Source organism: Phyllobates terribilis, unplaced genomic scaffold (assembly GCF_046119375.1).
Source record: "Phyllobates terribilis strain yellow unplaced genomic scaffold, ASM4611937v1 Scaffold_5__5_contigs__length_657084704, whole genome shotgun sequence".
In the NCBI taxonomy this organism is placed as follows: Eukaryota; Metazoa; Chordata; class Amphibia; order Anura; family Dendrobatidae; genus Phyllobates; species Phyllobates terribilis.
The window spans coordinates 65,444,586-65,588,764 of NW_027362765.1; the positions used below are offsets into that span (position 1 = coordinate 65,444,586).

Consider the following 144,179-nt stretch of genomic DNA (forward strand, 5'->3'; position numbering starts at 1 on the left):
GGTTAAATCCCAGCACTACAGGTGTTGATTAGAAGTGCACCTACAGTGTTCAGCATGGTGCTGCTGGTGAAGCAGAGCAGAGGCAAGTGTGTAAGCTTGTTAGTGACCAGCCAAGATGTGAAGAGCTGGGAATTAGAGAGATTCACAGGCCTTCTGCCCAGCAGTCACCGATTACTGACCGAGCAGATGAACTAGAGTTCTGCAAATCAATTCTCACTTCTCTATTTTCAACACATGAATGTACAACATAATAACAAGGAATAAAAATTCAACAATGAAAAGGATGCAAGATGCTATATCAATAGCTAAACATAAAATAATACATCTGATAACATATAAGAGAAATGGTCAAAATCAATAAGTACAATATATGGTCAAGCGCAGACCACTCCGGAAGGATTGATGTGGTTTAGGAATATTTTCTGGATGACACAGATTAGAAATTGTTAAGTGTAACGGCTCAAATGTAAAATGCCAAAATATGTTTTACTTCTCCTCCCTCCTCTCTTTACTCCCAACCCCACAGCAAAGAGAGGAACTGACAATCCATGCATTGGCTACATTTCTTGTTGGTTATATTTCTGTTATATATTCACTAAAAGTACAATTGGAGAATAACTCAAAGTTTATTGCTTTCACAGTTTGAAATATTTTGTGTGTAAAACATTGTAATAACCACAGAGATAGAAAAAAAATGTGGTCCTCACATGAAGTCCTTAGAGAAAATCACTGCAATTTTAGCCAACTTTGATCTCCCTTCATGTTCTCCCCTAGACAACTTTCAAGAAGTTAATTTCCACTACCTTGGAAAAATATATATTTTTAATAACAAAGAAAATTTTCTAAAATATGCTATATCCAATGCTAAAGAAAGCAATTTGCAGGATTACATTTCAGCAATTCAATCAGCTTCTCATCCTTAAATATTGCTTGGCCTCTCCAACTGGGCTATAGCAAATACTATGAATTCTGAAACACACCTGGGAGGATGTTAGCCAGAGCACATGGCCAAAACAGCTCAAAACCATTATTCCTTGTATAAAAAATTAAAAACATTCTTTAGTAAATACTACCCCAGAGATTACTAGTTCCTTTCAATACAACTATTCCAAATTATATATCTTACCTACCACACCCTCTGGTTCAGAATCCCCCATTGCCATGTCCTCTCCTTTCCATCAGTTGTGGCAATAAAAGATCTAGAAGACCCTTTCACGCCACAAGAACTGCTAAAAATAATAGAACAACCTGGAAACAAAAGTCCAGAGCAAGATGGTCTCACATCTAAATTTTATAAATCCTTTTCCAAATAACTAACCCCCAATAATAAAAGCCTTTAACTCTAAGATTCCACCCCATTCTCATGTTACTCCACAGCTCCACATATTACAGTTGTTCCTAAACTGGGAAAGGATCCCTTTTCTTGAAAAAGCTACTGTCCAATTTCCCTTTTAAATGTTGACTTGAACATGTGTGGTCAATTACTTGCAAATAGATTGAACCCCTATCTTTCAGGCTTTTTTCACCCTGACGAAAGTTGGCTTTGTCCCGGGCAGAGAGGCACGTGACGACACCCTCAAAATGCTTGACATTATTAAATATGCACACTTATATAAAACTCTTCTTATGATTCTGTCTTTAAATGCCAAAAACACTTTTGACAGAATTTCCTGTCCTTCCCGCACACAAACTCTGCACCATATTAGTCTAGAGCCAAAATTTCTATCTAAAATACTTGCTCTATATCACTCACCGACGGCCAAACTAAAAAGTAATGGTCCAATATCAGACCCTTTTTCTATAAAGGCACCTGACAAAGCTGTCCTTTATCCCCCCCACTCTATATACGAATCATGGAAAATCTTTTGGCAGCCATACGCACCAACCCTGATATACATGAAATCAAGATTGCAGGCAGAGAATAGAAATGTTCATCATTTGCTAATAATATCCTTATCTGTATTACCAATCCAGAGATATCTGTTCCCTTCCTGATGTCTGAATTGATGCGTTTCATGAAATGGTCACACTTTAAGATTAACATTGAGAAGTCAGAAGCATTGAATGTCTCTCAAACCCAACAATTAGGGAACACTCTAAAGTGCAACCTTCTCTTTTAAATTGCCCCCAAGTAACAATATCAACTATCTGTGCATTGATGTTCCCGTATATCTCGAAGCTATTCTCCCTCAACTTTAATTGTTCATCTCCAGGTTGGAGTTGGATCTTAATTCCCGGAACCAGAGAGAATTCTCCTGGCTTGGCAGAGTCAATGTTCTTAAGATGACAGTCCTACCAAGGCTGCTATACCTTCTGAGACCCATCCCAGTGAATATACCTTTGTCTTTTCGGGTTAAAATTCAATGTTTTGTTTTTTTTTGCCATCAAGCCGTCCAAAAATCCAGTATAACATTATATCCTGCCAAAAAAGAGGTGGTGGTGTTGGTTAACCTGATTGCCATCCATATTATCTAGCATCAACCCATGCAATGATCCTCAATTTGTTGCATTGCATTAAATCAAAACTTTGAGTCCGCATTGCATACGATATTTCCTCGGTATTGGCATCCTCTATTCCATGGACTTGGCCCCTTATGGCTAGTATTAATATTTCTGTATCATACAGCATCAAGCAGACACTGTAGACTATATATACACCAAGTGCAAGGAGTGTTTTGGTTGATCAGAGGGGACCATTGATGGCTATAACTGATCACTCTAGGTTTCCACCTGACGCTTCAGTAAATTCCTTCCTAACCAACTCCAAAAAGATGTTCTTACGTATACATCAAATAGCAATGAATGGTACACTCTTACCCTTTTCTACTATCCTAGGTGACTGTCCTCATAGGATGTCATAATTTTGAATACACCCAGCTTCAACACTTTTACTCTTCACTGGACAGCTGTCCAGAATCAGTCAGCCCATTACCCTCTTTTGAAATGTTGTGTGTCATTCCCCTATCCCATTCATATGTCATCTTGGTTATCTACAAATTGTTGACAGACCCAGATCTGGAATACCTTCCTCCATTTTGCAAGGCTTGGGAGACTGGGCTCTTAAGAAAACTTTACGAAGGAGCAGGGGAATTTGGTTATGGCTACTAAATTACAAGAAACAAGCTCTAAAATTATTTCAAGGCGGTACCACTGCTTTGCATAAATGTTTCCCTGAGGTATCTAGTCTATTTTGGCATTGCAGGGTGCATGGGAGGATGATGTCACATATATGGTGGTCTTGCCTGACTCTGGGAGTGTTCTGGGACTGGGTCATCAGAGATAATAAGGAGATAACAGAAATATCACTACCTAGGACACCAGAGGCTACACTGTTATACATGTTTTCTATGCCCAAACATAGAATCAGAGAATCACTATTAAACCATCTCAGTAGACACCCCTTCTTTAGAAGAATGGTTTGTAGCGATGGCTAGAACACATGCTATGGAAAAGCTAATAGCCCAAATACAAGAATAAACTATTACAACCAATGCTAAATGGTTTCACTGGGAAACTTTCCTCTCTTCTCCACTTTACCAAACTATCCAAAGGTGCCTTAAAGTTTGTCCCTTCCTTGCACTCCCATAGACCAAGAAATTGTCGGATACTTTGACGATTAGCGCGATCCTTACTCTCTGATTGTAACACAATCTACTCTATAAAGTGATGAATACCCATGATTTTTTCTTTTTCTTCTCCTTACTTCCCATCCCTTAAGAGTCTTACTTTTCCATATACTATACCAGTTTGATGATATTTATACCACGATTATCCCTCTTTATTAATGTTTTGATGCTTTACGTAATGAAGTCTACATACCACTTTTTTCTGTTCTTCCTCTTTCAGACTTTTATTTTCTGTTTGTTATATTATGCTGTTACAAAATCAATAAAACGTTGAATTTGAAAAAAAAAAGGAAATGACTACTTTCCCGTGTGAGTTTTTTGATGTGTTACAAGATTTGTTTTCTGATTAAAACATTTCCCACATTTTGAACATGAAAATGGTTTCTCTCCTGTGTGTATTAGCTGATGTCTAACAAGACTTGTTTTCACTGGAAAACATTTCCCACATTCTATACATGAATATGGCATCTGCCCTATGTGAATTCTCTGATGAACATTTAAAGCTGATTTTCTATTAAAACATTTCCCACATTCGGAGCATGAAAATGGGCTGTTGCCTGTGTGACTTACCTGATGTATGACAAGACTTGATTTATATGTAAAACATTCCCCACATTCTGAACATGAAAATGGCTTCTCCCCTGTGTGAATTCTCTGATGTTTAACAAGACTTGATTTCTCTGTAAAACATTTCCCACATTCTGAGCAAGAATATGGCTTATCCCCTAGGTGAACTTTCTTATGTTTAGAAAGATCAAATTTCGTATACCAGCATTTCCCACACTCTGAACATGAAAAAGGCTTCTCCCCTGTGTGCATTCTCTGATGATGAATATCAAGATTTGCTTTCCGGTTAAAATATTTTCCACATTCTAAACAATAAAATTGCTTATACCCTGTGTGAACTTTCTGATGTTTAGCAAGATCAGATTTTGTACAATAGCATTCCCCACACTCTGAACATAAAAAAGGCTTCTCTCCTGTATGAATTCTTTGATGTGTTAGAAGTTTGGATTTCTCACTATAGCGTTTCCCACATTCTGAACAAGAAAATGGTTTCTCCCCTGTGTGACTTCTCTGATGCGTAACTAAATTTGATTTCTGTGTAAAACATTTTCCACATTCTGAACAAGAAAATGGCTGATCCCCAGTGTGACTTCTCTGATGCTTAACAAGTATGGATTTCTCACTATAACTTTTTCCACATTCTGAACATGGAAACGGCTTCTCTCCTGTGTGACTTCTCTGATGAGTAACAAGATATGATCTTTGTGTAAAACATTTTCCACATTCTGAACATGAAAATGGCTTCTCTCCTGTGTGAATTCTCTGATGCGCAACAAAATTTGATTTGTGTGTAAAACATTTCCCACATTTGGAACATGAAAATGGCTCCCCTTTGTGTATTCTCTGATGTTTGACAAGACATGATTTGCTTGTAAAACATTTTCCACATTCTGAGCATGAGAATGGCTTCTCCCCTGTGTGATTCTTCTGATGTGCAACAAGATTGGTTTTCCAACTAAAACATTTCCCACATTCTGAACATGAAAATGGCTTCTCTCCTGTGTGCATTATCTGATGTTTAACAAGACATGATTTGCTTGTAAAACATTTTTCACATTCTGAGCAGGAGAATGGCTTCTCCCCTGTGTGATTTTTCAGATGTGCAACAAGATTTGTTTTCCGATTAAAACATTTCCCACATTCTGAACATGAAAATGGCTTTTCTCCTGTGTGAATTATCTGATGTGTTATAAGACATGATTTGTCTGTAAAACATTTTCCACATAATGAACAGGAAAATGGCTTCTCCCCTGTGTGACTTCTCTGATGTGCTACAAGTCTTGATTTAGTAATGTAACATTTCCCACATTCTAAACATGAAAATGGTTTCTCCCCTATGTCAGCTCTTTCATATTCCACAGCCCTTCTGTGACTTTTGTTTTGCATATTTGTCCTTGATGAAGCAGAAAAAAGGACCTGTTGAAAAGGATCAGATGACAGATTTTTTCTGAGAAGGTCTTGAAGTGTATCTGGTATAATGACATGTTCTTCATAAGTATCTGCTGTGATACCAAGATATGATGAAAAATCTGAGAATATCAAACGTCCCTCTGAGCTCCTGCTACAGTCATCTGCCAAGAATAAAAATGATATTTTTCAGCAATATTGCATTGGAATATTACTAATTATATTATTATATACTTTATAGCATTTCCATAAAAACTTTAATACAATTCAATTATTGACAGACTAAGATAATAGACCACAAAGAGGGACTGAGGTTAGTGTTAGGTCACCTGGTTATGGCCTTACAAATGTTCACTACTCTATAACAGCCATCTTCTCGGTTCATGTTTCCCTGTGTTTGTCATGAATCTGTAAGCCATAATCATCAACATTAACAGAAATAAAGACTTGAAATAGATCACTCTGTTTGTAATGACTATATAATATATGAGTTTCACTTTTTGTATTGAAGAACTGAAACAAATTAACTTTTTGATGATATTCTAATTTTACGAGAAGCACCTGTATGCCTGACAGTGAGATAGAAATAGAGGAGAAGGAGTATGAAAAACAGTATTTGTGGATGATGACACCGACCACTTACTACTTGGGGATGCAGCCTGTCCAATTAAAATACAAGTGCAAGGAGGATGTGTAGGAGAATAGATTGAGTCTCTCTCATATAGCTGGCTATGGTCCTTTTCCCTAAAGAGTAGGTGGTGTTGCTTCATGTGTTTATGATAAGCTGTAGTTCCTAGTCTTTTTTTGCTTGTATATCCACTGATTTTACCCCTCCTGCAATGCCTTCATCTTTGAAAACAACTGCCCACCAGTACAACCATGACCAAAGCTTTCAGATTCTCTTTAACATCCTCCAGCAACATCAGTTGTGGCACCGCCTATTTTTTATTCTCTTTTACACCACCCTGTTCATTGCAATTTCCACCATTTCTTTTTCCATACATTTTTACAACACTGTATTTGACAAAGGGTCATCTTTTCAACCTAACTTATGCCCCCTTCTCAAAAATGACATGAGAAGACATGCTGGGTAGGTAGGTCCATGTCCAAAAAGCAGGCAGCTGCCCAGTGCTGCTGTATTGTTACCACATTTAGGGGTATCAAAATTAGCCAGTATACAGGTATACAAAAACAGACATGCACAGATAAATGTCTGGATTTTTTAAAATTAACTTTCTATTTTTTTTTTTTAACAAAATTGTCTTCTCAAGAGAAAAAGACAAATAATGCTAGATACACACATACATTATATATATTTATATTTTATAAATATATGCAAAGTTTGACTAGTAAAACAGGTGTCAATAATAATAAAAAATACATTTATATATGACACACACACACACCACTTAGTGAGGTAGATAGTTACCCCCCATCCCTCTTTCACAAAAAAAGAATATACAAAAAAATGGAAAAAAATCAGTACAGTCACTCACTTGTGACAAGCACATTTTCTTTGACTGACACAAAGTTCAGGTTTTATGGTCTTTCACGAATATTGTGTTGGCTTGCTGCTTTCTAATGCATGAAGAACTCAAATGAAGCAAGTAAAGATGCCAGCCTATCGACACTATATTCAAGATCAATCTCACGGTTTCTGGCTCTGCTGCTGGCACCGCACCTATCTTTTGTCTGTCTCCAACTATCATCCTAATTTCTCTAACAGTCTCTCCTGATTTGTTACGCTACACCATGTAATGTGATAGCTTCAATACATCAGGGGAAAGCCCGCGTGGCCACACTTGATTGTATCTGCCACAGAATGTTCCCGTGATATCATCTGCAAAGTGAAAAATTGTGATTCGCACAAATCAAAATTGTTTGAATTTGCCTGGACAAAAGAGCTATCTAAAATTCTACATGAATTTGATTTGCGTCATTATTGGATCAAGATATAGCATGCAAAAGAAGGCAGTTCCTGTACCCATCCACAATGCAAATCTAAAGTTGCACATGGAGCAAAGTAAGTCCACACTTTACAAACATGACTATTTTTGACATGGCCATCTGCATCCAACCTTATCAAACTCCATGCTTACAGCAGCGGGACGTCCCAATGTCTTTTCATGACAATTCAAACAGTGACCTCAAGTAGAGACAGGAGTCAACGTAAAAATGCTGAATGATCTTCCCCCGAGCTATTGCATCTGCCTACATTTGCCTCATTGCACTGAATGGATACGTCAGAGACACATGCGTATATCATTCCTGTTTATAAAGCCATAAACTCAGACAGAGTGGAGGAAGGTTATTGGTAAGGGGCAGTGGACTGTTATATGTAGGGGTTGTGGTGGATGGGCAGTTAAGACTTTCCTTGTTTGGTCAACCTTATTTTGAAATGTGTGGCCAAGTCTTCTGTAGAGATGAGGGTCTTAGGCGGCAGTTGAAAGTGTTAAATAACTATTTGGAGTTGTGGGATGAAAAGGATACAAGCATTGGGAAATAGACCTGTTTAGCAGAGGTGAGGGCCAACTTAAATATGTAAGTTGCCATTTTGAATGTGGTAAAATCTTCGTGCGAAGGTGTTTTATACTAGCACAGCTCTGCAACCCTGGACACTTACCAAAGCTTTTTAATGAGGTTGTTGTGCCAGGGTTGATCCGTCGCACTCTGCTGTACATGAGAGGGGCTACAGAGTCAATAGCGGATGCCAGTGTGGTGTTGTAGAAAACGGTGGCACTGTTGTAGAGTGAAGATATGGATGACAATGGTAGAATAGAGTCAGAGAGCATGTGAATGTCTAGGTGTGCAAGGTTTCTGCAGGGGTGTGCTAGTTTCTGAACATTGGGAGTAGGTGAGGAGGACAAGGTTGAGAAAATGAGTAGATGGTGGCCAGATAGGGGAGAGGTGAGGTTGTGAGGCTGGATAGGGAGCAGAGGTGGGTGAAGAGAAGGTCTAATGTATGTCCAGCTGAGTGGGTTAGCAAAAGAAAAACCAAAGTTCGCCTCAGTTCACTGGTGCATGCAATGATCCACAACGGGTGCGGATCACAGACAAATCCTGTCTCTGTTTTCTGTTAAGTAGACATGAAGAGAAAAAGGCAAAAGTCCAGATACCGCAAAACAAATTTTTTTTGAGAAAAACAAGTGAAAAAATATTAAAAACAATTCATTTGAATTCTCTAAAACCAAGAAAAAACATAGTATTAGGCCTACATGTTTTGAGCGCTACCACGCTCTTAATCATGCTATAGTTTGGAGGCTGCAGGCTGATGGTTGTTAGTGAGAAAGTGGAAGTCTAAGCAGCACTGTGGCTCAGTGGTTAGCACTGCAGCCTTGCAGCACTGGGGTCCTGGGTTCAAATCCCCCCAAGGACAACATCTGCAAGGAGTTTGTATGTTCTCCCCGTGTTTGCGTGGGTTTCCTGCCACACTCCAAAGACATACTGATAGGGAATCTAGATTGTGAGCCTCAATTGTGACAGCAATGATAATGTATGTAAAGCGCTGCGGAATATGTTGGCGCTATATCAAAATGAAGATTATTATTATTATTAAGTCCGCCACAATGATGGTGGAAATGTGAAGAAGTGGTCAATAAAGGCCAGGCCCGGGTGTCGGTATACGACGGTCACTTGGAGGTCCGAGGAACAGTATATAAGGCCAGAATGCACTTCAAAAGAAGGGAGGACCAGGGAGATGTGGTAGATTACCTCTGGAAGCAGCCAAGTGAGTTAGACACAGGAACATAAAGCACTGCAGGTTCAACAATATAAACATGGCCTTGCTGGCATAATGACAAAGGGTAGAGCGGGATTGGGTTGAATGTGCAGTTGTTAGAAAGAAGACACACTCTTCCACCATGTCTATTGCCAGGGTGAAGAGAGTGGGTGAAGTGAAGGCCACCGTAACACAGCGCAGCGGGTGAGGCTGTATTGGAGGGTGTTTCAGTGAGGCCACGGATGGATAAGTTAAGAGTAGTGATGAGCGCAAGTGCTCGTTACTCCAGTTTGCCTAGGGTGCTTGGTTATGCACAGAGAATTGCGGGTGCTAGCTATCCCCGCATGTTTCACGTCTGCTAGACAACCACAAAAAAAGGGGATAGTCCGTGTATGTCAGGCAATCCCCACATGTTTTGTGGCTAACAGCTGCAAAAAATGCGGGAGCGGGGAGGTGAACATGTCACTAGAGCACCCGTGATACTCCGTGCATAACCGAGCACCCTTGGCAAACTTGAGTAACGACCATTTGCGCTCATCACTAGTTACGAGAGCTAAAGAAGTTGTGAATAAAGTGGAGCATTTTGCACATGGATCGGGCATTCTAAAGATCTCAGATGACGATGCAAAAGGAATGTTGGGGTCATTCAGGGTTTGGATATGTGTCCAATTTTAGAAAACAAAGTTGTGCAATAATGTTCTTAATTTATAGTTATCCAAACTGACATGAATAAAAAAATTCAATCATTTTAGTCACACCAATTATAGATCCCCATAAAAATTGTTACGATTACACAAAGTATGTCATGTTTCTTGTAATTGTTTTCCATCTTTAATGTATCTTCTAATGTACTGGCATATAGAGATATCTGTATAGACCAGTATATTATAACATGTAATGAAGAATGCTATTGAGGTTTTAAGGCTGAGAAAATTCTCCTGTACATAACAGTGAAGCCTGTGGCTGGTAATGATTCTGCCTTATATATCAGAGGTCACCGACACTAACATGCTTCAAAATATGTTTAGAGACCTCCATTGTGCACAGTGACCTGTGATGGACAGGACTGTGAGTAAAGAGTCATCTCCTCTGCAGCAGCTCAGAAACAAGCTATGTATGCAGTGGAGAAACATTTGTTAAAAAATACGGGGGAAAAAAAAAAAAAAAAAAGAAGGAGTGAAACACTGAAGAGTTGTAAACTTTTTCAGAACTTTTTGGCATTTTCACGACAGTCTCAGACAGGTCCACCAAAGTGGGTGGAGCATGGATGGGGCTTTCTGGTGCCCATCAAACTCATGAAAGGTTATTCAACGCTAGTGGCATAACTTACAGGTATCAGAAATGTTGTCCCAGTCCGTCCTTGACTTGGATACCATTTCTGGGGAGGCACACAGAGGCGATCACCACTGAGAAAAAATAGTGTGTGCACGTAGAATGCATTCAGCATTACTTACCTCACCGACCTCCTTCATTAAAGACTGATGTGCACGGTGACAATCTGGAGCAGATTGTCCAAGACTTTTTATATTTTACTATAGGCCTTAAAACTAAACAGACAGGTATTTGCTAACAGAGGCAGTTACCTGCCTGCTGTACTCAGCGCTGGGTCAGAGTGGTCACCGACCGCTCCTGCCGGTGATTCAGCTGCTCCACGTCAGCAGAGCAGCTCTTCTTCTTCCTGCTGCTCTGTCTATAAGACATAACTTCCGATATCATGGTGATTGACAGCAGGCTTCTCACAGTTAAACCATCAAACACAATGACATCGGCAGTCACGCCCCATCAACAGAGCAGAGTAGAGGAGAAGCCGAATCACCAGTAAGAGAAGTCTGTGACAGCTGTGTGTCAGTAGAGATCGGCAGCAGGCACAAAAGGTAGGAAGAAAGCAACAAGCTGCATGATTTTTTACATTTTTTTATTTTTTTTTCATTGTGCTAAAAACTAACGAATAATGAATCAGCCCCTACATGCACATCAAAAGTTTCATGTGAACACAACCGAAAAAACCCCAGTGACTGATTAGAACCTGCATTTAGTGGTCACTACTCACCCGTGCGGTTATCTGTAGGAATCTCCTCTTTACACCGCTCATCACCCCTCACATATGTCTCTGTAGTATTAACATGGTTCAGATCTTCACCCTGAAAGAAATATTGCAAAAGTCAGAGACAGATTAGAAAGCCGTAAAAAATTATATAGAAAAACAGAAAAGATCATCTAATGTCTATGATATACTTTATCCTGTCATCTCTACCAAGTATAAAACATACACTGAATGGCCACATTGTGAGAAGATCCAGACAACATCTAATGTCTATGATCAGCTTTATCCTGTCATCTCCACCAAGTATAAAACATACACTGAATGGCCACATTGTGAGAATATCCAGACAACATCTAATGTCTATGATCAGCTTTATCCTGTCATCTCCACCAGATATAAAACATACACTGAATGGCCACATTGTGAGAAGATCCAGACAACATCTAATGTCTATGATCAGCTTTATCCTGTCATCTCCACCAGATATAAAACATACACTGAATGGCCACATTGTGAGAAGATCCAGACAACATCTATTGTCTATGATCAGCTTTATCCTGTCATCTCCACCAAGTATAAAACATACACTGAATGGCCACATTGTGAGAAGATCCAGACAACATCTAATGTCTATGATCAGCTTTATCCTGTCATCTCCACCAGATATAAAACATACACTGAATGGCCACATTGTGAGAAGATCCAGACAACATCTATTGTCTATGATCAGCTTTATCCTGTCATCTCCACCAAGTATAAAACATACACTGAATGGCCACATTGTGAGAAGATCCAGACAACATCTAATGTCTATGATCAGCTTTATCCTGTCATCTCCACCAAGTATAAAACATACACTGAATGGCCACATTGTGAGAAGATCCAGACAATATCTAATGTCTATGATCAGCTTTATCCTGTCATCTCCACCAAGTATAAAACATACACTGAATGGCCACATTGTGAGAAGAGCCAGACAACATCTAATGTCTATGATCAGCTTTATTCTGTCATCTCCACCAGATATAAAACATACACTGAATGGCCACATTGTGAGAAGATCCAGACAACATCTAATGTGTATGATCAGCTTTATCCTGTCATCTCCACCAAGTATAAAACATACACTGAATGGCCACATTGTGAGAAGATCCAGACAACATCTAATGTCTATGATCAGCTTTATCCTGTCATCTCCACCAAGTATAAAACATACACTGAATGGCCACATTGTGAGAATATCCAGACAACATCTAATGTCTATGATCAGCTTTATCCTGTCATCTCCACCAGATATAAAACATACACTGAATGGCCACATTGTGAGAAGATCCAGACAACATCTAATGTCTATGATCAGCTTTATCCTGTCATCTCCACCAGATATAAAACATACACTGAATGGCCACATTGTGAGAAGATCCAGACAACATCTATTGTCTATGATCAGCTTTATCCTGTCATCTCCACCAAGTATAAAACATACACTGAATGGCCACATTGTGAGAAGATCCAGACAACATCTAATGTCTATGATCAGCTTTATCCTGTCATCTCCACCAGATATAAAACATACACTGAATGGCCACATTACTAGAGACACCCATCTAGTAGCACGTAGGATATTCATTGCTCTTCAGAACCTCAGCAATTAATCGCGTCATAGATTGTACAAGGTGTTGAGATTGTTCCCCAGGAATACTGGCCCATGCCAACAGTATAGGTTCTTGCAGTTGGGCAGGGGAGAGTTACAGAGGGTCGGCCCTGCAGCTGGGCAGGGGAGAGTTACAGAGGGTCAGCCCAGCAGCTAAACAGGGGAGAGTTACAGAGGGTCAGCCCTGCAGCTGGGCAGGGGAGAATTACAGAGGGTCAGCCCTGCAGCTGGGCAGGGGAGAGTTACAGAGGGTCAGCCCTGCAGCTGGGCAGGGGAGAGTTACAGAGGGTCAGCCCTGCAGCTGGGCAGGGGAGAGTTACAGAGGGTCAGCCCTGCAGCTGGGCAGGAGAGAGTTACAGAGGGTCAGCCCTGCAGCTGGGCAGGAGAGAGTTACAGAGGGTGAGCCCTGCAGCTGGGCAGGGGAGAGTTACAGAGGGTCGGCCCTGCAGCTGGGCAGGGGAGAGTTACAGAGGGTGAGCCCTGCAGCTGGGCAGGGGAGAGTTACAGAGGGTCAGCCCTGCAGCTAGGCAGGGGAGAGTTACAGAGGGTCAGCCCTGCAGCTGGGCAAGGGAGAGTTACAGAGGGTCAGCCCTGCAGCTGGGCAGGGGAGAGTTAGAGGGTCAGCACTGCAGCTGGGCAGGAGAGAGTTACAGAGGGTCAGCCCTGCAGCTAGGCAGGGGGAGAGTTACAGAGGGTCAGCCCTGCAGCTAGGCAGGGCAGAGTTACAGAGGGTCAGCCCTGCAGCTGGGCAAGGGAGAGTTACAGAGTGTCAGACCCGCAGTTGGGCAGGGGAGAGTTACAAGGGGTTAGCCATGCAGCTGGGCAGGGGAGAGTTACAGAGGGTCAGCCCTGCAGCTGGGCAGGGGAGAGTTACAGAGGGTCAGCCCTGCAGCTGGACAGGGGAGAGTTGCAGAGGATCAGCCCTGCAGCTGGGCAGGGGAGAGTTGCAGAGGGTCAGCCCTGCAGCTGGGCAGTGGAGAGTTACAGATGGTCAGCCCTGCAGCTGGACAGGAGAGAGTTACAGTGGGTCAGCCCTGCAGCTGGGCAGGGGAGAGTTACAGAGGGTCAGCCCTGCAGCTGGGCAGGGGAGAGTTACAGAGGGTCAGCCCCGCAGCTGGGCAGGGGAGTTAGAGGGTCAGCCCTGCAGCTGGGAGGAGTCTTAGGAGAGATTAGTAGGTGGTTCACTGTATATACAAAAAAACTGTAGTTGTAGTTCCCGTTTTTTTATGTGGGGCTCTGTAGAGTTAGGTTGTGGCAGAAATTACTTTTAGGTGTTAGCTAGAGGCGTAATTATCGCAGAGGTCGCAACTAGGCCACTGCAGTTAAAGGGGCCCATTGACGCCAGCGCAAACTTCAACTGGATGTGCGTCCCTGAAGTGCATTGCGGCGCAGCACCACAATGCATGCTGTTGGCCAATCAGAGGCCAGCAGCTGACGTCGACTTGCATGTGGCTGGGGGCGCAGGGTAGTGATGTCATGCGTTCCTGTCGCTTGCACGCTGAGGTGAGATGTCGGTTACAGAACAGGACGCCACATGGCGGGGGAGCGGAGGGAAGGTGAGTGTATAATAATTTTTTTTTTCATGCATTAAAGGACAGCGGCAGAATGAGGGCTATATATACACTGGGATGGAAAACATATATACCAGGATGGGTGATATATATACCAGGATGGAGAACATACAAGTGCTTCATCAAAAAGTTAATTTATTTCAGTTCTTCAATACAAAAAGTGAAACTCATATGTTATATAGAGTCATTACACACAGAGTGATCTATTTCAAGAGTTTATTTCTGTTAATGTTGATAATTATGGCTTACAGCCAATGAAAACACAAAAGTCATTGTACATAACAGGATGGGGAATATACTCTGCTCAAAAAAATAAAGGGAACACTTAAACAACTGAATATAACTCCGAGTAAATCAAACTTCTGTGAAATCAAACTGTCCACTTAGGAAGCAACACTGATTGACAATCAATTTCACATGCTGTTGTGCAAGTGGAATAGACAATAGATGGAAATTATCGGCAATTATCAAGACACCCTCAATAAAGGAGAGGTTCTGCAGGTGGGGACCACAGACCACATCTCAGTACCAATGCTTTCTGGCTGATATTTTGGTCACTTTTGAATGTTGGTTGTGCTTTCACACTCGTGGTAGCATGAGACGGACTCTACAACCCACAGAAGTTGCTCAGGTAGTGCAGCTCATCCAGGATGGCACATCAATGCGAGCTGTGGCAAGAAGGTTTGCGGTGTCTGTCAGCGTAGTGTCCAGAGCCTGGAGACGCTACCAGGAGAGAGGCCAGTACACCAGGAGACGTAGAGGGGGCCGTAGGAGGGCAACAACCCAGCAGCAGCACAGGGCTACCTCTGCCTTTGTGCAAGGAGGAACAGGAGGAGAACTGCCAGAGGCCTGCAAAATGACCTCCAGCAGGCCACAAATGTGCATGGGTCTGCACAAACGGTTAGAAACCAACTTCAGGAGGGTCGTATGAGGGCCCAACGTCCACAGATGGTGGTTGTGCTCACAGCCCAACACCGTGCAGGACGCTTGGCATTTGCCACAGAACACCAGGATTGGCAAAGTCCACACTGCGCCCTGTGCTCTTCACAAATGAAAGCAGGTTCACACTGAGCACATGTGACAGACGTGATAGAGTCTGGAGATGCCGTGGAGAGCAATCTGCTGCCTGCAACATCCTTCAGCATGACCGGTTTGGCAGTGGGTCAGTAATGGTGTGGGGTGGCATTTATTTGGAGGACCGCACAGCCCTCCATGTCCTCGCCAGAGGTAGCCTGACTGCCATTAGGTACCGGGATGAGATCCTCAGGCCCCTTGTGAGACCATATGCTGGTGCGTTTGGCCCTGGGTTCCTCCTAATGCAGGACAATGCCAGACCTCATGTGGCTGGAGTGTGTCCGCAGTTCCTGCAAGATGAAGGCATTGAAGCTATGGACTGGCCCGCCCGTTCCCCAGACCTGAATCCGATTGAGCACATCTGGGACATCATGTCTCGCTCCATCCACCAACGTCACATTGCACCACAGACTGTCCAGGAGTTGGCAGATGCTTTAGTCCAGGTCTGGGAGGAGATCCCACAGGAGACCATCCGCAACCTCATCAGAAGCATGCTCATGCATTGTAGGGAGGTCATACAGGCACGTGGAGGCCACACACAATACTGAGCCTCATTTTGACTTGTTTTAAGGACATTAGATCAAAGTTGGATCAGCCTGTAGTATGTTTTTCTACTTTAATTTTGGGGGTGACTCCAAATCCAGGAATCCATTGGTTAAAAAAATAGAATTAGTCCTTACTGGTAATTCGGTTTTGAGAAGCCTTCCACGACAGCATTGGAGGATGTTGTCCACGCCCTATTGGGGGACAGGAACATAGAGAGACAAAAAGCCCCTCCCCACCGTCAATCCCCAGTGTTTACCAAGATCACCTGGATAAATGGTTACCTGACAGTTATATGGAATCCATAGGGAGGGAAATTCGTGCTGTCGTGGAAGGCTTCTAGAAACCGAATTACCGGTAAGGACTAATTCTATTTTCTCAATACGCCTTCCACGACAGCATTGGAGAAATACCAACGATATTTTATTAGGGAGGGACAATAGCTTGTAGGACTTTCCTACCAAAGGCTAAGTCCCTAGAGGATGATAAGTCTAATCTATAATGTTTAGAAAACGTATAAAGGGAAGACCATGTAGCTGCCCTGCAAATCTGCTCAGTAGAAGCGCCCGCTCTTTCGACCCATGAAGTTGATGTGGATCAGGTAGAATGAGCTTTTAAGGCAATCGGTGGATTCATTTGTTAATTGCTATAAGCTTCCCCAATTGCCTTTTTGATCCAGTTTGCGATAGTGGACTTAGCCGCCTTCCTTCATCTGTTCTGCCCTGAGTGTTGTATAAATAGGTTTCCATCCAATCTCCAAGACTCAGTTTGTTGAAGATAATAAAGAACAACTCTGCGGACATCTAGGAGGTGGAACTCTGCTTCCTTTGGATTGGAAGGATTCTGACAGAAGGAGGGAAGGATGATTTCCTGGGAACGATGGAAGTCCGTAGCTACCTTTGGGAGAAAGGAAGGGTTCAGGCGAAGCGTAATCCTATCTTCGGTCACGTTCATGTAAGGTTCTCTGATAGAAAGGGCCTGACGCTCTCCTACTCTCCGTGCTGAAGTAATGGCTACTAAGAAGGCAGTCTTATGAGAGAGAGTCTGTATTGAGCTAGAGGATAGAGGCTCAAAGGGAGAGAGGGTTAAACCCTTGAGTACCACATTTAGATCCCAGGATGGGACCTGAGACTGAATTTTTGGGTGAAGCCTGAGCGCTGAAGTTATGAATCTCTTGATCCACCTATGAGAGGCTAAATCTTGGTCGAATATGGAACTTAGGGCTGAAATCTGCACCTTAAGAGTGCTAGGTTTGAGACCCAATTCCAATCCACTCTGTAGAAAATCAAGGATCCGAGCAATGTTGGGGTGTGAGGTGTCAGGAATATCCGGAGCGTACCATGATAGGAATTTTTTCCATATTTTGCCATATATCGCGTTGGTTACTGGTTTCCTACTCTGCTGAAGAGTTTTTATAACTTCATCCGAGAGACTTTTGGATCTTAAGAGCTTCAGTAACCAGGCTGCCAGGTTTAGCCACTGAGGATTGGGATGGAACAGGGGCCCTTGAGAGAGAAGATTGTTGACCTGTGGTAGTATTACTGGACCCTCTAGGCAAAGTTCTGTGATAGCCCCGAACCAAGGCATTTTGGGCCACAGGGGGGCCACCAGAATTGTTGCCACTCTCTCTATCCTGACTTTCTGGATGGTTCTTGCTATCAGCGGTATCGGAGGGAACGCATAGACCAGCCTGAAATGCCAGGGATGGGCTAATGCATCCAAATTCATGGCCTTGTCTCGTCTGTCCAAGGAAAAGAAGAGGGGAAGTTTTGTGTTTGACTGACTGACCAAGAGATCTATCTCGGGGAGACCCCATTTGGCTACCAGCGACTGGAAGATCTGAGGGTTCAGGCTCCATTCTCCTGGCTGGATATCTTCCCTGCTTAGAAAGTCTGCTTGGACATTGTTTGAGCCTTTCAGGTGGATTGCTGAAAGTGATAGGAGATGACGTTCTGCCCAAAAAAATATTCGGCCTGCAATCTGTTTTAGGCTGTGTACCTTCGTACCTCCTTGATGACGAAGGAAGGCAACTGTAGTCACGTTGTCCGAGAGAATCTTGATGTGAGAACCCTGGATAAAGTCGACTGCCGCTCTGAACGTTTTTTCTACCGCCATTAGCTCCGTGAAATTGGAAGATCTGGCACTGATCTCGGGACTCCATCTGCCTTGAAAGGGAATCTGGGCCACCATAGCTCCCCAGCCTCGTAGACTGGCGTCGGTAGTTACTGTAATCAGAGGGTCCGGGGTCCAAGAAACCCCCCTCTGAAGATTTCGGGAGCTTAGCCACCAAAAAAGAGAAGTTTTTATCCGACCGGGGGTACTGCACCGTTTGTTTAGTGAGTCCCTTTGTCTGTTCCAGGATCTTAGGATATGATCCTGGAGAGGCCTTGAGTGGGCCTGGGCCCACAACACCGACTGGATACAGGCTGTCATAGACCCCAATACAGACATTGTCGCTCTCAACGTTGGATTCTCTTGGCGTCTGAAATTTGAGATTTTGGATCTGAGAGCTGTCTGAAGCTCCAATGGTAGAAAGGACATCTGTTTGTTGGAGTCCAGAGATACACCTAGGAATTTCCTCCTTGATGAAGGGAGGAGTTCCGATTTTTTTAGGTTTGGAATCCAACCTAGAGACCGTAGGGTTTTTAAGGTTATAGAGACGTGAAGATTGAGAGCTGCGACTGAGGGAGCGACAATCAACATGTCGTCCAAGTATGGAATTATACACGCGCCCTGTTTCTGGATGAGTGCGATGACTTCTGCCATGATCTTCGTAAACACCCGGGGTGCTGAAGAGATGCCGAAGGGCAGTACGTTGTATTGGTAGTGGACTGTTATATTGTCCCTGAGGACTGCAAACCGCAGGAACTTTCTGTGGGACTGATGAATCGTCACATGGTAGTACGCATCCCTTAAATCTATAGTTGCCATGACGAAGTCTTTCCCTATTAGGGGGATAGTTGATTTTATAGACTCCATCTTGAAACGTCGATATTTGATGTGATGGTTTAGTGACTTCAGGTTGATTATGATGCGTGGGGTCCCTGATGGCTTCCGTATTAGGAATAATTTTGAGTAGTGACCCGTCCCCTCCTGACCAGAGAGGGAAGGGACGTGACCCTCAGGATCTGAGGGGGGCGACTCTCGAATTCCAATAGAAGACCCTCCTCGATGGTATTGAGGATCCACTGGCAGGAAGATATTGCCTGCCACTGGGGAAAGAAATTCGAAAGCCGCCCCCCTACACGGACCAAGTCATTGTCTGTCTTGTTGCTGGTGTTTTTGCTGGGGTACAAGGATGTTGCGACCCTTGCCGCCTTTAGGATAGCTCCAGCGCCAAGATTTTCCCTTTCCTCTATACTGTGAGGGGTGACTTTGGGAAGGCCGAAAGGAACGTTTCTTAGCCTGTTTCTGTTCAGGAAGTGTTTTCTTCCTGTCCGAGGCCTTTTCCAGGATTTCATCCAGGGCTGGGCCAAATACATATTTTCCTTGGAATGGAATAGAACAGAGTTTGACTTTAGAGGTGACGTCCCCATTCCATGTTTTGAGCCATAGTGCGCGGCGAGCAGTATTGGACAGGACAGCTGCCCTAGCCGCGATACGGACTGACTCAGCCAAGGCGTCCGCTAAGAAATCTGTGGCTTTTTGAAGGAGAGGGATGGGGTCAAGTAGGTCTGCCCTGGACGTGCCCTGAGACAGGTGTTCCTCCAGTTGGGTCAGCCATTTGAAGAGGGATCTGGCCACACAAGTCGAGGAAATATTAACTTTGAGCGAGGCAGAGGAGGTTTCCCATGATTTTTTAAGGACGCTTTCCATTTTGCGCTCCAAAGGATCCTTTAATTGGGACGAGTCCTCAAAGGGAAGTGAGGTTTTTCTCACTACCCTAGCCACCTGGATGTCTACTTTGGGGACTTCCCATTCAAAACCATCACCCTCTAACGGAAACCTATGTTTTAATTCCGAAGGGGTGGAGAGGCGATTTTCCGGGGACTCCCATTCCTGTCGGATGAGATCCCTAATTACCTCATGGACTGGTTTTAAGACCCCTAAACATCTCATCCTGAACAGAACAGGGGAACCTCCACTTCTTCCAGCCCCATAGTGCCTCTAACAGCGTCCAGTAGTTCCTCTAAGTTGTCCGAGGAAAAATAATATCTACCGGTTTGGATTGCTTTGGCAGGCCCCACGGACGCCAATTCCTCAAAATCATCAGAGGCTGAGCTACTAGCGTCCATAGAGACCACATCAGAGTCTAACTCTTGGATCTTCCTCTTCTTAGGGGGAGAGGGCCTGGAGGAGGAATAGACAAGCAGGGCAGCAAAGGAGGCCTGGACCTCCTGTCTAACCACCTGGACCTCCTGTTAATGAGTGATCTAAGCTCATCGATCAGTGAGGGGTTTTCTTCTCTAATTATTTTATCCGTACAGGGCTGACAACTTCTTCTTATAGGATGAGGACAGCTTTTTTGTACAGATGCCACATCTACGGGGCTGGTCTTTATCCTTCTTAGAAGCGGGGGCCTTGTCCTCCTAAGAAAGGGGAGAGAAGGGGACCCGTGTGAAATAGAAGGAGGGGAGATCTAGTGTCATCTCAAAGGAGGCCGAGATAACCCCATAGTGACCACCCAGGTACTACTCACTGTAGCCGAGGGCATGCTGGGCTCTGCAGATGCAGGGGTACAGGACCTATCACCTTCCATAGTGGGAATATGGTGGGAATAGCCTTACCTTTGGTGTCTTCAGGCGGGTTTTAAATAAAACCGTGCCTCCCAGCAAGGGACCTCTGTCCCCTCCCCTTTCCGGTCACTTTCAAGGGCCATCCAGGTTTGGTATGGGCCTTTGGTCCTTCATTCAGCGTCCCTCGTGGAACGGCCCGACCAGAGTGATGGCCACAGTGACGTCACCCGGCGCGCGCGCGCGCGCGCCCAACCGCCCGCCGGTTCAGGAGCCTGGGATCCACATACAGCGTGGAACGCTCCGGCCGGAGAGGCAGGGGCGCAGCGACGCCACTTCCAGTGTGCGTGCGGCGACGTCACATCCGGAGCGCAGGGATGCCCGTGGGCGCGGCAAAAGCGCTCCAGGAAAGGGGAGATGCCAAAGGGCGAGAGCGGCCTCCAGCATGAATGATCCCCTGGCTTGCTTTACCCTCAGTGGGGTGCAGGAAGCCAGGGTGCTCCCCCAAGGGGGAGCAGCAAGGAGGGAGGAGGGAGCACCCCGACCGACCACTGCCCGGCACACAGGTAGGAAAAACAGCGCTGCCCTGCCGGCCCGACAGCACTGCAGGATCTCTCATGCCCCAAGGGGGACAGGAAAACACTGGGGATTGACGGTAGGGAGGGGCTTTATCTCTCTATGTTCCTGTCCCCCAATGTGGACAACATCCTCCAATGCTGTCGTGGAAGGCGTATTGAGAAATTTGATTTCCATTGATGATTTTTGTGTGATTTTGTTGTCAGGATATTCAACTTTGTACAGAACAAAGTATTCAATGAGAATATTTCATTCATTCAGATCTAGGATGTGTTATTTGAGTGCTCCCTTTATTTTTTTGAGGAGTGTATATACCAGGATGGAGAACATACATATATAAAGTATAGTCCCCATCCTGGTATGTAGAAGGATGGGGCCCAGGATAAGGAGGATAAGGGACATATACCACCAGTATAGGGCATATATATATATATATATATATATATATATATATATATATATATATATATATATATATATATATATATATATATATATATATATATATATATATATATATATATATATATATATATAACATATACATACCAGGATCGGGCCCAGGATTAGGAACAAACATACTACCAGGAGGGGGCCCAGAAGAGGTACATATATACCAGGAAGGAGCCCAAGATGGGGGACATTGCTACATAATGGGGGAGTGGGGAGCAACTTGAAAACTACTGGATGTAATTGCTGGAAACTGTATAAGTTATGTGTCTCTGTTCGAAACAGAACATTACATTCATAAGTCATGTATTTGCTATTTTGTCTACATACATACATTTTATGTGATATCGCAAAACAAAGTTACAAGTATTTTTTAAGTGTAAAGGAAATGAAACATGGTTTTCTAATAATTGCAGCTAAAGGTGGTCCTTTAAAGTATTGACTCAGGGGGCCTGAATACAAATGCACGTCACAATTTTCAGATTTATAGTTTTAAAATAATTAGAATACCATGTATCGTTTTCTTTATACTTCACAAATACTTGCTAATTAATATTGGTATACCACATAAGTTCCAATAAAAATACATTTAAGTTTATGGGTGTAATGTGAAAAAAATGTGGAAAAGTTCACAGGGTATGAATACATTTTCAAGGTACTGTAAATAGTAGCATACCAGGGAAGTGAAGGGTTAAATCCCAGCTCTGCACAGTCTTGATTAGATACACCAGTAGGGCTTTGCTAAGCACCAGGAAGTAGTTTCAAAGAGTGTCAGTCTCCTAAGGGAATGTCAGTCTGCTGGATGAAACAGAATCGAATGTGCTGTTGGTGAGTGTCCAGCCAAAATGTGAGCTGTAGCAGAAAGACATGTCGGGGTCGCTCTACAAAATGGAGACTGCGCTAATTCTATTTGTGAGAGCAGCAGAGAACTGCTGCATCTCAGGCTGAAGGGGATGCCGCAACTGGTGGGATTGTGCCTCTTCTGTGTATTAAGTCTACTCCGGGAGAAAGGACTGTAATTTGTTTGAGTGAGCTTGCACAGAGATATATGTGATCATGATTAAATGCACACGCAGTGTGAGGAGAACTGCAAGTATCAGTGGGTGCTAGGTACAATAGCAGTTTTGTTTGACCGAGTTGGGACTAGCTCAGCTGTGTATGAGTAGCCGGGGTCTGTTCTGTTTAGTTAGCACCTGGACAAGGCTAGGGATTATGGTTTATGATTTTGCTGTTTTGGTGCTGTGAAACCCGTGGAAAGCAATAAAACAAACTTGATCGGTCACTAGGTAAATCCTAATGTCCTAGCATTCATCAACAGGTATCAGAGGACTCAGAATGTGCAAAAAAATATTCTCCACACCATTACTCTACCTCCACCAGTCTGACCTGCTCACCACTGACAGAAAAGGTACATGGATTCCTGCTGCTTGTACCAAATTCTGACCCTCCATCAACAATCTGGACTAATCCGTGTAGACAATGTTTGCCTTTGCTCAGTGATATCATTTTTGCTCTTTCTCCTTTCTGTAGGACAGCAATGACACCGGAACTGGTCACTGCTGATATCGCCCATCTGTTCTAAGGAATGATGGCTGCATTCACACACATTAGTTGAACACTAGCGCAGTATTCAGCTGCAGTCTGTATAACTGCACCACATGTTCTCACAACTATTGGGCTATGTGCCCACGATGCAGAAATGCTGAATATTTTTTCCGCTTCTCCCTGGCAGGAAAAACGCATGCGGATTTTACATGCGTTTTTCCCGCCAGGTAGAAGCGTTTATCAAGCGTTTTTGCATGCATTTCTGCATGCGGGTTATCAAGCGCTTTTCCAAGCGATTTTAGCATCACTTGGAAAGTGCTTGACAACTTGGTCACACTATATAAATCCATGCAACCGGCATAGATTTATAGTAGTGTGACCAAGTTAGTTAAAAAAAATAAATAAATAAAGATTATACTTACCTTCCGATGTCCTCCCGGTGTTTGATCCACTGCGTCCGGTCTCTTGCACTGCTCGCGGTGGTGTGAAGGACAGGTCACATGACTCAATGACATCATGGCAGGTCCTTCACAACACCGCGACCCATACAGCTGACAAGACGGAGGGGAGAAAACACCGGGAGGACATCGGAAGGCAAGTATAATCTTTATTTTTTACCTGGGTACCATCCGCACATTAAACCGTGTGATATCCGCTTGTGCAGATGCAGTGATGCGGATGTCACCCGGTCCAAAGCAAGTCAATGGCGGCAATTACACTGCGTGTCCGCAAAATTAATGGACATGCTGCGGATTTTTGAGCGCAGCATGGGCATTGACATTGCGGCTTGTCATTTGGGACCATGGGGGACAGATTACTAAGCGTTTCCCAAGCGTTTACGCTGCGTAAATTCCGCAGCATAAACGCTTGGAAAATGCTTCGTGGGCACGCAGCCTTGTTCACATTTTCCTTGATACGTTATTTAAAACTCAGGGATGCAATATCACTGGATATTTTTCATTGATGACACCATTCTCAGTATACTCTTGTCACCGTTACATGAAAAACCCAATGAGGTTGGCAATTTTTAAATACTGGTCCTGGCTAATCTAGCACCAATGACAGTGTTGAAAGTCATTTAGATTGAGCAATCTCCCCATTCTGAAAACAGATCACTCCGATTTATGCTGCACTCCGCAGCCATGTGTATAATGAGTTTCAGATGAGGGTGTGAACGTGTCTAATAAATTGTCCATTCAGTATAAGGGAAGAGTCAGAGAGCTATATAACTAGGACGGGGATCGCTGTTATGATCTGCAACATGTACTAAGGAAAGATAGGGGAAAGCTGTCCCTACAGTAAGACTAAGCTGAATCCCTACGATGTAGCGGGCTGCCTGTTCCTAGTGAACAGACCCGCCTTAGTCCTCGGCTAGTCTGAACGAAGACCTATAGAATTAAGGGGAGGGGTCCCTAAAAGAACTAAGGACTGGGACAAAAAGGGACACCTCCTAAACATAAGTTGTTGCAGAACACAAAAAGACAAACTGACAAAAAGTACTAGAGGTCCCATTGGACCAAGCGAACTTGACAGAGAAAGGCACAGAAGCACCAGGCTAGAGAGACAGTAGAACACTGAAGTCCAGCACAGCCAGGAGGGCGGAGCTGGAATATAAAGGCAGATGGTCACGTGACTGCAAAACACAAGATAGAAAAAACAAACAGGAGGGTTCTAACAGTACCCCCTCTTTTATGAGGATCCTCCGGATCCTCCAGGCCCAGGCCTATCCGGAAACCTCCTGTGGAAAGCTTTAACAAGCCTAGGAGCAGAAACATCATCCGTCCTTACCCAGGAGTTGTCTTCGGGACAGAAACCCTTCCAGGAGACAAGATACTATAATCTCCCTCTATGCCATCTAGAATTCAAGATACAAGAAATTTCAAATTCGCCGTCTTCCACCACAGGAGGAACTGTGACAGTGGCGTCCCTATCAGATACATCAGCCTTTTTCAACAAGGAAACATGAAACACAGGATTAATCTTCCAGGAAGTAGGGACATCCAACCAAACAGCAGACGGGTTAACAACCTGAAGCACTTTAAATGGACCTACAAACTTAGGACCCAGTTTTTTAGAGGGAATCCTCAACTGCAGGTTCTTCGAGGAGAACCAAACCATGTCACCCACAGTAAACAAAACCTCTTTACGTTTCCTGTCAAAATACTTCTTGGACTTCTTGTTAGCCTCTTGAAGGTTGCAACGTACATTAGTCCAAACTGTCTCCAAATCACCGGAAAAATTCTCCTCCTCCGGCACCGCCGACCCCAATTTGGAGAACGAACCAAAAGACGGATGTCTCCCAGTACAACAAAAAAAAGGAGAACACCCAGCAGAGGAGGATGCATGATTGTTAAGAGCAAATTCTGCGAGAGGCAGAAACTCAGACAACACTTCTTGAATGTACGCCACAAAACAATGCAAAAACTGTTCAACATCCTGGTTCTTTCTTTCAGTCTGTCCATTCGACTCAGGATGATAACCAGACGAGAATGACAAATCGACTCCCAACCTGTCACAAAAAGCAAGCCTAAAGCGAGCCACAAACTGAGGTCCTCTATCAGAAACAATATCCGTGGGAACGCCATGGAGCTTGACAATCTCTTTAACAAACGCCTTAGTGAGTGGTGTCTTGGCGCAGGGCAACTTAATGAATGGAACCAAATGACACATCTTACTAAAACGGTCCACGACCTCCCAGATGACAGTAAAACTCTCGGACACAGGAAGATCAGTAATAAAATCCATAGTGAGATGCGTCCAAGGCGCACTAGGAACCTCCAGAGGGCAAAGCAACCCCGCAGCAGGAGTATGTGAAGCCTTTGACCTAGCACACACAGTACACTGACGCACCCACTTGATGACTTCCTTCTGCCATCCAGGCCACCAAAAACAGCGACTGATAAGTCTCTTAGTCTCCGAAACTCCTGGATGACCTGCCAACAGAGACTCATGACACTCCACAAACAAATCTCTCCTAAAGGCTCTAGGCACGAACAACCTCCCATGGGGAGTGTTAAATGGAGCATCATCTTGAGCATTCAGAATCCCATTCTCCAAAACGGAGTCCAAAGCCGCCACCACAACTCCTTTCTGTAAAATGCTCTCCTCCTTCTCGGCACCGACCGTAGGAGAGAAGCTGTGAGATAAAGCATCGGCTTTAACATTCTTAGTACCAGGGATATAGGTAACAGAAAAATGAAACCGAGAAAAAAAAAAGTGCCCATCTAGCTTGATGGGCATTCAAGCGCTTGGCAGCATCCAGATAGATCAAATTCTTATGATCTGTGAAAACCTCAATAGGAAATCTAGCGCCTTCCAAAAACTGACGCCAATGTTCAAACGCAAATTTAATAGCCAGCAACTCCCGATTTCCAACATCATAATTCAGATCAGTTTCCGAAAAATTTTTCGAAAAGAAGGAACAAGGATGTACTCCACCCTTGTTCTCCTGAGACAAAACTTCTCCGACCCCCACCGATGAAGCATCGACCTCGACCAAAAAAGGCTTGGTCTCATCAGGCTGCATAAAGATAGGGGCAGAACTGAACCTCTCTTTGAGATACTCAAACGCTTCAATGGCCTCAGTAGTCCACTGGGCCGTATTCGCACCTTTCCTGGTGAGATCGGTTAGAGGTTTAACAATTACAGAAAAATTCTTAATGAATTTCGTGTAATAATTGGCAAAACCCAAAAATCTCTGTATAGATTTCAAACCAATAGGCCTAGGCCATTCCTGCACAGCCTGAACCTTCATAGGGTCCATCTCAAAGTCCTCGCTGGAGACAATGTAGCCCAAAAAACTAATTTTCTGCACAGCGAACTCACATTTCTCCAGCTTAGCAAAGAGCGAATTATCACTCAATAACTGCAAAACTTCACGTACACTCTGCCAATGGGACTCTAGATCTGGTGAATAAATCAAAATGTCATCCAAATACACAGCCACATTCTTACCAATCAAAGGTCTCAGAATGTCATTAATAAGGTTCTGAAAAAATGCAGGTGCATTGGTAAGACCAAAAGGCATCACCAGATTCTCAAAATGACCTACCGGAGTGTTAATAGCAGTTTTCCATTCATCACCCTCCTTCACACGCAACAAATTGTATGCCTCCCGGAGATCAATTTTGGAGAACCACTTGGCTCCCACTAACTGGTTAAACAAGTCAGGAATTAACGGCAATGGGTAGGAATTGAGTACGGTAATCTTATTAATTTCACGAAAATCCAGACATGGACGTAAACCGCAGTCCTTTTTTTTAACAAAGAAGAATCCAACTGCCACAGGCGACTTCGAAGGTCTAATGTGACCAGCAGCCAGGCTAGTCGGTATGTACTCCTCCAAGGCCTTTCTTTCAGGGATAGATTAAACAAGCGACTTTTGGGAAGAGTAGCACCCGGAACAAACTCAATGGCGCAATCATAATCCCTATCAGGAGGTAAAACTAGCGACTCCTCCTCCGAAAAAAACCTCCAAAACTCTTGAATAGGTACAGGTAATTCCCCTTTTTCCACAGCCGCAATGCGACCATTACAACATTTATCATAGCACTTCGGACTCCAAGACTTAATCACATTAGTAGACCAGTCCAATAAAGGATTGTGCAGTCTTAACGAAGGCAATCCTAGAACAACTGGAGAGGGCAAATTATCCAAAACAACCAAGTCCAAAATTTCTTGGTGAACTCCATTGATAGTGAGGGGAAATGCAGCAGTCTTGTGAGTAATACATTTCAAAGGAGTGTTATAAATTACAACCACAGAAATAGGTGATGACAAAGGTTTGGATTTCAATTTAAGGTTTTCCAAAAACCCTTTATCAATCACATTAAGTGTTGAACCACAATCCACAAATACCTGAAATTCAATCAAATCTCCCTGCAGAGTAGTGCTCCCAGAAAGAAATACTCCTGCAGAGCGTAAACAAGCTATACGGGCGTAACTGACCTTTTTTTTTTCTTTACTTAAACGACGCTCACAATACTTAATCAAATGGTCAGCTTTACCACAATAAAGACACAATCCCTCGGCGAATCTCCAATCTCCTTCTTGAGAGCGGAGTGACATCGTCTCAACCTCCATCGGTTCCCCGCCATCAGAACAGATTTTCTGGGGACTAGGACCTGACATTACAGGAGTCTTTACCTCATTGAGCCTGCACCTCAGCCTCCTGTCTATACGAACAGCTAATTGGATGGCATCCTGCAGAGTCTCAGGTGCAGGGAATGCAATTAGCAAATCCTTAACCCTTTCACTCAGACCAGCAAGAAATAAACATCTCAGGGCCGAATCATTCCACTTAACTTCTGAAACCCATCTCCTGATGTGTGTGCAATAATTTTCAACATCATCTGACCCCTGATTCAAACGTCTAAGTTCTGATTCAGCAGATGAGATTCGATCAGGATCGTCATATAATAGCCCCATAGCAGAAAAAAATTCTTCAACAGACCTTAAACACGGATCATTAGGCTGGAGAGAAAAGGCCCAACCCTGTGGTTCATTGCGCAAAAGTGACCTAAAACCAATGCGCTGTGATTCATTCCCAGAGGATCTTGGTCTCAAACGAAAATATAACAAACAAGTATTTTTAAAGGAAAAAAAATCTTGCTGTTTACCATAAAAAACATCAGGCAGTCCTACCTTGGGTTCGACAAAATGTGCTCCAGGACAGCTACTCACGTGTTGCTGAAGCTCGGCCACCTCCAGAGACAATCCCTGCAGGCGTTGAGCCAAATCCTGGACGGAAACCATACTGATCCCCAAATTTCTTTCCTTTTAGTTTTTTTGGGCTGGACTTACTGTTATGATCTGCAACATGTACTAAGGGAAGATAGGGGAAAGCTGTCCCTACAGTAAGACTAAGCTGAATCCCTACGATGTAGCGGGCTGCCTGTTCCTAGTGAACAGACCCGCCTTAGTCCTCGGCTAGTCTGAACGAAGACCTATAGAATTAAGGGGAGGGGTCCCTAAAAGAACTAAGGACTGGGACAAAAAGGGACACCTCCTAAACATAAGTTGTTACAGAACACAAAAAGACAAACTGACAAAAAGTACTAGAGGTCCCAGAGGACCAAGCGAACTTGACAGAGAAAGGCACAGAAGCACCAGGCTAGAGAGACAGTAGAACACTGAAGTCCAGCACAGCCAGAAGGGCGGAGCTGGAATATAAAGGCAGATGGTCACGTGACCGCAAAACACAAGATAGAAAAAACAAACAGGAGGGTTCTAACAATCGCATCGCACTGCTCTGACTGCAGGTGGCTCTCCCTACTCGAGGGTGACAGCTGCACAGAAATACATGCTGCCATGCTCGGGTCAGGAGATCTGCTGACCAGTCCGAGCATTGCGATGCGATCTCTGTCCGATTTTATATAGCCGACTCTTCTCTTATACTGGGGGATAAAACAAAACTGAGCACAAGACCTTCACAGCCTTCTACACATCATAGAGTAGACTTCATTACACTTTCTTTCCATTTACCTGATGATCCTGAGGAACATCGGGATCTTCTTGTTTACAGTCCTGTGGAAGAAGAGGACGGGGACATCTCTCTGGTGTTGTCCTCTTAGTGGATGGAACTGGAGGAAACACATACAGGGACTGAATTCATTCTTTACATACAGATAATTATAGGCCGTGTGTATTTATTCCTGTCTATTACCTGGTGATGTGAGGGGCTGAGGAACCTCCATCATGACGTCCATGTACAGATCTTTGTGTCCTTCTAAATACTCCCACTCCTCCATGGAGAAATAGACGGTGACATCCTGACACCTTATAGGAACCTGACACATACAATGATACCGTCATCCCCCCCGATCCCTTCATAGCGTTACTGTATAATGTCCCAGCAGTGTCACCTTTCCAGTCAGCAGCTCAATCATCTTGTAGGTGAGTTCTAGGATCTTCTGGTCATTGATGTCCTCATGTATCAGGGGGTGAGGTGGAGGAGCCGTGATTGGGCTCAGGGGTCTTCCCCATCCCTCAGACACAGGGTCCTGACAGAGCTCACTAGTGGTCTTCTTCACTACTGTGTAATCCTGGTTATGGAGAGACACATTAATAAATCTCACTACAGACATTTCCAGAGTCCTCACCTCTCCAGTTCTGTCCATCTGTTATTCCCATAGATAAGAATGATGTAATGTGACGTCATCAGAATCTCTCACCTCTCCAGTAAGCCGGAAGAGGATCTCTAGGGTGAGGTGTAATATCCTCTCTGCCATCTTGTCCCTGTCCCTATCCATCCTTGATGGGTCAATCAGGAAAATTCTCTTATATAGAAGATCTCCACTGAGAGGATTCGATATTGTAGGGACCTGAATGGGGAGAAGATGACGATGTAACATCATAAAGATCCCATGTAAGAAATCTCCGATTTATCACAGAATATCGCCAATCCAGCACCAAAACCACAAAACAAATCTAAAAGGAAAATCTAAAATATCTGAATCTTTATTAAATATTTCATAAAAATTAGACAAAGTTATAAAGTGCAGGGAACATCCACAGAGATCAGGACGGCAGAACCGGGGACGTCAGTAACAGATAATGATAGAACATTACTATAAGCTATAGAAAATTGTAATCCCAGTAAGTGTGATTGTCCCAGAAAGGCGCTGCATGAATCGAGAAAACCGAAAAGGGGATATGTGTCAGTGCAGAAATACTGATTCCAATTACTAAAAATTGGAAACTTTATTAGATACAATTCATAAAAACAACGGGTATGGATGTTCCCAGTAATACAGACAAAAGTTAAAATTGGTGAGTGAGGAACTGTGGGCACCCCAGTAGCATAAGGCATAGTTCACACATTGTAAATTTAAGAATAGGAAAATGAAAAAAAAAAAGTATATGAATCAGTATTTATTAACATATAGATATATATCCAAACAAAAAGTAACTTGTGCAAATATGAAAAGGTATGGCGGTTCACTTAAGTTGACATCCCAATAAAGGAGAGCACTAATTAGAGCAGCCAAGAGGCGCATGGTCACTCTGGAGAAGCTGCAGAGATCTACAACTCAGGTGGGAGAATCTGTCAACAGGACAAATAGTCATATACTCCACGAATCTGGCCTTTATGGAAGAGTGACAAGAAGAAAGACATTTTTGAATGCAAGCCATAAGAAGTCCCACTTGCAGTTTGCAAAACATCATGAAGGGGACACAGCGAGGAAGTGCAAGATAGTGCTGTGGTCAGATGTGAGCAAAGGAGAACTTTTTGGGCTAAATGCAAAACGCTATGTGTGGTGGAATACTAACACTGCACACCACCCTGAAAAACACCTACCTCACCGTCAAACATGGTGGTGGCAGCATCATGCTGTATGGACGGTTTTCGTCAGAAGTTGGATTAAGCTAAATACAGGACAATCCTGGAGGAAAACCTGTTACAGGCTGCAGAAGACTTGAAACTGAGACTAGTTTCACCTTCCAGCAGGACTAGGACCCTAAAATACTGCCAGAGCTACAATGGAATGTTTTAGATTAAAGCATATTCATGTGTGTGAATGGCCCAGTCACAGTACAGACCTAAATCCCATTGAGAATCTATGACGGTTTTGAAAATAGCTGTTTACAGACACCTCCATCCAATCTCACTGAGCGAGTGTGCAGAGAAGATAGTATCACTGTGCTTGATTGGCCAGCAAACTCGCCTGACATTAACCCCATAGGGAATCTATGGGGTATTGTCAAGAGGAAGATGAGAGACACCAGACCCAACAATGCAGATGAGCTGAAAGCTGCTATCAAAGCAACCTGGGCTTCCATAACACCTCAGCAGTGCCACAGGCTGATCGCCTCCATGCCACGCCGCATTGATGCAGTAATTGATGCAAAGGAGCCCCGACCAAGTATTGAGTGCATTTACTGAACATACATTTCAGTAGACCAACATTACAGATTTTAAAAACATTTTTCAAGCTGTTGTTATAAAGTATTCTAATTTAATGAGATAATGACGTTTGTGTTTTCATTGGCTGTAAGCCATAATCATCAACATTAACAGAAATAAACACTTGAAATAGATCACTATGTTTGTAATGACTCTATACAATATATGAGATTCATTTTTTGTATTGAAGAACTCAAATTAACTTTTTGATGATATTCTAATTTGTGTGAAGCACCTGTATATGTTATAGAGCATCCGTAAAATTCAGGTTTATTTTCATAACATGGACTGCAATCTTCCTTGTCTATATGTTGCATCTTGGGGTGTCTGGGTCTTCTGATAGTCAGTCTTTTGATACACATACTGTCACTTCCAATCAGAAAGACAAATGTGAACAGGTGCAAGCTAAGAGAGCCACTCTATATTCAACTAACAAATTAAAGCTGCACTCTGTAACACTATAGTATGTAAACATTGAATATATGAAACTGGAACTGCATTACTGCTTTAGAAAACAAGTTAAAAGATGAAGGTACTTAGCGCATAAACTGGCCAATTCATGTGAGCCCAACAGCCAACGACAAGGCTTTGTTGGGTCCCTGACCTAAAATGATGGGACCAAGTTCTATTTAAAACCGCTATAGGCTGATGGGTGGAGTGCTCAGTCAGAAGGCATGTATAAATATGTCATATTTATACATGCCTTCTGACCGAGCACTCCACCCATCAGTTTTAAATAGAACTTCGTCCTACCTGCCGATAAAATTGTAGGGCTTTTAGCCTGGAAGAGGCATCATGTTAGGTCGGGGACCCAACAAAGGGGGTACGCCTTTGGCTGTTGGGTTCATATGAATTGGCCAGTTTATGTGCCAAGTACCTTCATTTTTTTAACTTATTTTCTATAGCAGTAATGCAGTTCCAATTTCGAATATTCAATGTTTAGATACTACAGCGTTTCAGAGTGCAGCTTTAATTTGTTTCTGATAGTATGCAGTGATGGAGGGAAACATCTACAGAAGATAACAACACACACCCGTAGGAACGGGTTTCACTGGTGAATGAGTCGCAATAAGACACCTCAGCCCGTGTGACCCTTACATTGGAAGCAATCCATGATTACATGACAGGAGTAGTGAAGACAATGACCCATCCATTGTTATTTTACCATAGAGTAAACTGCTGCCATGAAGGGAAGAAGTTGATCGGTCACAATACTTAGGTAAGTCCTAGTGTCAAAACATCCATCACAGGTATCAAAGGACTCAGAATGTGCCAAAAAATATCCCCCACACCATTACTCCACCTCCATCAGTCTGAACTGTTAACCCCTGACAGAAAGCGTACATGGATTCATGCTGCTTGTGCCAAATTCTAACCCTCCATCATCAATCAAGATTCATCTGAACAATGTTTTCCATTGCTCGGTGATATCATTTTTACTCTCTTTTGCCAAATAAAGCTTTTTCCGTTCTGTTCCTATATATCAGCAATGACACTGGAACTGGTCTCCTGCTGCTATCGCCCATCTGTTCTAAGGAATGATGGCTGCATTCACACACATTAGTTGAACACTAGCGCAGTATTCAGCTGCAGTCTGTATAACTGCACCACATGTTCTCACAACTATTGTTCACATTTTCCTTCATACGCGGTTTACATCCACGGAATCCAAAATCACTGGATATATTTCATTGATGGCACGATTCCCAGTATACTCATCATTATTACACAAAAAACCCAATGAGGTTGGCAATTTTTAACCACTGGTCCTGGCTAATCTAGCACCAATGAAATTGTTCAAAGTCATTTAGATTGCTCAATGTTCCCATCCTGAAAATGTATCACTCTGGCTTATGCTGCACTCCACAGTCATGTGTCTAATAAGATTCAGATGGGAGTGTGAAAGGGTCACGAATAAATTGGCCGTTCAGTAAAAATGGAGAGTCCGTATAACTCGGACGGGAATCGCATTGTAATGCTCGGACTGGCCGGTGATGCTCCTGACCCGAGCATGATAGTTGCATAGAAATTCATGCTGTCATTCTCAGGTCGGAAGAGCTGCCGACCAGTCCGAGCATTGCAATGCAATCCATGTCCTAGTTATACAGCTCTCTGACTCTCCACTTATACAGGTGGATAAAGCAAGACTCAACACAAAACCTTCACAACCGTCTACACGTCATAGGGAAGATTTCATCACACCTTCTCTCCATCTACCTGATGATCCTGAGGAACATCGGGATCTTCTTGTTTACAGTCCTGTGGAAGAGGAGGACGGGGACATCTCTCTGGTGTTGTCCTCATACTGGATAGAACTGGAGGAAACACATACAGGGACTGAATTCATTCCTCACATACAGATAATTATAGGCCGTGTGTATTTATTCCTGTCTATTACCTGGTGATGTGAGGGGCTGGGGAACCTCCATCATGACGTCCTTATACAGATCTTTGTGTCCTTCTAAATACTCCCACTCCTCCATGGAGAAATAGACGGTGACATCCTGACACCTTATAGGAACCTGACACATACAATGATACCGTCATCCCCCAATCCCTTCATAGCGTTACTGTATAATGTCCCAGTATTCCCAGCAGTGTCACCTCTCCAGTCAGCAGCTCAATCATCTTGTAGGTGAGTTCTAGGATCTTCTGGTCATTGAGGTCCTCATGTATCAGGGGGTGAGGTGGAGGCCCTGTGATTGGGCTCAGGGGTCTTCCCCATCCCTCAGACACAGGGTCCTGACAGCGCTCACTAGAGGTTTTATTCACTACTGTGTAATCCTGGTTATGGAGAGACACATTAATAAATCTCACTACAGACATCTCCAGAGTCCTCACCTCTCCAGTTCTGTCCATCTGTTATTCCCATAGATAAGAATGATGTAATGTGACGTCATCAGAATCTCTCACCTCTCCAGTAAGCCAGAAGAGGATCTCTAGGGTGAGGTGTAATATCCTCTCTGCCATCTTGTCCCTGTCCCTATCCATCCTTGATGGGTCAATCAGGAGAATTCTCTTATATAGAAGATCTCCACTGAGAGGATCCGATATTGTAGGGACCTGAATGGGGAGAAGATGACGATGTAACATCATAAAGATCCCATGTAAGAAATCTCCGGAGCTGTTACCGGCTTCACATGATCACTACATCCAGTCATGGCCCCGTCCTGCCCCCGGTATAACACACAACCACATTATAGTCACATACAGAGATTTATCACAGAATATCTCCAATCCAGCACCAAAAACACAGAACAAATCTAAAAGAAAAATCTAAAATATCTGAATCTTTATTAAATATTTCATAAAAACAAGACCGAGTTATAAAGTGCAGGGAACATCCACAAATATCAGGACGGCAGAATCGGGGACGTCAGTAACAGATAATGATAGAACATTACTATAAACTACAGAAAATTGTAATCCTAGTAAATGTGATTGTCCCAGAAAGGCGCTGCATAAATCGAAAAAAAAAACAAAAAGGGGATTAGTGTCTGTGCAGAAATAATGATTCCAATTACTAAAAACTGGAAATTTTATTAGATAAAATTCACAAAAACAAAGGGTATGGATATTCCCAGTAATGCAGACAAAAGTTAAAATTGGTGGGTGAGGTGGGGTGTGGCCATAAGCCAGGAGAGTTAGATGTGCAGGAGAGACCTCCAAACCCAACAGCATAAATTTTTCTAATTCAGCCGGTTTACCGTACCATCCACAGGCGAAAACATCTTACTTCACTCTGCTGCAACGGGAGAAACCCTCTGAGCCCGCTATTGTGTCGCTGCATTGACGCCATCACTTGAGGCCTAAACCAGCAGCCTATCCTGTGAGCCGTCATCCCTCACCGACTCGGAAGTAGCCTACAGCCCTCATCAGTGACAGGACTCTGTGTGACGGTGTGCCTTTCATTAACAAACGTGCCAGGTGAGTCCCCCAACGACGCATGCAGGAGGGTTAGGACCCAGTATGGGTATGGCAATACCACCCTCCCCTGCTCCAATTTTCTGTAGCCGCACCTAAGAGTTTCCCTCTTCCCCACGGTCTCCCAAGGATTTTTCACAGAGGGACCAGAGGTGCCAGCAGGGAGCCCATACACACTCCTACTACTACCTTTGTTTCCCCACTGGAGGTAGCCATCATCTTGCGGTCATCTTGGCATGGCAAGTCCGAAGACCGTTGTGGCGGTCCCATAAGAAAACACCCACGTTTCATTTATTCTATTTTTAAGGCTACAGCTCATAAGTAGGGATGAGAGAACCCGAACTGTAAAGTTCGGGGCTCGTACCGGACACCTAGTATTCGGTACCAAACTTCTTACTGTACTGTCTATGTTACTGTTCAGCAGCCTAATAAAGCTTGTTGAATGGCTGCGCTGCAGCCAACAACAAGCTTCATGGCTTTGGTCACTTCCAGCTACATCGCAGCGATGCCAAGTAATGGCATGGCTGTCATTGGCCGGCGCACCACGTGTCCCGGCATGACGGTGTAAAATAAGTAAATAATTTAAAAAAAATGACGTGCGGTCCCCCTTATTTGCAGACAGCTGTGAGATTGTCTTTTTATGCTGGGAAGATGCCACTATCCATGTAACCTTACTGACGTCACCTCAGTTCACAGCAGCAGAGTCTCGCGGAGTACAGCGTTAGACCCGGCAGCAACTGCTGCTCCATGCTATGGAGCTAAGTTCCTTGAGAGGAACTCCATACAATGGATGAAGAAGACTGGGATGGTTGAGGAACCTCCATTTGGATTGCGGAGGACCAAATTTGTTTTTAATAAATGGATGAAAGAGGGAAATTGTCGGGGAGTGTTTTTTTTTTTTTTTTTTCAAATAAAGGACTTTTGTGTGTGTGTTTATTACTTTTGACTACAGAGTTAGTAATGGGGGTGTCTTGACAACCCCAAAACCATTACCCTGATTGCCACTGCACCAGGGCAATAGGGAAGAGCCAAAGCTAAGAGCCAGAATAGGCACATCTAATGGATGCACCATTTCTGAGGCGGCTGAGAGCTGACCTTATTAGGCTGGGAAGGGGCCTTCTATTGCCTTTCCTAGCCTATTAATATGTCTCCAGCTGTCTGCTTTGCCTTAGCTGGTTATTAGAAATAGGGGGTCCTCATTGACTTATATGGGGTAGGGTCCAGGATAAAGTTCGAGTACCCGCTGAACATTTGACTCAATTTCAGCTGAACCCGAACTTCCAAGGGTCCGCATCCAGTTTATTACTGCACAATTCATATAACCAGACACTGAATTCATAATTCTTTACTGACATCTGGTTGCGGTTTACAGAAGTGCATAAGGCTTTTCATTATAATTGTATCAGACACACTTTTTACCCCCTACTGGTTGCTTTGAGCTGCAACAAGGGCTTCTTCCAACATCAGACCATTAAAGAGATTATTCACTACTTTTACATTGATGACCTACATATGTGCCCATCCTTTTCATCTAATCGTAAGGAAGGAGTGAGCTACGTTTTATCTTAAACATCACATGGCTATGGATGTTCTCTTCAAGTTCACTGGTGTGGAGCCTGTTCGGATCCCCATCTGGCTTTCTGTGGAAGGATATCCATCCCCGCCACAACGCACACGCTCAAGACGATGGGACTGTCTGTCACAGGACCTGAGAAGGTTCTGACTTTCCAGCATTAACCAATCCCTTGGTTGAGTTCCACACCCCCTCACCTCTCCCCCCCTTCCCCATTTAATTACTCATGCATAGACTCTTCCAGAACAGATGATTCACCTGAACTGGTCAAGTCGCCGTATCATTTTTCTTGGGCATTACTGCCTAGTAAACTGCCTAGCTGGGATGCTGGTAATGTCATGCCACTACATTACATTATTAAGACTCATACTGATATGGTCCCTGTCGGTAGCTAAAAAGGATGGGAAACATGGTTGAGGGGGGAGGAGAATGCTATATGCCTGGATTGTGGCGTTGTCTCTATGGTTTCGGGCAACCACCTATTTGCCTTATGCCAGACTTTAGTTAAGTCTTAGTATTCATGTATAGAACCTGAGTATATAACTGTTGTGCTATCAGACTATTAAGTGGACATACCTTCCCACGCCCCGCGGGAGGTTTTCCTGTGTGGGGCCGAGAATGTGGTTATTGTTACTGTTCTCCTTTACAGGTGTCTGGTGCTGTATGGCACTACATCCCAAGATAGTTTCTTGTAAAAGAAACTCACTTCTATCAAAACAAACCATGTCAGATTTCTAACTACAGATTTCCTACGGCTTATCATAGCCCCTTGCCAGATTCCAAATCCAGAGACTCTTATATACTTATATCACGCTCGGCCCCTTGAGTGTTCTCAGAGTCTTGCACTGATGGAGAGGGACGTTTTCTAATGGTCAAGGATCTCATTGCATCCAAGGTCACTTTCACCTTCTTGCACCTACCCAACTCGGGTCGGGATAAAGCGCTTTATACTTATCTAGACCAACTAGTGGATTTTGCAGAAAGTATATTGATCCTGTGAGGAAGGGGGTGGGGAGACTTTAACATAGACCTCTATCCTGGAATGGCCAATTCAAAAGGAATATCTTCCCTTTCACACCTTGCTTGCAGGACCATCAGCCCGTTATTACATGGCGACTAATTCACCCGGCAGAGAGGGATTTCTCCTTTTCTAACTGTCATGATGTTTATACGAGGACTGATAATTTTTTTACTAATACGTCAGAATGCCACTTTGCTCAAAAGGGCGAATATTGACAAGATTTTCTTCTCTGATCACGCGCTCATTAGTGTCTCCATTGCTCTACCTTCCTTTAGAATCAAACAATGTCATTGGCGCTTGAACTCGTCCCTTGTCGATGAACCTATTGTGAAAGTTGACATCCAGAAATCTCTTGACACATACTTTACTGTTAACTTCATTGAGGAAACAGACCCTTGTATTGTGTGGGAGGCACATAAGTGCGTGATCAGGGGGGTTCTTATTCAGCATGGAGCCCGAATAAAATGTGAAGTTGCTTGCCGGCTTGGGGAACTTGGTGACCTAGAAAAACCACAGAAGCGTTCTTCGTCCGACGGCATAATTAAATCCTGATAGTCAAACGCGACTCACTACGTTCCTTACTCTTACACAAAGTGAAGGCGGATCTCTCAAAGTGTCTTCACCATTATTATTGTAGAATTAATCCGACTGGTAAACGATGTAACGAGAAAAAAATCAAAACGCCAGAATTATGTTTTATTTGGCCACTGCAACATCGCAATAAAATGCAATAACGGGAGATCGAATTTCGCATCTACCCTAAAAATAGTATTAAATAAAGTCAGCTCGGCCCGCAAAAAGCCCTCACCCAGCCCCAGATCCCGAAAAAGGGTGCTATTTTTTATTTATTACAAATTTTGGAATTCCTTTTCACCACTTGAATAAAATAAGAACCTATACATGTTTGGTATCAAAAAAACTCATAGTGACCTGGAGAATCATAATAGCAGGTCAGTTTTAGCATTTAGTGAACACTGTTTAAAAAACTTGGAATTTCCCATTTTCTCAGTTCACTATATGGTAAAATCAATGGTTCAAAAGTACAACTTGTCCCGCAAAAAACAAGCCCTAACACGGCCATATTGACGGAAAAATAAGAAAGTTATGGCTCTAGGAAGAAGGGGAGTAAAAAACGGAAACACAACGATGGAAAATCCCAAGGTTGATAAAGGGTTAAAGGAGCAATTGGTAGGGTATTTTTACTCTAACGCACAAATCCTCTATCTGTTCCCGCTTCCATGAAGCCAGATATAAATTACTATCTAGATGGTATAGGGATTACATTGGGTCTTCCCAGAAGCAAGCCCCATGTGTTAGAGATGTGGGAAAGAGGAAGGTGACCAGATACACATTTTTTTGGTCACCTTTTTAAGAGAAAGTACAAGTGATACGTGAAATCACAGACCGTGTTTCTGACCTGGACCTGACCCTCTTCCTTCTCCATCACTGTGCCATACCATTGAAAATATACAGAAACTCAATTGCGGCTTCCAGGGCGTGTATCCCTCTACTATGGAAAAAATATATCACCCGACAATCTCCCTCTAGTTTGCCAAGATGAATGATGTGATGCTTATGGAGGAACTCACCTCGAAGATCAGTAATTCCTATGAACGCTGCTACAGAACTTGGTTTCAACTGTCGGGAATTTAGATCCTCTGCTGATTCCCAGGCTCTAATTGGAGATAAGTGATCTGCACAAACATTCCCCCTTCCCCCTCTCCTTCCAGCCCCCTTCCGCATTCCCTCTTTCTTTTCTCTTTGTAACTCTTCTGCTTTTCCATCGCTTCTCGCTTTCTTTCTTCTTCTCCTGACCTTACCGATATGCTGCTGTTAGATCACGCTGACTATCAGACTATGTTTAGGGAATTAATATTCTGCCTTCAATATATGTTCTGTGTTAAGGTTCTAGACTGTGTGCAGGATCTTTGGGATTGATACCACTGTACTATGACTGTTATTCTCTCATGGCGACTGTCTTTCTTTTGGCACAGTTAGTGCCTTGTGATTGGACCACATGTTTCTTTTAGAAATCAATAAATAAAAGATAAATTTAAAAAAAAATTGGTGGCTGAGAAACTGTGGGAGTCCCAGTAGTATAAGACATAGTTTACACATTGTATATAAATATAACAATAGAAAAATAAATTAATCAATCAGTATTGACATATATCCAAACAAAAAGTAACTTGTGCAAATATGACAATGGATGTATATCCACAAAGGAGTCACAAACAATAATATAAATAATTGGTAACAATAAGGTCAGCCACCAAACACAAATGCTTTGTCAGCAGTGGGGAGGAGAGAGGGGAGGATAAGGGTGGTGGAGAGCGGAGGATAAGGGTGGTGGAGAGCGGAGGATAAGGGTGGTGGAGAGCGGAGGATAAGGGTGGTGGAGAGCGGAGGATAAGGGTGGTGGAGAGCGGAGGATAAGGGTGGTGGAGAGCGGAGGATAAGGGTGGTGGAGAGCGGAGGATAAGGGTGGTGGAGAGCGGAGGATAAGGGTGGTGGAGAGCGGAGGATAAGGGTGGTGGAGAGCGGAGGATAAGGGAGGTGGAGAGCGGAGGATAAGGGAGGTGGAGAGCGGAGGATAAGGGAGGTGGAGAGCGGAGGATAAGGGAGGTGGAGAGCGGAGGATAAGGGAGGTGGAGAGCGGAGGATAAGGGAGGTGGAGAGCGGAGGATAAGGGAGGTGGAGAGCGGAGGATAAGGGAGGTGGAGAGCGGAGGATAAGGGAGGTGGAGAGCGGAGGATAAGGGAGGTGGAGAGCGGAGGATAAGGGAGGTGGAGAGCGGAGGATAAGGGAGGTGGAGAGCGGAGGATAAGGGAGGTGGAGAGCGGAGGATAAGGGAGGTGGAGAGCGGAGGATAAGGGAGGTGGAGAGCGGAGGATAAGGGAGGTGGAGAGGGGAGGATAAGGGTGGTGGAGAGGGGAGGATAAGGGTGGTGGAGAGGGGAGGATAAGGGTGGTGGAGAGGGGAGGATAAGGGTGGTGGAGAGGGGAGGATAAGGGTGGTGGAGAGGGGAGGATAAGGGTGGTGGAGAGGGGAGGATAAGGGTGGGAAGTTTAGCCAAACATTTAAAGTGTGAGTAGAAAATAGAAAAGGTGCATATAGTGACAGCAGGTGATTTCAATATCAAGTATTAACAAAACCTCACATAGAATGGAGAGACAGTTGCAGTGCTGTGTACTCACGAACGCCTGAGCAGAGGAGCATATCAGTCTGTCAGTCTACTGAAGGGAAATCATAGCGCAGATGTGCGGCCACATGAACAAGCAAAAAGCAGGACTTGGCAGGTGACGCAGTGGTCAGGTGACTGGGTCAGATAACGCAAAAGGCAGAGGGCACCAGGGTCAGGTGACCATCGTGTCAGAGAACGGCAGCAGGCAACAGTATTGAAGTGTGGACACAGAGCGGCCAATGTAACTGACACTGCGGCACGCTGAAAATACTATGAAAACACTCTAGCATGCTCGCTAATCACTAGTAAGAACCCGAATTCCCAAAGGTCCGATTATCCCTAGTCATAACAGTAATACAGACAGCGAGCGCCTAGGCATAAATACAGGAGTATACAGTTGTGCTCAAAAGTTTACATACCCAGGCAGAATTTTTCCTTTCTTGACCTTGTTTCAGAGAATATGTATGATAACAAAAAAACCTTTTCTCCACTCATGTTTATCGGTTGGGTGAAGCCATTTATTGGCAAACTACTGGGTTTTCTCTTTCTAAATCTTAATGACAACCAAAAACATCCAAATGACCTTGATCAAAAGTTCACATACCCCAGTTCTTAATACCGTGTATTGCCCCCTCTAACATCAGCTTGAAGTCTTTTGTGGTAGTTGTGGATGAGGTTCTTTATTTTCTCAGATGGTAAAGCTGCCCATTCTTCTTGGCAAAAAGCCTCCAGTTCCTGTAAATTCCTGGGCTGTCTAGCATGAACTGCGCGCTTGAGATCTCACTTTGTTCTGTTGTAACTAATGACAGGTCGACTTGGCCTTGTGTTTTGGATCGTTGTCACGTTGGAACATCCAAGTACATCCCATGCGAAGCTTCCGGGCTGTTGAGTGCAAATTTGCCTCCAGAATTTGCTGATAACGTGCTGCACTCATTTTACCTTCAACTTTTACCTAGTTTTCTGTGCCTTTGTAGCTCAAGCATCCCCAAAACATCAGCGATCCACCTCAATGCTTTACAGTAGGAATGGTGTTCCTTTCATCATAGGCCTTGTTGACCTCTCTCCAAATGTAACGTTTATGGTTGTGGCCAAAAAGTTAAATTTTGGTCTTATCACTCCAAATTACCTTGTTCCAGAAGTTTTGAGGCTTGTCTCTGTACTGTTTGGCATATTGTAGGCGAGATACTTTGTGGCATTTGCACAATAATGGCTTTCTTCTGGCGACTCAACCATGCAGCCCATATTTCCTCAAGTGCCTCCTTATTGTGCATCTTGCAACAGCCACACCGCTAGTTTTTAGAGAGTCCTGAATTTCAGCTGATGTTATTTGTGGGTTTTTCTTTGCATCCTGAACAATTTTCCTGGCAGTTGTGGCCGGAATTTTTGTGAGGTTATGTGCCCACGTAGCGTTTTACAAGCGTATTTGCTGCGGAATTTCCGCAGTGGAAACGCTTGTCAATCCGCACCCCATGGATGGTCCCCAATGAGAATCCGCAAGTTCTATGCCCATGCTGCAGATTTCTCCGCTGCGTTTTTGATGCGCAGAAAAATCCGCAGCATGTCAATAATTTTTGCGTTTCCGCTAGCGGAATTGCCTTTTCAATGCATGAAAAAAAGCAAGGCAATTCCGCATGTCGAAAACGCGCGAAAAACGCTGGCGTAATTCCGCATGCGTTTTTCCGGGAGAGGACATAAGGAAATGAAGCGCAAATTTTCCGCTTCATTTCCGCAACGTGGGCACATAGCCTTAGTCTACCTGACCGTGGTTTGGTAATTACAGAGCCCCTGAGTTTCCATTTATTAATCACAGTTTGAACGCTGCTGACTGGCATTATCAATTCCTTGGATATCTTTTTGCATCCCTTTCCTGCGTTAGGCTCTGTGCCCACGATGCGTTTTTAATGAGTTTCCGCAGCGTTTTTGCAGCTGCGGAAACGCATTAAAAACGCTTGGTAGAAGGGCAGCAATGTTCCACAATGATAATCCGTATGTGCTGTGCACATGCTGCGGAAATTTCCGCTGCGGATTATCATTGCGGAAAAAAATGCAGCACTACCAATTATTTTGCGGAAGCGCTGCGTTTTCGCCGCCATTGACTTTCATTAGAACGCGCCAATTCCACAAGACTGCATCTGTACTTGCGTAATTGGCGCGTTCTAATGTGCGGATGGTACCTGGGTGTGGAGAAGAGAAGACTCTCCTCCACACCCAGGTACCATAGAAACTGTAAAAAAAAGAATAAAATAAAAAATAAAGATTATATTCACCTTCCGACGGCCCCCGGTCTCCTTCCCTGTGCTTGCGGGCAGGACTGAAGGACCTGCGGTGACGTCACAGTCATGTGACGGCAGGTCTTTCAGTGCAGTGTCCCGCAATCAGCTGGCAGCCAGGAAGGAGCACAGCAACACACGCTGGGCCATCGGAAGGTAAGTATAGGTTTATTTTTTTATTTTTAACCATTCTCTCGGGTCACACTATATAAATCCATGCTGTTTGCATGGATTTATATAGTGTGACCTAGTTGACAAGCACTTTCCAAGTGATGCTAAAATCGCTTTGAAAGCGCTTGTCAATCCGCATGCGGAAAAGCATGTGAATCCGCATGTATTTCGCAGGAAAAACGCATGTACAATAAGCATGCGGTTTTTCTGCCAGGGAGATGCACAAATGCTGCAGAAATTTTCTGCTTCATTTCTGCATCGTGGGCACATAGCCTTATACAGTCCAACTACCTTTTCCTGTAGATAGGTTGACAATTCTTTTGCTTTCCCACAGGGCTGTGGAGTCTGTAAGCCAAACCTCTGACTCCTCAATTTCCATGACACCGACTCCCTCATATATGGCTCATGTTTAAGAGATAAATTTACTGTAGCACAGATTCATCTCAGCTAAAAGTCTAGACCCTTAGATCAGGAATAGGACAGACATTTATAGCACATTTCATAACTTTCCCAAATTCTTATGAAAAAATATTCCCCACAAACTGCATTGAACTACCGTACCCAATTTATTATATATTTTAGGAGCTGGAGGCAGTCCATTTTATACTGACTCCACCTCAACAGCCCTGCTTTCCCCATTACTCACAATCCAGAAGCGTCAGTGGCTGGATGAAAGATGCAAGAGTCTGTCTGGATCCCAGAAACTCACTCCGCTTTTATGCACACACACTGATTACAAGCAAACAAGTCACAGGTGAAGATGTTACCTTTAGTAGCGATTGAAACCCATTTGTGTCAAATTCTGTGCATGTTATCAGACCAAAATCACCAGGGTATGTGAACTTTTGATCAGGGTCATTTGGATGTTTTTGGTTGTCATTAAGATTCAAAAAGAAAAAACACAGTAGTTTGACAATAAATGGCTTCACCCAACCAATAACCATGAGTGGAGAAAAAGTATTTTTGCCATCATTCATATTCTCTGAAACAAGGCCAAGAAAGCAAAAATTCTGCCGGCGTATGTAAACTTTTGAGCACAACTATATGAATACAGTCAGAGAGCACAAAGGTGACGTACAAAGGAAAACCTTCTCAGTACTGGTGCTCTTATTTCTCTGCCAAATGATCCGTGCGACACTAATGTGCAGAGTCCCAGTCCCCTCATTACCGTTCACCAGTGCAGAGTCCCGATACTTCCCCCAGGACTGAGTCCTGTCCCCTCTATCACACAGTCCCTGCTCCCTCATTACCGGTCCCCAGTGCAGAGTCCCGGTGCTTCCCGCAGGACTGAGTCCTGTCCCCTCTATCACACAGTCCCTGCTCCCTCATTACCGGTCCCCAGTGCAGAGTCCCGGTGCTTCCCGTAGGACTGAGTCCTGTCCCCTCTATCACACAGTCTCTGCTCCCTCATTACCGGTCCCCAGTGCAGAGTCCCGGTGCTTCCCCCAGGACTGAGTCTTGTCTCTTCTATCACACAGTCCCCGCTCCCTCATCACCGGTCCCCAGTGCAGAGCCCCGGTGCTTCCCCCAGGACTGAGTCCTGTCCCCTCTATCACACAGTCCCCGCTCTCTCATTACCGGTCCCCAGTGCAGAGTCCCGATGCTTCCCCCAGGACTGAGTCCTGTCCCCTCTATCACACAGTCCCCGCTCCCTCATTACCAGTCTCCAGAGCAGAGACCCGGTGCTTCCCCCAGGACTGAGTCCTGTCCCCTCTATCACACAATCCCTGCTCCCTCACTACCGGTCCCAAGTACAGAGTCCCGATGCTTCCCCCAGGACTGAGTCCCTGTCCCCTCATTACCGGTCCCCAGTGCAGAGTCCCGATGCTTCCCCCAAGAATGAGTCCAGTCCCTTCTATCACAGTCCATGCTCCTTCATTACCGGTCCCCAGTGCAGAGTCCAGGTGCTTCCCCCAGGACTGAGTCCTGTCCCTTCTATCACACAGTCCATGCTCCCTAATTACCGGTCCCCAGTGCCGAGTCCCGCTACTTCCCCTAGGACTGAGTCCTGTCCCCTCTATCACACAGTCCCTGCTCCCTCATTACCGGTCCCCAGTGTAGAGTCACGGTGCTTCCCGCAGGACTGAGTCCTGTCCCCTCTATCACACAGTCACTGCTCCCTCATTACCAGTCCCCAGTGCAGAGTCCCGATGCTTCCCCAAGGACTGAGTGCTATCCCCTCTATCACACAGTCCCTACTCCCTCATTACCGGTCCCCAGTGCAGAGTCCCGGTGTTTCCTCCAGGACTGAGTCCTGTCCCCTCTATCACACAGTCCCTGCTCCCTCATTACCGGTCCCCAGTGCAGAGTCCCGATGCTTCCCCCAGGACTGAGTCCTGTCCCCTCTATCACACAGTCCCTGCTCCCTCATTACCAGTCCCCAGTGCAGAGTCCCGATGCTTCCCCCAGGACTGAGTGCTATCCCCTCTATCACACAGTCCCTGCTCCCTCATTACCGGTCCCCAGTGCCAAGTCCCGGTACTTCCCCCAGGACTGAGTCCTGTCCCCTCTATCACACAGTCCCAGCTCCATCATAACCGGTCCCCAGTGTAGAGTTCCGGTGCTTCCCGCAGGACTGAGTCCTGTCCCCTCTATCACACAGTCCCTGCTCCCTCATTACCGATCCCCAGTGCAGAGTCCCGATGTTTCCCCCAGGACTGAGTCCAGTCCCCTCTATCACACAGTCCCCGCTCTCTCATTACCGGTCCCCAGTGCAGAGTCCCGATGCTTCCCCCAGGACTGAGTCCTGTCCCCTCTATCACACAGTCCCTGCTCCCTCATTACAGGTCCCCAGTGCAGAGACCCGGTGCTTCCCCCAGGACTGAGTCCTGTCCCCTCTATCACACAGTCCCTGCTTCCTCATTACCGGTCCCCAGTGCAGAGTCCCAGTGCATCCCCCAGGACTGAGTCCTGTCCCCTCTATCACACAGTCCCTGCTCCCTCATTACCGGTCACCAGTGCAGAGTCCCGGTGCTTCCCCCAGGACTGAGTCCTGTTCCCTCTATCACAAGGTCCCTGCTCCCTCATTACCGGTCCCCAGTGCAGAGTCCCGGTGCTTCCCCCAGGACTGAGTCCTGTCCTCTCAATCACACAGTCCCTGCTCCCTCATTACCGGTCCCCAGTGCAGAGTCCCAGTGCATCCCCCAGGACTGAGTACTGTCCCCTCTATCACAAGGTCCCTGCTCCCTCATTACCGGTCCCCAGTGCAGAGTCACGGTGCTTCCCCCAGGACTGAGTCCTGTCCTCTCAATCACACAGTCCCTGCTCCCTCATTACCGGTCCCCAGTGCAGAGTCCCAGTGCATCCCCCAGGACTGAGTACTGTCCCCTCTATCACAAGGTCCCCGCTCCCTCATTACCGGTCCCCAGTGTAGAGTCCCGATGCTTCCCCCAGGACTGAGTCCTGTCCCCTCTATCACACAATCCCCGCTCCCTCATTACCGGTTCCCAGTGCAGAGTCCAGGTGCTTCCCCCAGGACTGAGTCCTGTCCCCCCTATCACACAGTCCCTGCTCCCTCATTACCGGTCCCCAGTGCAGAGTCCAGGTGCTTCCCCCAGGACTGAGTCCTGTTCCCTCTATCACAAGGTCCCTGCTCCCTCATTACCGGTCCCCAGTGCAGAGTCCCGATGCTTCCCCCAGGACTGAGTCCTGTCCCCTCTATCACACAGTCCCTGCTCCCTCACTACCGGTCCCCAGTGCAGAGTCCCGTTCTTCCCCCAAGGACTGAGTCCAGTCCCCTCTATCACAGAGTCCCTGCTCCCTCATTACCGGTCCCCATTGCAGAGTCCCGGTGCTTCCCCCAGGACTGAGTCATGTCCCCTCTATCACACAGTCCCTGCTCCCTCATTACCGGTCCCCAGTGTAGAGTCCCGATGCTTCCCCCAGGACTGAGTCCTGTCCTCTCTATCACACAGTCCCTGCTCCCTCATTACCGGTCCCCAGTGCAGAGTCCCGGTGTTTCCCCCAGGACTGAGTCCTGTCCCCTCTATCACACAGTCCCCGCTCCCTCATTACCGGTCCCCAGTGTAGAGTCCCGATGCTTCCCCCAGGACTGAGTCCTGTCCCCTCTATCACACAATCCCCGCTCCCTCATTACCGGTCCCCAGTGCAGAGTCCCGGTGCTTCCCCCAGGACTGAGTCCTGTCCCCTCTATCACACAGTCCCTGCTCCCTCATTACCGGTCCCCAGTGTAGAGTCCCGGTGCTTCCCCCAGGACCGAGTCCTCTCCCCTCTATCACATAGTCCCTGCTCCCTCATTACCGGACCCCAGTGCAGAGTTCCGGTGCTTCCCCCAGGACTGAGTACTGTCCCCTCTCTCACACAGTCCCCGCTCCCTCATTACCGGTCCCCAGTGTAGAGTCCCGATGCTTCCCCCAGGACTGAGTCCTGTCCCCTCTATCACACAGTCCCCGCTCCCTCATTACCGGTCCCCAGTGTAGAGTCCCGATGCTTCCCCCAGGACTGAGTCCTGTCCCCTCTATCACACAGTCCCCGCTCCCTCATTACCGGTTCCCAGTGCAGAGTCCAGGTGCTTCCCCCAGGACTGAGTCCTGTTCCCTCTATCACAAGGTCCCTGCTCCCTCATTACCGGTCCCCAGTGCAGAGTCCCGATGCTTCCCCCAGGACTGAGTCCTGTCCCCTCTATCACACAGTCCCTGCTCCCTCACTACCGGTCCCCAGTGCAGAGTCCCGGTGCTTCCCCCAGGACTGAGTCATGTCCCCTCTATCACACAGTCCCTGCTCCCTCATTACCGGTCCCCAGTGTAGAGTCCCGATGCTTCCCCCAGGACTGAGTCCTGTCCTCTCTATCACACAGTCCCTGCTACCTCATTACCGGTCCCCAGTGCAGAGTCCCGGTGTTTCCCCCAGGACTGAGTCCTGTCCCCTCTATCACACAGTCCCTGCTCCCTCATTATCGATGCCCAGTGCAGAGTCCCGGTGCTTCCCCCAGTACTGAGTCCTGTCCCCTCTATCACACAGTCCCCGCTCCCTCATTACCGGTCCCCAGTGCAGAGTCCCGGTGCTTCCCCCAGGACTGAGTCCTGTCCCCTCTATCACACAGTCCCCGCTCCCTCATTACCGGTCCCCAGTGTAGAGTCCCGATGCTTCCCCCAGGACTGAGTCCTGTCCCCTCTATCACACAATCCCCGCTCCCTCATTACCGGTCCCCAGTGCAGAGTCCCGGTGCTTCCCCCAGGACTGAGTCCTGTCCCCTCTATCACACAGTCCCTGCTCCCTCATTACCGGTCCCCAGTGTAGAGTCCCGGTGCTTCCCCCAGGACTGAGTTCTCTCCCCTCTATCACATAGTCCCTGCTCCCTCATTACCGGACCCCAGTGCAGAGTTCCGGTGCTTCCCCCAGGACTGAGTACTGTCCCCTCTCTCACACAGTCCCCGCTCCCTCATTACCGGTCCCCAGTGTAGAGTCCCGATGCTTCCCCCAGGACTGAGTCCTGTCCCCTCTATCACACAGTCCCCGCTCCCTCATTACCGGTTCCCAGTGCAGAGTCCAGGTGCTTCCCCCAGGACTGAGTCCTGTCCCCCCATCACACAGTCCCTGCTCCCTCATTACCGGTCCCCAGTGCAGAGTCCAGGTGCTTCCCCCAGGACTGAGTCCTGTTCCCTCTATCACAAGGTCCCTGCTCCCTCATTACCGGTCCCCAGTGCAGAGTCCCGATGCTTCCTCCAGGACTGTCTCCTGTCTTCTCTATCACACAGTCCCTGCTCCCTCATTACCGGTCCCCAGTGTAGAGTCCCGGTGCTTCCCCCAGGACTGAGTCCTGTCCCCTCTATCATACAGTCCCCGCTCCCTCATTACCAGTCTCCAGAGCAGAGACCCGGTGCTTCCCCCAGGACTGAGTCCTGTCCCCTCTATCACACAATCCCTGCTCCCTCACTACCGGTCCCAAGTACAGAGTCCCGATGCTTCCCCCAGGACTGAGTCCCTGTCCCCTCATTACCGGTCCCCAGTGCAGAGTCCCGATGCTTCCCCCAGGAATGAGTCCAGTCCCCTCTATCACACAGTCCCTGCTCCTTCATTACCGGTCCCCAGTGCAGAGTCCAGGTGCTTCCCCCAGGACTGAGTCCTGTCCCTTCTATCACACAGTCCCTGCTCCCTAATTACCGGTCCCCAGTGCCGAGTCCCGGTACTTCCCCTAGGACTGAGTCCTGTCCCCTCTATCACACAGTCCCTGCTCCCTCATTACCGGTCCCCAGTGTAGAGTCACGGTGCTTCCCGCAGGACTGAGTCCTGTCCCCTCTATCACACAGTCCCTGCTCCCTCATTACCAGTCCCCAGTGCAGAGTCCCGATGCTTCCCCAAGGACTGAGTGCTATCCCCTCTATCACACAGTCCCTACTCCCTCATTACCGGTCCCCAGTGCAGAGTCCCGGTGCTTCCTCCAGGACTGAGTCCTGTCCCCTCTATCACACAGTCCCTGCTCCCTCATTACCGGTCCCCAGTGCAGAGTACCGATGCTTCCCCCAGGACTGAGTCCTGTCCCCTCTATCACACAGTCCCTGCTCACAGTCCCTGCTCCCTCATTACCAGTCCCCAGTGCAGAGTCCCGGTACTTCCCCCAGGACTGAGTCCTGTCCCCTCTATCACACAGTCCCAGCTCCCTCATAACCGGTCCCCAGTGTAGAGTTCCGGTGCTTCCCGCAGGACTGAGTCCTGTCCCCTCTATCACACAGTCCCTGCTCACTCATTACCAATCCCCAGTGCAGAGTCCCGGTGCTTCCTCCAGGACTGAGTCCTGTCCCCTCTATCACACAGTCCCTGCTCCCTCATTACCGATCCCCAGTGCAGAGTCCCGATGTTTCCCCCAGGACTGAGTCCAGTCCCCTCTATCACACAGTCCCTGCTTCCCCATTACCGGTCCCCAATGCAAAGTCCGGGTGCTTCCCCCAGGACTGAGTCCTGTCCCCTCTATCACACAGTCCCTGCTCCCTCATTACAGGTCCCCAGTGCAGAGTCCCGGTGCTTCCCCCAGGACTGAGTCCTGTCCCCTCTATCACACAGTCCCTGCTCCCTCATTACCGGTCCCCAGTGCAGAGTCCCGGTGCTTCCCCCAGGACTGAGTCCTGTTCCCTCTATCACAAGGTCCCTGCTTCCTCATTACCGGTCCCCAGTGCAGAGTCGCGGTGCTTCCCCCAGGATTGAGTCCTGTCCTCTCTATCACACAGTCCCTGCTCCCTCATTACCGGTCCCCAGTGCAGAGTCCCAGTGCATCCCACAGGAATGAGTCCTGTCCCCTCTATCACAAGGTCCCTGCTCCCTCATTACCGGTCCCCAGTGCAGAGTCACGGTGCTTCCCCCAGGACTGAGTCCAGTCTCCTCTATCACACAGTCCCTGCTCCCTCATTACCGGTCCCCAGTGCAGAGTCAAGGTGCTTCCCCCAGGACTGAGTCCTGTCCCCTCTATCACACAGTCCCTGCTCCCTCATTACCGGTCCCCAGTGCAGAGTCCCGATGCTTCCCCCAGGACTGAGTCCTGTCCCCTCTATCACACAGTCCCTGCTCCCTCACTACCGGTCCCCAGTGCAGAGTCCCGTTCTTCCCCCAAGGACTGAGTCCTGTCCCCTCTATCACACAGTCCCTGCTCCCTCATTACCGGTCCCCAGTGTAGAGTCCCGGTGCTTCCCCCAGGACTGAGTCCTGTCCCCTCTATCACATAGTCCCTGCTCCCTCATTACCGGACCGCAGTGCAGAGTTCCGGTGCTTCCCCCAGGACTGAGTCCTGTCCCCTCTATCACACAGTCCCCGCTCCCTCATTACCGGTCCCCAGTGTAGAGTCCCGATGCTTCCCCCAGGACTGAGTCCTGTCCCCTCTATCACACAGTCCCCGCTCCCTCATTACCGGTTCCCAGTGCAGAGTCCCGATGCTTCCCCCAGGACTGAGTCCTGTCCCCTCTATCACACAGTCCCTGCTCCCTCATTACCGGTCCCCAGTGTAGAGTCCCGATGCTTCCCCCAGGACTGAGTCCTGTCCTCTCTATCATACAGTCCCTGCTCCCTCATTACCGGTCCCCAGTGCAGAGTCCCGGTGCTTCCTCCAGGACAGACTCCTGTCTTCTCTATCACACAGTCCCCGCTCCCTCATTACCGGTTCCCAGTGTAGAGTCCCGATGCTTCCCCCAGGACTGAGTCCTGTCCCCTCTATCACACAGTCCCCGCTCCCTCATTACCGGTCCCCAGTGCAGAGTCCCGGTGCTTCCCCCAGGACTGAATCCTGTCCCCTCTATCACACAGTCCCCGCTCCCTCATTACCGGTCCCCAGTGTAGAGTCCCGATGCTTCCCCCAGGACTGAGTCCTGTCCCCTCTATCACACAATCCCGGCTCCCTCATTACCGGTCCCCAGTGCAGAGTACCGGTGCTTCCCCCAGGACTGAGTCCTGTCCTCTCTATCACACAGTCCCCGCTCCCTCATTACCGGTCCCCAGTGCAGAGTCCCGGTGCTTCCCCCAGGACTGAGTCCTGTCCTCTCTATCACACAGTCCCCGCTCCCTCATTACCGGTCCCCAGTGCAGAGTCCCGGTGCTTCCCCCAGGACTGAGTCCTGTCCTCTCTATCACACAGTCCCTGCTCCCTCATTACCGGTCCCCAGTGCAGAGTCCTGTCCCCTCTATCACACAGTCCCTGCTCCCTCATTACTGGACCCAGTGTAGAGTCCCGATGCTTCCCCCAGGACTGAGTCTTGTCCCCTCTATCACACAGTCCCTGCTCCCTCATTACCGGTCCCCAGTGCAGAGTCCCGGTGCTTCCTCCAGGACTGAGTCCTGTCCCCTCTATCACACAGTCCCTGCTCCCTCATTACCGGTCCCCAGTGCAGAGTCCCGGTGCTTCCCCCAGGACTGAATCCTGTCCCCTCTATCACACAGTCCCTGCTCCCTCATTACTGGTCCCCAGTGCAGAGTCCCGGTGCTTCCCCCAGGACTGAGTCCTGTCCCCTCTATCACACAGTCCCTGCTCCCTCATTACTGGTCCCCAGTGCAGAGTCCAGGTGCTTCCTCCAGGACTGAGTCCTGTCCCCTCTATCACACAGTCCCTGCTCCCTCATTACCGGTCTCCAGTGTAGAGTCCCGGTGCTTCCCCCCAGGACTGAGTCCTGTCCTCTCTATCACACAGTCCCTGCTCCCTCATTACCGGTCCCCAGTGCAGAGTCCTGTCCCCTCTATCACACAGTACCTGCTCCCTCATTACTGGTCCCCAGTGTAGAGTCCCGGTGCTTCCCCCAGGACTGAGTCCTGTCCCCTCTATCACACAGTCCCTGCTCCCTCATTACCGGTCTCCAGTGCAGAGTCCCGATGCTTCCTCCAGGACTGAGTCCTGTCTCCTCTATCACACAGTTCCTGCTCCCTCATTACCGGTCCCCAGTGTAGAGTCCCGGTGCTTCCTCCAGGACTGAGTCCGGTCCCCTCTATCACACAGTCCCTGCTCCCTCATTACCGGTCCCCAGTACAGAGTCCCGGTGCTTCCCCCAGGACCGAGTCCTGTCCCCTCTATCACACAGTCCCTGCTCCCTCATTACCGGTCCCCAGTGTAGAGTCCCGGTGCTTCCCCCAGGACTGAGTCCTGTCCTCTCTATCACACAGTCCCTGCTCCCTCATTACCGGTCCCCAGTGCAGAGTCCCGGTGCTTCCTCCAGGACTGAGTCCTGTCCCCTCTATCACACAGTCCCTGCTCCCTCATTACCGGTCCCCAGTGCAGAGTCCCGGTGCTTCCTCCAGGACTGAGTCCTGTCCCCTCTATCACACAGTCCCTGCTCCCTCATTACTGGTCTCCAGTGCAGAGTTCCGGTGCTTCCTCCAGGACTGAGTCCTGTCCCCTCTATCACACAGTCCCTGCTCCCTCATTACCGGTCCCCAGTGCAGAGTCCCGGTGCTTCCTCCAGGACTGAGTCCTGTCCCCTCTATCACACAGTCCCTGCTCCCTCATTACCGGTCCCCAGTGTAGAGTCCCGGTGCTTCCCCCAGCACTGAGTCCTGTCCTCTCTATCACACAGTCCCTGCTCCCTCATTACCGGTCCCCAGTGCAGAGTCCCGGTGCTTCCTCCAGGACTGAGTCCTGTCCCCTCTATCACACAGTCCCTGCTCCCTCATTACCGGTCCCCAGTGCAGAGTCCCGGTGCTTCCTCCAGGACTGAGTCCTGTCCCCTCTATCACACAGTCCCTGGTCCCTCATTACTGGTCTCCAGTGCAGAGTCTTGGTGCTTCCTCCAGGACTGAGTCCTGTCCCCTCTATCACACAGTCCCTCCTCCCTCATTACCGGTCCCTAGTGCAGAGTCCCGGTGCTTCCTCCAGGACTGAGTCCTGTCCCCTCTATCACACAGTCCCTGCTCCCTCATTACCGGTCCCCAGTGCAGAGTCCTGTCCCCTCTATCACACAGTCCCTGCTCCCTCATTACCGGTCCCCAGGACTGAGTCCTGTCCCCTCTATCACACAGTCCTCGCTCCCTCATTACCGGTCACCAGTGCAGAGTCCAGGTGCTTCCTCCAGGACTGAGTCATGTCCCCTCTATCACACAGTCCCTGCTCCCTCATTACCGGTCCCCAGTGTAGAGTCCCGGTGCTTCCCCCAGGACTGAGTCCTGTCCTCTCTATCACACAGTCCCTGCTCCCTCATTACTGGTCTCCAGTGCAGAGTCCCGGTGCTTCCTCCAGGACTGAGTCCTGTCCCCTCTATCACACAGTCCCTCCTCCCTCATTACCGGTCCCCAGTGCAGAGTCCCGGTGCTTCCCCCAGGACTGAGTCCTGTCCCCTCTATCACACAGTCCCTCCTCCCTCATTACCGGTCCCCAGTGCAGAGTCCCGGTGCTTCCCCCAGGACTGAGTCCTGTCCCCTCTATCACACAGTCCCTGCTCCCTCATTACCGGTCCCCAGTGTAGAGTCCCGGTGCTTCCCCCAGGACTGAGTCCTGTCCCCTCTATCACACAGTCCCTGCTCCCTCATTACCGGTCCCCAGTATAGAGTCCCGGTGCTTCCCCCAGGACTGAGTCCTGTCCCCTCTATCACACAGTCCCTGCTCCCTCATTACCGGTCCCCAGTGCAGAGTCCCGATGCTTCCCCCAGGACTGAGTCCTGTCCCCTCTATCACACAGTCCCTGCTCCCTCACTACCGGTCCCCAGTGCAGAGTCCCGTTCTTCCCCCAAGGACTGAGTCCTGTCCCCTCTATCACACAGTCCCTGCTCCCTCATTACCGGTCCCCAGTGTAGAGTCCCGGTGCTTCCCCCAGGACTGAGTCCTGTCCCCTCTATCACACAGTCCCCGCTCCCTCATTACCGGTCCCCAGTGTAGAGTCCCGATGCTTCCCCCAGGACTGAGTCCTGTCCCCTCTATCACACAGTCCCCGCTCCCTCATTACCGGTTCCCAGTGCAGAGTCCCGGTGCTTCCCCCAGGACTGAGTCCTGTCCCCTCTATCACACAGTCCCTGCTCCCTCATTACCAGTCCCCAATGTAGAGTCCCGATGCTTCCCCCAGGACTGAGTCCTGTCCTCTCTATCATACAGTCCCTGCTCCCTCATTACCGGTCCCCAGTGCAGAGTCCCGGTGCTTCCTCCAGGACAGACTCCTGTCTTCTCTATCACACAGTCCCCGCTCCCTCATTACCGGTTCCTAGTGTAGAGTCCCGATGCTTCCCCCAGGACTGAGTCCTGTCCCCTCTATCACACAGTCCCCGCTCCCTCATTACCGGTCCCCAGTGCAGAGTCCCGGTGCTTCCCCCAGGACTGAATCCTGTCCCCTCTATCACACAGTCCCCGCTCCCTCATTACCGGTCCCCAGTGTAGAGTCCCGATGCTTCCCCCAGGACTGAGTCCTGTCCCCTCTATCACACAATCCCGGCTCCCTCATTACCGGTCCCCAGTGCAGAGTAACGGTGCTTCCCCCAGGACTGAGTCCTGTCCTCTCTATCACACAGTCCCCGCTCCCTCATTACCGGTCCCCAGTGCAGAGTCCCGGTGCTTCCCCCAGGACTGAGTCCTGTCCTCTCTATCACACAGTCCCCGCTCCCTCATTACCGGTCCCCAGTGCAGAGTCCCGGTGCTTCCCCCAGGACTGAGTCCTGTCCTCTCTATCACACAGTCCCTGCTCCCTCATTACCGGTCCCCAGTGCAGAGTCCTGTCCCCTCTATCACACAGTCCCTGCTCCCTCATTACTGGACCCAGTGTAGAGTCCCGGTGCTTCCCCCAGGACTGAGTCTTGTCCCCTCTATCACACAGTCCCTGCTCCCTCATTACCGGTCCCCAGTGCAGAGTCCCGGTGCTTCCCCCAGGACTGAATCCTGTCCCCTCTATCACACAGTCCCTGCTCCCTCATTACTGGTCCCCAGTGCAGAGTCCAGGTGCTTCCTCCAGGACTGAGTCCTGTCCCCTCTATCACACAGTCCCTGCTCCCTCATTACCGGTCTCCAGTGTAGAGTCCCGGTGCTTCCCCCCAGGACTGAGTCCTGTCCTCTCTATCACACAGTCCCTGCTCCCTCATTACCGGTCCCCAGTGCAGAGTCCTGTCCCCTCTATCACACAGTCCCTGCTCCCTCATTACTGGTCCCCAGTGTAGAGTCCCGGTGCTTCCCCCAGGACTGAGTCCTGTCCCCTCTATCACACAGTCCCTGCTCCCTCATTACCGGTCTCCAGTGCAGAGTCCCGATGCTTCCTCCAGGACTGAGTCCTGTCTCCTCTATCACACAGTTCCTGCTCCCTCATTACCGGTCCCCAGTGTAGAGTCCCGGTGCTTCCTCCAGGACTGAGTCCGGTCCCCTCTATCACACAGTCCCTGCTCCCTCATTACCGGTCCCCAGTACAGAGTCCCGGTGCTTCCCCCAGGACCGAGTCCTGTCCCCTCTATCACACAGTCCCTGCTCCCTCATTACCGGTCCCCAGTGTAGAGTCCCGGTGCTTCCCCCAGGACTGAGTCCTGTCCCCTCTATCACACAGTCCCTGCTCCCTCATTACCGGTCCCCAGTGTAGAATCCCGGTGCTTCCCCCAGGACTGAGTCCTGTCCTCTCTATCACACAGTCCCTGCTCCCTCATTACCGGTCCCCAGTGCAGAGTCCCGGTGCTTCCTCCAGGACTGAGTCCTGTCCCCTCTATCACACAGTCCCTGCTCCCTCATTACCGGTCCCCAGTGCAGAGTCCCGGTGCTTCCTCCAGGACTGGGTCCTGTCCCCTCTATCACACAGTCCCTGCTCCCTCATTACTGGTCTCCAGTGCAGAGTTCCGGTGCTTCCTCCAGGACTGAGTCCTGTCCCCTCTATCACACAGTCCCTGCTCCCTCATTACCGGTCCCCAGTGCAGAGTCCCGGTGCTTCCTCCAGGACTGAGTCCTGTCCCCTCTATCACACAGTCCCTGCTCCCTCATTACCGGTCCCCAGTGTAGAGTCCCGGTGCTTCCCCCAGCACTGAGTCCTGTCCTCTCTATCACACAGTCCCTGCTCCCTCATTACCGGTCCCCAGTGCAGAGTCCCGGTGCTTCCTCCAGGACTGAGTCCTGTCCCCTCTATCACACAGTCCCTGCTCCCTCATTACCGGTCCCCAGTGCAGAGTCCCGGTGCTTCCTCCAGGACTGAGTCCTGTCCCCTCTATCACACAGTCCCTGGTCCCTCATTACTGGTCTCCAGTGCAGAGTCCCGGTGCTTCCTCCAGGACTGAGTCCTGTCCCCTCTATCACACAGTCCCTCCTCCCTCATTACCGTTCCCCAGTGCAGAGTCCCGGTGCTTCCTCCAGGACTGAGTCCTGTCCCCTCTATCACACAGTCCCTGCTCCCTCATTACCGGTCCCCAGTGCAGAGTCCTGTCCCCTCTATCACACAGTCCCTGCTCCCTCAATACCGGTCCCCAGGACTGAGTCCTGTCCCCTCTATCACACAGTCCTCGCTCCCTCATTACCGGTCACCAGTGCAGAGTCCAGGTGCTTCCTCCAGGACTGAGTCATGTCCCCTCTATCACACAGTCCCTGCTCCCTCATTACCGGTCCCCAGTGTAGAGTCCCGGTGCTTCCCCCAGGACTGAGTCCTGTCCTCTCTATCACACAGTCCCTGCTCCCTCATTACTGGTCTCCAGTGCAGAGTCCCGGTGCTTCCTCCAGGACTGAGTCCTGTCCCCTCTATCACACAGTCCCTCCTCCCTCATTACCGGTCCCCAGTGCAGAGTCCCGGTGCTTCCCCCAGGACTGAGTCCTGTCCCCTCTATCACACAGTCCCTGCTCCCTCATTACCGGTCCCCAGTGCAGAGTCCCGGTGCTTACCCCAGGACTGAGTCCTGTCCCCTCTATCACACAGTCCCTGCTCCCTCATTACCGGTCCCCAGTGTAGAGTCCCGGTGCTTCCTCCAGGACTGAGTCCTGTCCCCTCTATCACACATTCCCTGCTCCCTCATTACCGGTCCCCAGTGCAAAGTCCCGGTGCTTCCTCCAGGACTAAGTCCTGTCCCCTCTATCACACAGTCCCTGCTCCCTCATTACCGGTCCCCAGTGTAGAGTCCCGGTGCTTCCCCCAGGACTGAGTCCTGTCCCCTCTATCACACAGTCCCTGCTCCCTCATTACCGGTCCCCAGTGTAGAGTCCCGGTGCTTCCCCCAGGACTGAGTCCTGTCCCCTCTATCACACAGTCCCTGCTCCCTCATTACCGGTCCCCAGTGTAGAGTCCCGGTGCTTCCCCCAGGACTGAGTCCTGTCCCCTCTATCACACAGTCCCTGCTCCCTCATTACCGGTCCCCAGTGTAGAGTCCCGGTGCTTCCTCCAGGACTGAGTCCTGTCCCCTCTATCACACAGTCCCTGCTCCCTCATTACCGGTCCCCAGTGCAGAGTCCCGGTGCTTCCTCCAGGACTGAGTCCTGTCCCCTCTATCACACAGTCCCTGCTCCCTCATTACCGGTCCCCAGTGCAGAGTCCCGGTGCTTCCCCCAGGACTGAGTCCTGTCCCCTCTATCAAACAGTCCCTGCTCCCTCATTACCGGTCCCCAGTGTAGAGTCCCGGTGCTTCCCCCAGGACTGAGTCCTGTCCCCTCTATCACACAGTCCCTGCTCCCTCATTACGGGTCCCCAGTGCAGAGTCCCGGTGCTTCCCCCAGGACTGAGTCCTGTCCCCTCTATCACACAGTCCCTGCTCCCTCATTACCGGTCCCCAGTGTAGAGTCCCGGTGCTTCCTCCAGGACTGAGTCCTGTCCCCTCTATCACACAGTTCCTGCTCCCTCATTACCGGTCCCCAGTGCAGAGTCCCGGTGCTTCCCCCAGGACTGAGTCCTGTCCCCTCTATCACACAGTCCCTGCTCCCTCATTACCGGTCCCCAGAGTAGAGTCCCGGTGCTTCCCCCAGGACTGAGTCCTGTCCCCTCTATCACACAGTCCCTGCTCCCTCATTACCGGTCCCCAGTGTAGAGTCCCGGTGCTTCCCCCAGGACTGAGTCCTGTCCCCTCTATCACACAGTCCCTGCTCCCTCATTACCGGTCCCCAGTGTAGAGTCCCGATGCTTCCCCCAGGACTGAGTCCTATCCCCTCTATCACACAGTCCCTGCTCCCTCATTACAGGTCCCCAGTGCAGAGTCCCGGTGCTTCCCCCAGGACTGAGTCCTGTCCCCTCTATCACACAGTCCCTGCTCCCTCATTACCGGTCCCCAGTGTAGAGTCCCGGTGCTTCTCCCAGGACTGAGTCCGGTCCCCTCTATCACACAGTCCCTGCTCCCTCATTACCGGTCACCAGTGCAGAGTCCCGGTGCTTCCCCCAGGACTGAGTCCTGTCCCCTCTATCACACAGTCCCTGCTCCCTCATTACCGGTCCCCAGTGTAGAGTCCCGGTGCTTCCCCCAGGACTGAGTCCTGTCCCCTCTATCACACAGTCCCTGCTCCCTCATTACCGGTCCCCAGTGTAGAGTCCCGGTGCTTCCCCCAGGACTGAGTCCTGTCCCCTCTATCACACAGTCCCTGCTCCCTCATTACCGGTCCCCAGTGTAGAGTCCCGGTGCTTCCCCCAGGACTGAGTCCTGTCCCCTCTATCACACAGTCCCTGCTCCCTCATTACCGGTCCCCAGTGTAGAGTCCCGGTGCTTCCCCCAGGACTGAGTCCTGTCCCCTCTATCACACAGTCCCTGTTCCCTCATTACCGGTCCCCAGTGTAGAGTCCCGGTGCTTCCCCCAGGACTGAGTCCTGTCCCCTCTATCACACAGTCCCTGCTCCCTCATTACCGGTCCCCAGTGTAGAGTACCGGTGCTTCCCCCAGGACTGAGTCCTGTCCCCTCTATCACACAGTCCCTGCTCCCTCATTACTGGTCCCCAGTGTAGAGTCCCGGTGCTTCCCCCAGGACTGAGTCCTGTCCCCTCTATCACACAGTCCCTGCTCCCTCATTACCGGTCCCCAGTGTAGAGTCCCGGTGCTTCCCCCAGGACTGAGTCCTGTCCCCTCTATCACACAGTCCCTGCTCCCTCATTACCGGTCCCCAGTGTAGAGTCCCGGTGCTTCCCCCAGGACCGAGTCCTGTCCCCTCTATCACACAGTCCCTGCTCCCTCATTACTGGTCCCCAGTGTAGAGCCCCGGTGCTTCCCCCAGGACTGAGTCCTGTCCCCTCTATCACACAGTCCCTGCTCCCTCATTACCGGTCCCCAGTGCAGAGTCCCGGTGCTTCCCCCAGGACTGAGTCCTGTCCCCTCTATCACACAGTCCCTGCTCCCTCATTACCGGTCCCCAGTGCAGAGTCCCGGTGCTTCCCCCAGGACTGAGTCCTGTCCCCTCTATCACACAGTCCCTGCTCCCTCATTACCGGTCCCCAGTGCAGAGTCCCGGTGCTTCCCCCAGGACTGAGTCCTGTCCCCTCTATCACACAGTCCCTGCTCCCTCATTACCGGTCCCCAGTGTAGAGTCCCGGTGCTTCCCCCAGGACTGAGTCCTGTCCCCTCTATCACACAGTCCCTGCTCCCTCATTACTGGTCCCCAGTGTAGAGTCCCGGTGCTTCCCCCAGGACTGAGTCCTGTCCCCTCTATCACACAGTCCCTGCTCCCTCATTACCGGTCCCCAGTGTAGAGTCCCGGTGCTTCCCCCAGGACTGAGTCCTGTCCCCTCTATCACACAGTCCCTGCTCCCTCATTACTGGTCCCCAGTGTAGAGTCCCGGTGCTTCCCCCAGGACTGAGTCCTGTCCCCTCTATCACACAGTCCCTGCTCCCTCATTACCGGTCCCCAGTGCAGAGTCCCGGTGCTTCCCCCAGGACTGAGTCCTGTCCCCTCTATCACACAGTCCCTGCTCCCTCATTACCGGTCCCCAGTGTAGAGTCCCGGTGCTTCCCCCAGGACTGAGTCCTGTCCCCTCTATCACACAGTCCCTGCTCCCTCATTACCGGTCCCCAGTGCAGAGTCCCGGTGCTTCCCCCAGGACTGAGTCCTGTCCCCTCTATCACACAGTCCCTGCTCCCTCATTACCGGTCCCCAGTGCAGAGTCCCGGTGCTTCCCCCAGGACTGAGTCCTGTCCCCTCTATCACACAGTCCCTGCTCCCCCATTACCGGTCCCCAGTGTAGAGTCCCGGTGCTTCCCCCAGGACTGAGTCCTGTCCCCTCTATCACACAGTCCCTGCTCCCTCATTACTGGTCCCCAGTGTAGAGTCCCGGTGCTTCCCCCAGGACTGAGTCCTGTCCCCTCTATCACACAGTCCCTGCTCCCTCATTACCGGTCCCCAGTGTAGAGTCCCGGTGCTTCCCCCAGGACTGAGTCCTGTCCCCTCTATCACACAGTCCCTGCTCCCTCATTACTGGTCCCCAGTGTAGAGTCCCGGTGCTTCCCCCAGGACTGAGTCCTGTCCCCTCTATCACACAGTCCCTGCTCCCTCATTACCGGTCCCCAGTGCAGAGTCCCGGTGCTTCCCCCAGGACTGAGTCCTGTCCCCTCTATCACACAGTCCCTGCTCCCTCATTACCGGTCCCCAGTGTAGAGTCCCGGTGCTTCCCCCAGGACTGAGTCCTGTCCCCTCTATCACACAGTCCCTGCTCCCTCATTACCGGTCCCCAGTGCAGAGTCCTGGTGCTTCCTCCAGGACTGAGTCCTGTCCCCTCTATCACACAGTCCCTGCTCCCTCATTACCGGTCCCCAGTGTAGAGTCCCGGTGCTTCCCCCAGGACTAAGTCCTGTCCCCTCTATCACACAGTCCCTGCTCCCTCATTACCGGTCCCCAGTGTAGAGTCCCGGTGCTTCCTCCAGGACTGAGTCCTGTCCCCTCTATCACACAGTCCCTGCTCCCTCATTACCGGTCTCCAGTGTAGAGTCCCGGTGCTTCCCCCAGGACTGAGTCCTGTCCCCTCTATCACACAGTCCCTGCTCCCTCATTACCGGTCCCCAGTGTAGAGTCCCGGTGCTTCCCCCAGGACTGAGTCCTGTCCTCTCTATCACACAGTCCCTGCTCCCTCATTACCGGTCCCCAGTGCAGAGTCCCGGTGCTTCCCCCAGGACTGAGTCCTGTCCTCTCTATCACACAGTCCCTGCTCCCTCATTACCGGTCCCCAGTGCAGAGTCCCGATGCTTCCCCCAGGACTGAGTCCTGTCCCCTCTATCACACAGTCCCTGCTCCCTCATTACCGGTCCCCAGTGTAGAGTCCCGGTGCTTCCCCCAGGACTGAGTCCTGTCCCCTCTATCACACAGTCCCTGCTCCCTCATTACCGGTCCCCAGTGTAGAGTCCCGGTGCTTCCCCCAGGACTGAGTCCTGTCCTCTCTATCACACAGTCCCTGCTCCCTCATTACCGGTCCCCAGTGCAGAGTCCCGGTGCTTCCCCCAGGACTGAGTCCTGCCCCCTCTATCACACAGTCCCTGCTCCCTCATTACCGGTAACCAGTGCAGAGTCCCGGTGCTTCCTCCAGGACTGAGTCCTGTCCCCTCTATCACACAGTCCCTGCTCCCTCATTACCGGTCACCAGTGCAGAGTCCCGGTGCTTCCCCCAGGACTGAGTCCTGTCCCCTCTATCACACAGTCCCTGCTCCCTCATTACCGGTCCCCAGTGCAGAGTCCCGGTGCTTCCTCCAGGACTGAGTCCTGTCCCCTCTGTCACACAGTCCCTGCTCCCTCATTACCGGTAACCAGTGCAGAGTCCCGGTGCTTCCTCCAGGACTGAGTCCTGTCCCCTCTATCACACAGTCCCTGCTCCCTCATTACCAGTCCCCAGTGCAGAGTCCCGATGCTTCCCCCAGGACTGAGTCCTGTCCCCTCTATCACACAGTCCCTGCTCCCTCATTACCGGTCCCCAGTGTAGAGTCCCGGTGCTTCCCCCAGGACTGAGTCCTGTCCCCTCTATCACACAGTCCCTGCTCCCTCATTACCGGTCCCCAGTGTAGAGTCCCGGTGCTTCCCCCAGGACTGAGTCCTGTCCCCTCTATCACACAGTCCCTGCTCCCTCATTACCGGTCCCCAGTATAGAGTCCCGGTGCTTCCCCCAGGACTGAGTCCTGTCCCCTCTATCACACAGTCCCTGCTCCCTCATTACCGGTCCCCAGTGCAGAGTCCCGATGCTTCCCCCAGGACTGAGTCCTGTCCCCTTTATCACACAGTCCCTGCTCCCTCACTACCGGTCCCCAGTGCAGAGTCCCGTTCTTCCCCCAAGGACTGAGTCCTGTCCCCTCTATCACACAGTCCCTGCTCCCTCATTACCGGTCCCCAGTGTAGAGTCCCGGTGCTTCCCCCAGGACTGAGTCCTGTCCCCTCTATCACATAGTCCCTGCTCCCTCATTACCGGACCCCAGTGCAGAGTTCCGGTGCTTCCCCCAGGACTGAGTCCTGTCCCCTCTATCACACAGTCCCCGCTCCCTCATTACCGGTCCCCAGTGTAGAGTCCCGATGCTTCCCCCAGGACTGAGTCCTGTCCCCTCTATCACACAGTCCCCGCTCCCTCATTACCGGTTCCCAGTGCAGAGTCCCGGTGCTTCCCCCAGGACTGAGTCCTGTCCCCTCTATCACACAGTCCCTGCTCCCTCATTACCGGTCCCCAATGTAGAGTCCCGATGCTTCCCCCAGGACTGAGTCCTGTCCTCTCTATCATACAGTCCCTGCTCCCTCATTACCGGTCCCCAGTGCAGAGTCCCGGTGCTTCCTCCAGGACAGACTCCTGTCTTCTCTATCACACAGTCCCCGCTCCCTCATTACCGGTTCCCAGTGTAGAGTCCCGATGCTTCCCCCAGGACTGAGTCCTGTCCCCTCTATCACACAGTCCCCGCTCCCTCATTACCGGTCCCCAGTGCAGAGTCCCGGTGCTTCCCCCAGGACTGAATCCTGTCCCCTCTATCACACAATCCCGGCTCCCTCATTACCGGTCCCCAGTGCAGAGTACCGGTGCTTCCCCCAGGACTGAGTCCTGTCCTCTCTATCACACAGTCCCCGCTCCCTCATTACCGGTCCCCAGTGCAGAGTCCCGGTGCTTCCCCCAGGACTGAGTCCTGTCCTCTCTATCACACAGTCCCCGCTCCCTCATTACCGGTCCCCAGTGCAGAGTCCCGGTGCTTCCCCCAGGACTGAGTCCTGTCCTCTCTATCACACAGTCCCTGCTCCCTCATTACCGGTCCCCAGTGCAGAGTCCTGTCCCCTCTATCACACAGTCCCTGCTCCCTCATTACTGGACCCAGTGTAGAGTCCCGGTGCTTCCCCCAGGACTGAGTCTTGTCCCCTCTATCACACAGTCCCTGCTCCCTCATTACCGGTCCCCAGTGCAGAGTCCCGGTGCTTCCTCCAGGACTGAGTCCTGTCCCCTCTATCACACAGTCCCTGCTCCCTCATTACCGGTCCCCAGTGCAGAGTCCCGGTGCTTCCCCCAGGACTGAATCCTGTCCCCTCTATCACACAGTCCCTGCTCCCTCATTACTGGTCCCCAGTGCAGAGTCCCGGTGCTTCCCCCAGGACTGAGTCCTGTCCCCTCTATCACACAGTCCCTGCTCCCTCATTACTGGTCCCCAGTGCAGAGTCCAGGTGCTTCCTCCAGGACTGAGTCCTGTCCCCTCTATCACACAGTCCCTGCTCCCTCATTACCGGTCCCCAGTGCAGAGTCCTGTCCCCTCTATCACACAGTCCCTGCTCCCTCATTACTGGTCCCCAGTGTAGAGTCCCGGTGCTTCCCCCAGGACTGAGTCCTGTCCCCTCTATCACACAGTCCCTGCTCCCTCATTACCGGTCTCCAGTGCAGAGTCCCGATGCTTCCTCCAGGACTGAGTCCTGTCTCCTCTATCACACAGTTCCTGCTCCCTCATTACCGGTCCCCAGTGTAGAGTCCCGGTGCTTCCTCCAGGACTGAGTCCGGTCCCCTCTATCACACAGTCCCTGCTCCCTCATTACCGGTCCCCAGTACAGAGTCCCGGTGCTTCCCCCAGGACAGATTCCTGTCTTCTCTATCACACAGTCCCCGCTCCCTCATTACCGGTTCCCAGTGTAGAGTCCCGATGCTTCCCCCAGGACTGAGTCCTGTCCCCTCTATCACACAGTCCCTGCTCCCTCATTACCGGTCCCCAGTGTAGAGTCCCGGTGCTTCCCCCAGGACTGAGTCCTGTCCCCTCTATCACACAGTCCCTGCTCCCTCATTACCGGTCCCCAGTGTAGAGTCCCGGTGCTTCCCCCAGGACTGAGTCCTGTCCTCTCTATCACACAGTCCCTGCTCCCTCATTACCGGTCCCCAGTGCAGAGTCCCGGTGCTTCCTCCAGGACTGAGTCCTGTCCCCTCTATCACACAGTCCCTGCTCCCTCATTACCGGTCCCCAGTGCAGAGTCCCGGTGCTTCCTCCAGGACTGAGTCCTGTCCCCTCTATCACACAGTCCCTGCTCCCTCATTACTGGTCTCCAGTGCAGAGTTCCGGTGCTTCCTCCAGGACTGAGTCCTGTCCCCTCTATCACACAGTCCCTGCTCCCTCATTACCGGTCCCCAGTGCAGAGTCCCGGTGCTTCCTCCAGGACTGAGTCCTGTCCCCTCTATCACACAGTCCCTGCTCCCTCATTACCGGTCCCCAGTGTAGAGTCCCGGTGCTTCCCCCAGCACTGAGTCCTGTCCTCTCTATCACACAGTCCCTGCTCCCTCATTACCGGTCCCCAGTGCAGAGTCCCGGTGCTTCCTCCAGGACTGAGTCCTGTCCCCTCTATCACACAGTCCCTGCTCCCTCATTACCGGTCCCCAGTGCAGAGTCCCGGTGCTTCCTCCAGGACTGAGTCCTGTCCCCTCTATCACACAGTCCCTGGTCCCTCATTACTGGTCTCCAGTGCAGAGTCCCGGTGCTTCCTCCAGGACTGAGTCCTGTCCCCTCTATCACACAGTCCCTCCTCCCTCATTACCGGTCCCCAGTGCAGAGTCCCGGTGCTTCCTCCAGGACTGAGTCCTGTCCCCTCTATCACACAGTCCCTGCTCCCTCATTACCGGTCCCCAGTGCAGAGTCCTGTCCCCTCTATCACACAGTCCCTGCTCCCTCATTACCGGTCCCCAGGACTGAGTCCTGTCCCCTCTATCACACAGTCCTCGCTCCCTCATTACCGGTCACCAGTGCAGAGTCCAGGTGCTTCCTCCAGGACTGAGTCATGTCCCCTCTATCACACAGTCCCTGCTCCCTCATTACCGGTCCCCAGTGTAGAGTCCCGGTGCTTCCCCCAGGACTGAGTCCTGTCCTCTCTATCACACAGTCCCTGCTCCCTCATTACCGGTCCCCAGTGCAGAGTCCCGGTGCTTCCTCCAGGACTGAGTCCTGTCCACTCTATCACACAGTCCCTGCTCCCTCATTACTGGTCTCCAGTGCAGAGTCCCGGTGCTTCCTCCAGGACTGAGTCCTGTCCCCTCTATCACACAGTCCCTCCTCCCTCATTACCGGTCCCCAGTGCAGAGTCCCGGTGCTTCCCCCAGGACTGAGTCCTGTACCCTCTATCACACAGTCCCTGCTCCCTCATTACCGGTCCCCAGTGTAGAGTCCCGGTGCTTCCCCCAGGACTGAGTCCTGTCCCCTCTATCACACAGTCCCTGCTCCCTCATTACCGGTCCCCAGTATAGAGTCCCGGTGCTTCCTCCAGGACTGAGTCCTGTCCCCTCTATCACAAAGTCCCTGCTCCCTCATTACTGGTCCCCAGTGCAGAGTCCCGGTGCTTCCTCCAGGACTGAGTCCTGTCCCCTCTATCACACAGTCCCTCCTCCCTCATTACTGGTCCCCAGTGCAGAGTCCCGGTGCTTCCTCCAGGACTGAGTCCTGTCCCCTCTATCACACAGTCCCTCCTCCCTCATTACCGGTCCCCAGTGCAGAGTCGCGGTGCTTCCCCCAGGACTGAGTCCTGTCCCCTCTATCACACAGTCCCTGCTCCCTCATTACCGGTCCCCAGTGTAGAGTCCCGGTGCTTCCCCCAGGACTGAGTCCTGTCCCCTCTATCACACAGTCCCTGCTCCCTCATTACCGGTCCCCAGTGCAGAGTCCCGGTGCTTCCCCCAGGACTGAGTCCTGTCCCCTCTATCACACAGTCCCTGCTCCCTCATTACCGGTCCCCAGTGTAGAGTCCCGGTGCTTCCTCCAGGACTGAGTCCTGTCCCCTCTATCACACATTCCCTGCTCCCTCATTACCGGTCCCCAGTGCAGAGTCCCGGTGCTTCCTCCAGGACTGAGTCCTGTCCCCTCTATCACACAGTCCCTGCTCCCTCATTACTGGACCCAGTGTAGAGTCCCGGTGCTTCCCCCAGGACTGAGTCTTGTCCCCTCTATCACACAGTCCCTGCTCCCTCATTACCGGTCCCCAGTGCAGAGTCCCGGTGCTTCCTCCAGGACTGAGTCCTGTCCCCTCTATCACACAGTCCCTGCTCCCTCATTACCGGTCCCCAGTGCAGAGTCCCGGTGCTTCCCCCAGGACTGAATCCTGTCCCCTCTATCACACAGTCCCTGCTCCCTCATTACTGGTCCCCAGTGCAGAGTCCAGGTGCTTCCTCCAGGACTGAGTCCTGTCCCCTCTATCACACAGTCCCTGCTCCCTCATTACCGGTCTCCAGTGTAGAGTCCCGGTGCTTCCCCCCAGGACTGAGTCCTGTCCTCTCTATCACACAGTCCCTGCTCCCTCATTACCGGTCCCCAGTGCAGAGTCCTGTCCCCTCTATCACACAGTCCCTGCTCCCTCATTACTGGTCCCCAGTGTAGAGTCCCGGTGCTTCCCCCAGGACTGAGTCCTCTCCCCTCTATCACACAGTCCCTGCTCCCTCATTACCGGTCTCCAGTGCAGAGTCCCGATGCTTCCTCCAGGACTGAGTCCTGTCTCCTCTATCACACAGTTCCTGCTCCCTCATTACCGGTCCCCAGTGTAGAGTCCCGATGCTTCCTCCAGGACTGAGTCCGGTCCCCTCTATCACACAGTCCCTGCTCCCTCATTACCGGTCCCCAGTACAGAGTCCCGGTGCTTCCCCCAGGACCGAGTCCTGTCCCCTCTATCACACAGTCCCTGCTCCCTCATTACCGGTCCCCAGTGTAGAGTCCCGGTGCTTCCCCCAGGACTGAGTCCTGTCCCCTCTATCACACAGTCCCTGCTCCCTCATTACCGGTCCCCAGTGTAGAGTCCCGGTGCTTCCCCCAGGACTGAGTCCTGTCCTCTCTATCACACAGTCCCTGCTCCCTCATTACCGGTCCCCAGTGCAGAGTCCCGGTGCTTCCTCCAGGACTGAGTCCTGTCCCCTCTATCACACAGTCCCTGCTCCCTCATTACTGGTCTCCAGTGCAGAGTTCCGGTGCTTCCTCCAGGACTGAGTCCTGTCCCCTCTATCACACAGTCCCTGCTCCCTCATTACCGGTCCCCAGTGCAGAGTCCCGGTGCTTCCTCCAGGACTGAGTCCTGTCCCCTCTATCACACAGTCCCTGCTCCCTCATTACCGGTCCCCAGTGTAGAGTCCCGGTGCTTCCCCCAGCACTGAGTCCTGTCCTCTCTATCACACAGTCCCTGCTCCCTCATTACCGGTCCCCAGTGCAGAGTCCCGGTGCTTCCTCCAGGACTGAGTCCTGTCCCCTCTATCACACAGTCCCTGCTCCCTCATTACCGGTCCCCAGTGCAGAGTCCCGGTGCTTCCTCCAGGACTGAGTCCTGTCCCCTCTATCACACAGTCCCTGGTCCCTCATTACTGGTCTCCAGTGCAGAGTCCCGGTGCTTCCTCCAGGACTGAGTCCTGTCCCCTCTATCACACAGTCCCTCCTCCCTCATTACCGGTCCCCAGTGCAGAGTCCCGGTGCTTCCTCCAGGACTGAGTCCTGTCCCCTCTATCACACAGTCCCTGCTCCCTCATTACCGGTCCCCAGTGCAGAGTCCTGTCCCCTCTATCACACAGTCCCTGCTCCCTCATTACCGGTCCCCAGGACTGAGTCCTGTCCCCTCTATCACACAGTCCTCGCTCCCTCATTACCGGTCACCAGTGCAGAGTCCAGGTGCTTCCTCCAGGACTGAGTCATGTCCCCTCTATCACACAGTCCCTGCTCCCTCATTACCGGTCCCCAGTGTAGAGTCCCGGTGCTTCCCCCAGGACTGAGTCCTGTCCTCTCTATCACACAGTCCCTGCTCCCTCATTACCGGTCCCCAGTGCAGAGTCCCGGTGCTTCCTCCAGGACTGAGTCCTGTCCACTCTATCACACAGTCCCTGCTCCCTCATTACTGGTCTCCAGTGCAGAGTCCCGGTGCTTCCTCCAGGACTGAGTCCTGTCCCCTCTATCACACAGTCCCTCCTCCCTCATTACCGGTCCCCAGTGCAGAGTCCCGGTGCTTCCCCCAGGACTGAGTCCTGTACCCTCTATCACACAGTCCCTGCTCCCTCATTACCGGTCCCCAGTGTAGAGTCCCGGTGCTTCCCCCAGGACTGAGTCCTGTACCCTCTATCACACAGTCCCTGCTCCCTCATTACCGGTCCCCAGTGTAGAGTCCCGGTGCTTCCCCCAGGACTGAGTCCTGTCCCCTCTATCACACAGTCCCTGCTCCCTCATTACCGGTCCCCAGTATAGAGTCCCGGTGCTTCCTCCAGGACTGAGTCCTGTCCCCTCTATCACACAGTCCCTGCTCCCTCATTACTGGTCCCCAGTGCAGAGTCCCGGTGCTTCCTCCAGGACTGAGTCCTGTCCCCTCTATCACACAGTCCCTCCTCCCTCATTACTGGTCCCCAGTGCAGAGTCCCGGTGCTTCCTCCAGGACTGAGTCCTGTCCCCTCTATCACACAGTCCCTCCTCCCTCATTACCGGTCCCCAGTGCAGAGTCGCGGTGCTTCCCCCAGGACTGAGTCCTGTCCCCTCTATCACACAGTCCCTGCTCCCTCATTACCGGTCCCCAGTGTAGAGTCCCGGTGCTTCCCCCAGGACTGAGTCCTGTCCCCTCTATCACACAGTCCCTGCTCCCTCATTACCGGTCCCCAGTGCAGAGTCCCGGTGCTTCCCCCAGGACTGAGTCCTGTCCCCTCTATCACACAGTCCCTGCTCCCTCATTACCGGTCCCCAGTGTAGAGTCCCGGTGCTTCCTCCAGGACTGAGTCCTGTCCCCTCTATCACACATTCCCTGCTCCCTCATTACCGGTCCCCAGTGCAGAGTCCCGGTGCTTCCTCCAGGACTAAGTCCTGTCCCCTCTATCACACAGTCCCTGCTCCCTCATTACTGGACCCAGTGTAGAGTCCCGGTGCTTCCCCCAGGACTGAGTCTTGTCCCCTCTATCACACAGTCCCTGCTCCCTCATTACCGGTCCCCAGTGCAGAGTCCCGGTGCTTCCTCCAGGACTGAGTCCTGTCCCCTCTATCACACAGTCCCTGCTCCCTCATTACCGGTCCCCAGTGCAGAGTCCCGGTGCTTCCCCCAGGACTGAATCCTGTCCCCTCTATCACACAGTCCCTGCTCCCTCATTACTGGTCCCCAGTGCAGAGTCCAGGTGCTTCCTCCAGGACTGAGTCCTGTCCTCTCTATCACACAGTCCCTGCTCCCTCATTACCGGTCCCCAGGACTGAGTCCTGTCCCCTCTATCACACAGTCCCTGCTCCCTCATTACTGGTCCCCAGTGTAGAGTCCCGGTGCTTCCCCCAGGACTGAGTCCTCTCCCCTCTATCACACAGTCCCTGCTCCCTCATTACCGGTCTCCAGTGCAGAGTCCCGATGCTTCCTCCAGGACTGAGTCCTGTCTCCTCTATCACACAGTTCCTGCTCCCTCATTACCGGTCCCCAGTGTAGAGTCCCGATGCTTCCTCCAGGACTGAGTCCGGTCCCCTCTATCACACAGTCCCTGCTCCCTCATTACCGGTCCCCAGTACAGAGTCCCGGTGCTTCCCCCAGGACCGAGTCCTGTCCCCTCTATCACACAGTCCCTGCTCCCTCATTACCGGTCCCCAGTGTAGAGTCCCGGTGCTTCCCCCAGGACTGAGTCCTGTCCCCTCTATCACACAGTCCCTGCTCCCTCATTACCGGTCCCCAGTGTAGAGTCCCGGTGCTTCCCCCAGGACTGAGTCCTGTCCTCTCTATCACACAGTCCCTGCTCCCTCATTACCGGTCCCCAGTGCAGAGTCCCGGTGCTTCCTCCAGGACTGAGTCCTGTCCCCTCTATCACACAGTCCCTGCTCCCTCATTACCGGTCCCCAGTGCAGAGTCCCGGTGCTTCCTCCAGGACTGAGTCCTGTCCCCTCTATCACACAGTCCCTGCTCCCTCATTACTGGTCTCCAGTGCAGAGTTCCGGTGCTTCCTCCAGGACTGAGTCCTGTCCCCTCTATCACACAGTCCCTGCTCCCTCATTACCGGTCCCCAGTGCAGAGTCCCGGTGCTTCCTCCAGGACTGAGTCCTGTCCCCTCTATCACACAGTCCCTGCTCCCTCATTACCGGTCCCCAGTGTAGAGTCCCGGTGCTTCCCCCAGCACTGAGTCCTGTCCTCTCTATCACACAGTCCCTGCTCCCTCATTACCGGTCCCCAGTGCAGAGTCCCGGTGCTTCCTCCAGGACTGAGTCCTGTCCCCTCTATCACACAGTCCCTGCTCCCTCATTACCGGTCCCCAGTGCAGAGTCCCGGTGCTTCCTCCAGGACTGAGTCCTGTCCCCTCTATCACACAGTCCCTGGTCCCTCATTACTGGTCTCCAGTGCAGAGTCCCGGTGCTTCCTCCAGGACTGAGTCCTGTCCCCTCTATCACACAGTCCCTCCTCCCTCATTACCGGTCCCCAGTGCAGAGTCCCGGTGCTTCCTCCAGGACTGAGTCCTGTCCCCTCTATCACACAGTCCCTGCTCCCTCATTACCGGTCCCCAGTGCAGAGTCCTGTCCCCTCTATCACACAGTCCCTGCTCCCTCATTACCGGTCCCCAGGACTGAGTCCTGTCCCCTCTATCACACAGTCCTCGCTCCCTCATTACCGGTCACCAGTGCAGAGTCCAGGTGCTTCCTCCAGGACTGAGTCATGTCCCCTCTATCACACAGTCCCTGCTCCCTCATTACCGGTCCCCAGTGTAGAGTCCCGGTGCATCCCCCAGGACTGAGTCCTGTCCTCTCTATCACACAGTCCCTGCTCCCTCATTACCGGTCCCCAGTGCAGAGTCCCGGTGCTTCCTCCAGGACTGAGTCCTGTCCACTCTATCACACAGTCCCTGCTCCCTCATTACTGGTCTCCAGTGCAGAGTCCCGGTGCTTCCTCCAGGACTGAGTCCTGTCCCCTCTATCACACAGTCCCTCCTCCCTCATTACCGGTCCCCAGTGCAGAGTCCCGGTGCTTCCCCCAGGACTGAGTCCTGTCCCCTCTATCACACAGTCCCTGCTCCCTCATTACCGGTCCCCAGTGTAGAGTCCCGGTGCTTCCCCCAGGACTGAGTCCTGTCCCCTCTATCACACAGTCCCTGCTCCCTCATTACCGGTCCCCAGTATAGAGTCCCGGTGCTTCCTCCAGGACTGAGTCCTGTCCCCTCTATCACACAGTCCCTGCTCCCTCATTACTGGTCCCCAGTGCAGAGTCCCGGTGCTTCCTCGAGGACTGAGTCCTGTCCCCTCTATCACACAGTCCCTCCTCCCTCATTACTGGTCCCCAGTGCAGAGTCCCGGTGCTTCCTCCAGGACTGAGTCCTGTCCCCTCTATCACACAGTCCCTCCTCCCTCATTACCGGTCCCCAGTGCAGAGTCGCGGTGCTTCCCCCAGGACTGAGTCCTGTCCCCTCTATCACACAGTCCCTGCTCCCTCATTACCGGTCCCCAGTGTAGAGTCCCGGTGCTTCCCCCAGGACTGAGTCCTGTCCCCTCTATCACACAGTCCCTGCTCCCTCATTACCGGTCCCCAGTGCAGAGTCCCGGTGCTTCCCCCAGGACTGAGTCCTGTCCCCTCTATCACACAGTCCCTGCTCCCTCATTACCGGTCCCCAGTGTAGAGTCCCGGTGCTTCCTCCAGGACTGAGTCCTGTCCCCTCTATCACACATTCCCTGCTCCCTCATTACCGGTCCCCAGTGCAGAGTCCCGGTGCTTCCTCCAGGACTAAGTCCTGTCCCCTCTATCACACAGTCCCTGCTCCCTCATTACCGGTCCCCAGTGTAGAGTCCCGGTGCTTCCCCCAGGACTGAGTCCTGTCCCCTCTATCACAAAGTCCCTGCTCCCTCATTACCGGTCCCCAGTGTAGAGTCCCGGTGCTTCCCCCAGGACTGAGTCCTGTCCCCTCTATCACACAGTCCCTGCTCCCTCATTACCGGTCCCCAGTGTAGAGTCCCGGTGCTTCCCCCAGGACTGAGTCCTGTCCCCTCTATCACACAGTCCCTGCTCCCTCATTACCGGTCCCCAGTGCAGAGTCCCGGTGCTTCCCCCAGGACTGAGTCCTGTCCCCTCTATCACACAGTGCCTGCTCCCTCATTACCGGTCCCCAGTGTAGAGTCCCGGTGCTTCCTCCAGGACTGAGTCCTGTCCCCTCTATCACACAGTCCCTGCTCCCTCATTACCGGTCCCCAGTGCAGAGTCCCGGTGCTTCCTCCAGGACTGAGTCCTGTCCCCTCTATCACACAGTCCCTGCTCCCTCATTACCGGTCCCCAGTGCAGAGTCCCGGTGCTTCCCCCAGGACTGAGTCCTGTCCCCTCTATCACACAGTGCCTGCTCCCTCATTACCGGTCCCCAGTGTAGAGTCCCGGTGCTTCCCCCAGGACTGAGTCCTGTCCCCTCTATCACACAGTCCCTGCTCCCTCATTACGGGTCCCCAGTGCAGAGTCCCGGTGCTTCCCCCAGGACTGAGTCCTGTCCCCTCTATCACACAGTCCCTGCTCCCTCATTACCGGTCCCCAGTGTAGAGTCCCGGTGCTTCCCCCAGGACTGAGTCCTGTCCCCTCTATCACACAGTCCCTGCTCCCTCATTACCGGTCCCCAGTGCAGAGTCCAGGTGCTTCCCCCAGGACTGAGTCCTGTCCCCTCTATCACACAGTCCCTGCTCCCTCATTACCGGTCCCCAGTGTAGAGTCCCGGTGCTTCCCCCAGGACTGAGTCCTGTCCCCTCTATCACACAGTCCCTCCTCCCTCATTACCGGTCCCCAGTGCAGAGTCCTGGTGCTTCCCCCAGGACTGAGTCCTGTCCCCTCTATCACACAGTCCCTCCTCCCTCATTACCGGTCCCCAGTGTAGAGTCCCGGTGCTTCCCCCAGGACTGAGTCCTGTCCCCTCTATCACACAGTCCCTGCTCCCTCATTACCGGTCCCCAGTATAGAGTCCCGGTGCTTCCTCCAGGACTGAGTCCTGTCCCCTCTATCACACAGTCCCTGCTCCCTCATTACTGGTCCCCAGAGCAGAGTCCCGGTGCTTCCTCCAGGACTGAGTCCTGTCCCCTCTATCACACAGTCCCTGCTCCCTCATTACCGGTCCCCAGTGCAGAGTCCCGGTGCTTCCTCCAGGACTGAGTCCTGTCCCCTCTATCACACAGTCCCTCCTCCCTCATTACCGGTCCCCAGTGCAGAGTCGCGGTGCTTCCCCCAGGACTGAGTCCTGTCCCCTCTATCACACAGTCCCTGCTCCCTCATTACCGGTCCCCAGTGTAGAGTCCCTGTGCTTCCCCCAGGACTGAGTCCTGTCCCCTCTATCACACAGTCCCTGCTCCCTCATTACCGGTCCCCAGTGCAGAGTCCCGGTGCTTCCCCCAGGACTGAGTCCTGTCCCCTCTATCACACAGTCCCTGCTCCCTCATTACCGGTCCCCAGTGTAGAGACCCGGTGCTTCCTCCAGGACTGAGTCCTGTCCCCTCTATCACACATTCCCTGCTCCCTCATTACCGGTCCCCAGTGCAGAGTCCCGGTGCTTCCTCCAGGACTAAGTCCTGTCCCCTCTATCACACAGTCCCTGCTCCCTCATTACCGGTCCCCAGTGTAGAGTCCCGGTGCTTCCCCCAGGACTGAGTCCTGTCCCCTCTATCACACAGTCCCTGCTCCCTCATTACCGGTCCCCAGTGTAGAGTCCCGGTGCTTCCCCCAGGACTGAGTCTTGTCCCCTCTATCACACAGTCCCTGCTCCCTCATTACCGGTCCCCAGTGCAGAGTCCCGGTGCTTCCTCCAGGACTGAGTCCTGTCCCCTCTATCACACAGTCCCTGCTCCCTCATTACCGGTCCCCAGTGCAGAGTCCCGGTGCTTCCCCCAGGACTGAATCCTGTCCCCTCTATCACACAGTCCCTGCTCCCTCATTACTGGTCCCCAGTGCAGAGTCCAGGTGCTTCCTCCAGGACTGAGTCCTGTCCTCTCTATCACACAGTCCCTGCTCCCTCATTACCGGTCCCCAGGACTGAGTCCTGTCCCCTCTATCACACAGTCCCTGCTCCCTCATTACTGGTCCCCAGTGTAGAGTCCCGGTGCTTCCCCCAGGACTGAGTCCTCTCCCCTCTATCACACAGTCCCTGCTCCCTCATTACCGGTCTCCAGTGCAGAGTCCCGATGCTTCCTCCAGGACTGAGTCCTGTCTCCTCTATCACACAGTTCCTGCTCCCTCATTACCGGTCCCCAGTGTAGAGTCCCGATGCTTCCTCCAGGACTGAGTCCGGTCCCCTCTATCACACAGTCCCTGCTCCCTCATTACCGGTCCCCAGTACAGAGTCCCGGTGCTTCCCCCAGGACCGAGTCCTGTCCCCTCTATCACACAGTCCCTGCTCCCTCATTACCGGTCCCCAGTGTAGAGTCCCGGTGCTTCCCCCAGGACTGAGTCCTGTCCCCTCTATCACACAGTCCCTGCTCCCTCATTACCGGTCCCCAGTGTAGAGTCCCGGTGCTTCCCCCAGGACTGAGTCCTGTCCTCTCTATCACACAGTCCCTGCTCCCTCATTACCGGTCCCCAGTGCAGAGTCCCGGTGCTTCCTCCAGGACTGAGTCCTGTCCCCTCTATCACACAGTCCCTGCTCCCTCATTACCGGTCCCCAGTGCAGAGTCCCGGTGCTTCCTCCAGGACTGAGTCCTGTCCCCTCTATCACACAGTCCCTGCTCCCTCATTACTGGTCTCCAGTGCAGAGTTCCGGTGCTTCCTCCAGGACTGAGTCCTGTCCCCTCTATCACACAGTCCCTGCTCCCTCATTACCGGTCCCCAGTGCAGAGTCCCGGTGCTTCCTCCAGGACTGAGTCCTGTCCCCTCTATCACACAGTCCCTGCTCCCTCATTACCTGTCCCCAGTGTAGAGTCCCGGTGCTTCCCCCAGCACTGAGTCCTGTCCTCTCTATCACACAGTCCCTGCTCCCTCATTACCGGTCCCCAGTGCAGAGTCCCGGTGCTTCCTCCAGGACTGAGTCCTGTCCCCTCTATCACACAGTCCCTGGTCCCTCATTACTGGTCTCCAGTGCAGAGTCCCGGTGCTTCCTCCAGGACTGAGTCCTGTCCCCTCTATCACACAGTCCCTCCTCCCTCATTACCGGTCCCCAGTGCAGAGTCCCGGTGCTTCCTCCAGGACTGAGTCCTGTCCCCTCTATCACACAGTCCCTGCTCCCTCATTACCGGTCCCCAGTGCAGAGTCCTGTCCCCTCTATCACACAGTCCCTGCTCCCTCATTACCGGTCCCCAGGACTGAGTCCTGTCCCCTCTATCACACAGTCCTCGCTCCCTCATTACCGGTCACCAGTGCAGAGTCCAGGTGCTTCCTCCAGGACTGAGTCATGTCCCCTCTATCACACAGTCCCTGCTCCCTCATTACCGGTCCCCAGTGTAGAGTCCCGGTGCATCCCCCAGGACTGAGTCCTGTCCTCTCTATCACACAGTCCCTGCTCCCTCATTACCGGTCCCCAGTGCAGAGTCCCGGTGCTTCCTCCAGGACTGAGTCCTGTCCACTCTATCACACAGTCCCTGCTCCCTCATTACTGGTCTCCAGTGCAGAGTCCCGGTGCTTCCTCCAGGACTGAGTCCTGTCCCCTCTATCACACAGTCCCTCCTCCCTCATTACCGGTCCCCAGTGCAGAGTCCCGGTGCTTCCCCCAGGACTGAGTCCTGTCCCCTCTATCACACAGTCCCTGCTCCCTCATTACCGGTCCCCAGTGTAGAGTCCCGGTGCTTCCCCCAGGACTGAGTCCTGTCCCCTCTATCACACAGTCCCTGCTCCCTCATTACCGGTCCCCAGTATAGAGTCCCGGTGCTTCCTCCAGGACTGAGTCCTGTCCCCTCTATCACACAGTCCCTGCTCCCTCATTACTGGTCCCCAGTGCAGAGTCCCAGTGCTTCCTCCAGGACTGAGTCCTGTCCCCTCTATCACACAGTCCCTCCTCCCTCATTACTGGTCCCCAGTGCAGAGTCCCGGTGCTTCCTCCAGGACTGAGTCCTGTCCCCTCTATCACACAGTCCCTCCTCCCTCATTACCGGTCCCCAGTGCAGAGTCGCGGTGCTTCCCCCAGGACTGAGTCCTGTCCCCTCTATCACACAGTCCCTGCTCCCTCATTACCGGTCCCCAGTGTAGAGTCCCGGTGCTTCCCCCAGGACTGAGTCCTGTCCCCTCTATCACACAGTCCCTGCTCCCTCATTACCGGTCCCCAGTGCAGAGTCCCGGTGCTTCCCCCAGGACTGAGTCCTGTCCCCTCTATCACACAGTGCCTGCTCCCTCATTACCGGTCCCCAGTGTAGAGTCCCGGTGCTTCCTCCAGGACTGAGTCCTGTCCCCTCTATCACACAGTCCCTGCTCCCTCATTACCGGTCCCCAGTGCAGAGTCCCGGTGCTTCCTCCAGGACTGAGTCCTGTCCCCTCTATCACACAGTCCCTGCTCCCTCATTACCGGTCCCCAGTGCAGAGTCCCGGTGCTTCCCCCAGGACTGAGTCCTGTCCCCTCTATCACACAGTGCCTGCTCCCTCATTACCGGTCCCCAGTGTAGAGTCCCGGTGCTTCCCCCAGGACTGAGTCCTGTCCCCTCTATCACACAGTCCCTGCTCCCTCATTACGGGTCCCCAGTGCAGAGTCCCGGTGCTTCCCCCAGGACTGAGTCCTGTCCCCTCTATCACACAGTCCCTGCTCCCTCATTACCGGTCACCAGTGCAGAGTCCCGGTGCTTCCCCCAGGACTGAGTCCTGTCCCCTCTATCACACAGTCCCTGCTCCCTCATTACCGGTCCCCAGTGCAGAGTCCCGGTGCTTCCTCCAGGACTGAGTCCTGTCCCCTCTATCACACAGTCCCTGCTCCCTCATTACCGGTCCCCAGTGCAGAGTCCCGGTGCTTCCCCCAGGACTGAGTCCTGTCCCCTCTATCACACAGTGCCTGCTCCCTCATTACCGGTCCCCAGTGTAGAGTCCCGGTGCTTCCCCCAGGACTGAGTCCTGTCCCCTCTATCACACAGTCCCTGCTCCCTCATTACGGGTCCCCAGTGCAGAGTCCCGGTGCTTCCCCCAGGACTGAGTCCTGTCCCCTCTATCACACAGTCCCTGCTCCCTCATTACGGGTCCCCAGTGCAGAGTCCCGGTGCTTCCCCCAGGACTGAGTCCTGTCCCCTCTATCACACAGTCCCTGCTCCCTCATTACCGGTCCCCAGTGTAGAGTCCCGGTGCTTCCCCCAGGACTGAGTCCTGTCCCCTCTATCACACAGTCCCTGCTCCCTCATTACCGGTCCCCAGTGCAGAGTCCAGGTGCTTCCCCCAGGACTGAGTCCTGTCCCCTCTATCACACAGTCCCTGCTCCCTCATTACCGGTCCCCAGTGTAGAGTCCCGGTGCTTCCCCCAGGACTGAGTCCTGTCCCCTCTATCACACAGTCCCTCCTCCCTCATTACCGGTCCCCAGTGCAGAGTCCTGGTGCTTCCCCCAGGACTGAGTCCTGTCCCCTCTATCACACAGTCCCTCCTCCCTCATTACCGGTCCCCAGTGTAGAGTCCCGGTGCTTCCCCCAGGACTGAGTCCTGTCCCCTCTATCACACAGTCCCTGCTCCCTCATTACCGGTCCCCAGTATAGAGTCCCGGTGCTTCCTCCAGGACTGAGTCCTGTCCCCTCTATCACACAGTCCCTGCTCCCTCATTACTGGTCCCCAGAGCAGAGTCCCGGTGCTTCCTCCAGGACTGAGTCCTGTCCCCTCTATCACACAGTCCCTGCTCCCTCATTACCGGTCCCCAGTGCAGAGTCGCGGTGCTTCCCCCAGGACTGAGTCCTGTCCCCTCTATCACACAGTCCCTGCTCCCTCATTACCGGTCCCCAGTGTAGAGTCCCTGTGCTTCCCCCAGGACTGAGTCCTGTCCCCTCTATCACACAGTCCCTGCTCCCTCATTACCGGTCCCCAGTGCAGAGTCCCGGTGCTTCCCCCAGGACTGAGTCCTGTCCCCTCTATCACACAGTCCCTGCTCCCTCATTACCGGTCCCCAGTGTAGAGACCCAGTGCTTCCTCCAGGACTGAGTCCTGTCCCCTCTATCACACATTCCCTGCTCCCTCATTACCGGTCCCCAGTGTAGAGTCCCGGTGCTTCCTCCAGGACTAAGTCCTGTCCCCTCTATCACACAGTCCCTGCTCCCTCATTACCGGTCCCCAGTGTAGAGTCCCGGTGCTTCCCCCAGGACTGAGTCCTGTCCCCTCTATCACACAGTCCCTGCTCCCTCATTACCGGTCCCCAGTGTAGAGTCCCGGTGCTTCCCCCAGGACTGAGTCCTGTCCCCTCTATCACACAGTCCCTGCTCCCTCATTACCGGTCCCCAGTGTAGAGTCCCGGTGCTTCCCCCAGGACTGAGTCCTGTCCCCTCTATCACACAGTCCCTGCTCCCTCATTACCGGTCCCCAGTGTAGAGTCCCGGTGCTTCCTCCAGGACTGAGTCCTGTCCCCTCTATCACACAGTCCCTGCTCCCTCATTACCGGTCCCCAGTGCAGAGTCCCGGTGCTTCCTCCAGGACTGAGTCCTGTCCCCTCTATCACACAGTCCCTGCTCCCTCATTACCGGTCCCCAGTGCAGAGTCCCGGTGCTTCCCCCAGGACTGAGTCCTGTCCCCTCTATCACACAGTCCCTGCTCCCTCATTACCGGTCCCCAGTGTAGAGTCCCGGTGCTTCCCCCAGGACTGAGTCCTGTCCCCTCTATCACACAGTCCCTGCTCCCTCATTACGGGTCCCCAGTGCAGAGTCCCGGTGCTTCCCCCAGGACTGAGTCCTGTCCCCTCTATCACACAGTCCCTGCTCCCTCATTACCGGTCCCCAGTGTAGAGTCCCGGTGCTTCCTCCAGGACTGAGTCCTGTCCCCTCTATCACACAGTCCCTGCTCCCTCATTACCGGTCCCCAGTGTAGAGTCCCGGTGCTTCCTCCAGGACTGAGTCCTGTCCCCTCTATCACACAGTTCCTGCTCCCTCATTACCGGTCACCAGTGCAGAGTCCCGGTGCTTCCCCCAGGACTGAGTCCTGTCCCCTCTATCACACAGTCCCTGCTCCCTCATTACCGGTCCCCAGTGTAGAGTCCCGGTGCTTCCCCCAGGACTGAGTCCTGTCCCCTCTATCACACAGTCCCTGCTCCCTCATTACCGGTCCCCAGTGTAGAGTCCCGGTGCTTCCTCCAGGACTGAGTCCTGTCCCCTCTATCACACAGTCCCTGCTCCCTCATTACGGGTCCCCAGTGCAGAGTCCCGGTGCTTCCTCCAGGACTGAGTCCTGTCCCCTCTATCACACAGTTCCTGCTCCCTCATTACCGGTCACCAGTGCAGAGTCCCGGTGCTTCCCCCAGGACTGAGTCCTGTCCCCTCTATCACACAGTCCCTGCTCCCTCATTACCGGTCCCCAGTGCAGAGTCCCGGTGCTTCCTCCAGGACTGAGTCCTGTCCTCTCTATCACACAGTCCCTGCTCCCTCATTACCGGTCCCCAGTGCAGAGTCCCGGTGCTTCCCCCAGGACTGAGTCCTGTCCCCTCTATCACACAGTCCCTCCTCCCTCATTACCGGTCCCCAGTGCAGAGTCCCGGTGCTTCCCCCAGGACTGAGTCCTGTCCCCTCTATCACACAGTCCCTGCTCCCTCATTACCGGTCCCCAGTATAGAGTCCCGGTGCTTCCTCCAGGACTGAGTCCTGTCCCCTCTATCACACAGTCCCTGCTCCCTCATTACCGGTCCCCAGTGTAGAGTCCTGGTCCTTCCTCCAGGACTGAGTCCTGTCCCCTCTATCACACAGTCCCTGCTCCCTCATTACCGGTCCCCAGTGCAGAGTCCCGGTGCTTCCTCCAGGAATGAGTCCTGTCCCCTCTATCACACAGTCCCTGCTCCCTCATTACCGGTCCCCAGTGCAGAGTCCCGGTGCTTCCTCCAGGACTGAGTCCTGTCCCCTCTATCACACAGTCCCTGCTCCCTCATTACCGGTCCCCAGTGTACAGTCCCGGTGCTTCCCCCAGGACTGAGTCCTGTCCCCTCTATCACACAGTCCCTGCTCCCTCATTACCGGTCCCCAGTGTAGAGTCCCGGTGCTTCCCCCAGGACTGAGTCCTGTCCCCTCTATCACACAGTCCCTGCTCCCTCATTACCGGTCCCCAGTGTAGAGTCCCGGTGCTTCCCCCAGGACTGAGTCCTGTCCCCTCTATCACACAGTCCCTGCTCCCTCATTACGGGTCCCCAGTGCAGAGTCCCGGTGCTTCCTCCAGGACTGAGTCCTGTCCCCTCTATCACACAGTTCCTGCTCCCTCATTACCGGTCACCAGTGCAGAGTCCCGGTGCTTCCCCCAGGACTGAGTCCTGTCCCCTCTATCACACAGTCCCTGCTCCCTCATTACCGGTCCCCAGTGCAGAGTCCCGGTGCTTCCTCCAGGACTGAGTCCTGTCCCCTCTATCACACAGTCCCTGCTCCCTCATTACCGGTCCCCAGTGCAGAGTCCCGGTGCTTCCCCCAGGACTGAGTCCTGTCCCCTCTATCACACAGTCCCTGCTCCCTCATTACCGGTCCCCAGTGTAGAGTCCCGATGCTTCCCCCAGGACTGAGTCCTGTCCCCTCTATCACACAGTCCCTGCTCCCTCATTACCGGTCCCCAGTGTAGAGTCCCGATGCTTCCCCCAGGACTGAGTCCTATCCCCTCTATCACACAGTCCCTGCTCCCTCATTACAGGTCCCCAGTGCAGAGTCCCGGTGCTTCCCCCAGGACTGAGTCCTGTCCCCTCTATCACACAGTCCCTGCTCCCTCATTACCGGTCCCCAGTGTAGAGTCCCGGTGCTTCCCCCAGGACTGAGTCCTGTCCCCTCTATCACACAGTCCCTGCTCCCTCATTACCGGTCCCCAGTGCAGAGTCCCGGTGCTTCCCCCAGGACTGAGTCCTGTCCCCTCTATCACACAGTCCCTGCTCCCTCATTACCGGTCCCCAGTGTAGAGTCCCGGTGCTTCCCCCAGGACTGAGTCCTGTCCCCTCTATCACACAGTCCCTGCTCCCTCATTACCGGTCCCCAGTGCAGAGTCCCGGTGCTTCCCCCAGGACTGAGTCCTGTCCCCTCTATCACACAGTCCCTGCTCCCTCATTACCGGTCCCCAGTGCAGAGTCCCGGTGCTTCCCCCAGGACTGAGTCCTGTCCCCTCTATCACACAGTCCCTGCTCCCTCATTACCGGTCCCCAGTGTAGAGTCCCGGTGCTTCCCCCAGGACTGAGTCCTGTCCCCTCTATCACACAGTCCCTGCTCCCTCATTACTGGTCCCCAGTGTTGAGTCCCGGTGCTTCCCCCAGGACTGAGTCCTGTCCCCTCTATCACACAGTCCCTGCTCCCTCATTACCGGTCCCCAGTGTAGAGTCCCGGTGCTTCCCAAAGGACTGAGTCCTGTCCCCTCTATCACACAGTCCCTGCTCCCTCATTACCGGTCCCCAGTGTAGAGTCCCGGTGCTTCCCCCAGGACTGAGTCCTGTCCCCTCTATCACACAGTCCCTGCTCCCTCATTACCGGTCCCCAGTGTAGAGTCCCGGTGCTTCCCCCAGGACTGAGTCCTGTCCCCTCTATCACACAGTCCCTGCTCCCTCATTACCGATCCCCAGTGTAGAGTACCGGTGCTTCCCCCAGGACTGAGTCCTGTCCCCTCTATCACACAGTCCCTGCTCCCTCATTACTGGTCCCCAGTGTAGAGTCCCGGTGCTTCCCCCAGGACTGAGTCCTGTCCCCTCTATCACACAGTCCCTGCTCCCTCATTACCGGTCCCCAGTGTAGAGTCCCGGTGCTTCCCCCAGGACTGAGTCCTGTCCCCTCTATCACACAGTCCCTGCTCCCTCATTACCGGTCCCCAGTGTAGAGTCCCGGTGCTTCCCCCAGGACTGAGTCCTGTCCCCTCTATCACACAGTCCCTGCTCCCTCATTACCGGTCACCAGTGCAGAGTCCCGGTGCTTCCCCCAGGACCGAGTCCTGTCCCCTCTATCACACAGTCCCTGCTCCCTCATTACCGGTCCCCAGTGTAGAGTCCCGGTGCTTCCCCCAGGACTGAGTCCTGTCCCCTCTATCACACAGTCCCTGCTCCCTCATTACCGGTCCCCAGTGCAGAGTCCCGGTGCTTCCCCCAGGACTGAGTCCTGTCCCCTCTATCACACAGTCCCTGCTCCCTCATTACCGGTCCCCAGTGCAGAGTCCCGGTGCTTCCCCCAGGACTGAGTCCTGTCCCCTCTATCACACAGTCCCTGCTCCCTCATTACCGGTCCCCAGTGCAGAGTCCCGGTGCTTCCCCCAGGACTGAGTCCTGTCCCCTCTATCACACAGTCCCTGCTCCCTCATTACCGGTCCCCAGTGTAGAGTCCCGGTGCTTCCCCCAGGACTGAGTCCTGTCCCCTCTATCACACAGTCCCTGCTCCCTCATTACCGGTCCCCAGTGTAGAGTCCCGGTGCTTCCTCCAGGACTGAGTCCTGTCCCCTCTATCACACAGTCCCTGCTCCCTCATTACCGGTCTCCAGTGTAGAGTCCCGGTGCTTCCCCCAGGACTGAGTCCTGTCCCCTCTATCACACAGTCCCTGCTCCCTCATTACCGGTCCCCAGTGTATAGTCCCGGTGCTTCCCCCAGGACTGAGTCCTGTCCTCTCTATCACACAGTCCCTGCTCCCTCATTACCGGTCCCCAGTGTATAGTCCCGGTGCTTCCCCCAGGACTGAGTCCTGTCCTCTCTATCACACAGTCCCTGCTCCCTCATTACCGGTCCCCAGTGCAGAGTCCCGATGCTTCCCCCAGGACTGAGTCCTGTCCCCTCTATCACACAGTCCCTGCTCCCTCATTACCGGTCCCCAGTGTAGAGTCCCGGTGCTTCCCCCAGGACTGAGTCCTGTCCCCTCTATCACACAGTCCCTGCTCCCTCATTACCGGTCCCCAGTGTAGAGTCCCGGTGCTTCCCCCAGGACTGAGTCCTGTCCTCTCTATCACACAGTCCCTGCTCCCTCATTACCGGTCCCCAGTGCAGAGTCCCGGTGCTTCCCCCAGGACTGAGTCCTGCCCCCTCTATCACACAGTCCCTGCTCCCTCATTACCGGTAACCAGTGCAGAGTCCCGGTGCTTCCTCCAGGACTGAGTCCTGTCCCCTCTATCACACAGTCCCTGCTCCCTCATTACCGGTCACCAGTGCAGAGTCCCGGTGCTTCCCCCAGGACTGAGTCCTGTCCCCTCTATCACACAGTCCCTGCTCCCTCATTACCGGTCCCCAGTGCAGAGTCCCGGTGCTTCCTCCAGGACTGAGTCCTGTCCCCTCTGTCACACAGTCCCTGCTCCCTCATTACCGGTAACCAGTGCAGAGTCCCGGTGCTTCCTCCAGGACTGAGTCCTGTCCCCTCTATCACACAGTCCCTGCTCCCTCATTACCAGTCCCCAGTGCAGAGTCCCGGTGCTTCCCCCAGGACTGAGTCCTGTCCCCTCTATCACACAGTCCCTGCTCCCTCATTACCGGTCACCAGTGCAGAGTCCCGGTGCTTCCCCCAGGACTGAGTCCTGTCCCCTCTATCACACAGTCCCTGCTCCCTCATTACCGGTCCCCAGTGCAGAGTCCCGGTGCTTCCTCCAGGACTGAGTCCTGTCCCCTCTGTCACACAGTCCCTGCTCCCTCATTACCGGTAACCAGTGCAGAGTCCCGGTGCTTCCTCCAGGACTGAGTCCTGTCCCCTCTATCACACAGTCCCTGCTCCCTCATTACCAGTCCCCAGTGCAGAGTCCCGGTGCTACCCCCAGGACTGAGTCCTGTCCCCTCTATCACACAGTCCCTGCTCCCTCATTACCGGTCCCCAGTGTAGAGTCCCGGTGCTTCCCCCAGGACTGAGTCCTGTCCCCTCTATCACACAGTCCCTGCTCCCTCATTACCGGTCCCCAGTGTAGAGTCCCGGTGCTTCCCCCAGGACTGAGTCCTGTCCCCTCTATCACACAGTCCCTGCTCCCTCATTACCGGTCCCCAGTGTAGAGTCCCGGTGCTTCCCCCAGGACTGAGTCCTGTCCCCTCTATCACACAGTCCCTGCTCCCTCATTACCGGTCCCCAGTGTAGAGTCCCGGTGCTTCCTCCAGGACTGAGTCCTGTCCCCTCTATCACACAGTCCCTGCTCCCTCATTACCGGTCCCCAGTGTAGAGTCCCGGTGCTTCCCCCAGGACTGAGTCCTGTCCCCTCTATCACACAGTCCCTGCTCCCTCATTACCGGTCCCCAGTGTAGACTTCTCCTCAGCTTCAGCTCTTACCTGTGGCCGCTTCCTACACAGAAAACCCTTCACTTCCTACAAGCCCCATCTTGCTCCTCCCCCCATGTGATTGATCACATGACTGTGACATCATCACAGGTCCTGGAAGCAGAACTGCAATGGTTCCCAGAATAGAGAGGGATAAACTCTGCTCAGCTCCGGGAAATGTCTCTTCCCCCCCTACCGCCCCCAGCCACAGACATTTACCACTTCTCTCCCCCGGCAGGAGGAGATGTCGGAGGGGGCATGAGGGCAGTGAGGGGCATTCAGCAGACGCCCGAGACTGCAGGGCAGAGACCCAAGTCCGGGGCTGTCCTCTGTATCCGGGGACTGTCCTCCGTATCCGGGGCCGTCCTCTGTATCCGGGGACTGTCCTCTGTATGCGGGGACTGTCCTCTGTATGCGGGGCTGTCCTCTGTATGCGGGGCTGTCCTCTGTATGCGGGGACTGTCCTCTGTATGCGGGGACTGTCCTCTGTATGCGGGGACTGTCCTCTGTATGCGGGGACTGTCCTCTGTATGCGGGGCCGTCCTCTGTATCCGGGACCGTCCTCTGTATCCGGGGACCGTCCTCTGTATCCGGGGGCCGTCCTCTGTATCCGGGGGCCGTCCTCTGTATCCGGGGGCCGTCCTCTGTATCCGGGGGCCGTCCCCTGTATCCGGGGACTGTCCCCTGTATCCGGGGCTGTCCTCTGTATCCGGGGCTGTCCTCTGTATCCGGGGCTGTCCTCTGTATGCGGGGGCTGTCCTCTGTATGCGGGGCCTGTCCTCTGTATGCGGGGCCTGTCCTCTGTATCCGGGGCCGTCCTCTGTATCCTGGACTGTCCTCTGTATGCGGGGCCTGTCCTCTGTATGCGGGGCCTGTCCTCTGTATGCGGGGCCTGTCCTCTGTATCCGGGGCCTGTCCTCTGTATCCGGGGCTGTCCTCTGTATGCGGGGCCTGTCCTCTGTATGCGGGGCCTGTCCTCTGTATCCGGGGGCTGTCCTCTGTATCCGGGGACTGTCCTCTGTATCCGGGGACTGTCCTCTGTATCTGGGGACTGTCCTCTGTATCCGGGGCTGTCCTCTGTATCCGGGGCTGTCCTCTGTATCCGGGGCTGTCCTCTGTATCCGGGACCGTCCTCTGTATCCGGGGCCGTCCTCTGTATCCGGGGCTGTCCTCTGTATCCGGGGCTGTCCTCTGTATCCGGGACCGTCCTCTGTATCCGGGACTGTCCTCTGTATCCGGGACTGTCCTCTGTATCCGGGGCTGTCCTCTGTATCCGGGGCTGTCCTCTGTATCCGGGGCCGTCCTCTGTATCCGGGGCCGTCCTCTGTATCCGGGGCCGTCCTCTGTATCCGGGACTGTCCTCTGTATCCGGGACTGTCCTCTGTATCCGGGGCTGTCCTCTGTATCCGGGGACTGTCCTCTGTATCCGGTGCCATCCTCTGTATCCGGGGCCGTCCTCTGTATCCGGGACTGTCCGCCGTGTCCTGGGCGGTCTGTCGTATCCGGGACTGTCCGCCGCATCTGAGACGGTTGGGACCTATGTCCTTATATGGAGATTACTGGGTACAGGGGACATTAACCCTTTCAGTGCTGCGGTCACATTCCAGGAGACAGAATATGTTCCCGTCTGTGTCACCCCTCCCCCCATATTGGTTGCTATCTGCCATTATTCAGACATTGTTTTTCATGGATAGAACACATAATTGTTATAATCTATGGAGTTGTCCACATCATCGTTTTTTTTTTTTTTACAAAAAATAGCATCTACACGTGTCTGTTTTTGATCTGAATCACGAGTCAAAATTACCCATACAAGTCTGTGGTTCTGCGAAAATCATTGATAGCACGCTGACATCTGTTATTAACAATAATTTACCTCTGATAAGAAAAAAAGACTCACTGCCCAAGCTGCACGTTACTCACTTTCCATAGATTTGTTCTGTGTTTTTGGTGCTGGAGACATTCTGTGATAAATCTCTGTATGTGACTATAATGTGGTTGTGTGTTATACCCGGGCAGGACGTCACCATGACTGGATGTAGTGATCATGTGAAGCCGGTAACAGCTCCGGAGATTTCTTACATGAGATCTTTTACATCTTTATCTTCTTCCCATTCAGGTGAGTGTAATCTATGTAGTAGAGATGAGCAAATTGATGCTAGTTGAATCCAATATATGTTAAATTTGTAAACTCCACAAGAACTCCTAAAACAATAAGAGAACTACCCAAGAACAAAAATCCAGGCCCAGATGATCTCACATCTAAATTTTATTAATCCTTTTTATAGCCATTCACATGTCACTTCACAGCCGCTCATTTTACTGCCATTCCTAAACTGGGAAAGGATCCCAATCTTGCAAAAGCCCCACCCTCCCCATCCCTTATCTCTATGTCTTTTCTCTCTTTTTCTTTCTTCTGTTTATATGATTTCTTCAGATATAATATAGGAGTTACCTCAACATAAGAACCTCTTATTGGTGATTATTACATAAACAATATGATGTTCAATGTATTACAATGTGAATTGTTATTGAAAGAGGTGATCTCATTTGAACTGTGGACATTTTCTATATTAGGTTTTTTTCAAATTCGGATTCAATATATTTTTTGATTTGCAAAATGTATAATAATCATTAATGTTTAATAAAACTGATTGAATATAAAAAGGCTTTTGACACACTTTCCTGCCCTTCCCTCTGGACTATATTTGTCTAGGGTCTATATATAAATCTAAAATACTTGCTCTATATCACCAACAGTCAGACTAAAAGTTCGTAATCAGACCCTTTTTCCACAAATAATGGCACCCAACAAGGTTGTCCTTTATCCCCCCTACTCTATATACCAATTATGGAACACCTTTGGCAGCCATACGCGCCAACCCTGATATACGTGGAATCTAGCTTGCGCGGCGAGAATACAAATGTTCACCATTTGCTGAAGATCCCCTGATCTATATTACCAATTCACATATATCTGTCCCCTCCCTGATGTCTGAATTGATGCGTTTCGGGAAATGGTCCAACTTCAAGATAAACATTGACAAATCTGAAGCATTGAATCTCTCTCTACCCCAATAATTAGGGGACACCATAAAGTTCAACGTTTCCCTTTAAATGACCCTCAACTAACAATATCAACTACTTATGCATCAGTGTTCCCTCCACTCTCAAAGCTATTCTCCCTCAACTTTTTGTTTTTCTCCAGGTTGGAGTTGGATCTTAACTCCTGGACCTGGAGGGCATTTTGCTGATTTGGCAGAGTCAATGTTCTTAAGATGACAGTCCTACCTAGGCTGCTATAACTGCTGCAAACCATCCCGGTGTATATACCTTCCTCTTTTTGGGTTAAAATTCAATGGTGTTTTAGTTATTTTGTTTAGCCATCAAGCAGTCCAAAAATACGGTATAATATTATATCCTGCCCAAAAGATGCTGGTGGTGTCGGTTTACCTGATTGCTGTCAATATTATCTAGCATTCGCCCATGTGACGATCTTCAATTTGTTGCATTGCGTAAAGTCAAAACTTTGGGTCTTCATGGCACCCGATATTTGCTCATTGTCGGTATCCTCTTTACCATGGACCTGGCCCGTAATAATATTTCTGTATCATACAGCATCAGGCAGACACTAAAGACAATATATATACCAAATATGAGAGGTGTTTTGTTTGATTGGAGGGGACCATTGATGCTTATAACTGATCCCCCAAACTTTATACCTGGCGCTTCTTTCAACATTCTCTAAAAAGACGCCCTTACGTATACACAGAGTAGCTCCAAATGGTCCACTCTTACCCCTTTCTACTATCTTATGCGACTGTCCTTATAGGATAAGTCAAAATTTTGACTACATCCAACTTCAACAGTTTTAGACTTCACTGGGCAGTAATCCGGAAAACGTCTGCTCATCATCCCCTTTGGAAATGTTGTGTTCCTCCTCCCCCATGCCCTACGCATACCATCTCAGGTATCTACAAAATGTTGACAGACCCAGATCTGGAAAACCTTCCTCCATTTTGCAACGCCTGGGAGACTAAGCTCTAAAGAACATTAAGAAAAGATCAGTGGGATAAAAACTTTCTACTCTCTCACCAATCGGATATGGCCTCTAAATTACAAGAAACAAGCTATAAAATTGTTTCAAGGTGGTACCGGGTCCCCTCGGCTTTGCATAAAGGGTTCCCTGAGGTATCTAGTCTATATTGGTGTTGCAGGGTGTGGCGTGGGGGGACAATATCATATATATGGTGGTCTTGCGGGGCACTGGGAGCTTTCTGGGTTGGGGTCATCAAAGTTAATAAGGAGGTGAAAGGAGTATCAGTACCTAGGACAACAGAGGCTACACTATTATACATGTTTTCTATGCCCATACAGGTGTATAGAAAATCGCTACTAAGGCAGCCAAAACAATAATACCAAACAAAATGTTGACTACTTTTCCGTCCTTACACCCTGATTGTAATCCAATCTACTCTATATAGTGATTAATACCTATGGATTCCCTTGGCTATTCATTGTCTTCTTGGCTCCCATACCTTAAGCATCCTACTTATCCATATACTACATTGGTTTCATGATATTTATACCATGATTATTTCTCTTTCTTCATATGTTTTGATGCTTTATGAAATGAAGTCAATAGATCAGTCACGCTTGTACCCGAAGCAAGAAGGCGCAGGTCGAGACAAAAGGGGGAGGAAGCTCTGCTACAAGGAAAGGATACAAGGGGACACCCATGATACTTGTTCGGCGCCACCCTGGCCTTCCTAGCATCCATAGACGAGTTCTTTCACCCCGTGCGGCGATCACGTTCATATCCCTGGGTTACCCGAAGAACCATCCTGATTATTGAGTAGGATAGCAGGAATGCTATTCTTGCTCTAATGTAAAGACACAGAGGGGAAACAGACAGGGATAAAAAAGCGCAATAATACAAATACACTGTCAATCAATCGAATGGGCAATAGGGAAGGAGAGGGTGAGGCAAACCAGGGAGGAATATAGACTGGGAGACACGCACACAAACCAACTACATGCAGATATCTCCTGAAACAACTCCAAATGCCTGATAGTATCTTAGCTCACTCCTCCAGCTCCAAACCAGGTAGTTGCAAGCTATCACTGGCAACAACTGAAGTTTAGAGGAGAGAATTTAAAACAGAGGGAAGTGAAGAACTCATTACAGCTGAGACAACCCAGAAAGAAGAGCTTCAGGAGACAAACAGGACTGTTTAACCCTTGCAAGAACAGAGCAACGAAAACCTGAACTGCTAATAAGGTGAAGCGGTTCTAACCAGCGCTGCTGTATGTGTAACCACAGACGCTGCAATCATCTGGCCCCACTCTGTCGCAGCATCCCATGACAGTACCCCCCCTTCCCCTCCTAAGAGGGGACTTTGAAACTTCAGAACCAGGTTTATCTGGATGTGAGGCGTGAAAAGCGCAGACCAACCTGATCACATGATCATCAGATGCTGGTACCAGCATTCTCTCCTCTGTACTGTAACCCTTCTAATGCACCAGATACTGAAGAGACCGGTCAACAAAACGAGAATCGATAATCTTAGCTTCTGAAATTCCAGATTCCTATTAACAATGACTGGGGAAGGTGGTGGTGGAGACGGTTCTTAGGAGGCAATATTTTTTTTGAGGAGTGATCGGTGAAACACATTATGAATCTTGAAAGTAGATAGCAAACCAAGACGAAACGCTACAGTATTAGCAACGGTAACTATGAACCTGGGTCCCAGTTTCCAAGAAGGAACCTTCAATTTAATGTTCTTCGAGGACAACCCACACTAAATCACCAATTCTCAGGTCCGGACCCACTAAGTGCTTCTGATGAGCCATAGGCTTATGGAACATATCCCCCTTAAATTATTAAGAACAACCCACCATACCAATGTAATAGATGAAGAAAACCATTTCTCCTCAGGTACTCGTGAAGAACAATGAAAACTGTATGCCCCAAAAAATGGGGAGTGGCCAGTAGATTCATGACAGCAGATATTCACACTGAACTCAGCTAGAGGAAAATTAAAAAACCCAATCCTCCTGATTTTCGGACACAAAGCACCTAAGATAAGTCTCAAGATTCTGGTTCACTTGTTCAGTTTGCCCATTAGACTGTGAATGAAAGGCAGACAAAAATGAGAAGTGAACCCCTAAATGAGCATAAAATGCCTTCCAAAACTTTGATATAAATTGGACCCAGTGATCAGAAGCAACATCAGAGGGAATCTCATGAAGCCTCACAATCGCCTTAATAAAAATTTGTGCCAAAGTCTTAGCATGCGGAAGTGCAGGTAGCACAATGAAATGAGCCATCTTGCAAAATCTATCCACCACCACTAATATTACAGTGTTATGTTCCAACAACGGTAGATCAGTGATGAAATCACCAGAGAGATGAGTCCATGGTCTACAGGGAATAACCAAAGGTTGAAGAATCCCGGAGGGACGAGTATGAGGGCTCTTAGAATCCGCAAAAGTACCACAGGCTGAGATAATTTCGAACATCCTGGTGTAACCTTTACCACCAAAAATGACGAGTGAGAAGATCCGTGGTTTTACAATCAGGATATCCAGCCAGGACCGAATCATGATGTTCACATCATGTTCATCAATGTTTAAATAGTTAGCAGCACCTGTTGATTATGTATAAAACGGGCATAATTGCTAATAGCACAAACTAACCCAGAAAAATTGCGATCCAATAAAACCCAGTAGGATAGATTGTATGAAAAAATAGATTTTATTACACATTAAATACAAATAGGTGTATAGATAAATGGAACATAGTGGTAGGGATCTGTTGGCATCTCCACGTGAGGACCTGCGTGATGTCACATGGCCATGCAACGCTCGCTCCGCCCCTCATGTGATGCGGACACCGTGAGTCACCCTGGCAGTGGTGACACGACATGCGCCATTCCCTGTCCGATATCAGCAGTGATTGGCTGACGATCCACTTAAATAAGCTCACCAATGCCTTATAGTCATGGCCCCTGAAGAAGGCTGTGTCGAAATGCAAGTCGGGGTGACGCCTGAACACCCTGAGGCACCCGGTACCCCGCTGCTACTATACCTTGGTATGTGCTACTATTACCCTCTGTACACCCGGTACCCCACTGCCACTATAACTTGGTATGTGCTACTACTAACCTCTGTACAATTTAAGTGGGTATATGCAGCATCCTAGCAGTGTTCATACGTCATACTATCTTGACTTGCCATTACCTATGACATGGTATGTTCTTGCTTCTATACCAGTTATCTCCTAGTGTATATATGGGGTTGATTATCACTAATATGTACCTATTATAGGTTATACCTTCTGGGTGCCACGGAGTGTTAACCGCTGTCCATGTGATTCATGTGTGTACGTTTCCCTGCCACTATATTCCATTTATCTATACACCTATTTGTATTTAATGTGTAATAAAATCTATTTTTTCATACAATCTATCCTATTTGGATTTATTGGATTGCAATCCTGGGTGGATTCATAGGGACAAGCAGTTTACCTGGAGGACAGGCGGCAGGATGTCCCCCTGGGCTTTTACGACTTCCTTCTCAACATCAGAGCATATAGTAGCAATGACTACTCCATTGTGTAAAATGGGAACAGGCCCGCCACTACTTCCTCTCCCGAAAAACGAGACAATGCGTCTATCTGCTTTAATTTTTTTATCCCCAGGCCGCTAGGTCACAAAAAAAGTTGAATCTAGTGAAAAACAATGACCACCTTGCCTGTCTCGCTGTAAGACATTTAGCTGATTCCAGATACAATAAATTGTTATGATCGGTGATGACTAGGACCGGGTGTACTGCCCCCTCCAAAAAATGACGCCATTCTTCGAAGGCGAATTTTATTGCCAAGAGTCCCCCTATTGCCAATATCATAATTCTTTTCGGTGGACAATTTTTTTTAAGAAATATGCACTTGGACGCCATTTATTGGAGACGGACAAACCTTGTGACAATACAGCCCCAACCCCTACCTCCTATGCATCTACCTTCACAATGAACGTTTGGGTAACGTCAGGCTGTATGAGGATTGGAACAGAAGCAAAACATTTCTTCAAGGAATCAAATGCTTCTCAGGCCGATTTAGACCATTTAGAAAAGTCTGTCCCTTTGCTAGTCATATTAGAAGTGGTTTGACCACTACCGAAAAGTCCTTGATGAACTTACGGTAATAGATTGCAAAACCCAGAAACTGCTGTAAAAGCTTTTAAATTTTCAGGAAGATCCCAATCCAGTACCGCCTGGACTTTCGCAGGATCCATACGATAGATAATAGATAATCCAGAAATGGAATCTCCTGAACAGTAAACATACATTTCTCAGACTTGACATAAAGTATATTTCCTATGAGTATTTGTACGACCTATCTCACATGTTCCTGATGTGACACAAGGTCCGGCGAATAAACAAATATGTCATTCAAATAGACTACCACAAATCTACCTTCCAAATGTCGGCTGAAAAACCACTTCGCCCTAATGATCTAATTAAGAAGATCTGGGATGAGAAGAAGCGGGTATGGATCCCGAACGGTGATTTGATTTAATTCACGAACATGCAGGCAAGTGGCGCAGCTCAAGTTTTTTCTTTGCAAAGAAAAACCCCAGCGTAACGGGAGATGAGGAGGGTCTGATATGTCCCTTAGCAAGGCTCTCTGTAATGTAATCTTTCATGACCTGCCTCTCAGGACCCGAAATATTATATAACCTGCTATTAAGCAACTTAGCCCCAGAAATTAAATTGATAGAGCAATCATATGGTCGATGAGGAGGTAGTTCCTGACACCCTTATTCCAAAAACACATTCTCAAAATCAGACTGATACTCCGGCAGAGGCCTGGTAGCTACCATGGATATAAGGGTGCACATACAGTTATTATGACAGTACTCACTCCACTTCTATATCTCCCATGCCTGCCAGTCCACCATGAGATTGTGTAACATCAGTCAAGAGAGTCCAAGAACCATTGGGGAGGGCAAGCGCTCTAGCATATAATTGATGGATGCATGGCCCCTACCTGTAGATGTATATCTTGAACAACCTGAGTAAAATACCCCTGGCTCAAGGGTGCAGAATCTATAGCTATTATGGGTATAGGTTTTGACAACTTATGAAGAAAAAGACCCTGGGCCCGGATGAATTGAATGTCAACCAGATTAAACTCTGCCCTACTATCCAAAAAGGCAGAAATAAAACACTTTCTTCCACCTAATAGGATATCGGCGGGTAGAAAGAATTGTGACCTACTAAGTAAATATGTACACCCAGGTTGCTAACCTCCAGGCAACCAGGGCTCTTTAGTTTTCCGGCAGCTGTTTACAGTTACGTATGGATGGATGGGCAGTGTAACGGGTCTGGGAGGCGGAACCTCTGAGCTACTATACAAGGGGGCGGTCCTTGTAAGGGAGCGGGTGGCGACCAGGGAAGACGGGCAGGCAGTCACAGCAGGTGACCGGGACAGTCTCTGAGTGAACGGGCTGGAGGTCACGGCAAGTGACCGGGGCAGTCTCTGGATGAACGGGCAGGAGGTCACGGCAAGTGACCGGGGCAGTCTCTGGATGAACGGGTGGTCACAGCATGTGACGGCGGAGCCTCCAGGTAGGCCAACAGACAGGCAGCAGATGAGCGCTCCCAGGTGAGCGGGCAGGAGTCTCTGGAATAGCAGGTGGTCACAGCACGTGACGGCGGAGCCTCCAGGTAGGCCAACAGACAGGCAGCAGATGAGCGCTCCCAGGTGAGCGGGCAGGAGTCTCTGGAATGGCAGGTGGTCACAGCACGTGACGGCGGGGCCTCCAGGTAGGCTAGCAGGCAGGTAGCAGATGTGCGCTCCCAGGTGAGCGGGCAAGCTGGTCCATAGACAGACTGACAGGAGTAGGAAGGCAGACCGTCGGACCTCAGGCTAGCAAGCAGGTAGGAAGAATGTCAGGCAGGAAACAGACAGCAAACTGGCAGGTAACTGGCAACGGGACCTGAGGGCTGAAGCAGAGTAGTGAACAGTGCAACAAAATTGCTCGGGCACCTCCATTTTGGAGGAGGTGCCTTATATATGGTGAAGTCCTCCGGCCAATGGCCGGGGACTCCTTAGGACGGCGTGCGCGGCCCCTTTAAGAGGGAGGGAGCGCGCGCGCGCGCGCCCTAAGCACAGTAGCCGGGAAGGAGCGCGCGCTGTCAGCAGAGCGGGAGGAGGATGCCGGGCTCGGAGCAGAGGGGTGAGGGGAACAGCGTCCCTGCCTAGCAGAGGGCAGGGACGCCGGCGCTACAGTACCCCCCCTTTTAGGCCCCCCATTTTTTAGGTCAGAGAGAAATTTAGCTAGGATGAGAGGGGCATGGATGTTCTCCCGGGGCTCCCACGTTCTCTCTTCAGGACCAAACCCCTTCCAATCTGTAACGGGTCTGGGAGGCGGAACCTCTGAGCTACTATACAAGGGGGCGGTCCTTGTAAGGGAGCGGGTGGCGACCAGGGAAGACGGGCAGGAAGTCACAGCAGGTGACCGGGACAGTCTCAGAATGAACGGGCAGATGGTCACGGCAAGTGACCGGGGCAGTCTCTGGATGAACGGGCAGATGGTCACGGCAAGTGACCGGGGCAGTCTCTGGGTAAAGGGTTGGTACGACCTGTGGCGGCTGATGATAGACGTGAGCTCCCAGGTGAGCAGGCGAGAGTCTCTGGATGAACGGGTGGTCACAGCATGTGACGGCGGAGCCTCCAGGAAGACCAACAGACAGGCGGCAGATGAGCGCTCCCAGGTGAGCGGGCAGAAGTCTCTGGACAGGCGGGTGGTCACAGCACGTGACGGCAGAGCCTCCAGGTAGGCTAGCAGACAGGCAGCAGATGAGCGCTCCCAGGTGAGCGGGCAGGAGTCACTGGACAGGCAGGTGGTCACAGCACGTGACGGCGGAGCCTCCAGGTAGGCTAGCAGGCAGGTAGCAGATGTGTGCTCCCAGGTGAGCAGGCAAGCTGGTCCATAGACAGACTGACAGGAGTTGGAAGGCAGACCGTCGGACCTCAGGCAAGCAGGCAGGTGGCTGAAGTGCGCTCCCAGGTGAGCGGACAGGCTGGTCCTTAGACAGACTGACAGGAGTAGTAAGGCAGACGGTCGGACCTCAGACTAGCAGGCAGGTAGCAGATAATCAGGCAGGAAAAGACAGCAAGCTGGCAGGAATCTGGCAGGTATCTGGCAGGTAACTGGCAACGGGACCTGAGGGCTGAAGCAGAGTAGTGAACAGTGCAACAACATTGCTCGGGCACCTCCATTTTGGAGGAGGTGACTTATATATGGTGAAGTCCTCCGGCCATTGGCCGGGGACTCCTTAGGACGGCGCGCGCGGCCCCTTTAAGAGGGAGGGAGAGCGCGCGCGCGCGCCCTAAGCACAGTGGCCGGGAAGGAGCGCGTGCTGCCAGCAGAGCGGGAGGAGGACGCCGGGCACGGAGCAGAGAGGTGAGGGGAACAGCGTCCCTGCCTAGCAGAGGGCAGGGACGCCGGCGCTACAGTACCCCCCCCTTTAGGCCCCCCCTTTTTTAGGCCAGACAGAAATTTAGCTAGGATAAGAGGGGCATAGATGTTCTCCCGGGGCTCCCACGTTCTCTCCTCAGGACTAAACCCCTTCCAATCTACTAGAAAAAAGGTCTTTCCTCTTACCCTTTTGGTGGCAAGAATGTTCTCTACCTCAAACTCGTCCTCAGCAGAAACCGGAGCAGGAGGCGTACCTGTAGACTTGGAAAAAGAGTTAAGTACCACAGGTTTGAGGAGAGATACATGGAAGGAGTTAGGGATCCGTAAGTTGGCCGGGAGTTTCAATTTATAGGCCACCTGGTTGATCTGACTGATGACCTCCAGAGGACCGATGAACCGAGGCCCTAACTTGTAAGAAGGTATCTTGAGTCGGACATATTTAGATGAGAGCCAGACTTTATCTCCAGGACGAAATTGTGGAGGATCCAGGCGTTTTTTGTCAGCGTGTCTTTTCATCCGTTCGGACGACTGAAGGAGTGCGGATCGGGTACTCTCCCAAATGGAGGAAAATTTGCTAACGAGAGATTCCGCAGCCGGGTTGTCCACAGAGGTGGAGACAGGAAAAGGAATCCGAGGATGCTGACCGAAGACTACAAAAAACGGGGATTTGGAGGAGGATTCGCTCTCGTGATTGTTATAAGAGAACTCGGCCCATGGTAGGAGATCCACCCAGTCTGAATGATGGGCATTAACGAAGTGCCGGAGGTAACTGGTCAGGTTCTGATTGATCCGCTCCACTTGACCATTGGACTGTGGGTGGTAAGCGGAAGAGAAGTCCAGGGTGACGTCTAGCAGTTTACAAGTGGCTCTCCAGAAACGTGAGGTGAACTGTACCCCACGATCCGACACGATGTGGAGGGGCAGGCCATGAAGACGGAAGATGTGGCGGATAAAGTCTTTAGCCAGCTCGGGTGCAGACGGGAGGGCTGGCAGGGGAATAAAGTGAGCCATCTTGGAAAAGCGATCAGCGACCACCCAAATGACCGTACAACCGGCGGAGACGGGGAGATCAGTTATGAAGTCCATAGCAATATGCTGCCAGGGGGCAGCAGGCACAGGAAGCGGAAGGAGGCGACCGGCTGGCAGGTGTCTCGGGACTTTGTTGCGGGCGCAGGACACACAGGCAGAAACAAAGTCTATTACGTCCTTGTGCAGGGTAGGCCACCAGTAGTGCCGGGCAATAAGCTGGAGGGTCTTTTTCTGACCGGCGTGGCCAGCTAGTTTAGACGAATGGCCCCAGTGTAGGATCTTCTTCCGATCAGGTACTGAAACAAACGTCTTACCGGGAGGGAGACGATTTAAACTCACGGGAGCCACCTGCATTACTCTGGCGGGATCGATGATATGTTTAGGTTCTTCCTCGAGATCGGACACCAGAAAGGATCGGGACAAGGCGTCTGCTTTGACGTTTTTGTCAGCCGGGCGAAAATGAAGAACAAAATCAAAGCGAGCAAAAAACAAGGACCACCGGGCTTGGCGCGGGTTAAGTCTCTGGGCATGCTGGAGGTAAGCCAAGTTCTTGTGGTCAGTGTAAATTATTACCGGGTGAAGAGCCCCCTCGAGTAGGTAACGCCACTCCTCCAACGCCAGCTTGATGGCCAATAACTCTCGGTCTCCTATGGAATAGTTGCGCTCAGAAGAGGAGAAGAGTTTGGAGAAGAAGCCACAAGTTACCATTCTCCCGGAAGATGATTTTTGAGTAAGTACCGCTCCGGCTCCAGAGGAGGAGGCGTCAACTTCCAGGAAGAACTGCTTGTTGCCGTCCGGGCGATGCAGCACCGGGGCGGAAGAGAAGGCCTGTTTTAGGGAAAGAAAGGCCTCCTCTGCTTCGGGCGGCCACTCTTTGGGATTAGTACCCTTACGGGTGAGCGCGGAAATTGGGGCGGTCCGGGAAGAGAAGTGTGGTATGAAGAGGCGGTAGTAGTTAGCGAAGCCCAGGAATCGCTGAATGGCCTTCAACCCCTCCGGTCGAGGCCATTTCTCGATGGCAGACAGTTTCTCTGGATCCATTAGTAGGCCGGTCTGAGAAATAATGTAGCCCAAAAACGGAAGCGAGGTCTGCTCAAAGAGGCACTTCTCGTATTTAGCGAAGAGGTGATTCTGCCTGAGCAGGACCTGACGAACGTCCCTCCGGTGAGTCTGGAGATCCGGAGAGAAGACCAAGATGTCGTCCAGGTACACCACTACGCAGGAGTAGAGAAGGTCCCGGAAGATGTCATTGACCAACTCTTGAAAGACGGCAGGAGCGTTACAGAGACCAAGGGCATTACCAGATATTCATAGTGGCCGTCCCGGGTGTTGAATGCCGTCTTCCATTCATCCCCCTGACGGATACGAACCAGGTTGTACGCCCCACGGAGGTCCAGTTTGGTGAAGATTCTAGCCCCCCTCAGACGATCAAATAACTCCGGAATGAGCGGAAGGGGGTACTTATTCTTCACCGTGATCTGGTTAAGGCCTCTATAGTCTATACAGGGACGGAGAGAGCCGTCCTTCTTTTTGACGAAAAAGAAGCCTGCTCCCGCCGGGGAGGTAGATTTCCGGATGAATCCCCTGGCCAGATTCTCCTCAATATATTCGGACATCGACCGGGTCTCAGCAGCGGATAATGGATAAATACGCCCACGGGGAGGAGTAGTACCAGGTAACAGGTCGATAGGGCAGTCGTATGGTCTATGAGGGGGTAGTGTCTCTGCTTCCTTTTTATTAAAGACATCAGCATAAGACCAATAAGGAATCGGAAGTCCAGGTAGATTAGCTGGGGTAGGAGAAGGACGGACGGGATGGACGGGAACCAGACAGGTCTTATGACAGTCCTGTCCCCAGCGAAGGACTTCTCCGGTCTGCCAGTCAAGCACGGGTGCATGTCTCTGGAGCCAAGGTAGGCCTAGCAAGAGGGCGTGGGAGAGTCCAGGCAGAACATGAAAGGAGATACTCTCAGAATGCAGCATTCCCACCTGCAGAGTAATGGATTCGGTGATGAGTTGGATGGGGCGTGGTAAGAGACCCCCATCCACGGCAGCAACAGACAAGGGTACAGCCAGAGGTTTGGTGGGGATGCGGTATTTTTCTACCAGGGACTGTGAAATAAGATTCCCGGCTGCTCCAGAGTCAAGTTGGGCTAGTTCGAAATAACGGTTCTCCCCGCAGACGATTGAGACTGACAATAGCAGAGATGGAGAGGATTTATTCTTGTCTAGGTCGACCTCTCTGAGCGAACCTAGACACAGGCGTTTCCCGACCTCTCCGGGCAGGTACGGATCCGGTGCTCCTTACTGCCACAGTAGAAGCAGCTCCCCTCGGCACGGCGTAAGTCCTGACGGGTTTTGACCATCTTGGTCTGGTCGACCTGCATAGGCTCAGGAGAGTGTACCTGGGTAGAGACAGAGGGAGTGACGGGTCTCTGAAAAGTAGGAGCTAGACGTGGTAACCTCCTCTCACGGGTAACCTCTTTGGCACGCTCCTGGAACCGTAGGTCAATCCGGGTGGCAAGAGTTATTAGGTCATCGAGAGTGGTAGGGATGTCGCGACCGGCAAGTTCATCTTTAATACGGCCGGACAGACCCTCCCAGAAGACGGATACCAGAGCGTCGTTATCCCAGGCCAGCTCCGAGGCAAGGGTACGGAACCGTATGGCATATTGGCCCACGGTGAGACTTCCCTGACGGAGGCGTAGCAGTGATGATGCGGATGAGGTCTTCCGTCCGGGTTCGTCGAAGACTTTCCGGAAAGCCGTGAGAAAAGCAGGCAAGTTGGACACCAGGGGGTCTCCTCTCTCCCATAGAGGATTTAGCCAGGCCAGGGCCTCCCCGGTGAGATGGGACATGATGAATGCAATTTTGGCTCGGTCGGAGTTAAACTGGTGGGACAATAGTTCAAAGTGCAGGGTGCACTGATTTATGAAGCCCCGAGCCTGGGCGGAGTCGCCTCCGAAGCGAGGAGGTGCAGAAAGCCGGGGTCCGGGGTAGGATACCATGGTATTAGTGGGCAGCGGAGCTGCCGGATTGCAAGATATGGCACTGGCGGAGGTTGCTGGTGGAGCAGTCAGAGTGTTCAGGCGAGTATTGACATTCCGCAGGTGACCCAGGATGGACTCCTGTTGGGACCTTTGACGGGACAGTTCATGACACAGGTCCGAGAGCGAGGGAGCTTGGGTGCCACCGGGTTCCATGGCCCGAGCAAACTGTAACGGGTCTGGGAGGCGGAACCTCTGAGCTACTATACAAGGGGGCGGTCCTTGTAAGGGAGCGGGTGGCGACCAGGGAAGACGGGCAGGAAGTCACAGCAGGTGACCGGGACAGTCTCAGAATGAACGGGCAGATGGTCACGGCAAGTGACCGGGGCAGTCTCTGGATGAACGGGCAGATGGTCACGGCAAGTGACCGGGGCAGTCTCTGGGTAAAGGGTTGGTACGACCTGTGGCGGCTGATGATAGACGTGAGCTCCCAGGTGAGCAGGCGAGAGTCTCTGGATGAACGGGTGGTCACAGCATGTGACGGCGGAGCCTCCAGGAAGACCAACAGAAAGGCGGCAGATGAGCGCTCCCAGGTGAGCGGGCAGAAGTCTCTGGACAGGCGGGTGGTCACAGCACGTGACGGCAGAGCCTCCAGGTAGGCTAGCAGACAGGCAGCAGATGAGCGCTCCCAGGTGAGCGGGCAGGAGTCACTGGACAGGCAGGTGGTCACAGCACGTGACGGCGGAGCCTCCAGGTAGGCTAGCAGGCAGGTAGCAGACGTGTGCTCCCAGGTGAGCAGGCAAGCTGGTCCATAGACAGACTGACAGGAGTTGGAAGGCAGACCGTCGGACCTCAGGCAAGCAGGCAGGTGGCTGAAGTGCGCTCCCAGGTGAGCGGACAGGCTGGTCCTTAGACAGACTGACAGGAGTAGTAAGGCAGACCGTCGGACCTCAGACTAGCAGGCAGGTAGCAGATAATCAGGCAGGAAAAGACAGCAAGCTGGCAGGAATCTGGCAGGTAACTGGCAACGGGACCTGAGGGCTGAAGCAGAGTAGTGAACAGTGCAACAACATTGCTCGGGCACCTCCATTTTGGAGGAGGTGCCTTATATATGGTGAAGTCCTCCGGCCATTGGCCGGGGACTCCTTAGGACGGCGCGCGCGGCCCCTTTAAGAGGGAGGGAGAGCGCGCGCCCTAAGCACAGTGGCCGGGAAGGAGCGCGCGCTGCCAGCAGAGCGGGAGGAGGACGCCGGGCACGGAGCAGAGAGGTGAGGGGAACAGCGTCCCTGCCTAGCAGAGGGCAGGGACGCCGGCGCTACACAATCTACTAGAAAAAAGGTCTTCCCTCTTACCCTTTTGGTGGCCAGAATGTTCTCTACCTCAAATTCGTTTTCAGCGGAAACCGGAGCAGGAGGCGTACCTGTAGACTTGGAAAAAGAGTTAAGTACCACAGGTTTGAGGAGAGATACATGGAAGGAGTTAGGGATCTGCAAGTTGGCCGGGAGTTTCAATTTATAGGCCACCAGGTTGATCTGACTGATGACTTCCAGAGGACCGATGAACCGAGGCCCTAACTTATAGGAAGGAATCTTGAGCCGGACATACTTGGACGAGAGCCAGACCTTATCCCCTGGACGGAATTGAGGAGGATCCAGACGTTTTTTGTCAGCATGTCTTTTCATACGCTCGGATGACAGAAGGAGTGCGGCCCGGGTACTCTCCCATATGGAGGAAAATTTGTTAACAAGAGATTCCGCAGCCGGATTGTCCACCGAAGTGGAGACGGGAAATGGGATCCGAGGATGCTGACCGAAGACTACAAAAAACGGGGATTTGGAGGAAGATTCGCTCTCGTGATTGTTGTAAGAAAATTCGGCCCATGGCAGGAGATCCACCCAGTCTGAATGGTGGGCATTAACGAAGTGCCGGAGGTAACTGGTCAGGTTCTGATTGATCCGCTCCACTTGACCATTAGACTGTGGGTGGTAAGCGGAGGAGAAGTCCAGGGTGACGTCTAGCAGTTTACAAGTGGCTCTCCAGAAGCATGAGGTGAACTGTACCCCACGATCCGACACTATGTGGAGGGGCAGTCCATGAAGACGGAAGATGTGGCGGATAAAGTCTTTAGCCAGCTCGGGTGCAGACGGGAGGCCTGGTAGGGGAACGAAATGAGCCATCTTGGAAAAGCGGTCAGCGACCACCCAAATGACCGTACAACCGGCAGAGATGGGGAGATTATAGTTATAAAGTCCATTGCTATATGCTGCCAGGGGGCAGCAGGTACTGGAAGTGGAAGGAGGCGACCGGCTGGCAGATGTCTCGGAACCTTGTTGCGGGCGCAGGACACACAGGCAGAAACAAAGTCTATTACGTCCTTGTGCAGGGTAGGCCACCAGTAGTGCCGGGTAATAAGCTGGAGGGTCTTTTTCTGACCGGCGTTGCCAGCTAGTTTAGACGAGTGACACCAGTGTAGGATCTTCTCCCGATCAGGTACTGATACGAACGTCTTACCGGGAGGGAGACGATTTAGACTCACGGGAGCCACCTGCATTACTCTGGCGGGATCGATGATGTGTTTCGGTTCCTCCTCGAGATCAGACACCAGAAAGGATCGGGACAAGGCGTCCGCCTTGATGTTTTTGTCAGCCGGGCGAAAATGAAGAATAAAATCAAAGCGAGCAAAAAACAAGGACCACCGAGCTTGGCGTGGGTTAAGTCTCTGGGCATGCTGGAGGTAAGCCAAGTTCTTGTGGTCAGTGTAAATTATTACCGGGTGAAGAGCCCCTTCGAGCAGGTAACGCCACTCCTCCAATGCCAGCTTGATGGCCAATAACTCTCGATCTCCTATGGAATAGTTGCGCTCAGAAGAGGAGAAGAGTTTGGAGAAGAAGCCACAAGTTACCATTCTCCCAGAAGATGATTTTTGGGTAAGTACCGCTCCGGCTCCAGAGGAGGAGGCGTCAACCTCCAGGAAGAACTGCTTGTTGCCATCTGGGCGATGCAGCACCGGGGCGGAAGAGAAGGCCTGTTTTAAGGAAAGAAAGGCCTCCTCTGCTTCAGGCGGCCACTCTCTGGGATTAGTGCCCTTACGGGTGAGGGCGGAAATTGGGGCAGTCCGGGAAGAGAAGTGCGGTATGAAGAGGCGGTAGTAGTTGGCGAAGCCCAGGAACCGCTGAATGGCCTTCAACCCCTCCGGTCGGGGCCATTTCTCGATGGCAGACAGTTTCTCTGGATCCATTCGTAGGCCGGTCTGAGAAATAATGTAGCCCAAAAACGGAAGCGAGGTCTGCTCAAAGAGGCACTTCTCATATTTAGCGAAGAGGTGATTCTGCCTGAGCCTGAGCAGGACCTGACGAACGTCCCTCCGGTGAGTCTGGAGATCCAGAGAGAAGACCAAGATGTCGTCCAGGTACACCACTACGCAGGAGTAGAGAAGGTCCCGGAAGATGTCATTGACCAACTCTTGAAAGACGGCAGGAGCGTTACAGAGACCAAAGGGCATTACCAGATATTCATAGTGGCCGTCCCGGGTGTTGAATGCAGTCTTCCATTCATCCCCTTGACGGATACGGACCAGGTTGTACGCCCCACGGAGGTCCAGTTTGGTGAAGATTCTAGCCCCCCTCAGACGATCAAATAATTCTGGAATGAGCGGAAGGGGGTACTTATTCTTCACCGTGATCTGGTTAAGGCCTCTATAGTCTATACAGGGACGGAGAGAGCCGTCCTTCTTTTTTACGAAAAAGAAGCCTGCTCCCGCCGGGGAGGTAGATTTCCGGATGAATCCCCTGGCCAAATTCTCCTCAATATATTCGGACATCGACCGGGTCTCAGCAGCGGACAATGGGTAAATACGCCCACGGGGAGGCGTAGTACCGGGTAACAGGTTGATAGGACAGTCGTATGGTCTATGAGGGGGTAATGTCTCTGCCTCCTTTTTATTAAAGACATCAGCAAATGACCAATAGGGAATCGGAAGTCCAGGTAGATTAGTTGGGGTAGGAGAAGGACGGGCGGGATGAACAGGAACCAAACAAGTCTTATGACAGTCCTGTCCCCAGCGAAGGACCTCTCCGGTCTGCCAGTCAAGCACGGGTGCATGTCTCTGGAGCCAAGGTAGACCTAGTAAGAGGGCGTGAGAGAGTCCAGGCAGAACATGAAAAGAGATGCTCTCAGAATGCAGCATTCCCACCTGCAGAGTTATGGATTCGGTGATGAGTTGGATGGGACGTGGTAAGAGGCCCCCATCCACAGCAGCGACAGATAAAGGTATAGCCAGAGGTTTGGTGGGAATGCGGTATTTTTCTACCAGGGCCTGTGAAATCAGATTCCCGGCCGCTCCAGAGTCAAGTTGGGCTAGTTCGAAATAACGATTCTCCCCGCAGATAATTGAGACTGACAGCAGCAGAGATGGAGAGGATTTATTCTTGTCTAGGTCGACCTCTCTGAGCGAACCTAGACACAGGCGTTTCCCGACCTCTCCGGGCAGGTACGGATCCGGTGCTCCTTACTGCCACAGTAGAAGCAGCTCCCCTCGGCACGGCGTAAGTCCTGACGGGATTTGACCATCTTGGTCTGGTCGACCTGCATAGGCTCAGGAGAGTGTACCTGGGGAGAAACGGAGGAAGTGACGGGTTTCTGAAAAGTAGGAGCTAGACGTGGAAACCTCCTCTCACGGGTGACTTCTTTGGCACGCTCCTGGAACCGTAGGTCAATCCGGGTGGCGAGAGTTATTAGGTCATCGAGAGTGGTAGGAATGTCTCGACCGGCGAGTTCATCTTTAATACGGCCGGACAGACCCTCCCAGAAGACATACCAGAGCGTCGTTATCCCAGGCCAGCTCCGAGGCAAGGGTACGGAACCGTATGGCATATTGGCCCACGGTGAGACTTCCCTGACGGAGGCGTAGCAGAGATGATGCGGATGAGGTCTTCCGTCCGGGTTCGTCGAAGACTTTCCGGAAAGCCGTGAGAAAGGCAGGCAAGTCGGACACCAGGGGGTCTCCTCTCTCCCATAGAGGATTTAGCCAGGCCAGGGCCTCCCCGGTGAGATGGGACATGATGAAGGCAATTTTGGCCCGGTCGGAGTTAAACTGGTGGGACAGGAGTTCAAAGTGCAGGGTGCACTGATTTATAAAGCCCCGAGCCTGAGCGGAGTCGCCTCCGAAGCGAGGAGGTGCAGAAAGCCGGGGTCCGGGGTAGGATACCATAGTATTGGTGGGCAGCGGAGCTGCTGGATTGCGAGTCATGGCACTGGCGGTGGTTGCTGGTGGAGCAGTCAGAGTGTCCAGGCGAGAATTGACATTCCGCAGGTGACCCAGGATGGACTCCTGTTGGGACCTCTGACGGGACAGTTCATGACACAGGTCCGAGAGTGAGGGAGCTTGGGTGCCACCGGGTTCCATGGCCCGAGCAAACTGTAACGGGTCTGGGAGGCGGAACCTCTGAGCTACTATACAAGGGGGCGGTCCTTGTAAGGGAGCGGATGGCGACCAGGGAAGACGGGCAGGCAGTCACAGCAGGTGACCGGGACAGTCTCTGAGTGAACGGGCTGGAGGTCACGGCAAGTGACCGGGGCAGTCTCTGGATGTACGGGCAGGAGGTCACGGCAAGTGACCGGGGCAGTCTCTGGATGAACGGGTGGTCACAGCATGTGACGGCGGAGCCTCCAGGTAGGCCAACAGACAGGCAGCAGATGAGCGCTCCCAGGTGAGCGGGCAGGAGTCTCTGGAATGGCAGGTGGTCACAGCACGTGACGGCGGAGCCTCCAGGTAGGCCAACAGACAGGCAGCAGATGAGCGCTCCCAGGTGAGCGGGCAGGAGTCTCTGGAATGGCAGGTGGTCACAGCACGTGACGGCGGGGCCTCCAGGTAGGCTAGCAGGCAGGTAGCAGATGTGCGCTCCCAGGTGAGCGGGCAAGCTGGTCCATAGACAGACTGACAGGAGTAGGAAGGCAGACCGTCGGACCTCAGGCTAGCAAGCAGGTAGGAGGAATGTCAGGCAGGAAACAGACAGGAAACTGGCAGGATTCTGGCAGGTAACTGGCAACGGGACCTGAGGGCTGAAGCAGAGTAGTGAACAGTGCAACAACATTGCTCGGGCACCTCCATTTTGGAGGAGGTGCCTTATATATGGTGAAGTCCTCCGGCCATTGGCCGGGGACTCCTTAGGACTGCGCGCGCGGCCCCTTTAAGAGGGAGGGAGCGCGCGCCCTAAGCACAGTGGCCGGGAAGGAGCGCGCGCTGCCAGCAGAGCGGGAGGAGGATGCCGGGCTCGGAGCAGAGGGGTGAGGGGAACAGCGTCCCTGCCTAGCAGAGGGCAGGGACGCCGGCGCTACAGGCAGGTACAAAGAAAATAACCCTTCCCGCCACAAAAAAAACACTTCCATTTTACGTCAAACCACTGGAGGACCGGTGGTACGAGTTATTCCTCACAGCTGCATGGGTTCCTCAGTGGACTCAGACGTAGGTTCATTAGAGACATGAGCCACCGAAAATTTCGGTGTCTCTTTTTGTCTCTCTCAGAGACGGCAGTCTACATGGATAACAGGAGACTTGGCGGCCTCCAGGGAAACAGGTGTCTCATACAGGACTAAGACATCTTTCACCCTCTCTGAAAGCCTCTTACAAAATTGACTCTGGAGCACGGGATTATTTATCCTAGTGGACGATCTACGCATCTCGGAGTAAAACTGTTCCACTGGTTGGTCTCTCTGCTGAAGTTGACATAATTTTGATTCAACCAGAGACACAGTCGGGATCGTCATACACAGGCCCCAGAGCCCTAAAAAATTCCTTGACTGTCTTGAGTGACTGGGAACCATACGGAAGGGAAAATGTCCAGGCTTGGGGGTCCCCTTGTAGAAAAGAGATGACTATCCCCACCTGCTGTTCTTCGGTACCCGAGGAATGTGGACGTAGCCTAAAGTATAGTTTGCAGGCCTCCTTAACCACCTTGGGTTTTTCCATTTTTATTTTTTGCTCCCCTTCTTCCCAGAGCCTTTTTATTTTTGGGTCAATATGGCCATGTGAGGGCTTGTTTTTTGTGGGACAAGTTGTACTTTTAAACGACATCACTGGTTTTACCATATTGTGTACTGAAATACGGGAAAAAAATTCCAAATGCTGTGAAATTGCAAAAAAATGCAATTTCACGGTTGTTGTTTTTTTTTTTACCACGTTCACTTAATACTAAAACTGACCTGCTGTTATGATTCTCCAGGTCATTACAAGCTCGTAGACACCAAACATGTATATGTTTTTTTTTATTTAAGTGTTGAAAAAAAAATCCAAAGTTTGCTTTAAAAAACAAAAAAATTGCGCCATTTTCCGAGACCCATAGAGTCTCCATTTTTCAGGATCTGGGGCCAAGTTGGGGCTTATTTTTTGCGCGTCGAGCTGATGTTTTTATTGATACCATTTTATGGCAGATGTGATGTTTTGATACCCCGTTATTGCATTTTATTGCAATATTGCGACTACCAAAAAAACTTAATTCTGGCGTTTAGATTTTTTTTTCCGTTAAACCGTTTACCGATCGGATTAATTATTTTTTTATATTGATCGGGCGATTCTGAACGCGGCGATACCAAATATGTGTATGTGTTTTTTTTTTTAATTATTTTATTTTGAATGGGGCAAAAGGGGGGGTGATTTAAACTTTTATAGATTTTTTATATTTTTAAAAACATTTTTTTCACACTTTCTGCATGCTTCAATAGTCTCCACAGGAGACTAGAAACAGCAGTTTTCTGATTGCTTCTACTGCATACAGGCGATGAGCAGATCACCTGTATGCAGTAGAAATGCTCACTTGCTATGATCTCCGACCACTGTGTGGCGCTCATAGCAAGCCAGACATGACAACCACAGGGGTCTGCTGCAGACCCCGGGTTGTCATGCCTACCCATCGGTGACCCGCGATCATGTGACGGGGTCACCGATGGGCGGGGCTAATGCCGAACTTCCGGCGCAGTTAAATGCCGCTGTCAAGAGATTGCACTTTTTAAGTCATACATCAGGTTAGTACAATCTGATAAATAACTCCAATTGTATGTCAAATAAGACCTTATTTGCACTACTTTATCCCTAGTGCTTTACTAGGGAAGGATATAAGGGGGTACCCGATACTTTCCCTGCGCCACCGAGCTTCCTAGCATCCCTAGATGGGTTCTTTCACCCCGTGCGGCGATCACGTTCCTGTCCTTGTCTAACCCTAAGTGCCACCGTGATTAGTCAGTAGGATAGCAGGAACACTAATCCTGCTCTAATGTAAAGACACAGAGGGGAAACAGACAGGGATAAGAAAAAACGCAATAATGCAAATACACTCTCAAACAATTGAGTGGGCAATAGGTAAGGAGAGGGTGAGGCAAACCAAAGGGGGAATATAGACTGGTAGACACGCACACAAACAAACTATATGCAGATATCTCCTGAAACAACTCCAAATGCCTGCTACTATCTTAGCTCACTCCTCCAGCTCCAAACCAGGTAGTTGCAAGCTATCACTGGCAACAACTGAAGCTTAGAGGAGAGTATTTAAACCAGAGGGAAGTGATGAACTCAGAACAGCTGAGACAACACAGGATGGAGAGCTTCAAGAGACAAACAGGACTGTTTAACCCTTCCAAGAACAGAGCAAGGAAAACCTGAACTGCTAGTAGGAAGGTGAAGGCGTTCTAACCACCGCAGATGCACGAGTAACCAGATGCTGAGATCTTCTGGCCTATCTCTAGCGACAATATCCCTTCTTTTTCTGTTCTTCCTCTTCTATACTTTGATTTTCTGTGTATTAATATATTATGCTGTTGCAAAATCAAAAAGCCTTTGTATTTGGAAAAAAAAAAGAAAATGGCTACTTTCCTGTGAGAGTTTTTAGATGTGTAATAAGATTTGTTTTCCCACAATTTGAACATGAAAATTGCTTCTCTTCTGTGTCAATTCTCTGATGCCTGACAGAATCAGAATGTTGAAAATGTTTTAAGTTGAAATCAGAACATGAACATGGCTTCTCCCATGTGAATTCTTTGATGTGTAACAACTTTTGATTTCGTACTGTAAGGTCTCCCACATTCTGAACATGAAAATGGTTTCTGCCCTGTGTGAGTTAACAGATGTCTAAGAAGACTATATTTCTCTGTAAACCATTTTCCACGTTTGAAACATGAAGATGGCTTCTTCCCTGTGTGATTAATTCATCGCACACTCTGGTGATTGGGATGCAGAATTCATTTATTGACAAAAAAAGAAAAGACAAACCAAGTTTTAAGCGACAATAGGCAGACGTTTCGGCCACAATTGGCCTTAATCATTACGTCGCTATTGTTTATTGGTTTGTGAATGCCTAGTGTCTGAGCAGGATTAGGATAAAGTCCAGGGATAGCAAGAGCTCACTGGGGTCCCATGTGGGTGCGAGGTCACAGGAACCTTTGGATTCAGCCGGTGGATGGACCTGCTTCAAAATAGGGTTCCCATAGGAGGTGAATCAGTCATTGGTGGTGTGGTGGAGTATAGTATATAATCACCTATAGCAACCAGGCACTCGTTGCCTATTACATCAGCACCTCCACTCTGACAGAGTGCGCACAAATTTTGCTCTACTGATCTTCCCTGTGTGATTTATCTGATGCTTTATAAGGTGGTGTTTCATTTTAAAACATTTCCCGCATTCTGAACATGAATACGGCTTTTCCCCTGTGTGAATTCTCTGATGTTTAACAAGTATGGATTTCTCACTATAACATTTTCCACATTCTGGACATGAAAATGGCTTCTCCCCTGTGTGAGTTCTCTGATGAGTAACGAGACTTGATCTTTGTGTAAAAAAATTCCCACATTCTGAACATGAATATGGCTTCTTCCCTGTGTGAATTCTCAGATGTCTAATTAAAACTGATTGTTGTTTAAACAATTTCCCACATTCTGAACATGAAAATGGCTTCTCCCCTGTGTGAATTCTCTGATGAATTACGAGTTTGGATTTCTCACTATAACGTTTCCCACATTTTGAACATGAAAATGGCTTCTCCCCTGTATGAATTTTCAGATGTGCAGCAAGATTTGTTTTTCTATTAAAACATTTCCCACATTCAGAACATGAATATGGCTTCTTCCCTGTGTGAATTCTCTGATGTCTAATTAAAACTGATTGTTGTTTAAACAATTTCCCACATTTGGAACATGAAAATGGCTTCGCCCCTGTGTGAATTCTCTGATGAATTATGAGTTTGGATTTCTCACTGTAACGTTTCCCACATTCTGGACATGAAAATGGCTTCTCCCCTGTATGAATTTTGAGATGTGCAGTAAGATTTGTTTTTCTATTAAAACATTTCCCACATTCTGAACATGAAAATGGCTTCTCCCCTGTGTGTATTATCTGATGTCTAACAAGACATGATTTCCTTGTAAAACATTTCCCACATTCTGAACATGAAAACAGTTTCTCCCCTAGGTCAGCTATTTCATATTCAACATCCCTTCTGTGACTTTTGTTTTGCATATTTGTCTTCGATGAAGCAGAATAAAGGTCTTGCTGAAAAGGATCAGATGACAGATTTTTTGTGATAACATCTTGAGGTGTATCTGGTATAGTGAGATGTTCTTCACAAGTATCGGGTGTGATACCAAGATTATCTCCTGAAAAATCTGAGAATAAGAGGCGTCCCTCTGAGCTCCTGGTACAGTCACCTGCTAAGAATAAAAATGATTTTATTATTTGTCAGTAACATTGCACTGGATTTATAATACTAGTTATTAAATTATATACTGTTTTGCATTTCCATGCAAACTGTAATACAATTCAATTATTGACAGACTAAGACAACAGACCACAAAGAGGGACTAATAGGTTATAGTGTTAGGTCACATGGTTATGTCCTTTCAAATGTTTACTACTCTATAAATGCCATCTTCTAGGTTCATGTTTCCTTGTGTCGGTCATGAATCAGTTACATGTTCAGAGGAGACTCATAAAAGGGATCTGTAATCAGTTTAATTTTATTATGATTCTTTCTCATACATTCTCTGACAGGTGCAAGCCCTGTAATAAAGAGTAAAGCACATTGGAGCAGATGGGTCATGTACACAAGTCATGGCTTTGGAGAAAAGGTAAGGGTTTTTTTTATATATTTTTATGAATATAACTAAACCGTGGATACAAGAAAGGAGAACAAGTCCTTCATATTCTTATACATGTCATGCAAGCCAATAGAGACATAGGCTGAATATGGGAGCTCTGGGGGATCTGAATAAGTATCTACAGCAGTGTCCTCTGCAAACATAGTTGTCCATCCCTGGTTCTTTTGTAGATCACTTAGCCTTACACTGGTGCTTGAAAGTTTCGGAATCCTTCAACATTTTTATATTTCTGTGTAAATTTGATCTAAAACTAGATCTAATTTTCACACTAAAAAGTAGATAAAGAGAGACGTCTATTTGTACTATCTAGCAGGTCAGTTACATAATATTATGAGTTCAGTCCTCCCCTACGCCCATGGCTGATTACAGGGCTGTGGAGTCGGTAAGCCAAACCTTCGACTCCGACTCCTCAATTTCCATAACACTGACTCAGACTCCCTCATACATGGCTCATGTTTAAGTGATAAATTTACAGTAGGACACATTTTTCTCAGCTAAAAGTCTAGACCCTTAGATTTGGAATAGGACATTTCATAACTTTCCCAAATTGTTCTGAAAAAATATTCCTCACAAACTGCATTGAACTACTGTACCCAATTTATTATATATTTTAGGAGTCTGAGTCGGTCCATTTTATACCGACTCCAACTCTGACTCCAACAGCCCTGGCTAATTACACTGTTCAAATTTTCATGAATTTGTAAATGCATTCAAATGAGGTTATTTACATTTCTATGACAATAGGTGAACAGAATATTACCATATCACTAAATCATTAGCTCTAGTTTTTAAAATAGGGGATTAATAATCTATTTTTTATTAACAATTCCCTTCTCTTCTCAAAAAAGATAAGATTTGCTACATAGGTACATGTCAAAATTCAGCAATTACAGTTGTATTGGTGTGGTATATATGTATGTAAAATTTGACTAGTAAAACAGATGCCAATTTAAAAAAAAATAAATAAATAATGTGACACACACACCACTTACTGAGGTAGATAGTCACAGTTATATGTCTAGATTTAGGTCAACTATATTTAGTATTTTTTTAAATAAAATTATCCCCTTCACAAAAAGAACACAGAAGAAGTTGAAAAATTTAGTACAATCAATTGCTTGTGACAAGCAGATTTTCTATGACACAAAAGTTCAATTTTATTTTCTTTGACAAAAATTGTGGTGGCTTGCTGCTTTATAGTGCATGAAGAATTTAGAAAAAAAAATCTGTAATACAAATGAAGCAAGAAAAGATGACAGCCCAGCTACACTATATCCAAGATCAATCTCACTGGCGGTATGTCGCTGGCACGCATCTTCTGTCTCTCTCTCTACCAGTCAACTTAATCTCTGGATTATTCACAGAATTGTACACTCATCTTCTTTCACTGCTGCAGTTGTACAACACACTGTCAGACATATGTATCAAATGTTTTAGGGCTTTCTCTTCCTATCTCTATTGCAGAGCTGTGAGCTCTGATGTCCCCTCACTATCCAGAACCACCCTAAAAATTGAATACATCATTTCCTGCCTCAGCTTTTATAAAGGCTCTGATATTCTCTCCTGATTTGTGACTCTACACCATGTAATGTGATAGCTGCAAGGCATCATGGAGAAGCTCAAGTGGCCACACCTGAGGTCACAGGAGTCTTCTGTGGTGGATGAAATCATCTGCAAAGTGAAAAATGGCGATTCGCACAAATTGAAACTGTTCAAATTTGCCTGGACAAAAGAGCTATCTAAAATTCTACAGAAATTCAATTGGCATAAAATCGATTTGCTAATCTTTACCTTATTCTGGTCCAATTAATGGATCAAGATATTGCATGCAAAAGAAGGCAGTTCTTGCATCCATCCAAAACGTAAATTGAAGGCGGCTCACTGAGCCAAGCATGTCCGCAGTTTGCAAACATGACTCACTATTTTTGACTTGGCCATCTGCATTGAGCCTTATCACACTCTATGCCTACGGCAGCGGAACGTCTGAATGCCTTACGTGAAAATTCAAACTTTAGCCTCAGAGACAGGAGCCGACGTAAGAATGCAGAATGACCTTCCCCTGAGCTATTGCTTCTGTGTACATTTGCCTCATTGCAGTGAATGGACACATCAGAGGCACATGCGTATGCGGTTCTTGAGTACAAAGAGTGCACCAAAAAGTTTAAACATTTTAGTTACACCATTTATCGATCACTATAAAAAATATGTTTGCTTAATCGTCATTGTTTTGCATCTTTATTGTATCTTCTAATGTACTGGCATATAGAGATATCTGTATAGACCAGTATATTATAACATGTAATGAAGAATGCTATTGAGGTTTTTAGGCTGAGAGAATTCTCTTGTACATAACAGTGAAGCCTGTGGCTGGTAATGATTCTGTCTTATATATCAGAGGTCACAAACACCAACATGCTTCAAAATATGTTTAGAGACATCCATTGTGCACAGTGACCTGTGATGGACAGGAGTGTGAATACAGAGTTATCTCCTCTGCAGCATCTCAGAACTGTGCTGCAGAGACAAAAAAAAAGGGTTAAAAGCTAAAAATTTGCAACATTTTTGGGCAACTTTTTGGCATTTTCACACATGTCTAAGCCAGCTCCTCCAAAGTGGGTAGAGCAAGGATGGGGCTTGGCAGAGCCTGCCAAATTAATGAACAGTTCTAGCACGCTACGCCCATCAAAGAAGCTTTGCATTCATTACATGTATTAAAAGGTGTGCGCTTCTTAAAGAATTCAGCATTCCTTACTCCACTACCTCCCTTCATTTATACTGGTGTGCACGGTGGCAGTCTTAAAGAGGTTGTCGAGGACATTTTTTTTTCTTCTATGGGTTTTAAAACTAGACAGGCACATTTTTGCTAACAGAGGCAATAACCTGCCGGTGGTCATCTACTGCTTCTGCCAGCTATTCAGCGGCTCCACATCATCAGAGCAGCTCTTCTTCCGGGTGCTCTGTCGACAAGGCATGACTTCAGACATCATGGTGATTGACAGCCAGTTTCCGGCGGTTAAACAATCAATCACATGACATCAGCATTCACGCCCCATCAACAGAGCAGAGTCAAAGAGAAGCCGCTGCTCTGTCAATGTGACGTCACCAGAAAACGCGGAATCAAAAACAAGAGCATCCTGTGACTGATCTGTGCCAGCAAAGATTGTCGGTGGGCCCCACAGTCAGATAATTCGCAACTGCCAGCGCGTTAGTTCTTAACACATTGTAAGACAAATGGTCCCGTACAACCACTTTAATGAATCAGCCCTTAATTCCACATCAAAAGTTCCATGTGAACACACCCCAAAAAACTTGAATGTCTAAAGTTACTCTACAAGTCAGTGACTGATTAGAACCTGTAACTTCTCGGCATTTAGTGGTCACTACTCACCTGTGCGGTTATCTGTAGGAATCTCCTCTTTACACCTCTCATCACCCATCACATATGTCTCTGTAGTATTAATATGGGGCAGATCTTCACCCTAAAACAAATATTGTAAATGTCACAGACAGATGAAGACGTTTGAGAAGATCCAGACAACATCTAATGTGTATGATCAGCTTTATCCTGTTATCTCCACCAGATATAAAACATACACTGAATGGCCACATTACTAGAGACACCCATCTAGTAGCATGTAGGATCTTCATTCCCCTTCAGAACCTCAGCAATTAATCGAGTCATAGATTGCACAAGGTGTTGAGATTGTTCCCCAGGAATACTGGCCCATGCCACCAGGATAGGTTCTTGCAGTTGACGTAAATTAGATGAAGGTGCTGAGATGCTCTGAACAACCCATTCTACCTCGTCCCAGAGATGCTTTATAGGGTTAATATCTGAGGACTGTGAAGGCAGGAAACCAAGGAAAACTCACTGTCATGTTCCTGGTGTAAAGGAAAGGAAGATGATGGCACCTCCTGAAGATAACTGATGTATGACAAAGTTATTCTTGGCGATGCAGGATATACTGTTATTACAGGACACTAATAAAAGTATTGTGATTATATAGTTAAAACTATGGTTCATTGGAATCACTTTTATGTGATAGTTATAAAGAAAAGATAGCTTGACAGGGGAGAGTTACAGAGGGTCAGCCCTGCAGCCGGGCAGGGGAGAGTTACAGAGGGCCAGCCCTGCAGCCGGGCAGGAGAGAGTTACAGAGGGTCAGCCCTGCAGCTGGGCAGGGGAGAGTTACAGAGGGTCAGCCCTGCAGCTGGGCAGGGGAGAGTTACAGTGGGTCAGCCCTGCAGCTGGGCAGGGGAGAGTTACAGTGGGTCAGCCCTGCAGCTGGGCAGGGGAGAATTACAGAGGGTCAGCCCTGCAGCTGGGCAGGGGAGAGTTTCAGAGGGTCAGCCCTGCAGCTGGGCAGGGGAGAGTTACAGAAGGTCAGCCCTGCAGCTGGGCAGGGGAGAGTTACAGAAGGTCAGCCCTGCAGCTGGGCAGGGGAGAGTTACAGAGGGTCAGCCCTGCAGCTGGGCAGGAGAGTTACAGAGGGTCAGCCCTGCAGCTGGGCAGGGGAGAGTTACAGAGGGTCAGCCCTGCAGCTGGGCAGGGGAGAGTTACAGAGGGTCAGCCCTGCAGCTGGGCAGGAGAGTTACAGAGGGTCAGCCCTGCAGCTGGACAGGGGAGAGTTACAGAGGGTCAGCCCTGCAGCTGGGCAGGGGAGAGTTACAGAGGGTCAGCCCTGCAGCTGGGCAGGGGAGAGATACAGAGGGCCAGCCCTGCAGCTGGGCAGGGAAGAGTTACAGAGGGTCAGCCCTGCAGCTGGGCAGGGGAGAATTTTAGAGGGTCAGCCCTGCAGCCGGGCAGGGAAGAGTTACAGAGGGTCAGCCCTGCAGCTGGGCAGGGGAGAATTTTAGAGGGTCAGCCCTGCAGCAGAGAATTTTAGAGGGTCAGCCCTGCAGCCGGGCAGGGGAGAATTTTAGAGGGTCAGCCCTGCAGCTGGGCAGGGGAGAGTTACAGAGGGTCAGCCCTGCAGCTGGGCAGGGGAGAGTTACAGAGGGTCAGCCCTGCAGCTGGGCAGGGGAGAGTTACAGAGGGTCAGCCCTGCAGGGGAGAGTTACAGAGGGTCAGCCCTGCAGCTGGGCAGGGGAGAGTTACAGAGGGTCAGCCCTGCAGGGGAGAGTTACAGAGGGTCAGCCCTGCAGCTGGGCAGGGGAGAGTTACAGAGGGTCAGCCCTGCAGCCGGGCAGGGGAGAGTTACAGAGGGTCAGCCCTGCAGCCGGGCAGGGGAGAGTTACAGAGGGTCAGCCCTGCAGCCGGGCAGGGGAGAGTTACAGAGGGTCAGCCCTGCAGGGGAGTCTTGGGAGATGTTTCTACGTGGTTCACTGTATATTTAATAGACTGTAGTTGTAGTGCCTGTTTTCTATGTGAGACTCTGTAGAGTGAGGTTATGGCAGCATCTAATCTTCATTGTCGGCACTTTGGACATTTTAGGTGAGCAGAAAAAAAAATCAGGAATTAGTGAAGAGGTTTACTCTATAAATAGACCCCTGGGTGCTATTAGAGTGTAGTTGTAGAATGAAAGTTGAAGAAGAAGTAAAAGACTGAAAAACAATAAGGCCGGACCAGGGGGTGTGTGATAAGAAAGGATGAGGATCACGTTTTTCTAAACTGACCACTGATAAGTGGCTGAGAAACTAGAGTACATCTGGCAGGACTTGGGGACCAAATCAGAGATCCAGTAAGGAATGATGGCTGCATTCACACACATTAGTTGAACACTAGCGCAGTACTCAGCTGCAGTCTGTATAACTGCACACCATGTTCTCACAACTATTTTTGACATTTTCCTTGATATATTGTTTACATCTATGGGATCCAATATCACTGGATATATTGTATTGATCACATCTTTCTCATTATAGTCTTCACATCATTGCATGCAAAATACCCCATAAGGTTGGCAATTTTGAAATACTTGTGCTGTGACAGTGTTAGAAGTAATTCAGATTACTCTATGTTCCTATTCTGAAAATTGATCACTCCGATTTAGGGCGCAGTCAGGCGGCCGTATAAATCTAACTGTAATCAGAACTCAGTGCACGGACTGGCCGGCAGCTCTACCAACCCAATAGTGACAGCTTCATTTAATTCCATGCAGCTGTCACGCTCTGGTTCGGAGAACTACAGGCCAGTACATGCACTGCATTCTGATCTCGGTCTGATTTATACAGCTGTCTGACAGCGCCCTTATGCTGAACTCCACAGTCATGTGTCTAATAAGTTCCAGATGGGAGTGTGAAAGGGTCACTAATAAATTGTCCATTCAGTGTATAATAATGTTGGAAAAAAACAAGAGTTAATACAAGACCTTCACAGCCTTCTACACATCATAGAGGAAATCACATGGCACCTTCTCTCCATCTACCTGATGATCCTGAGGAACACTGGGATCTTCTTGTTTACAGTCCTGTGGAAGAAGAGGATGGGGACATCTCTCTGGTGTTGTCCTCTTACTGGATAGAACTGGAGGAAACACATACAGGGACTGAATTCATTCTTTACATACAGATAATTATAGGCCGTGTGTATTTAGTCCTGTCTATTACCTGGTGATGTGAGGGGCTGGGGAACCTTCATCATGACGTCCTTGTACAGATCTTTATGTCCTTCTAAATACTCCCACTCCTCCATGGAGAAATAGACAGCAACATCCTGACATCTTATAGGAACCTGACACATACAATGATACAGTCATCCACCCGATCCCTTCATAGCGTTACTGTATAATGTCCTAGCATTCCCAGCAGTGTCACCTCTCCAGTCAGCAGCTCAATCATCTTGTAGGTGAGTTCTAGGATCTTCTGGTCATTGATGTCCTCATATATCAGGGAGTGAGGTGGAGGTCCCGTGATTGGGCTCAGGGGTCTTCTCCATCCCTCAGACACAGGGTCCTGACAGCGATCACTAGAGGTCTTCTTCACTACTGTGTAATCCTGGTTATGGAGAGACACATTAATAAATCTCACTACAGACATTTCCAGAGTCCTCACCTCTCCAGTTCTGTCCATCTGTTATTCCCATAGATAAGAATGATGTAATGTGACGTCATCAGAATCTCTCACCTCTCCAGTAAGCCGGAAGAGGATCTCTAGGGTGAGGTGTAATATCCTCTCCGCCATCTTGTCCCTGTCTCTATCCATCCTTGATGGTCAATCAGGAAAATTCTCTTATATAGAAGATCTCCACTGAGAGGATCCGATATTGTAGGGACCTGAATGGGGAGAAGATGACGATGTAACATCATAAAGATCCCATGTAAGAAATCTCCGGAGCTGTTACCGGCTTCACATGATCACTACATCCAGTCATGGCCCCGTCCTGCCCCTGGTATAACACACAATCACATTATAGTCACATACAGAGATTTATCACAGAATATCTCCAATCCAGAATTAAAAACACAGAAAAAAATATAAAACATTTAAATGATATCCTGATATACAACCATAATAGAGACTGTACAGTAAAAAAGCAACGAGCGACGTCAGGGAGGAAGTGACCCAATCTAATCCTATACAGACATAGATCCTGATATAAAGTGGTGTGAAAAAAGTGTTTGTCCCCCTCCTGATTTCTTATTCTTTTGCACGTTTGTCACACTTAAATTTGTTTTGTGATCTGAAACCTTTAACACAAAATGCTGTTTTTAAATTAAGGTTTTTATTATTAAGGAAAAAAGAAATCCAAACCTACAGGTCCCTGTGTGAAAAAGTGATTGCTCTCTAAACTTAATAACTGGTTGGGCCACCGTCAGCAGCAACAGCTGCAATCAAGCATTCGCGGTAACTGGCAATGAGTCTTTTACAACGTAGACAGCAGAATTAATGGTTCCATTTACCACAGAAAGTCTTCCAGGTCCTGAAGCAGCAAAATAGCCCCAGATCATCTCACTGACACCACCATATTTTACTGTTGGTATGATGTTCCTTTTCTGAAATGCTATGTTACTTATAAGCCAGATGTAATGGGACATACTTCTTCCAAAAAGTTCAACTTTTGTCTCGTCAGTCCACAGAGTATTCTCCCAAAAGTCTTGGCGATCATCAAGATGTTTTCTGGCACAACTGAGATGAGCCTTTATGTTGTGTTTGCTCAGCAGTGGTTTTCATCTTGGAACTCTGCCATGCATGCCATTTTTGCCCAGTCTCTTTCTTATGGTGGAGTCATGAACACTGACCTTAACTGAGGCAAGTGAGGCCAGCAGTTCTTTAGATGTTGTTGTGGGGTCTTTTGTGATCTCTTGGATGAGTCGTTGCTGCCCTCTTGGGGTAATTTTGGTCAGCTGGCCACTCCTGGGAAGGTTCACCACTGTTCCATGTTTTCGCCATTTGTGGATAATGGCTCTCACTGTGGTTTGCTGGAGTCCCAACGCTTTAAAAATGGCTTTACAACCTTCTCCACACTGATAGATCTTAATTACTTTCTCATTTTAATTGTAAAGTGCTGCGGAATATATTGGCGCTATAAAAATAAAAGTTATTCTCATTTGTTCCTGAATTTCTTTGAATCGCAGCATGATGTCTAGCTTTTGGTCTACATCAGTGCAGAGTCCCAGTGCTTCCCCCAGGACTGAGTCCTGTCCCCTGTATCACACAGTCCCTGCTCCCTCATTACTGGTCACCAGCGCAGAGTCCCGGTGCTTCCTCCAGGACCGAGTCCTGTCCCCTCTATCACACAGTCCCTACTCCCTCATGACCGGTCCCCAGTGCAGAGTTCCGGTGCTTCCTCCAGGACTGAGTCCCGTCCCCTCTATCACACAGTCCCTGCTCCCTTATTACCGGTCCCCAGTGCAGAGTCCCGGTGCTTCCCCCAGGACTGAGTCCTGTCCCCTCTATCACACAGTCCCTGCTCCCTCATTACCGGTCCCCAGTGCAGAGACCCGGTGCTTCCCCCAGGACTGAGTCCTGTCCCCTCTATCACACAGTCCCTGCTCCCTCATTACCGGTCCCCAGTGCAGAGTTCCGGAGCTTCCCTCAGGACTGAGTCCTGTCCCCTCTATCACACAGTCTCTGATCCCTCATTACCGGTCCCCAGTGCAGAGTTCCGGAGCTTCCCTCAGGACTGAGTCCTGTCCCCTCTATCACACAGTCCCTGCTCCCTCATTACCGGTCCCCAGTGCAGAGTTCCGGAGCTTCCCTGAGGACTGAGTCCTGTCCCCTCTATCACACAGTCCCTGCTCCCTCATTACCGGTCCCCAGTGCAGAGTCCCGATGCTTCCCCCAGGACTGAGTCCTGCCCCCTCTATCACACAGTCCCTGCTCCCTCTTTACCGGTCCCCAGTGTAGAGTCCCGATGCTTCCCCCAGGACTGAGTCCTGTCCCCTCTATCACACAGTCCCTGCTCCCTCATTACCGGCCCCCAGTGTAGAGTCCCGGTGCTTCCTCCAGGACTGAGTCCTGTCCCCTCTATCACACAGTCCCTGCTCCCTCATTACCGGTCCCCAGTGCAGAGTCCCGATGCTTCCCCCAGGACTGAGTCCTGCCCCCTCTATCACACAGTCCATGCTCCCTCATTACCGGTCCCCAGTGTAGAGTCCCGGTGCTTCCTCCAGGACTGAGTCCTGCCCCCTCTATCACACAGTCCCTGCTCCCTCTTTACCGGTCCCCAGTGCAGAGTCCCGATGCTTCCGCCAGGACTGAGTCCTGCCCCCTCTATCACACAGTCCCTGCTCCCTCATTACCAGTCCCCAGTGCAGAGTCCCGGTGCTTCCCCCAGGACTGAGTCCTGCCCCCTCTATCACACAGTCCCTGCTCCCTCTTTACCGGTCCCCAGTGCAGAGTCCCGATGCTTCCCCCAGGACTGAGTCCTGCCCCCTCTATCACACAGTCCCCGCTCCCTCATTACCGGTCCCCAGTGCAGAGTCCCGATGCTTCCCCCAGGACTGAGTCCTGCCCCCTCTATCACACAGTCCCCGCTCCCTCATTACCGGTCCCCAGTGCAGAGTCCCGATGCTTCCCCCAGGACTGAGTCCTGTCCCCTCTATCACACAGTCCATGCTCCCTCATTACTGGTTCCCAGTGTAGATTTCTTCTCAGCTTCAGCTCTTACCTGTGGCCGCTTCCTACACAGAAAACCCTTCACTTCCTACAAGCCCCATCCTGCTCCCCCCCCATGTGACTGATCACATGACTGTGACATCATCACAGGTCCTGGAAGCAGAACTGCAAAGGTTCCCAGAATAGAAAGGGTTGAGTGTGCTAAACTAGAACACGCCCATAATGCACAGTCAGGACACACCCCCCCCCCCCTGGAAATGACGTCATACCTGGAAGGAGCCCATACATTCTAGCGTTTACCGAATAGAAAGAAGGATAAATTCTGCTCAGCTCCGGGAAATGTCTCTTCCCCCCTACCGCCCCCAGCCACAGACATTTACCACTTCTCTCCCCCGGCAGGAGGAGATGTCGGAGGGAGCATGAGGGCAGTGACGCCCGAGACTGCTGGGCAGAGACCCAAATCCAGGAGACTGTCCGCTGTATCCGGGGCCGTCCGCCGTATTCGGGGCTGTCCGCTGTATCTTGGACGGTTGGGTCCTTTGGATTATTTGTGATCATTCACAGTCGGAGCAGATAGAACTTTCTCATTATTACATAATCTTCTCTATACGACATCGGGCTTTATGTGTCTGTAAGACATTGTTGCTGCATTTTTTATGCCTTTTCCCTCTTATTTTATGTCTTTTTTTTGTGCAGATGTGAAGCCGCGTTTTTAATGTGTTTTTATAGCACAGAAAAGATTTGATTTTGGACATACAAACGTCCAGGCCCAGATGATCTCACATCTACATTTTATAAATCCTTTTCCGAGCAACTAACCCCGATGATAAAAGCCTTTATCTATGTGTCACCCCAGGCCTGGATGCCACAAATATTAAAGGCTGTGTCTGAGAGCAGGAGGGAGGTTCCCTGGTCAGGGACCATTAGCATGCAGCACCTTCTGTCCCAGGCCAGTAGGGGGGAGCAGGCTGCCCCTATAAAAGCTGGAACTGGGGCAGGGTTAGAGAGACCAGAACCCACTTCTGAAGTGTCCAGAAGGGTTCTCAGAGAAGAGGGACAGGTCAGCAGCAGCTGAGGAGTCCATGAGGCAGAGGAGAGACTGCGAGCCAGGGACAGAGGCGACGAGAGACGGTCCTGGCTGAGAGAAGTACACAACCGGACATTGGGATCCGAGGCTGTCAGGGTTGCAAGCCCAGCAGCAGAGAACCAACCCGCGAGGGATTTCAGGTCCCTTGGCCTAAGAAGCCTGGAGGCTCCGCCACACAGAGGGACCAGTACAGCAAGGAGAAGCAAAAGGTACCCAAGGCCCGAGTCGCAAGCCATACAGGCAAAGTACACGGCCAGCTCAGGGACGTGGGCTATTACACCACGAAAAGGGGGATAGTCAGCAAGTAGGCCTACACACTCACCCTGACCAGCGGGGCTCGCCCGAATGCTCTCAGATACCCAGGCCCATTCCTAACCGGTACTCCTGTTGGGTCAGTAATAACATCTGCAATAAAGACCCTGGACTGTTTGAAGCGGACTCCGAACTCTTACTATTGCGGCCTGCACTATCACCCCCAGCATTCACCTACACTGCCCTGAGGCTACACTCTTCCCGTGGGGAGTTGTCCTACCCCTGTGCTGCACACCAACACCAGCCTCAGTGGTCTGCCTCACAGCGGCGGTTATCTCTGACCGCAATGCACAGGTGGCGTAGTCGGACATTCCCAAATCTATAAATAGACTGCCGCAGCATTTGGTCTGACCACCCTGAGCCACGGGATCGGGTTGCCACTACTACCCCCAGCATCGCACAGAAGCCCGGTCCCGGGTGCCCCACGGCCCAGGGGGCGAGTCAGCCTTTGGCGTAGTCGGCAGGATTGTGACCAACCCGCCACAAACGGGTATTGCGTGCCTGAAAAAGACTTTATACTTACCTGAGTGAAGTTTCCCACCATTCGGGGCCATTTCCTGCCAATCGGAGCCATTTCCCGCCGTCGGGCGCCATCTTCGGGATGCCGCGGGAGAAGAAGAGGGGCGTGGACGTCAAAAACGCGCGAGACCTGAAGTAGCGCCCTACGCTGAGACGCTGCGCAAGGTCCTGGAAGGAGATCCAGCGGACGCCGACGTCATCACCCCGCGACGCAAGGTCCTCACCCAGAGCATCGCGAGCGGAGCTGCGGCCTACAGAAGAGGATCGCCGGAAGGTAGGCCACGGTTTACTAGGGGGGAGGAAATGTCGGACGCGGAGGGACCCTCTACCACCAGCGTAGCCGCTGCAGCTGTGATGCCGTTTTCCATGCCCTATATCCCCGGAGCGGCCTGGCTGCCACAGTATGCCGACGAGTCGCATACCTTGGGCGACTTTAAAGAAAGGCTGTATAGCCTGTTCAAAGTTTATCCCCTGACAGAAGAACAGAAATTAAGCATACTGATAGGGCAGTTAACTGGTGCGGCCCAGCGGGAGGTAAAGTCTTGGACAGCTGAAGAGAAAAGGACTGTAAGGGGGGTTCTGACCCGTCTACGGGACACCTTTGATACCGCTACCTCAGCAGAAATCAAAATGCGGTTCTATGGATGTAAGCAGCGAGCTCAAGATAGCATCAGAGACTATGCCCTAAATTTACAGGAAGCCTTGGGGGCAATTAAGCAAGCTGACCCTGGCAGCGTGCAGGATACCGATAAACTGTTGACTGATCAGTTCATAGAAGGTCTGCTGTCCAGAGCCCACAGAACCCAGCTGCGCCTCATGGCCCTACAGAACCCCGATTTGACTTTTGCAAAGTTCAAAGATAGGGCCATCCAGGTGCTCTGAGAACCCGCACCAGGTGGCGCTGTAGTTTCCCAGCGCCCTGCCATCACTTACCACCGGGAGGCAGCGCCCTACCCTGCAGACCTTGTGGGGGCTGATACGCAGGCCCTAAGATGCCTGGTTTTACCCGTAGTGCTGGACGGTATCCCCATGAGTGCACTGCTGGACACCGGGTCCCAAGTGACTACCATCCCCTATGTACTTTTCAAGCAGTACTGGAGTGACACTGACATAACCCGCTATCCAGACAGTGACTTGAGCATCATCGCCAGCAATGGCCAGCCCGTGCCGCAGGTGGGGTTCAGAGAGATGACCATTAAGATTGGTAAAGTTGAACTGCCGGCACAGGGAGTGATCATTGTGGACACTGACCGACGAGAGAGTCACCCTAAAATAACATTGGGTACTAACGTGATTGAAAATTGTCTTTCAGAAGTGATTGTAATTTTGCAGCAGGTGACGATGAATGCGAGCTCTAGCCAACAGAGGGTCCTCCAGAAGGAGATAAGAGCCCTGATGAGATGACAACAGGTAGAACTGTCTGGTGGTGAGATCGGTAGCGTGAGGATGAGCGACCCATTCCCCATTGCCATGCCTCCCAAAAGTGAAATGATGATCTGGTGTCGGACTGCAATCGGGTTAAGAGGGAGAGACTACCAAGCCATGGTAGAACCCGTGTACTCAGACAGCAGGCCCACCATTTAGACAGCCCGGGGGGTGGTTGATGTCCGCCAAGGAAGGGTGCCCGTCCGGATCTTAAACATTGGGGAAAGGGAAGTACACTTGCCCCGGTACGCTACACTAGCCAAATTGTATACTGTTGAACACAATGCTGTCAGGGCCGTGGAACCCTTGCCTCCATCTCCCCAGGCGGAGGGTAATGGCTCCCAGAAACCCATGGAGGACTGGTGCCAGAAACTCCACATGGGTGCTGACTCCACTCCCTTGCACCAAAAACAAGGAGTCTACCAGGTGGTTCAGGAGTACGAGAGAATCTTTAGTAAGCACCAGCTAGACTTCGGCAGGGTGAAAGGGGTAGAACACCACATCCCCATGGGGAGCCACCCACCAATAAAAGAGAGATACAGACCTGTACCCCCTGCACATTATCAGAACGCAAAGGGCATGCTGAGAGAAATGAAAGAAGCCGGGGTCATTAGAGACAGCTGTAGCCCCTGGGCAGCTCCCTTGGTTCTGGTAAAAAAGAAAGACGGTACCATGAGAATGTGCGTGGACTATAGACAAATCAGTCGTATCACCCATAAAGACGCGTACCCGTTACCTAGGATAGAGGAGTCTTTAGCCGCACTAAAATCAGCTAATTTCTTCTCTACTTTGGACCTTACTAGCGGGTACTGGCAGGTTCCTGTGGCAGAGGCTGACAAGGAGAAGACCGCCTTCACCACCCCGATGGGATTGAGCGAATTCAACTGTATGCCATTCGGGCTCTGCAACGCACCCGGGACCTTCCAGAGGCTGATGGAATGCTGTCTAGGGCACCGAACCTTCGAGACGGTCCTACTTTACCTGGACGACGTGATTGTCTATTCAAAGACTTACGAGGACCATCTAAAGCACCTGGCCGAGGTGTTCGAGGCCCTGGCAGGCTTTGGCATGAAAGTGAAACCCTCCAAGTGCCATCTGTTAAAGCCGAAGGTACAGTACCTGGGGCACGTGGTGAGTGCAGAAGAAGTAGCCCCCGACCCCGACAAGGTCACAGTAATCAAGAGCTGGCCAAGCCCCTCAAACATCAAAGAAGTGAGGCAGTTCCTCGGCTGGTAGGCTACTACCGAAGGTTCATCCCCGGGTTCACAAAGATGGCGGCTCCAATGCAGGACCTCCTGATAGGTCAGTCTAAATCCAGAAGTCAAAAGCCACCCTTCAAGTGGGACAAGCCGGAAGAGGAGTCCTTCCGCCAGCTGAAGATGGCCCTCACGGGGGATGAGATCCTGGCCTACCCCGATTATGGCCAGCCTTTTATCCTCCACACAGACGCCAGTAATGTAGGGTTAGGAGCCATACTGTCCCAAAACCAACAGGGCAGAGAAAGGGTGATCGCGTACGCCAGCCGGAAGCTGAGGCCCACTGAAAGGAACCAGGAGAATTACAGCTCCTTCAAGCTAGAATTCTTGGCAGTGGTGTGGGCCATCACAGAATGGTTTAAACATTACCTGGCCTCCGCAAAGTTCACTGTGTACACGGACAACAACCCGTTGACACACCTGGACAATGCAAGACTAGGTGCCCTAGAACAGAGGTGGATGGCCCAGCTATCAAATTATGACTTCACAATCAAATACCGGGCAGCCATACCAATGCCAACGCAGACGCCCTATCAAGAATGCCCCACCTACCCGAAGGAGAAGAGGACTCGGAAGAGCTGGTGGAAGTAGAGCTCCCTGCGTTCCACCGGTATGGGGCCACTCAGTATTCTCACCGGGTAAGAGACAAAGACCTAACCACCGTCATGTTCAACCCTTTACCCCACCACGGCTGGGCTGAAACGCAAGATAGTGACCCTGCAGTTCGCCTGGTGAAAGACCTGTTAACCCAGGCAGACGCTAGCCCTGGCCCGGACGCTCCAGAGGAAGCCAAGCAGTTATGGAAGGAGAAAAGCAGGCTATTCCTCTACGAAGGTAAGCTGTGCAGAAGGCTTGTCAACCACCGGACGCACGAGCTGACCTGGCAGGTAGTGGTCCCGAGACGGGATGCAGCAATGGTCTTGGAGGCCTACCATGACAGAGCGGGACACTTCGGGTGGAAGAAACTGGAGTTCCTACTGAGAGAGCGGTTCTACTGGATCGGTATGAGAGGGGCCATAGAGAAGTGGAGCAGGGACTGCGGCCCATGTCACCTCAGAAGGAAGGACCGTACCAGCCAGAAGACACCCTTGAGGCCCATCGTCACCAGGCAGCCTCTTGAGCTGGTAGCTCTGGACCATGTGAAGTTGGCTCCAAGCCGGTCCGGCTACATCTATGCCCTCACGATTGTGTACCATTACTCCCGGTTCTTGGTGGTGGTCCCTGTTAAAGACTTGACAGCCCAAACAGCGGCTAGAGCCTTCCAACAACACTTCTGCCGTCCACACGGGTATCCGGAACAGGACTTGACAGATCAAGGTCCAGCGTTTGAGGCGGAAGTCTTCCAGGAGTTCTGCAACCTCTACGGCTGTAGGAAGATTCGGACAACGCCTTACCACCCGCAAACCAACGGGCTGTGTGAGAAAATTAACAATATCGTCAGTGATCTCCTCAAGACGTTGCCCCTGGAAGAACGCAGCCTGTGGCCATAGAAGCTGCCAGACCTGATAGACTTGTACAACCATATTCCGGTGAATGCTACCAACTGCACCCCGGCTTACCTGATGCGAGCAAGACCAGGTAAGCTGCCTATGGACCTGGAGATGGGAGTCCTGACACCCGAGGACACCTCCCCAGACGCGGACTGGGATACGGAACGGCGGCTACAGTACAAGAAGGTACAGGAGAGTGTGGAGAGGAGTCTGGCTCAAGCGAGAGAAAAGCAAGAGAGGCTCTTCAACCAACACGCCCCTGCTGGTCCCCTGGAACCTGGTGAGTGTAACATACCTGGCGGCGTCCTTGCATAGTGGTCCATCTCCCACTGTGCAAGAGCGCGTACTTGATCTCCAGTCCAGGGTGTCTCTCTGGCTTCCCTCCATGCTGTCTGTTTGCTTCTGTGTCTGCTGCTTAAGGGCGGCGCCCGATCACTTCCTGCTTTTTGTATCTGCTGCAGGCACACCCCTTGTGCGTCCTCAGCCTATTGCTGTCTATCACCTGGTATTTAAATCAGCTGCCCCAATTAACTGATGCCTGAGCATCTTGCCCTGTCAGTTGGCTTTTGTCTCTGACATGCCAGGTCCTGTCTATGTTACCTGCCTTGCGTTATCAGTTCCCGTGTCTGAACTGAGTCCTGTCTATGTCTCCTGCCTTGCGGTATCAGTTCCCGTGTCTGAACTGAGTCCTGTCTGTGTTCTCTTGTCTGCCTATCCTGGAGGCTGTATTTCTAGGCCTGTCTGAACACGCTCCTAGCCTGTTCCTCCCGCCTTCTAGGGGCCGATTACCTAGATCCGTTCCTGTATCTTGTCTGTCCTGTCTGAACACGCTCCTAGCCTGTTCCTCCCGCCTTCTGGGGTCGTATTCCCAGACCCGCTCCTGTATTCCGCTGCAGTGTCGGTCTCCTCCGTACACTCAGTTCCAGTCTGAACTCTCTCCTATCCTTTACCTGTTTTGCCTCTATGTCCGTTCCCTTCCTTTTTCTGCAGAGTCTGAACTCGTACCTAACTCCTGCTCGTTGTCACTGTATTTCCGTTTGTGAGTTTGTGGTCCACTCGCTACTTCTCTGCAAGTACCCTGTGGGTATCTGGTTCTGCCTTTCCCTTCTAGTCTGTTCCGTGTGAACAGAGCCCTGTTCCCACCGCGTCTGCGGTTTTCGCTTTACTCAGCTCTGTCCGCCACGTCTGCGGTTTTCGCTTTGCTCAGCTCTGTCCGCCGCGTCTGCGGTTTTTGCTTTGCTCAGCTCTGTCCGCCGCGTCTGCGGTTTTCGCTTTGCTCAGCTCTGTCCGCCGCGTCTGCGGTTTTCGCTTTGCTCAGCTCTGTCCGCCGCGTCTGCGGTTTTCGCTTTGCTCAGCTCTGTCCGCCGCGTCTGCGGTTTTCGCTTTGCTCAGCTCTGTCCGCCGCGTCTGCGGTTTTCGCTTTGCTCAGCTCTGTCCGCCGCGTCTGCGGTTTTCGCTTTGCTCAGCTCTGTCCGCCGCGTCTGCGGTTTTCGCTTTGCTCAGCTCTGTCCGCCGCGTCTGCGGTTTTCGCTTTGCTCAGATATGTCCGCCGCGTCTGCGGTTTTCGCTTTGCTCAGCTCTGTCCGCCGCGTCTGCGGTTTTCGCTTTGCTCGGCTCTGTCCGCCGCGTCTGCGGTTTTCGCTTTGCTCGGCTCTGTCCGCCGCATCTGCGGTTTTCGCTTTGCTCGGCTCTGTCCACCGCATCTGCGGTTTTCGCTTTGCTCGGCCCTGTCCACCGCGTCTGCGGTTTCGAATTTGTCTCCCAGTCTGTACTGGACCCTACCCAGCCTGCGCTCTAGTCTGCCTGTTCCAGTATTCCCCGGTGTGGGTCAACAGCCGTGTCCGGAGTCTGACCTGGAGTAGACCCTGGTTCCTCTGCTCAGTTCCTCCCTGGTGCACTGGCGTCGTATGCCGTCGTGCGACCTTGGTCGGATCGGGCAGATACTTAGTTACGCCCCTCCAGGCACTCTCCGGTTCATGGCACAGTGGAATCACTACATAAACATGCACACGCCAGTCAGTTCGGGTGTGTGCACTACAGCATGCTCAGGCCATGGTTCCCGTTGAGCCCCACGGCCTTCGCTCTCTGAGAAGTTTTCCAGCGAATACATGCATTAAAATAAATAAATAATTTTTTTTTTCCCTTTAGCTGAGTTCCAGGCGAATTACGCACCCGTCCAGATGGATCTATCTGCTCTCGTTCCTGCGGATCCGCTACGTTATTATGGGGATCCAAGACAAAGTCGTGCATTTGTGGAGCAATGCATGCTACACTTCAAGTTCTACCCTCTATGTTTTCCCACCGATCGGGTTAAGGTGGCATTCATTATGTCTTACCTGGCTGGTGATGCCTTGGAATGGATCAACCCCCTATATGAAACACAGGATCCGATCCTCCTGGACCTAATGGCCTTCGATGATCCTAACCCGGAGGCTCCTGCTGAAGCTTCACTTCCCAATATCCCGGAGCAGCCCCAATGGGTAATGTGTGTGGGTAGCGCAATAGTCCTCCAGCCAAATGAGACTACTGCCCACCCAGAATCCTCACAGGGTGACTTGGGATGTATTAACAGAAGCATACAGTCTAGATCACGTGAAGTCATTATCGGTCTTTACTCCTCTTTGGTCAGACCTCATCTGGAATACTGTGTACAGTTTTGGGCACCACATTTTAAAAAAGACATAGACAAACTGGAGCAAGTTCAGAGAAGAGCGACCAGAATGGTGACTGGTCTGCAAACCATGTCCTATGAGGAACGGTTGCAGGATTTGGGAATGTTTAGCTTGCAAAAAAGAAGACTGAGAGGAGACTTAATAGCTGTCTACAAATATGTCAAGGGCTGTCACATTGTAGAAGGATCATCTTTATTCTCATTTGCACAAGGAAAGACTAGAAGCAATGGGATGAAACTAAATGGGAGGAGACACAGATTAGATATTAGAAAAAACTTTTTGACAGTTAGGGTGATTAATGAGTGGAACAGGCTGCCACGAGAGGTGGTGAGTTCCCCTTCAATGGACGTCTTCAAACAGAGGCTGGACAGACATCTGTCTGAGATGATCTAGTGAATCCTGCTTTGAGCAGGGGGTTGGACCAGATGACCCAGGAGGTCCCTTCCAACTCAACCATTCTATGATTCTATGACTACGCTGTCCGGAATACTTCTCCCAACCTCAAGAGGCAGTCCAGACGTGCTAGACGTAGAGGCAAGCCGTCACGCCAGGGTCTGTCCTCCCTGAGACCTCCTGACCCCAACCTTGAAGTCCCTACTGAAGCTTCATCTCCCTGTATCCCGGAGAAGCCCCAACGGGTAATGTGCGTGGGTAGTGCACCAGTTCTCCTGCCCGAAGAGACTTCTGCCCATCCAGACTCCACACAGGAGAACTTCCTGCACCCGGCATCAGATGCTTCACCCACTTTAACCGGTGTGCATGTCCAAGGATGCTCCAAAGCTGTGGTTACCTCAGAGTCTGTGCACCTCTACTACCTGGCGGAGGACCCCCAGTTGCCTCCTGAATCCTCCGGGATACCACTCGATGACAAATGGAGAGAGACTTCTCTACACCCGGTACTCGATACTTTGTCCGCTTCGTCCTGTGAGCCTGACAATGGGTACCCCAAAGTGGTAGTTACCCCCGAGTCTCTACACCCCTCCGACCAGGCGGAGGACCTCCAGTTGTCTCCTGAACCCTTCGGGGTGCTACCTGGTAGCGAAAGGACAGAGACTCTCCTATACTCTGTACCTGATACCTCGCTCGCTTCGTCCAGTGAGTCCAACCTAGTGTACTCCGAAGCAGAGGTTACTCCCGAGTCTCTACACCCCTCCGACCAGGCGGAGGACCTCCAGTTGTCTCCAGAACCCTTCGGGGTGCTACCTGGTAGCGAAAGGACAGAGACTCTCCTATACTCTGTACCTTATACCTCGCTCGCTTCGTCCACTGTGTCCAACCTAGTGTACTCCGAAGCAGTGGTTACTCCCGAGTCTCTACACCCCTCTGACCAGGCGGAGGACCTCCAGTTGTCTCCAGAACCCTTCGGGGTGCCACCTGATGGTGAATGGACAGAGACTTTCCTATATCCTGGATCTGATACCTCGCTTGCTTCGTCCAGTGAGTCCGACCTAGTGTACTCTGAAGCAGAGGTTACCCGTGAGTCTCTATACCCGTCCGACCAGGCGGAGGAGCTCCAGTTGTCTCCTGAACCCTTCAGGGTGCTACCTGATAACGAATGGACAGGTACTCTCCTATACTCAGTACCTGATACCTCGCCCGCTTCATCCAGCGAGTCCGACCTAGTGTACTCCGAAGCAGAGGTTACCCCCGAGTCTCTGCACTATTCCGACCCGGCGGAGGACCCCCAGTTGTTTTCTGAATTCTCCTGGGTACCACCAGATAACAAGGTAACAGGGACTTTTCTACACCTTGTACCTGATACCTCGCCCATTTCATCCTGTGAGTTTGACAAGATGTACCCCGAAGCAGAGGTTACCTCCGAGTCTCTGCACTCCTCCAACCCGGCGGAGGACTTCCAGTTGTCTCCTGAACCCTCTGGGGTGCTACCTGATAAGTGGAGAGAGACTTCCTTGTGTGCTGTTCCTGGTACTCCACCCGTTTCGTCTGTTGCTGAGGATGGCTGGATAGGAGGTAGCATCCTAGCTATCCAGATGAGACCAGTTTCTCCAGTGGACAGTGGAAGTGATCTCCTTGAAGTAAAGGATTGGCCCTCGAATTCCCTGGGAAACATTCTGGCAGGCTTGAAGAAGAGGCGGCGTAAGGGGGGGGGGGTACTGTAACATACCTGGCGGCGTCCTTGCATAGTGGTCCATCTCCCACTGTGCAAGAGCGCGTACTTGATCTCCAGTCCAGGGTGTCTCTCTGGCTTCCCTCCATGCTGTCTGTTTGCTTCTGTGTCTGCTGCTTAAGGGTGGCGCCCGATCACTTCCTGCTTTTTGTATCTGCTGCAGGCACACCCCTTGTGCGTCCTCAGCCTATTGCTGTCTATCACCTGGTATTTAAATCAGCTGCCCCAATTAACTGATGCCTGAGCATCTTGCCCTGTCAGTTGGCTTTTGTCTCTGACATGCCAGGTCCTGTCTATGTTACCTGCCTTGCGGTATCAGTTCCCGTGTCTGAACTGAGTCCTGTCTATGTCTCCTGCCTTGCGGTATCAGTTCCCGTGTCTGAACTGAGTCCTGTCTGTGTTCTCTTGTCTGCCTATCCTGGAGGCTGTATTTCTAGGCCTGTCTGAACACGCTCCTAGCCTGTTCCTCCCGCCTTCTAGGGGCCAATTACCTAGATCCGTTCCTGTATCTTGTCTGTCCTGTCTGAACACGCTCCTAGCCTGTTCCTCCCGCCTTCTGGGGCCGTATTCCCAGACCCGCTCCTGTATTCCGCTGCAGTGTCGGTCTCCTCCGTACACTCAGTTCCAGTCTGAACTCTCTCCTATCCTTTACCTGTTTTGCCTCTATGTCCGTTCCCTTCCTTTTTCTGCAGAGTCTGAACTCGTACCTAACTCCTGCTCGTTGTCACTGTACTTCCGTTTGTGAGTTTGTGGTCCACTCGCTACTTCTCTGCAAGTACCCTGTGGGTATCTGGTTCTGCCTTTCCCTTCTAGTCTGTTCCGTGTGAACAGAGCCCTGTTCCCACCGCGTCTGCGGTTTTCGCTTTGCTCGGCTCTGTCCGCCGCGTCTGCGGTTTTCGCTTTGCTCGGCTCTGTCCGCCGCGTCTGCGGTTTTCGCTTTGCTCGGCTCTGTCCGCCGCGTCTGCGGTTTTCGCTTTGCTCGGCTCTGTCCGCCGCGTCTGCGGTTTTCGCTTTGCTCGGCTCTGTCCGCCGCGTCTGCGGTTTTCGCTTTGCTCGGCTCTGTCCGCCGCGTCTGCGGTTTTCGCTTTGCTCGGCTCTGTCCGCCGCGTCTGCGGTTTTCGCTTTGCTCGGCCCTGTCCACCGCGTCTGCGGTTTCGAATTTGTCTCCCAGTCTGTACTGGACCCTACCCAGCCTGCGCTCTAGTCTGCCTGTTCCAGTATTCCCCGGTGTGGGTCAACAGCCGTGTCCGGAGTCTGACCTGGAGTAGACCCTGGTTCCTCTGCTCGGTTCCTCCCTGGTGCACTGGCGTCGTATGCCGTCGTGCGACCTTGGTCGGATCGGGCAGATACTTAGTTACGCCCCTCCAGGCACTCTCCGGTTCATGGCACAGTGGAATCACTACATAAACATGCACACGCCAGTCAGTTCGGGCGTGTGCATTACAGTGAGCAGGTCCTGAAGCGGACGAGAAGGCTTCACAAGCTAGATGACCAGTGGGAGAGCGACCCGTACACAGTACTGCCGTCCAACCACGACAACCCGAAGATATGTGTAATTACCAAGGATGGAGGAGAAACCACTAGCACTGTCTCCAGAGACCACCTAAAAAGGTGCCCCGAGTAACTACAGAGTGCAGGAGAAGATCAAGATGACCTTGAGCCCGCAGTGGACAAGGAAGAAATGGTCAGCACCGTTCTCGGAGAGTTCCCCCGGTCCTGGACTCGGATAAACAATGCCATAGTGGTACCTACAGGAGAGCAGGAAGAACAAGAAGAACCCATGCCAGCAGCCCAGGAGAGTCAACCCTCTGCTGACAGTGAGCCTGCCATGCCTGCGGTAAGCCAAAGGACCCGCAGACAGCTGCCTGCCCTGCCTGTGAACCCAGCTAGTAGCTGTACCCTAAATGATAGTGGGGAAAGCCAGGTTAGACCACCACCAGACAGTGGGTTATGCAGGTCAACCCGGAGCACTAGGGGTCAAGTACCAGCTCGCTGGAAGATCTAAGCACAAAGTCTACATTTACCTGTAAATATTTAATGTTTTATGGTTGTTACCTGATAATTAATAATGTTTTTCCAGTTTTTCCTAGTTCAATGGACTGACAGGTCATGGACCCTGAATGGCCGGAACTGTCTTGTAGATAGTTGCACTTGGTGCCCTCTTGTGAAGATGGCCACAGAAGAAAAACCTGTCCGGCGTGGCTCCCTTGTGGTCCAAAGTAGTTAGCTCGGCCTTGTCGCCACGCCCAAGGACAGGAACTTTGGGTTTATGGAGACAGGCCCCACACCGTGGAAAACTTCACCTTGTTGGGTGATATGGACACCCGGTCACGGAAGCGCCGTGACCTTAAGGACAAAATGTGCTTGTAAATATGTTATGTTATTGTTTATACCCTGTTTGTTGTTGGCCAAAAAGGCTTAGTCCCGGAGTACTAAATTTTACTAGGGGGGAATGTGTCACCCCAGGCGTGGATGCCACAAATATTAAAGGCTGTGTCTGAGAGCAGGAGGGAGGTTCCCTGGTCAGGGACCATTAGCATGCAGCACCTCCTGTCCCAGGCCAGTAGGGGGAGCAGGCTGCCCCTATAAAAGCTGGAACTGGGGCAGGGTTAGAGAGACCAGATCCCACTTCTGAAGTGTCCAGAAGGGTTCTCAGAGAAGAGGGACAGGTCAGCAGCAGCTGAGGAGTCCATGAGGCAGAGGAGAGACTGCGAGCCAGGGACAGAGGCGACGAGAGCCGGTCCTGGCTGAGAGAAGTACACAACCGGACATTGGGGTCTGAGGCTGTCAGGGTTGCAAGCCCAGCAGCAGAGAACCAACCCGTGAGGGATTTCAGGTCCCTTGGCCTAAGAAGCCTGGAGGCTCCGCCACACAGAGGGACCAGTACAGCAAGGAGAAGCAAAAGGTACCCAAGGCCCGAGTCGCAAGCCATACAGGCAAAGTACACGGCCAGCTCAGGGATGTGGGCTATTACACCACGAAAAGGGGGATAGTCAGCAAGAGCATAGAGAGAGAACGGTAGGCCTACACACTCACCCTGACCAGCGGGGCTCGCCCGAATGCTCTCAGATACCCAGGCCCATTCCTAACCGGTACTCCTGTTGGGACAATAATAACATCTGCAATAAAGACCCTGGACTGTTTGAAGCGGACTCCGAACTCTTACTATTGCGGCCTGCACTATCACCCCCAACATCCACCTACACTGCCCTGAGGCTACACTCTTCCCGTGGGGAGTTGTCCTACCCCTGTGCTGCACACCAACACCAGCCTCAGTGGTCTGCCACGCAGCGGCGGTTATCTCTGACCGCAATCCACGGGTGGCGTAGTCGGACATTCCCAAATCTATAAATAGACTGCCACAGCATTTGGTCTGACCACCCTGAGCCACGGGATCGGGTTGCCACTACTACCCCCAGCATCGCACAGAAGCCCGGTCCCGGGTGCCCCACGGCCCAGGGGGCGAGTCATCTACATCTTCGATTCCACCCCACTCCCATGTCACTTCACAGCTGCACATATTACAGTTATTCCAAAACCGGAAAAGGATCCCCAATTCTGCAAAGCTACAGCCAAATTTCCCTGTTAAGGCTGTGTGCCCACTATGCGTTTTTCAAGCATTTTTGCGGCGGAATTTCCATAGCGAAAACGCTTAAAAAACGCTTGGTAATACGTGCCCCATGGTCCCCAATGATAATCCGCATGTGCTGTGCACACGCAGTGTAAATTTCCGCTGTGGACACGCGGCGTAATTTCCGCCATTGACTTGCATTGAATCACTTAATATCTGCATGACTACATGTGCACATGCTGATATTAAGTGATTCAATGTGCGGATGGTACCTGGGTCTGGAGAAGATGAGACTCTCCTCCAGACCCGGGTACCATAGTACCTGTTAAAAAAAGAATTTAAAATAAAAAATTAATTATCATTATACTTACCTTTCGATGGACCCCGGTCTCCTGTACGGCTCGCGATGGTCTAAAAGGACCTGCGGTGACGTCATTTAGTCATGTGACAGGTCACGCGACCGCTGACGTTGGCGGTCACGTGACCTGTCACACGACTAAATTACGTCACCGCACGTCATTTTAGACCATCGCGAGCCGTACAGGAGACCGGGGGCCATCGTCAGGTAAGCATAATGTTTATTTTTTACCATTTTTTTTTTTTTTTAACTGGTTGTATGGATTTATATAGTGTGACCAAGCTGTCAAGCACTTTCCAAGTGATGCTAAAATCGCTTGGAAAGCACTTGTCAATCCGCATGCAGTAATGCATGCAAAAACGCTTGAGAAACGCTTCTAAATGGCAGGAAAAATGCATGTAAAGTCCGCATGCGTTTTTTCTGCCAGGGAGATGCGGAAAAAATCTGCAGCAATTCTGCATCATGGGCACATAGTCTAAATATTGACTTGAACATGTACACTAAATTAATTGCAAACAGATTGAACCCTTATCTTCTGGCCTTAGGCTATGTGCCCACGATGCAGAAATGCTCCGGATTTTTCCTGAGCGTTTCTGCTCTCCCTGGCAGAAAAAACGCATGCGGATTGTACGTGCGGATTGTAGATGCGGATTGTACATGCGTTTTTCCTGCTAGGGACATGTGGATGTGAAGCGTTCTTCACAGGCATTTCCGCATGCGGGTTGACAAGCGATTTTAGCATCACTTGGAAAGTGCTTGACAACTTGGTCACACTATATAAATCCATGCAAACGGCATGGATTTATATAGTGTGCCCGAAAGAATGGTAAAAAATAAATATATACTTACCTTCTGATGGCCCGCGGTGTGCTTGTCTCTGCTTGCCGGCAGCTTGCGGTAGATTTAAGGACCTGCCGACATCAGCGATCGCGTGACCCGTCACATGACTAAATGACGTCAGCGGAGGTCCTTTAGTCTACCGCGAGCTGCTGGCAAGCAGAGACAAGCACACCGCGGGCCATCAGAAGGTAAGTATAATATTTATTTTTTATTTTACTCTTTTTTTTACAGTACTATGGTCTGGAGGAGAGTCTCCTCTTCTCCAGACAAGGGTACCATCCGCACATTGAAACGCATGGATTCCGCATCTGCAGATGCAGTGATGCGGAATCCAAGCGTTCCAATGCAAGTCAATGGTGGCGAAAACGCCGCGTTTACGCAAAATAATTGGTAGTGCTGCGGATTTTTCCGCAATGATAATCCGAAATGCACAGCACATGCGGATTATCATTGGAGAACATGGCAGACCTTCTACCAAGCGTTTTTTAAGCGTTTCTGCAGCGGAATTGCCGCTGCGGAAACGCTTAAAAAATGCATAGTGGGCACAGCCTTACCTTACCCTGACCAGGTGGGCTTTGTTCCAGGCAGAGAGACACATGACAACACACTCAAAACCCTTGATATCATTAATTACACAAGCTTATCTAAAACTCCCTTCATGATTCTGTTTTTGGATGTCGAAAATGCTTTTAACCCCTTAATAACATCTGACGTACTAATACGCGTCTGTGCCCTGGGACTTAAGAGCCAGACCCGTATTAGTACGTCATGGCGATCGCGCGCGCACACAGGCTGTGCGGGCGCGATCGCCGCCGGGTGTCAGCTGATTGTCATAGCTGACACCCGGTACTATGTGCAGGGAGCGGTCACGCACCGCTCCCAGCACATTAACCCCCGCGATGCTGCGATCGAAGTCGATCGCGGCATTGCGGGGGCAAGGGGAGGTGATCGCCGATACTCACCTCCTCTTCCGGCTTCCAGCGCAGTCTGCAAAGGCTTCCCGGGTGTTGCCATGACGACCCGATGTCGTCATGACAACATCCGGGTCACCAGAGAGCAGGAAGATTGCTTGGACATGCGCAGTGCATCTCCAAGCAATCTTCACACTGTGCACTTCTGACAGCCTTCATGGCATAGGGATGGTGCTCCATTCCTGTGCCATGCAGGCGATCAGAAAAAAAAAAGTGAAAGTCCCAGAGTGGGACAAAGTAATAAAGTGTATAAACTGTGTGAAAGTGGAAAAAAAAAAAAAAAAAATGTGCAAAAATATTATAAAAAAATAAAAAAAATAATACACCAAAAATAAAAATATAATGTACCCATCAATAAATATTATTATAAAAAAAATAAAAAAAAAACAATAAAAGTACACATATTTGGTATCGCCGCGTCCGGAACAACCTGACCTATAAAACTGTCCCACTAGTTAACCCCTTCAGTGAACACGGTAAAAAAAAAAAAAAAAAAACCAAGCAAAAAACAATGCTTTATCACCATACCGCCAAACAAAAAGTGGAATAACACGCGATCAAAAAGACGCATATAAATAAAAATGATACTGCTGAAAACGTCATCTCGTCCCGCAAAAAACAAGCCGCCATATAGCTCCATCAGCCGAAAAATAAAAAAGTTATAGCTCTCAGAATAAAGCGATACTAAAAAATATTTTTTTCTATAAAATAGCTTTTATTGTGTATAAGCGCCAAAACATAGAAAAATTATACAAATGTGGTACCGCTGTAAACGTACTGACCCGAAGAGTAAAGCTGCCTCATCAATTTTACCACACGCGGAACAGAATAAAAAAAAAAAAAAAAAAACAATTCCTGAATTGTTGGTTTTTGTTTATTCTGCCTCCCAAAAATCGGAATAGAAAGCGATCAAAAAATGTCACGTGCCTGAAAATGGCACCAATAACAACGTCAAGTCATCCCGCAAAAAACGAGCCGTCACATGACTGTCTGCCAAAATTTGGAAAAATTATAGCTCTCAAAATATGGCGATGCAAAAACTAGATTTTACAAAAAATGCGTCTTTTAGTGTGTGACAGCTGTCAGTCATAAAAACCCCATATGATTCTGGCATTGCTGTAATCACACCGACCCGAAGAATAAAGTCGTCTAATCACTTATACCGCACAAGGAACGGCGTCAAAAATAAACTCTTGAGTTAGGATTGGGCTAGGGTTAGGGCTGGGTTTGGGGCTAGGGTTGTGCTGGGGCTAGGGTTGTGCTGGGGCTAGGGTTGTGCTGGGGCTAGGGTTGTGCTGGGGCTAGGGTTGTGCTGGGGCTAGGGTTGTGCTAGGGTTAGGGCTGGGGTTGGGATTTTTTTCAAAAGTAAGAAAAAAAGATGACGATATGGCGACTAGTGTTGAGAGCAAGTGCTCGCTACTTGAGTTTGCATCGGGTGCTCTGGTATGCATTTAGTATCGTGGGTATTTGAGTGACATGCTCGAGTCTCTGCCCCATATGCTTCGCGGCCAAAAAACTTTACGGGGATTGCCTGCCATGCACGAGCGATCCCCGCATGTTTTTTTTTGGGTGTCTAATAACCGTGAAACATGCGGAGCAGGGACTCGAGCATGTCACTCGAGCACACGCTGTACATGGTGCATACCTGAGTACCCGATGCAAACTCAAGTAGCGAGCACTTGCGCTCAAGAATAATGAAAACTTATTCAATATGATGACCTAATGTAAACAAATAATGTGCCGTACCTCTGGGTTCAAAATGTTCACTATACACCTTAATAAAATCTTTGAGGGGTATAGTTTCCAAAATGGGGACACTTGTGGGGGAGCTCCACTGTTTAGGCACATCACGGGCTCTCCAAACGCGACATGGTGTCCGCTAACAAATTGAATGGAAAATCGGCTCAAATTGTTAGCGGACACCACATTGCGTTTGGAGAGCCCCTCTGTGCCCAAACTTTGGAGCTCCCCCACAAGTGACCCCATTTTGGAAACTAGACCCCCCAAGGCACCTTTCTAGATGCATAGTGAGCACTTGGAACCCCCAGGTGCTTCACAAATTGATTCGTAAAAATGAAAAAGTGAAAAAAAAAACACTTTTTCATTTTTATGAATCAATTTGTGAAGCACCTGGGGTTCCAAGTGCTCACTATGAATCTAGATAGGTGCCTTGGGGGGTCTAGTTTCCAAAATGGGGTCACTTGTGGGGGAGCTCCAATGTTTGGGCACACAGGGACTCTCTAAATGCAACATGGTATCCGCTAACAAATTAAATGGAAAATCGGCTCAAATTGTTAGCGGACACCACATTGCGTTTGGAGAGCCCCTCTGTGCCCAAACTTTGGAGCTCCCCCACAAGTGACCCCATTTTGGAAACTAGACCCCCCAAGGCACCTTTCTAGATGCATAGTGAGCACTTGGAACCCCCAGGTGCTTCACAAATTGATTCGTAAAAATGAAAAAGTGAAAAAAAAAACACTTTTTCATTTTTATGAATCAATTTGTGAAGCACCTGGGGTTCCAAGTGCTCACTATGAATCTAGATAGGTGCCTTGGGGGGTCTAGTTTCCAAAATGGGGTCACTTGTGGGGGAGCTCCAATGTTTGGGCACACAGGGACTCTCCAAATGCAACATGATATCCGCTAACAAATTGTCGGCTCAAATTGTTAGCGGATATCATGTTGCATTTGGAGAGTCCCTGTGTGCCCAAACATTGGAGCTCCTCCACAAGTGACCCCATTTTGGAAACTAGACCCCCCAAGGCACCTATCTAGATGCATAGTGAGCACTTGGAACCCCTAGGTGCTTCACAAATTAATTCGTAAAAATGAAAAAGTGTTTTTTTTTTCACTTTTTCATTATTACGAATCAATTTGTGAAGCACCTGGGGGTTCCAAGTGCTCACTATGCATCTAGAAAGGTGCCTTGGGGGGTCTAGTTTCCAAAATGGGGTCACTTGTGGGGGAGCTCCAAAGTTTGGGCACAGAGGGGCTCTCCAAACGCAATGTGGCGTCCGCTAACAATTTGAGCCGATTTTCCATTCAATTTGTTAGCGGATACCATGTTGCATTTAGAGAGTCCCTGTGTGCCCAAACATTGGAGCTCCCCCACAAGTGACCCCATTTTGGAAACTAGACCCCCCAAGGCACCTATCTAGATGCATAGTGAGCACTTGGAACCCCTAGGTGCTTCACAAATTGATTCGTAAAAATGAAAAAGTGTTTTTTTTTTCACTTTTTCATTATTACGAATCAATTTGTGAAGCACCTGGGGGTTCCAAGTGCTCACTATGCATCTAGAAAGGTGCCTTGGGGGGTCTAGTTTCCAAAATGGGGTCACTTGTGGGGGAGCTCCAAAGTTTGGGCACAGAGAAGCTCTCCAAACGCAATGTGGTGTCCGCTAACAATTTGAGCCGATTTTCCATTCAATTTGTTAGCGGATACCATGTTGCATTTAGAGAGTCCCTGTGTGCCCAAACATTGGAGCTCTCCCACAAGTGACCCCATTTTGGAAACTAGACCCCCCAAGGCACCTATCTAGATGCATAGTGAGCAGTTGGAACCCCCAGGTGCTTCACAAATTGATTCATAAAAATGAAAAAGTGTTTTTTTTTTCACTTTTTCATTGTTACGAATCAATTTGTGAAGCACCTGGGGGTTCCAAGTTATTTATTAACTCTTTTGTGTGACATATCGCTCTGATTTCAGGGCTTAAAAATTCAAATTTTGAAAATTGCAAAATTTTCAAAATTTTCGCCAAATTTCCGTTTTTTTCACAAATAAACGCAAGTGATATCGAAGAAATTTTTCCACAATCATGAAGTACAATATGTCACGAAAAAACAATCTCAGAATCAGGGGGATCCGTTGAAGCGTTCGAGAGTAATTACCTCATAAAGTGACAGTGGTCAGAATTGTAAAAATTGGCCCGGTCATTAACGTGCAAACCACCCGCGGGGCTTAAGGGGTTAACAGAATTTCCTGACCTTCCCTTTCACAAACTGTGGACCATATTGGTCTAGGTTCAATATTTAAATTTAATATATTTGCTCTATATCACTCACCCACGGTCAGACTAAAAATTAATGATTCATTAATAAACCTTTTTTTACAAAAATAAAGGCAACAAGGTTGTCTTCATCTCTCCCCCACTCTATATACTAATTGTGGAGAATATGAGGGATATCATTTCATGCCAATTGACTGCATGATATCCGTGTGAGACAGGTGGTCCAGTTTCAATAGCTCCAAGTGAAAAAACTCATACCTAGCTGCCAAGGCCTCTCTGGCAGGCTGAACCCCTGCCGGGAATCCACGCTGTCTAACTGCTTCAATCAAATTCCCCAGTCAAATGGGAGCTGTAATTTCATAAGGAGATAATGGAGTTATTATATGAGCTAGTCATATACTGGTTACATTTTTGAATTCTCAACGCGTTCTAGGACCCCAGG

At 50.7% G+C, this 144,179-nt stretch overlaps 1 protein-coding gene across 3 annotated transcripts; it reads right to left on the reverse strand.

Annotated features, from left to right (window-relative positions):
• Nucleotides 1-498: 498 nt before the first annotated feature.
• On the reverse strand, nt 499-120,314 carry LOC141270713 (uncharacterized). Of its 3 annotated transcripts, XM_073680796.1 has the most exons (11): nt 86,472-86,539; nt 35,267-35,416; nt 34,958-35,137; nt 34,752-34,875; nt 34,556-34,668; nt 30,621-30,770; nt 30,312-30,491; nt 30,113-30,236; nt 29,932-30,029; nt 11,369-11,459; nt 499-5,764 (listed from the first exon to the last, which is right to left on the reverse strand). In XM_073680796.1, the coding sequence occupies exons 2-11, from the start codon at nt 35,342-35,344 to the stop codon at nt 3,924-3,926; spliced, it is 2,979 nt and encodes a 992-aa protein (XP_073536897.1). In that variant the 5' UTR covers nt 35,345-35,416; nt 86,472-86,539; the 3' UTR covers nt 499-3,923. The 3 variants fall into 3 exon arrangements, with proteins under 3 accessions (XP_073536897.1, XP_073536899.1, XP_073536896.1); XM_073680798.1 differs by lacking the exons at nt 34,958-35,137; nt 35,267-35,416; nt 86,472-86,539 and adding exons at nt 119,857-120,036; nt 120,166-120,314 and having other exon boundaries at nt 34,571-34,668; XM_073680795.1 differs by lacking the exons at nt 34,958-35,137; nt 35,267-35,416; nt 86,472-86,539 and adding exons at nt 119,857-120,036; nt 120,166-120,314.
• Between the last annotated feature and the right edge of the window lie 23,865 nt (nt 120,315-144,179).

Coding starts and splice junctions, on each gene's coding strand:
- LOC141270713 (XM_073680795.1), bottom strand. CDS start 120,243: ATGGATAGAGACAGGGACAAGATGGCGGAGAGGATATTACACCTCACC. Junction 34,876..119,856: donor TTGAGCTGCTGACTGGAGAG/GTGACACTGCTG, acceptor TGTATGTGTCAG/GTTCCTATAAGGTGTCAGGA. Junction 11,460..29,931: donor ATGTTCCTCAGGATCATCAG/GTAAATGGAAAG, acceptor TATTTCTTTCAG/GGTGAAGATCTGAACCATGT.